This window comes from Sciurus carolinensis, chromosome 5, assembly GCF_902686445.1.
Source record: "Sciurus carolinensis chromosome 5, mSciCar1.2, whole genome shotgun sequence".
Classification (NCBI taxonomy): Eukaryota; Metazoa; Chordata; class Mammalia; order Rodentia; family Sciuridae; genus Sciurus; species Sciurus carolinensis.
This window is the reverse complement of record NC_062217.1, coordinates 120549726-120658785: the sequence shown is the minus strand read 5'-3', so window position 1 is coordinate 120658785 and position 109060 is coordinate 120549726. Positions and strand designations below refer to the sequence as shown.

The window sequence follows — 109060 nt, the reverse complement described above, 5'->3', positions numbered from 1 at the left end:
AAAGCACTCCTAGGTTCAATCCCCAGGAAAAAAAAAAAAAAGTCTAGGAATGGACCTACCATATAACTCATCTGTCACACTCCTTGGTATTTATCTAAAAGATGTAAAATCTGCATACTGTAGTGATGTTCGCATACTAATGTTTATAGCAGCACAGCATAGAATAGCCAAATTATGGAATCAGCCTAGTGCCCAGCAGTACATGGATGAATAAGTTCTACTCAGCCATAAAGGAGAACGAAATTGTCATTTTCTGGTAAATGGATAGAAATGGAGAACCTAATGCTAAGTGAAATAAGCCAGACTCAGAAAGTCAAAGGTCAAATGCTTTCCCTCATATGTGGAAGCTGGAGAGAAATGAGAAATAAAAAAAAGGGGATCTACGCTGGGCGTGGTGGCACTCTACTGTAATCCCAGTAGCTCAGGTGGCTGAGGCAGGAGGATCATGGTTCAAAGTCAACCTCAGCAACTTAGAGAGGCCCTGTTTCTAATAAAATATAAAAAGGGCTGGGGATCTGGCTCAGTAATTGGGTGCTCTTGGGTTCAATCCCTGGTACAAAGAAAAGGGGGCAGGGGGAATCTCAAGAAAATAAAAGGAAAAGCAATAAATAGTGTAGAAGCAGGAGGCCAAGAAGCAACAGAAGCAAAGGGGAATAACTGGGGAATAAAGTTGACAATTATGCTATGTCCATCTATGAATATACCACAATGCATTCCAATTTTATATATAATTACAATGCACCAATTAAAAAATAAATATGTAGAAGCAAGATCAATAGAATTGAGGAAAGGGATGAGGGAGAAGGAAGAGGACAGGGAAGGGGATAGTACTGTGGATTGAAATAGAGAAAACTATGTTATATGCATTTATGAATATATCAGAATGAAACTTTGAAATACAATGCACAAAAATTGTGATAAAAAATCCGTAAGTGGACTATTGATTTTTTTTTAAATGTAGTTTGAGAAAATTAAATAAGAATGAATGAAAAGTACGATAAAAAAGAGCGATTAAAACTCACAGTTGTGCTGTGCACAATGGCACACTCCTGTAGTCCCAGTGGCTCAGGAGGCTGAGGCAGGAGGATCTCAAGTTTAGCCAGCCTCAGCAAAAGTGAGGCGCCAAGCAACTCAGTGAGACTCTGTCTCTATTTTTTTTTTTTTTTTTTTTTTTTTTTTGGGTGCTGGGGATCGAACCCAGGGCCTTGTGCTTACAAGGCAAGGAGACTCTGTCTCTAAATAAAACAAAATAGGACTGGGGATGTGGCTCAGTGGTTGAATGCAACCTGAGTGCAATCCCTTGTACCTTCCCCCGCCAAAAAAAAATCCTCACAATTAGTGCATAGTGGCACACTCCTGTGATTCTACCAACTCGGGAGGACGACGGGCAAGAGGATCCCAAGTTTGAGGCCAACCTCAACAATTTAGCAAGGTTGTCTCAAAATGAAAAATGAAAAGGACGCGGATGTAGCTCAGTGGTAAAATCACCCTGGGATCAATCCCCAGTACCAAAATAAAATAAAACTCACAAATATTTAGAAAGAAAATTCAAAATATTGCATTTTATGATAGGTTAATGCTTTTAGTTTTATTTCATCCATAAGATTAGTTTTTACTGCACATTTTTTTAATCTGAGAGTTTTAAAGAAAAATGTTTATATAAGCTATTATTAGATGTTTCAATCTCAATTTTTTTTTTACACAATTTAGGCTAATGTGCAATGATGCTTGAACTTACTGTGATATCCTTATATATTCATCTTGGTGTCCTTAAAATTGCAAACAATGCCTGCCACATAAAAGTCTTGTTACTAAATGTTTACTGAACATTAAGATTGCAATGGGGTGTGGGCACATAAAGACCTTGGAAATAACTATATGCCCAGGCAGGAAAGCATTTCAGTCATTCTGATATTAGGTATGAGAGAGTAGGGAGAGCCATACAATCAACCAATTAAACAAGAAAGTGCTTCATAGTTGGGATTTCAGTATTGTACCAAAGAATTTGGAGTATGTAAGTGAAGGTTCAGACCCTGACTCAAGGAACTTGCAGTCTGGTTGATAAACCACCAAACTTTGTGATAACTGCTGTATTTGATAGCTGTATACAGTACAGGGACAGGTTTATTACCAACAGATATTCGATAAGAAAGTAAGCCCCAGAACAAATGAAAACAAGTTGTTAAAGCTTACCATATATGCAAGTTCCTTTGTTACATATTTGCATATAGGCACAAGCCCAAAATTCCAACAGGAAATATGCAAAAGGCCTTTCTGGCTCAATGGTAGTCCAATATTACATAATGAGGACTAAACAACTGCATAAAATTCAGTTTTAACAAGTTTGAAGAATTGTGTCATATATATTTGACAGGAAATGTGAAGTTCTCAAATGTCAATCATACTAGGCCAGTTTCCTTTGATCTAAGTGATATATTGTTTTCATAAAATTAGTGGAAGAATTTCTATTTCGAAGGTACACACACGCGCACGCGCGCACACATACACACACACTGAATTCAGAAATCTACGCAATAAAAATATTAGTAGTACTAATCTCTAAGTGATGTGATTATGGGTGGTTTTTATTTTCTTCCATTTTCTTCTTTTTTTTTTTTTTCTCAACAATGGAAATGTATGACTAATAAGAAAAAAAAAGGAGTAAGGATTTTTTAAAAACTACTGTTAAGCAATACTACCAAAAGAGAAAACAAAAATAACATAAGACTCTCGGCCATACCTATTTATGAACTCAGTATTCTAAATTCTAATGCTAAATAGAATAAAACAAATGTTATTTCATTTACAAATTCAGAAATCCGAGAATCAGAATAACTGATTCAAGTTCAAATAGCTGTTAATTGAGCACACTAGAGCACACAGTACCAAACTAGAGGCCAAAAGCAGAAGTCTGTAAAGGTTCTAGGTTCTAAAAGGAACAAAGTGAAGTAGATGGATACAGTTTGAAGCAGAAAATTTGATGATGTTTCCTCTACATCCTCCTTCCTTCAAAAAGAAATGTGAAGTTATTATTTAATCTTGTTTAGGACCCCTGCAAATGGGAAGGTAACTTTTAGCAGATGAACCCTTTAAATCCACCCATCTTGCTGGCATTTACCTACTTGCTATCTTTTTTACTCTTCCCTGAAACACTTTCAAAGGCTATCCAAAACAAGACCTACAAAGCCCTCTAAGATATGATGCTTGCCTTGCTCTCACCACTGCTTTCCTTACATTGAAGACTCCAAGAATAAGAGCTACTTGTAATGCTGGAGATGTAGCTCTAATAGACTAATTGCCTAGCATGTGGCAAGGCCTTGAGTTCAATCCCCAGTACTGCCAGAAATTAAAAAAAAAAAAATTATAGTTCCCCCACACTTTCAAACATGTTGTTTTATTAGCTATTCTGTGCTTTTGCCTAGATACTCAGTTCCTTGTTCATTTTGTCCCCTGACTTGTTCAATCACCATATCTAAAAAGCTTTCTCTGAACCCCTTCTCCCATTCTTGGCCTGGGCATCATTGCTCAGAGCTTATACTTAAGTCACTGCCATGGACCTAGGTTTCTGTATCCATCTATTTCACTATATTCTGAGCTCCTCAGGGCAGAGATTGAGCACTCCTTATTCACCCAAAACACATTGTCTTGGACATTATAAACACAGGACCTAATCTGATTGAATGTACTAGTACTCATGTAACTTAATAGGGTCAGCACTGCAAGTCCTACCCTTCTTGGTTTAAATGAAATCTGGCGCTTCTGAAAAAATACACCTTCTATAGCTTTGTCAAACAGATGTTGCTCATTCCCTGACATTCCAAGTACCCTAGTTGGTATCTGTGCTTTTTTCTTCAAATCTATTTCCAAAGCATTACTCCTCTATTTCATGTAAAAGCTTTGTTTTTGAAGATACATGGTAATTTTACCCCATACCTCTTCTTTGTTCAGGTAATTTACCAACCTCCATAATTTATTGCTAATTTGCAATCTGGTTTAGTCTTCCTCTCTCCTCAGTCCTGGCTTGTCTTCATCTTTGTCTTCATGGAAACCACTATGTAACACTAGGCTTTACATTCCTTGACCAGCTCAAATGAAATAACCTTTCCCACAACAGACATAGTATCATACTCTACACTTATCTTCTCCCCATTTGCTTCATTCTCTGCACCCCCACCCCATGCTGGGGTTGAACCCAGGGCCTCATGGATGTTAGGCAAACACTCTACCACTGACCTACATCCCCAAACCCTTTGTTTTTGAAATTGCAAATTCAAACAATCTGCACAGACCTTCAGTCCCCTGCCCCCTCTACATTATCAACCCCACTTCCACTTCGGTCCCTAGGCAGTCTAGACACCATGGGCCATTATTTCAATCACTTTGCCAAAGTCCTCAACATACGTACCTTCTCATCCTTTCACGGATTAAAACCCCAGTCCTAGTCAACCAACCATCTTCTATTTCTGTTCCTACATCCAGAATGCTGAGTGTTGTTACAGGAAATCATTTAATTGCTCTACTTGTAGCTGCTACAGATTCAATCTCTTTTGACCTTAACATCTGAAAAAACATGCATAATACTTCTCTGCTGACCAAATGTTGAGATGTGCTTCTCCCATCTAAGGCTAAAATCTCTAGTTTTCTCAAAAAACACAACTTTTTCTGCCAGATGGAATTGAACCCAGGGCCTCACATATGCTAGGTAAGTACTCTATCACTGAGCTAGATCCCCAGCCCATAAAATCTCTAATTCTGCCCTTCATTCTATCCCTTCATAGGGACCTTATTACTTCCAAATCTTTTTCTTTGGTGGGGCGGGGTGGGGGTGGGTGCCAGGGATTGAACCCAGGGGTGCTTAACCACTGAGCCACATCCCCAGACCATTTTACTTTTTGAGACAGGGTCTAACTAAATTGCTTAGGTCTAACTAAGTTGTAAAGGCTTTAAACTTGCAGTCCTGCCTCAGTCTCCAGAGTCATAGGGATTACAGTCCTGGGTCACAGAACCCAGTCTTCCAAATATTCACAGTGCCCTCCCTCCTGCCTTTTCATTAGTATTTCAGCATTCTCAGATATTCCCCAGTTCCATCACCACCACCACCCACACAAAATCCTCACCACAACCTCATGTCCTTTCTTCCACCTCCAACATTTAAGTTATTCTTCCCAATTCAGTCAAATTTCTGAAAGAGATGTGCGTGTTTATTGCCCCCATTTCTTTACTTCCCATTTCCTGCTGAACCCACTGCTCACTGGCTTCTACCCTCAAAACTTTATTGACATGGTTGCTCCCAATGTCTCGTTTCCTTTCCCCCCCCAAGTCCAGTAGTCACTTCAGATTCATCTCCTGATTTCCTTTAGAAGCCTCATATTCCTGAGCTTTCTGCTCTCTTATCATCATCCCTTCTCCATGGACTCCCCTTTCTTCCATGTATTAGGTACACTGGTTTACCTCTGGGTTCTTTCCACAGTTCTCAATTCTTATGAGGCTTTCCCTGGATAATCTCACTTACCACCCAAAATTTTTTTTATTTAATCCCCAAATCTCTCCAAAACAAATATTTCCTGAGCTTCAGACTTATAAACTCAATTGCCTACTGCTTTATTTCCTTTAACAGATATCATAGGCTACTCAATGTTAAAATACATCTAATCCTGAATTTATCATATTCCTATTCCTTCCCCACATAACTTTACTTGTTCTTCCTCCGAGTATCCTAGCTCAGTGACAAAAATGTTGATTTCATTCTTATGCCTCTCTCATTTTCCAATCTGATCAATAACTAATAATTCTATCTCATAAAGCCTCCAAAATCTATCCGTTTCTCAATGTTCACGGCTACTATTTAGCATAGCAGTTAAAAGCATTGGTGTTGAGACTTAACTGAGGTAAAAAACCCTCACTATACTACATATTAGCCAGCAGTGATTTTGGACAAGTAACAAGCTCTCAAGTGCCTCAGTCTCATCAAATTATCACCTATCAAATGGGCTTGGTGGCATATGCCTGCAATCTTAGCTGCTTGGGAGGCTGAGGCAAAATTACAAGGCAAGCCTCAGCAATTTATCTCAAAAGAATAAAAGAGCCTGGGGATGTAGCTTAGTGGTAGAGTACCCTTGGGTTCAATCCTAGCAGAGGGGTGAGGGAGAGTAACCTATCAGATGAGCATTTCTACCTTGGATTACCCCTTGACCCTCTTTAAGAGGTTTCCTGGCCTTCAGTCTGACCTCCTCTAATCCAGTTTAATTAGTGCAGCCAGTAATCTTTCTGAAATATACATCTAATCATGTTACTCCTTACTATAAACCCTTTAATGGTTCACTATTGTCTTCAAGAAAAATTTTGAACTCTGTAACAATGCAGATAAAGTCTGTAAAATATGGTCCCTGTTAAATACTAAATCCTTTCTCTTATTTCTGTCCTCTGCCTAGCACTAATTCTAAGTCCTCAGCCCTACCCTCTGTGTTCCTACATATGCTGTGCTATTCTGTCTGCAAGCTCTCTTCCTTCTGAACTCTTCTTCCTATCATACACACATATAGGGCTAGATCAACTGATACTTCTGCTTTTCTACTTTTAGAAGCCTTCATGACTCCTAAAACTGGTTAGGTACATAATGAGGTCCTTAAGCATTCCACATCTACATTTTTCTTACTCTTAATTTGTTAATCTCTATCGTAAGTGCTGATTGTCTATTAAGACAGTAAGTAGTCAGACACAGTGATGCATTCCTGTAATCCCAGAAATTCAGAGTAAGCTAAAGCGGGAAGATTGCAAGTATAAAACCAACTTCAGCAACATAGCCAGACCCTAAGCAACTCAGTAACACTTTGTCTCAAAATTTAAAAAACAAAAATGTTTGGGGGTGTATCTCAGTGGTAAAGCACCCCTAGATTCAATCCCCAGTACCAAAAAAAGCAAGTTTCATGAGCATAGTGACTATGCCTGTTCAAGGTCTATCCCAGTGATTAGCATAGCAATGGATAGTGGACAGTCAATAAACTGTTGAATAAACTAATGAGTGTGCACTGCTCACATCTTTTTAATTAAATATATCCAGAACTCAAAATAATATACCTAACTAACCATGTCATCAGTTTATACAGCCCTTTAATGTAGAAGGGATTTGTTTTCTATCACATAACCTATGGAAGAAATTATTTGAATACAAATATGCTACCTTTTGTAAAATGTAAACCTTAAGGATGGTTAACTTGACTGTTGAGACTTGGAAGAATTTCAAAAGATTACATTGAGAAAATTCTTAACACATAGTGAAAACAGACAATAAAAGGAGGGTTTTTTTTATTCAAAGGTATAACTGGATAAGTAAATTTGTTTACAACCATTTTTGTGAAATACTTTTTAAAAAAATACGACCAACTTCTTTGCAAACAGCAGACACATACCTCAACTATGATGACCTAATTTTTGGTGGATAATGTACATGATTAGGCAGAAATAGGCAAGCTCACACTGGTAGATAAACTATCAAATGCTCAGTCAAAACTCCGTTTGTGGCCCCCGCTTCTTGATCGATTTCTGTTCCCACTTCGTCTTCTACCATCTTGTCGACTTCCTGACCGACTCCCCTGTCGACTCTGTCTACCTGACCGGCCACCAGATCGACCACCTGATCGGCCTGACCGGCCAGACCTGCCACTTGGCCAGCCACTCCTTTGTCTGGAATTAGAAGATGTATTTCCATCATAATATTCTTCAATTTCAGGTAATTTGGCCGGCACTGAGAGTATCCAGTCTGAATCATGCCACTCTGCCTGTTAGGGGAATTTACAGGATTAATAGAAATGCAAAAAAGAAACCATAAGCAAGCAAATAAGCAAAAAAGATTCCTTTTTCATATCCTTATCTGTTAGCTAAAGATCATCTATCACTTAAATTCAAAGTGTCTGGAACAAAAATGAAAACCAAAAAATAAGCAAAAAGAAAACATGTTCAATGCTCACTCACTAAAGTTCCTAAGTTTTAGTTTCAGGAGAAACTCTGATCAACTTTTTTTTTTTTTTTTTTTTGCGGTACTAGGGATCGAACTCAGGGCCTTGTGCTTGTGAGGCAAGCACTCTACCAGCTGAGCTATCTCCCCAGCCCAACTCTGATCAATTTTGAGACTTTAAATTCATACTCAATTTACACAGTCTAAAGGAGAATACTATCTGCTTTCTCAGGACAAAGAAACAAACCATTAATAAGCACTGCATTATTTTCAGGAAGTATACTGACAGAACCAGGATGTATAAGAGCTGATGACAGGGATTAGAAACCTGTCAACAGCAACCAGGGACTAAAAAATATAGCCACTGAAAATAATTTACTAGAGTAATCAACTCAAGAGACATGAATCAGGGGCTTGGGGGTGTTGCTCAGTAGTAGAGTGCTTGCTCTAGATTCAATCCCTAGTGCCCCCTTTAAAAAAAAAAAAAAAAACAAAAACAAAAACAAAAAGCACAGCCTATAAGAACAGCACTATGTGATATCTTGGTACCTTAACCATTGTTCACTATGAGCACAAGTTGCCAAGGAAAGTCAATAAAATACCCTGTTGATAAGGACAAGAAGAGAAAACTTTACCCACACAAACTAATGGTGGGTTTGGCAATATATGATCAAAATCTTAAAATGCACGAACCTCTTGGCCAACATTCATATTAAAAAATTCATCTTGGGCTGGGGATATAGCTCAGTAGGTGGAGTGCTTGCCTTGCATGCACAAGGCCCTGGGTTCAATCCCCAGCACCACAAAAAAAAAAAAGAAAAAAAATTCATCTTAAAGAGATAAATATGGCAATGCTGGAAGAATTACCTATATCAATCAATATTCAGGGCAGTTTTGTTTATAATAGTAAATTATTGGAAATAATCTAAATTTCAGGAAATAGGACATTGGTCAAAGTTGGGCCACCCATATGGACAAATACCAGGGCATCATAAAAAATATGCAACTATAGCCAGGTTTAGTGGCACATGCCTATAATCCCAGTGATTTGGGAGACCTGCAATCGGGAAAATTGCAAGTTTGAGGACAGCCTCAGCAACTTAAAAGATACCCTGTCTCAAAATAAAAATTTAAAAAGGGTTAGGAATATAGCTCAGTGGTAAAGTGCCCCTTGGGTTTAATTTCCAGTATAAAAAAAAAAAAAAAAAGTAACTATCTAGTTGATGTAGAATGCATCCATAATATATTCTAATTTTTAAAAAAGGCTTCAAAATTAATTCTATTCTTATTCCAAAATATGTAAAAATATAAATATGCAAATTCTTCACTGTAGGAATTTAGTGAACTTGTTTTTTCAACATATAAAATATGAGGAAATTTTTTAGAAAAAGGAAGAACATCCTACAAATTGAAAGAGAAATAGGAAACCTCAAATTACAATATATAAACCTTATAATGAGAACTCTTCTGAAGTGCTAGTAATGTAGCTCACTTGAACACTTAACTAGCATGTGTCCTCAATCTCTAGCACAGGAGGAAAAAAAAGGGAGACAATAAAGGAAATTTAAATACAAAATATTTAGGAATTATTTTGGGGAGGATTTAATACTTTTTATAAGTCTATAACATTTAAATATATGGAAATATTTATGGTTGAAATGACAGAATGCCTATAATTTCTCTCAAAAGACAGTGGGAAAGTGGATAGAAACAGAGATGAAATAAAACTAGCCACGAATTGGTAATAGCTGAAGTTGGATGATGCGTACATGGGGATACATACAATTCTATCATTCTTATTTGATTAAAATTATAATAAAAATTTTTTGATTATGAGACAGACTGGACATTTCACATTAAGGAATTCTTAACTGATTTAGCCATGATAATGCTTCATCAATTATGTTTCTCCAAACAATCTTTTAGAGAAGTAGATAAAAAAATTTTAAATACCTGTAACCTTTCTGACTCGGTTGTAGGAACATCAAAGCAAACACCCTAAAAGCAAGCAAAATAAAAACATTTTTATTTAGATACATGAGTTAATTTTTACTAATAAACTAATAATAACTTTATTAGTTGCTGATAATCTTTGCAGAGTATGAAGTGTGTTCCAGAGTGTCTGCTTAATGCATTTTCTAAATCAGAAAAGTAACTAAATACAATATCTAATAAGAATCTAAAATTTTTTTTTAATCTAACAAGAATCTAGAAAATTCTCAAGTATTCTTTTTTCAGATACTGTAATTTTATTCCATGTCCCTTATAAAATGATCCTTGTAATAAATTCTTAAAAAATTTAGGGAGGGGCAAGGCACAGTGGTACATAGCAGGAATGTCAATGACTAGGGAAGCTAAGGCAGGAAGACTGCAAATTCGAGGCCAGCCTCAGCAATTTAGTGAGTCCCTGTCTCAAAAAGATAGTGAGTCCCAAGTGCCAAAAAAAGAAAAGAGAGTGAGGCAGGGGCTGGGGATACAACTCAAGTGGTAGAATGCTTGCCTAGCATGTAGGTAGCCTTGGGTTGGATCCCCCATTTATTTATTGCAAAAATAAATAAAAATAAAGATAATTTTTTAAATTAAAAAAAATAAAATTTAGAGTCAGCAAAGAACTGGAATATTTATCACATAATGATACTGCCTGAGATGTTTCCTCTTCAGTCCTGATTGCCTATAAGTTGAAAGTTAATTTAATACTCAATAATTAGTTTGGTCTATGGATCTTCTTTACCTCCCCCCTGTTTTTTTGTTAATGTTTGTATGTTTTCCCTATTTGCCTCAAATCTTTGATGAAGAGAAATAACTGTATACCTTGAGAAAAATGATTATTCCCAATAAACAATTTAGTTAATAAATTCTATGCTAGAGGGCTGGGGAGATAGCTCAGTTGGTAGAGTGCTTGCCTCTCAAGCACAAGGCCCTGAGTTCGATCCCCAGCACCGCAAAAAAAAAAAAAAAAAAAAAAAAAAAAAAAATTCTAGGCTAGAATAAGCCTATGTAGCTAAGTTAGATGAATAACTATAACATCTTTTCTCAAAACCATTAGAAGAAATCAAAGTCACTAAGATGATAATTTTATGGAGCACAGTTGTGCACACCTATAATCCCAGCAATCTGGGAGGCTAAGGCAGGAGGATTCCAAGTTCAAGACCAGCTTCAGCAACTTAGCAAAAACCCTGTCACAAAATAAAAACTCAAATGGACTAGGGAATGTAGCTCAGTAATAAAGCACTTTGGGTTCGTTCCCAATACACACACACACACACACACACACACACACAAGGTTACAATTTTAATTATGCTATATAAATAAATGTTAAAATACTTATTTAATTCATACCATAATCATTAACAATAAATAGCAGGCTATTGTGTGTTCTCTAAATCGTATATCGTTATTTAACTGTTGCAATCATAATTATTTACTCTTAGAAAATAAGCACACACAACCACACATGATATGTATCCCAGAGCAGAAGCTTAGATAACTTGGGTATTAGATAACCAAACCAGTGCTGAAAATGTGGCTTAGGTAGAGTGCTTGCCTAGCACACACAAGACCCTTGGTTCACTCCCCAGCACTGGGGGGGGGAACAAACCAGAAAGACAAACCAAGCAGGATGACTTACAGCTCTAAAGAAATGGATTATTTATATAATTCCCCAAATTCAATAACTGGAAACAAACCAACACTCAGAAAAAAACAATATTATTCCATCCTGTTAGGCTATTCTTTATAAATATTTGTGGTAGTTGATTAAAAATCTTTTGAATTATCTAGAAAAGCCTACCATATTTCCTTTTAGGAGGCACATTCTTGTAATTTGGGACACAGCATTACTACTCAGCTTTCTGTTAAGTTCTTTCCATGCACAGCTGACATCCTGTATTTCTTCTGGGCTTTCCAGAGTCATAGTCACAAATCCCTTAAGAAACAGAAGTCACATTATGTTTGGAAAAATCAGCAGCAGCACAGGACAGTGAAGTTCTAACTCTAGAGACCTTCAAGACTTAACTGCATTTCTTACCAGCCAACAGTATAACATGGCTGCTAAACAAAGCAAAACAAAACAAAACAAAACAAACAAAACTTCTCTGTAACTAAATTAGAAGACTAATGTTTATAGATCTTTGAAAGTATCATCCTTCTGTGCATTGTTGTAAAGACTACTTAATTCTCACCATCATCCATTTTAAGAGAATTAAACAAATCAGCATCAGTTAACCATAAGGTAGTGAAGACTTAAGGAAATGTTGAAGGAGTTTTTAAAAAGTTACCTTGGAGTGGAAGAACATAAAAAGAGGATAAACCTCTTTAAACTTTTGAAGGACTATTACATATCCACAAATTACTTGTTTTGTAAAGCTTCACTGAACAGTAAAAGAACCATCATGAAGAAGATAAAGAAAAGTAAAGGGAGGGGGCTGGGGAGATAGCTCAGTTGGTAAAGTGCTTGCCTTGCAAGCACAGGGCCCTGGGTTTGATCCCCACCACCGCAAAAAAGTAAAGGGAGAATAAGATATTATAGAATGGATCAGGGTGATTAGGAAAGTCCTCTCTGGAGATGCAACACAATGGTAGAATCCCTGGGTTCAAACCCCAGCACCCCACCACACACACACATACACACACACACACACACAAAGTAAAGACCTCTCTGATTTGGTAATGAATGAAGTCAAGGAGGAAGCCATTATGCAGAGGTAGGTTAATGTTTTGAGTAAAATTAAATAGGTTAGCCAGGTGAGGTGGTGCACATCTACAATCCAGAAGACTCAGGAGGCTGAGAGGAAGATCTCAAGTGTGAGGCCAGATTCAGTAATTTAGCAAGGGCCTAAGCAACTCAGTGAAAGCATGTCTCAGAATAAAAAGGAAGAAGGACTGAAGATGTAGCTCAGTAGTAAAGCACCCCTGGGTTCAGTCCTCAATACCATAACAAAAACAAAAACAAAAAGCCAGGTATGATGGCACATGCAGGAAATACCAACAACTTGGAAGGCATGATGCAAGAAGATGCAAGTTTGAGGCCAGCTTCACAACTTAGTAAGACACTGCCTCAAAATAAAAAAAAAGGGATGGGGATGGGATGCAGCCCAGGAGTAGAGCACCCCTGGGTTCAATCCACAGTACCACAAACAAAACCAGGATGGACTAAATATTGTTTTAAGATATTATACATTTAGATATTTGGTGAGTTATTGGGATGGAATATCTTCTTGATGCTGAAAGAACCACCCCACAGATTAGTTACTAATTAAAAGAGTAAAATGGAAATATATGGCAGTTGTCATCAAACAAGCGATCAAACTAAGTATGACTACTACTGGAGCAATATGACATATGCTTGACATGATTCACCATGAAGTATATAATATTACATATAAAAGCTCTTTGCTTTTTTTTTTTTTTTTTTGGTACCAGGTATTGAACACAAGGGCACTCAACCACTGAGCCACATCCCCACCCTATTTTTTGTATTTTATTTAGAGACAGGGTCTCACTGAGTTGCTTAGCATCTCACTTTTGCTGAGGTTGGCTTTAAACTCTCAATCCTTCTGCCTCAGCCTTCAGAGCTGCTGGGATTACAGGTGTGAGCCATCACACCCAGCTAAATACTCTTGTCAAAAAACATTTAGTCTGAATATAAAAGCAAGCTTTGACACATTCAATTTAACTCTGAAGACAAAAGTAAATGATGCAAGAAATTTGGCCAAATCCAGAAGGTGAGATCTTCTACCAGATAACTGAACTAACTCTTCACAAATTCAATGTCATGAAAAATAAGAAAAGAGAGAAAATTTTTCCAGACTAAAATATACTAAAAAAGACACACAACCAAATATAACATAAGAACCTTAACTAGAATTCTGATTTTTAAAACACACACACACACACACACACACACACACACACACACACACACTATACAAATGGAGAAACAATTGGGCATTGTGAGACACTTCCAACAAAATGACATTTGGCTCAACTATTAATATCCGCCACAGGAAAACCATCAGATGCTCCACCTGCACTCATTTGTGCTACACCAAAACAAGTCACATGCAAATTTACCTGCCCTGCCCCATTGCTCCCTCCTCCCTGCCACTGGGACAGGCTGCCCAGAATTACTCTGCCCTGTCATTCTAATATTCTGCCAACAGTATATTGTCTTATAAAGGTTCCAGGACCAAATTCACGTGCCCCCTGTATTTCTAGACTCAGACATCAGAGAGATTTTACAGATAGTTCCCCTCACTCTGGGATTCTGCTCACTTATACCCGGATAAGTAATAAATCTTTAAACCACTTGCAGTCAATGGCTCTGATGTAGTATGTTTTGATATCTGATACCAACCTGGCAGTAGGCCATGTCGGTCAATGTTACACACATATATCCCTCCAAGCATAGAGTCCTTACTTTGCATGCTACTATGTTACAATGTCAACTGCACAGAATCTATTTCTCACTTTGCATGATTCCATGGCAACAAAATGAATAGGTTCTGGTATGCAATTTTCAGTTTGCACAGTACTGTGAAAAGTGAGGATTTCCTATATTTTACTCCACATACACATTCTTGGGATAATGAAACAAATCTGCATATTGACTAGATATGATTAATGTAAAATTATTACTCATTTGTAGGTGAGACTATGATATTAAGATGAGAATCTTTATCCTTAGAAGATACAAGTTGAAATACTTAAGAATAATGTCGTAATGTTTCAATTTCCAAATGGTTTAGCAAAAAAAAACTAAATAAATATTTAAAACAAAGCAGATGTAACACAATCTTATCAGTTGTTGAATCTAAGTGGTTATTTATTGCAACATTCTTTCATATTTTTTTCTGTAGGCTTGAAAATTTGTAAAAGATGGCTGTCATAAAAAAATTTACAGTGCATACCTGTAATCTCAGTGGCTCGGGAGGCTGAGGCAGGAGGGTCACGAGTTCAAAGCCAGCCTCAGCAAAAGCGAGGCACTAAACAACTCAGTGAGACCCTGTCTCTAAATAAAATACAAACTAGGACTGGGATGTGGCTCAGTAGTGGAATGCCAGAGTTCAATCCCTGGTACCTGCCCCACCACCACACACACAAAATTTAGAGGTGGAAGAAAATAAGATGATGAATTACTAATAGACCAAAAGAGTTTTCTCTGCACAGAAAGTGCAATATATTGAAAGGAGTAAATGCAACATTCATTTATTATACAATTACTGCTATGGATCAATTTTTATGGACCAATGTTATGGATCCCAGCCAAATACAATTTTCTCACAGATTTCTACCTTATCAGAGGTGATCAAAGACCTTGGTTCGAAGCTTGATGCACCAGAAATGTGGGCTAATGCTGCAGCCAATGCATCTACTGCCCCTTTCTCTTCTATCAGTCTCTGAGCTGATGGTCGGAAAAAATCAACAGCAGCAAAAGAAACGGAAGCCAGAGACCTACGGTTTAAAAATAGTAAATTTTCTTGGTCATGACAGGGAAAAAAAGATAAGAGAATGAATGGGAAAAGAAAGAGTAACGTTTTCATATTTTAATATAACTAAATGTCTGCTGGTAAAACTGGTGATTAAAATTTTCTGATATTTGAACTAGAAGAGCTTACAGATGAATAGCCTAATACAAAAGAAAAAATTATTCAGCAAGGTCAGAAAGCATACCTGATGGCATCCATGCTTTTAGATTTAACTAAATCCATTGTAGAAGGAACACCTACACGTTTAAAAGTAATTCCCTGAAAATGAAAGAATTACATTAAAGAAAAATGGAAGTCGTTACAATTAATTCCTAAACTAATATAGCTTGTTGAATTTCCATTTCTTGGACTTAAAAGATTTCCAAGCCTTAGCAGATAAAAAGATCTGCTTTTTCTAGTAAGTCATCTATTATAAATTTTAAAAAGTAAAAACTAATTTTTTGAATTGACCCTTAGTTACAATTATGGAATTTGACTTGCAAAAACAAAATTGACTCAAAAAAAGAGAACATTGTTTAAGTGTATCAACTTTTTTGCTTATTACTCCCATCTCACTTTACAAAGTATATGAGATAGTATATAAAAACATTATAAAATAGGAAGAAATGTGAAATACTGCAAAAAATCTGGAACACAGAATATGTACAATTTTTATAAAAACTGGCTACTACATAAATATATTATGGCTAATATAATTCTAACTATTATACCAAAACAATGTCACAGTCACCCATTTATAATTCTGTACTGATGTATGAAATCACAACATACTTCTTATTGCAATATCAAGGGAGAAATTCAAGAGAAAAATGAGAAAGGCAGCTCTTCTGTCTTCACAATAACAGCTGTATTAAAACAATCTTGCAGCTAATATAAATTTAGCTCTCCACATGCTTCACATCCAAATGCAGCTTAAACTGAGAAAAGTTAGGAAGATCTATTTGTGAGAACAAATATAGAAAGAGCTCTTTTCTAAGGCACCATTTAGATAATAAGCCTGAAATAATTCAACTTTACTTACTGCTTTTTGTTCCACATATCTTAGTTGACCTCTTTCTCTTGGTTGATAAAAACATATGCAAATTCCTGTCCGGCCAGCTCTACCTGTGCGTCCAGAGCGATGGATATAGGACTCAACATCCTGAAAATAAAAAGAGGAAAATACTTTCTAAAATTATGACAAGCTCCATAGTCATTCCAACATTCAAATAATAATGCTAATCATAATAACAATAATAAAATTTTTATTTCAATCCTGTTGCGCTTTTGAACATGTCAAAAAATTTATATACTAGAATTTTAGGGTAAGGAGGATAGTTTTAAAGCTTTCTATCCATCTCTTCCAGGGTTCTTTACATATAACTACATAATTCCCTTATATGATTTTGTTGATTCAAACTTTAAATTCAAATAGTGAGGTTAATCACTAACAAGGTCATCAGATTCTGATCAATTTAACACCATACTAACAAAAAATAACTAAAGGCAAGAGTGACTGACATATTTTTCACATTCCAAGCAATATTTGTAAATAACAGCAATTTATAAAACTGCTCTAGTTTTCCCCAGATCAAATTCCATTTCCTACCTGTGGAGGAGAACTTTGAATCACCAGGTCAACCTCAGGAATGTCCAAACCACGAGCAGCCACATTGGTTGCCACCAAAACTTTAAAACTACCTTCTCTGAAGCCTTTTAGCGTAATTTCTCTTTGAGACTGTGCAATGTCCCCATGCAAACACTGGGCATTCTATTGAAAAAAGAGGGAAAAGCATACAATTCATATTTGCACCTGATAGCACCATAACATCATTCAGTCATTGCTTTTCTTGTTTTTCAATTTCCTTGTTTTCAACAACTATAACAATGCATGCTTTTTTTTTGAAAACTCAAACATTATAAAAATATTTAAAATGTAAAAGTGTCCCTAAAACCACCCTCTTAGAAATAATTCACTGCTGCATGCCTGTAATTCCAGCAGCTCAGGAACCTGAGACAGAGGATCTCAAGCTCAAAACCAGCCTCAGCTTCTCCAGACCCTAAGCAACTTAGCAAGACCCTGTCTCAAAAATTTAAAAAAGGGCTGGGGATGTGGCTCAGTGGTTGAACGCTACTGGGGTCAATTCCTGGTACCAAAAAAGAAAAACAAAAAACAAAAAAACAGGAAATATTTCACTGCTAACAATTTGGTGGATATTCTGTCATTGGTTTTTTTCAGTTATTGTTTTCTTGCCATGCTGGGGACTAACCCCAGGTCCTCGAGGATTCATGCTAGGCAAGCACTATACCACTGAGCTACATCCTCAGCCTGCAGATTTTTTTTTTTTTATAAGGTACATATACATACTATGCCATGCTTTCCACATTACTAATATATAATACAGTTTTATATATATATTTTTTTCAGTACTAGAGATTGAACCCAGGGGCACTCTACCACTGACCTACATCCCTAGACCTTTTAACTAATGAATTTATCATTTTAAAATTTGAAATTGGGTCTTGCTAATTGCCCAGGTTAGCCTCAAACTTGGGATCCTCCTGCTTCAGCCTCCTGAGTTCTTGGGATTTACAGGCATGTACCACTGCACTCAGCTTTGTGTTTCTGTAATAAAAAGGAATCAAATATACTGTTTTGCAACCTACTTTATAAATTTAATACTATAATGTAAATCCTTTTCCACATCCATAGAGGCAACTTTACTTAATTTTTAAAAATTGCATATAGTTTCTTCAAATGGATGCAGTGGTATTTATTTTAACAACATCCCACTGATGAACATTCGAATTTTATCAAATTTTCCCCTTTAGAAACAACACTGCAATGAACAAACTTGTGCTTATATTTCTGGATGCCTCTGTATATGTATCTTTCAGTAGAACATTTATTTAGAAGTTGAATTTCTGGGTAAAAATTAATGAACATTTGGGGCTAGAGATGTAGCTCAGTGGTAAAGCACCTGCCTATCATGCACATCTGGGTTTAACCCAGCATCACAAAAAATGAAAAAGAAAATTGAACATTTTACTAGCTACTACCAAACTTTTATAAAAAGAAGTTGTGCATTCTTAACTTTTCAATATACTATAAGAATTTATTTCATCATACCCTCCCTACACTGTATATTATGAATCATAACACTTGTTAATCTAATAGTCAAAAATGACTTTCTGCCAGGCATGGTGGCACACACCTGTAATCCCAGTTACTGAAGAGACTAAAACAAGAGAATCTTGAGTTCAAGACCAGCCTGGGCAATTAGTAAACCCTTTCTTCAAAATTTAAAAAGGATGGTCTGGGGTGTAGCTAAGTACTTTGTCTAGCTTCAACCCTAGTAAAGTGGGGGCAAAAAGATTCCCTAATACTGTTTTAATTTGTACTTTTATAATTTTTTTTTGTGGGAGTAGGGTACTGGGGATTGAACCCAGGGATACTTCATCACTGAGCCATATCCCCAGCCCTTTTTATTTTGAAACAGGGTCTTATTAAGTTGCTTAGGTCCTCACAAAGTTGCTGATGGCTTTGAACTTGTCTCAGCCTCTGGAGTCACTGGGATTGCAGGTGTTCACCACCACCGCATTTCTGTTATTTTTAGTGAAGTTGAACCTCTTTAAACTGGGTTGAACTTCCATTTGTGCTGCAAATAATTTTCCTAACACTATAAATAAATAAATTCCTTAGTATTCCTTGTCATTATTAAAAAGTTTGTAACAATGATTTAACCCCAACAGTACATAAACTTACTGCATACATGAGTGAATTCACTGAGTACCTATTATATGCCTGAAATTATGTTAATTTCTGGAACATTCATAAAGAAACAGCTTAGACACACAATTTGACAGGCATCTTCAATACAGTATGATATGATATAGTTACATGATGCTACAAGAATATCTAAGGGGGAATCTTATTATTATTATTCTGGAAGTATGGGGGATTGAACCCAGGCCTCATACTTGCTAAGTGGGGAATGAAAATTAAATCTTGTTTGAGGGGCAGGCAGGACTGAAACTGAGACCTGAATGATAATAAAGAACTAGGAGTCATGTAAATGAAGGAATAGAAAGCTAGGGAGTTTCAGGTAAGAAATATCATACATAACTAGTATATCTGGGGAACTACAAATGTTATAGTATACTACTACTGAAACACAGAGTGAGAAAGGGGAAGTGATGAGAGATGAGACAGGGAAAGAAAGATGAACTTTATCCTAAGGACAAGGTGGAACAATTGAAATGATTCTAAGAAAACTATCACAAACATATTTATAACACAGAAGGAATATTCTGGCTATCATATATAGAATAGACAAGAAAAAAACTAGGGAAAGTTGGGCACAGTGGAACATGCCTGTAATCCCAGCAGCTCAGGAGGCTGAGGCAGGAGAATCATGAGTTCAAAGCCAACCTCAGCAAAAGTGAGACACTAAGAAACTCAGTGAGACCTTGTCTCTAAATAAAATACAAACTAGGGCTGGGGATGTGGCTCAGTGGTCAGGTGCCTCTGAATTAAATCCCCAGTATCCACCCACCCCTCCCCAAAAAACTACGGAGAACCAGTTAGCAAAAATTCAGAAGAGATGTTAAGCATAGTGTATGCTAGCATAGTGACAATGACCACATATTCACTCAACAAATATTTAGAGACATACAACATATCAGGCATCAGGGATTAAAAGGTGAACACAATGAGGATAAGGATGTGGTTCAGTGGTAAAGCGCTTGCCTGTCATGTGTGAGACCCTGAGTTCAATCCCCAACACCACAAAAAAAACAAAAAGAGGGGTGAACACGGTTAAGACTGCCTATCCTTATGGCCTTCATACTCCAGTGCAGAAGATAGACATTAATCAAATAATTGTACCCAGAAATAAATTTAGGCAGCAAATGTAAAGAATGAAGCATGAACCAGGCACCGTGGTGCATGCCTATAATCCCAGCAGCTAGGGAGGCTGAGGAGGATGAGTTCAAAGCCAGCCTCAGCAACAGTGAAGCGCTAAGCAATGCAATGAGACCCTGTCTCTAAATAAAGCACAAAAAATAGGGCTGGGAACGTGATTCAGTGGTTGAGTGCCCCTGAGTTCAAAATATCTGGTACAAAAAAAAAAAAAAAAAATACTAAGAGTCAGGTGGCCAATCTGACCTAGTTTGAGGCATGGAAGAATTCCCTGAAAGGTGATGCTTTGGGCTGAGAACTGACACATACGAAGGACTTGCTAAGCAAGGTGAACTGCACAAGTTCAAAGGCCCGGTGGTAACAGGAAGCATGACATGTGCAGAGAGAGGGCAAAAATTGAGGAGCAAGCGTGATAATGAGATGAGGCTGGAAAGGTAAACGGGCTAGTAGGTAGGTCACAGCTAAATTTGAGAACTGTTGCTTGACAAAATTGGGAGATCTTGGTGAAGGGAATGGAAATGAGGTATAAAGGAAAAAGACATTCATGATTCTCAGGTTTGGAGCTTCTGTAATGGGAATGGAAAATAAATGACCACTATAAACCACAGAATATAGTATGCAAAAATACTTTGTAGATATCTGAATGGGAAATGGTGCGGAAGAAAAGTCAAGGGTAATACATAAGTTTCACCTGGAACATTGGAGACAGAGTGGCATAACTACAGGGGTATAAAGAAGAATGAGTTCAATTTTAGGTCACAATGAGTTGGGGAGTGTGTGGCCAGTAGAATAAGTATAGGCCTAGTATTGTAAAGACAGATCTAACTGGAAAAAGATTTGGGATTATCAGCAAAAACACAATGACTAAAGTCAGGGGAGTAAGTATGTGTTTCTATGCATACATACTATATTTCTACATTTATGGACTGCTTGTTACAAAACCACTGTGCTAAATGTCTCAAATTAATGGCTCACTGAAATGTTAAAAGGTAAGACAAACAAAAATAAACAAAATAAAAATAACAGTGAATTTTAGTACCATTTCTTTAAAAAAGGAAGCACAGGCATAGAAATATGAAATAACTTTGTTCAAGTTGCCTAACTAGAAGGCAGCACAACTGGGATTTAAAACTTAATCTGAATCCAAAGTCTATGCTATCAGATTGAATATCCTTAATTCAAAAATCTGAAATCCAGCTGGGGGCAGTGGCTCATGACAGTGATCCCAATAACTTGGGAGGCTGGGGCAGAGGATCACAAGTTCAAAGGCAGCCTTGGCAACTTAGGGAGACCCTGTCTAAAAGTAATTTTCAAAATGGCTAGGGATGTACCTCAGAGGTAAAATACTTGAGTTTAATCTCCAGTACCACAAAAAAGGAAAAGAAATTTGAAACCCAAAATACTCTGAAATCTAAACTGGATTTTTTTGTTTATTTTTGTAGTACCGAGGATTGAACCCAGGGCCTCACACATGCTGGGCCAGCACTTTACTACTAGGCTACATTCCAATCACTTTTCAGTTTTTTAATTTTGAAATAGGTCTCATAGAGCTACCAAGACTGCCCTCGAACTTATCATCCTCTTGCCTTAGCCCCAGGAATAGCTGGGGTTACCAATATGCATCAGCACACCCAGTTGAAACTTCTTATTTTCCCCGCTTCTCTTTTTTGTGGTGCTGGGACCTGTGTATGCTAGCTGTACCACTAAGCTAAACTCCCAGTCCTATGAAATCTAAAAAAATTTAAGCACCAAGATGACCTCCCTAGTATTTGGGATAAGGGTTATTCAACCGGTTCCTTGTCACCCTCCAGAAGACTGATAATCACAACTATGAAGAATGCCAATATTTAAAGACAAGGGCTGGAAGTGCTCCTAGTGGTAAAACACCTGTCTAGCATGTGCGAGACCCTGGGTTCTATCCCCAACACTGAGAAAGGAAAAAAAAAAAAAAAAAAGTATGGTATGGGTAAGAACAAAAAAAGATCTCAGTAAAAACACAGAAAGACAGCCAAAAAAGGAAGAAAACTTTTAAGATTATCATGGAACCCATTAAGAGAAATGTTTCAAAAAAAGAAAACAGTTATATATATAAGCAAGCATACTTTAAATAAGTTGGACAGGTTTTCATAGTCCATTTTTCAAATTTACTTTTTACTTTGGGGTTGTGGCTCAGTGGTAGAGCACCTGCTTCACAAGTGTGAGGCACTGGGTTCGATTCTCAGCACTACATGTAAATAAATACATACATACGTACGTAAAGGTTCATCAACAACTAAAAAATATTTTAAGAAAAATTCAGGCTGGGGTTGTGGCTCACTTGTGGAGCGCTTTCCTAGCATGTGTGAGGCACTGGGTTCAATTCTCAGCACTGCATATGAATAAAAATAATGGAAAAAAAATTCAACACAGGTTTTTTTTAACTTGATAATCAGCCCTACAAACAACATATTACATTCATGGTATCAGTAATAATTTTCACATCTCCAGTTTTTTTGTTTTGTTTTGTTTTGTTTTGTTTTTAATGGCAATGAACCCAGGGGCACTCTTCCACTGAGATACATCCCTAGACTTTTTTATTTTTAAATATGCAACACTTCACGAATTTCATCTTTGCACAGGGATCATGCTAATCTTTGTATCATTCCAATTTTAATATATGTGCTGCCAAAAGGAACATTAATTTTTGTTTTGAGACAGGGTCTAAGTTGCCCAGGGCAGCCTCAAACTTGTGATCCTCCTGCTTCAGTCTTCCAAGCTGCTGCGTTTAAAGGTATGCACTACCACACAGGCAGGTCTCCAAGTTTTGAATAAATTATTTTCAAAAAAAGTATATGCATGTATGTAAAAGAGAGAAAGAAATTGTTGAGAATTTATAAGACATTTTACTGAGAAAACCAAGTAAAACTTGACCTTTAGGAAAAAAATAAATGAAGTAAAAATTCAAAAATAGAGAAACGAGGTATAGGGGTATAGCTCATGCATGCGGAGCATGTCAGACCCCTGGGTTCAAGTTTTAACATCCCAAAATAAGTAAATACCTAATAAACTAACCATTTAGACTCCCTAGTTAGTCCATAAAATCTCATATTCCTCATAATGAGATGCTACTACTACTTTTTGCCTAAACAGCAGTCATCATGTAGAGGAAAAATTCCATATTCCTAACCAAAAAAACTGATTATTGTCACTAAGGGGGTATTGTTGCTGGTCCTTTTGGCAAGACAATTCCTCCTTCAAAAGCACTGACTTCTAGGGGCAGCTACTATGAAGGTCCTAAAGCAATGACAGGAAAGGTAAATCAACTACTTTCAACATTTTCACTATTTAGCATCCATCTGTTTAGACATTTTAAACATGACAACTAATGCTATACAATTAATAAAAATGATATTGTAGAAGATGGTGACAGCACAGTATTTCAATCTCCAGTTCTTACATGAAATCGAATAGCAACTAGGATATGAAAATTAAAAGTCCATAAATAATATCTATGACAAAACTAAGTGACAAGGCATTCCTGTAATTTTTCAGAATGAATAGGGGAAAAACCAGTATGTATGGGAGGGCAGGGGATTTACTAGACCTAAGAACAAGCATATTCTCAAGCAAATTGTTACGAATAGTCCCTGACATTGGGAGGGTGCCAACGCACCAGAGGTAAGGTCTGTAGGAGCTAGAGCAGCCCTGGTGCCCAGCCCTGCATGAACACTAATAAGTCAAAGTTCCCTTTCTAGAACCAAGTCCCACACAGAGGAGAAAATATTGGGCCTAGAATCCAAACTAAGGAAGACAAGAAAAACAGGAGCAAAGAAAAGATCCAGATAAAAGTGAAGAAGGACATGTTGGGGCTCAGAAAAGGGGAGACCTTTTTTATTAAAACAGCTTTATTGAGATATCTATCGTCCATATTTTTAAACACTATCAAAAACAATAGGAGGGCTGGGGCTGGGGCTCAGTGATGGTGCGCTTGCCTCACTCACATGAGGCCCTGGGTTCAATCCTCAGTACCACATAAAAATAAGTAAAATAAGGTACTGGGTCCATCTACAAAAAACAAAAACAAAAAACAGAAGTTCTAAACCTGAAAGACAGAAAACTATTCTGACCCATGCCTTCCCATTTAAAGTTCAGAAAGATAAATTTCATCTAAAAATGAGCAATAGTAAAGGTCCCAGTCAAATCCCATAGAAAGTAATTAGGGGGCTGGGGATGTAGCTCAGTGGTAGAGCGCTTGCTTATTAGCATGTGTGAGGCACTGGGTTTGATTCTGAGCACCGCATATAAATAAATAAAATAAGGTCCATCAACAACGACAAAAATAAAAAAAAAATAAAAATAAATAAAAAGTAATTAGGGCCTGGCGTAGTAGCTCACACCTGTAATCCTGCAGCTTGGGAGGCTGAGACAGAAGGATCACAAGTTCAAAGCCAGCCTCAGCAACTTAGTAAAGCCCTAAGCAACTCAGTGAGAGCCTGTCTTCGAATAAAATACAGAATTAGGCTGGGGATATGGCTCAGAGGTCGAGTGTCCCTGAGTTCGATCCCTGGTACCCACCTCCAAAAAAAAAAGTAATTAGGGATGGAGATAGGGGAAGCAAAATAATATTCCCACAGGAGGATTGCAAGTTCCAGGTCAGCCTGCAAATTAGCTAGACCCTGTCTCAAAAACTTAAAAAGAAAAAAACAAAACTACTAAAGCTATGTTTTGGGTTTGTGTGTGTGTGTGTGTGTGTGTGTGTGTGTGTGTATCAGGGATTGAACCTAGGGGTACTTAACCACTGACCCACATCCCCAGCCCTTTTTATTTTTTGAGACAGGGTCTCACTAACTTGCTTAGGGCTTCTAAGTTGCTGAGCCTGGCTTTACACTTACAATCCTCCTGCCTCAGCCTCCTGAGCCCATAGGATTTCAGGCATGTGTCACAGCACTGACTGATTTTGTTTCTTGAGATAGGAAGGGTCTGGCAATGTTGCCCAGGATGACTTCAAATTCCTGGGCTCAAGCAATTCTCCAACGTCAGCCTTCTGAGTAGCTGGCTGAAACCACAAGCACTGGCTAATTCGGCAAGCAAAACTACTGATTTGTTCTGTGTGTGTGTGTGTGTGTGTGTGTGTATGTGAGGGTGGGTGTGGGGTGGGGATTGGGGAAGTGGGAGTTTACTGGGAATTGAACGCAGGGGTACATTACCACTAAGCTACATCCCTAGACCATTTATATTTTTATTTTTGAAACAGGGTCTCACCAAGTTGCTTAGGGCCTCGCTAAATTGTTGAGGCTAGTTCTGCACTTGGCATCCTCCTGCCTCAGCCTCAAGAGTCCCTGGGATTACATACTGTGCCACTGCACCCAGCAAAAGTATTAATTTTTAAAGGAAAATCACTTTTAAAAAAATCAGATTGGCAAGTGAATTTTTATGGCAATGTATTATTCCAAAATAATGGAATAACATTTTAAAATACTAAAGAAAAGAAAATATGAACCAAGAATTTCATGACCAGTCAAAATAATTTTCAGGTATAAAGTCACAAACAAGTTATTATCAACGAGCAATATTTTTCCTTAAGACCTTTCTCAGGAATTAACTAAGTACCAAGCTATATATAACAAAAAAGACTAGAGAGATATTGACATAAAGAATGATCACACTGAGTACTGATGGATGTTAGCATCACGAAAATAAAAGTAGAAATCATATATCTTCTGCTTGAAGTACACAACCTGTGAAGTACCTACGCTCTAATTTAAAAACCTAAAGCTTGAGAAAGTATAGAAAACAGAGAAACAAGTTAAATGACATCATAGGGAAGCGGTATTCCAGACTTCTGGAAACTGGCTTTCATCAACAACAAAAACTATTAAGAAAGAATAGATACAGGTGAAATTCATATACTAAACATGCTTTAATAAAATAATATAATGTAAGAATCTTATTTGGATCTGGATTCAAGAAAACAATAAAAGAAGCATTCATAGGACAGTTGAAAATTTAAACCCAATTGTTATTTGAAAGTATTAATTACTGTTAATTTTGTTAATAATAACAGTATTGTGGGGTCTGTTTTTGTTGGGTTTTTTTTTTTGTGTGTGTGTGTGTATGTCAACCCAAGGTCTCCCACAGCTAGGCAAATGCTCTAATACTAAGCTACACCCTAAGCCTGGTTTTGGGTTTTTTTTTGGTTTGATTTTTTAATTCTTTTTTTCCTCCCAGTACTGGAGATTGAATCCAGTGTGGGCTTTGCCATTGAAATACATCCCCATCCCTTTTTATATTTTGAGACAGCGTCTTGAACTTTCTATCCTTTTGTGTCAGCCTTCCAACTCACTGTGCTAATCCTTTTTAGATATAGTTACCATATATTTATGGATGTAATAATATCTAGAGCTTACATAAAAACAACCTGGAGAAGGAAATAAGTGAGCATATAGATGAAATGAGATAATAAAGCTGGATGATTAATAGGATTAATTTTTAACTTATTTATTCACTAAATATTTGTCATTTGCTCTTATAATCTAAAACATTATCTTTTTTTTTTTTTTTTTTTTTTTTTGGTGGGGGTATGTACAAGGGATTGAACTCATGGGCACTTGACCACTGAGCCACATCCCCAGCCCTAGTTTGTATTTTATTTGAAGACAGGGTCTCACTGAGTTTCTTAGTGCCTCACAGTTGCTGAGGCTGGCTTTGAACTCACAATCCTCCTGCCTCAGCCTCCTGAGTCACTGGGATTACTGACCATGTGCCACCACGTCCAGCGGAATACATTCTTTATGTTCATAATTATGAAGAAATGTCAAAGTACCTTTCAAGATACTTAACAGGCTGTAAGAGGCTGGATACAACTTCTTTCTAAATTAGAAACAATTCTGAGAATGACTATCAAGTTTGATCCACAGAAGATGATATATAAATAATTTTGTTTGTTTTATTTTTGGTATCTGGGGTTGAACCCAGGGGTACTTTGCCATTGAGTTACATCACCAGCCCTCTTATTTTACTTTGAGACAAGGACTCACTAAGTTGCTGAGGCTGGCCTTGAACTTTAAATCCTCCTGTCTCAGCCTCCTGAGTTGCTGGGATTACAGGAATGCACCACTGCATCCAGCTGACAATACGAATTTTGCTCAGTGATTCATCCCATCATCTCAATTAGAAAAAGCATTTAAAAAGACTTACCTGTTTTATGTGTGGATTCATTGCCATTTCAGTTACATTCTTCTTGGTCTCACAGAAGATAATAGCCCTCCCTTCAGACCCACTATAGACTTGAAGGACATCTCCAATAACTGCTGGTCTCTGAGACCAATGACACTGGATAGCCAAATGCTTTGAGGAAAGACAAGGTGAAATATCTGTTTCATCAAAATTGTTGAAAAAGAATTCTCTTGTACATTTTTTCTACCTGATCAACAAATGGCCTTCCTGGGAGACTGTAAGACAGAGACTCTCCTCAACCCCATTTAAAAACAAACAAATGGCCATCAATAGGTGAAAGGATAAACAAATTTAGTATATTCAAACAGAATACTACATAGCAATTAAAAGGAACCAACTACTAATAACACAAAAATATAGATGAATCTTAAATAATATGCTGAGTGAATGTGAAGTCTATAGGAAAAGCATATATACAGTATGAGTCCATTTATATGAAATTTTACAATAGGCAAAACTAATCAATGGTGGAAAAAATCAGAACAGTGATTGTCTCTGGACTGGGGGAGGACTAGGAAAGGACTTTCTATGATGAAAATACCTTTTGTTTTGTTTAGTTTTGGTACTAGGGATTGAACTCAGAGGCACTATACTACTGAGCCACATCTTCCTGTCCTTTTTATTTTTTGATATAGGGTATTGCTAAGTCATAGAAGTTGGTCTCAAACTTGTAAATCTCCTACTTCAGCCTCCCAAATTGCTGGGATTACCAGCATGCGCCGCTGCAGCTGGCAATATTTGATATCTTGGTTTACATACACACACTCAAAAAAAGATATGGATTATACATGTATAAATTTGTCAAAACTAAGCAACTGTATGCTCATTTCATTACACATAAATCTTGTCTAAAAAAATATAAATATTATATGGAAGAAGCTCAAAAACATGTTAAGGGAAAGAAATGAAATATAAAAATTACATAATGTATAATTACATTTATAGGAAATATTCAGAACAGGCATATCCATAGAGACAGAAAGAAGACTGGTGGTTGCCAGGAACTGGAAAAAGAAAACAATGGGGAATTACTCTTTAATAGTTATGGGGTTACCTTTGGGGTGCGTGATGAAAATGTTTTGGAACTGTACAGAAGTGATGGTTGTACATCATAAATGTACTAGATGACACTGAATTATACATTTTAAAATATTTATAGTTTTAAATTGAGTGCAATGGCACATGTATAAATAATCCCAGCTATTTGGGAGGTTGAAGCAGAAGGATTACAAGTTTGAGACAAACCTGTAACAAAGCCAAGGACTGTGTACTCACCTTCATCCAAAAAGTTTATAGTTTTAGTTATTGAATTTTACCTCAATTTTTTAATACTGCAAATACTATGCTTTAGTTAAAGATATGCATGCTAAAATACTTATGGGGAAGTATACTGATTTCTGCAATTTGAAATTAATCAAAAATAAGATGGAGTTAGGGTTGTAGGTTGTAGTTCAGTGGTAGAGAGCATGCTTGCATGCACAGAGCTCCGGGTTCAATATCCAGCTCAAATAAAAACAACGAAGGAAGAAAGAAAAAAATAAAAGTTTTTTTTTTTCCCCCTTAGTATGAAAATGACTACAGGTTTTTTACTTTTTTTTTTTTTTTTTTAAATACCCTTACTTTTCCTTTACAAATAGAGCTGGGTATGGTGACACATGCTGGTAGGCTACTTAGGAGGTTGAGGACTTTAATTTCAAGGCCAGCCTAGACAACTTAGCAAGACCCTGTATCACGATAAAAAATAAAGGGCTGAGGACTTAGCTCAATGGAAAGGGCCCTTAGGTTCAATCCCCAGTATCAGGGGGGAAAAGGAAAAGAAAAAAGAAAAGTTTTACTACAGCTTAATTTTTAAAAATTTTTCTGAAATTTCTTTTGGTATAGGGTATGAGGTGAAGATTTGACTTTATTCAACTAGTATTTTTTAAAAATTATTTTTCTATATATTTTTAGTTGTTGATGGGCCTTTATTTTTTTCATTTATTTATATGTGGTGCTGAGAATTGAACTCAGTGCCTCATACATGCCAGGTAAGCGCCCACCACTGAGCTATAATCCCAGCCCCTGAACTAATCTAACAAATTATCTCAGCACTATTCTTTTTTTCTTTCTTCTTCTTTTTTTTTTTTTTTTTTTTTTTTGGTTATGCTGAGGATTGAACCCAGGGCCTTTGCATGCAAGGTAAGCACTTTGCCAACTGAGCTATATCCCCAGTCCAGCACTATTCTTTTCTAGTCAATATGAATCACATTCTCTGTCATATTCTAAATACAGTCTCTATGGCTGCTTGTACATCTTCTATTAGAAACTTCATTATTCACAAACTCTTTCCCCCTATTTATTCTATTCTGTTCCTCAGTTTCAGACTATTAAAATACTTATGTATCTTATTAACTAAGGGTAGAAAAGACAGTTTAGGCGTGAATGGGTCCCCAAAACTTGAGTTAAGCTTTAACAAATTTCAAAAGTAAATACCAACTAAAAGCTAACATCTATCATGCTGGAAAATCACTTACTTCCACAGTAGTTGCAGCCTTTTGAGTCATTTTTCCAACAAGGTCAACCTGTTCATATCTGGATTTCATGTATTTTTTTGCAACTTTGTATACCCACTGTGGGCAAGTTGCAGAAAAAAGTAAAGTCTGAGGATTGTCTTCAGAATCTTAAATAAACAAAAAGAATTCAAATGTTTTCTTAATACCCCATGATGTAGCCAACTTTTAAAAATCACCACAGGCTTCAAAGAAGTAATGAAAAATTCAAAACTGGGGGGAGAGTTTTTAACATACAGACTGCATTGCAACTATTGAAACTTTCACCTTTTAAAACTGGGGATAATAGCAAGAAAATTCAACTCAGAAGAAAAGTGAGAAATCAAGAAAAAACAATGAACAAAGAAATCAGTAAAATGAGTTAGTAAATCTAATGACTATAAAAATAATATATGAAAGAAGACATAGAAAGCTAAGATAATAAAGTATGCTATTGTACTTTCTGTTTTTTCAGGAAAAGTATAGATACTGAATAACTTTAGTTTTGTTAGAACACCAGGGGACAATGTAATAAAAAATTATAAAATTCATAAGCTTTTAAGATCAAAGAATTGTTAATGTGGTTACTATGAATTAGGATATACCAGTTTTGTAGGATTCGTGGATAATATCTTCAACTTGTTCAGCAAAACCTAAATCTAACATTTGATCCACTTCATCAAGCACAACATGGCGCAGTTTAGAAAGATCCAAACGGCCGCTCTGCAAATGGTCTTTGATACGACCAGGAGTCCCAACCAAGATGTCAATACCATTTCGAATATGATTAACTGTGAGAGGAGAAAAATGCCAGTAATATGTAAAAATCAAACATATGCCTTCACATTATTCTTTACATTTAAGTAGCAAATGCGTCTTTGCACTATTAACATGCATATGTACTCACTTTGGCTTTGATATGATGTTCCACCATAAAAACATGCCACACTGAGTTTCCTAGTTATATCTTTAAAGTCTTTGGCTACTTGATTTGCCAGTTCCCTTGTGGGAGCCAAAACAAGTACCTGAGTAAGAGATTTCAAAAACAAAAGATACTCTTCTAAAAACATGTAAATGCAAACTAAAAGCCCCCCACACTTTTTAAAGTAGGAATCTCAACATTACTATCGTAAGTATTTAAAGACAGAGTACCCTAGCCTGCATGAGGTCCTGAGTTCAATCCCTAGCACTATTCAAAAATAAAAAAATTTTAAAAGACAACACAAATAGCACAAGACCAATCACTTTATAGTCATAAAAATAAAATATTTACTATTTTGAGTAAATATTGACTTTTGTCAAGTCTCCTCAATTCACTTTCAGTGAGGTTCTTAAACATCTTTTTATATAATCATGACCCTCTTTTTAGCACTTATATCACTTGAGACATTTATGTTTTACATATTTGCTGATTGTCTATCTCATCTACTAAAATGTAAACTCCATGAGACAGATTTTTGTCAGATGGGTTGCTGTATTCCTTGGATTTCAAACGATGTTTAATATACAATAGATACTCAAATAGTATTTGTTAAACAAATGAATGTTTACCACATGCCAGACACTAGTGCTTAACATGAAATATCTCATTTTGATTCTCATGAAAATCCTAGGAGGTGGCACTATTATCCCAATTTTATAACCAAAGAACCTAAGTCTCATTAAGTCTTGCACAAGATCTCCAGTAACCTCTAACACGAGTTTTTTAAGGTAGTGTTGGGATTGCTTCCTATTTCTACTACTTGTAGTGCTTCCTAACTTAAACATGAAACAGAACTCCCTGAAAAAGAGTCATCCTATAAGTCAAATACAGCCAACCTGATTTGGGCTGATCCAAGACCATTATGACTTTTTTTTTTTTAGTTGTCAATGGATCTTTATTTCATTTATTTATATGTAGTGCTGAGAATCAAATCCGGTGCCTCACACATGCTAGGCAAGTACCACTGAGTCACCAATTTGACTTCTTAATTCTATTAATATAAATGTGAATTTGCTTTTATACTGTAATACCACTTAGGAGTCTTTGAAAGAACAAACTACTTTTAGTCATATACATATTCAAATTATAATGCTGATTTTTTTCTTCTCCACTTTTTTAAAGTACACACAGGTTCTTTTTTTAATTAATTTTTTTTATTTTTACAGACTGCATTTTGATTCATTGTACACAAATGGGGTACAGCTTTTCATTTCTATGATTGAACACAATGTACATTCATATCATTCATGTAATCATAAATATACATAGGGTAATACTGTTTCATTCTACTATTTTTCTGTTCCCCACCCCTTCCCAACCCTTTTTCCTCTATACCATCCAAAGCTCCTTTCTTCTTCTCTTCCCCCCATCACCCCACCTTGTTATATATTGTCATCTACTTATCAGAGAAAACATTCGGGGGCTTTGGTTTTTTGGGCTTGGTCTATTTCACTTAACATGATATTTTCCAACTTCATCCATTTACCAGCAAATGCCATAATTTTATTCTTCTTTATGACTGAGTAATATTCCATTGTGCATACATACCACAGTTTATTTATCCATTCATCAGTTGAAGGGCATCTTGGTTAGTTCCACAATCTAGCTATTGTGAATTGAGCTGCTATGAGCATTGATGTGGCTGCATCACCATAGTATGCTGATTTTAAGTCCTTTGGGTATAAACCGAGGAGTGGGATAGCTGGGTCAAATGGTGGGTTCATTCCAAGTTTTCTGAGGAATCTCCACACTGCTTTCCAGAGTGGCTGCACAAATTTGCAACTCCACCAGCAACACATGAGTGTGCCTTTTTCCCCCACATCCATGCCCACACTTATTATTGTTTGTGTTCTTGATAACAGCCATTCTATTGGAGTTAGACGAAATCTTAGGGTGGTTTTAATTTGCATTTCTCTAATTACTAGGGATGATGAGCACTTTTTCATATATTTGTTGTATATATCTTCTTCTGTGAAGTGTCTGCCCAGTTCCTTAGCCCAATTATTGATTGGGTTCTTTGTATTTTGGGTGTAAAGTTTTTTAAGTTCTTTATAAACTTTGGAGATTAGTGCTCTGTCTGAAGTACACACAGGTTCTTAAAGGATCAAACTTCAAGCTAAAATTTTACTAGTTGATTTTACTATTTATAAACTAAGACAGATCTTCAGTACCCAATAATAAAGAAACTAGCAATACCTCTTTTGTTTGTTTGTTTGTTTTGGTCATTCTGGGGATTGAACCCAACGTCCAATATATTCTAACCAAGCACTCTACCACTGAGTTACATCCCTAACCCTTTTATAATTTTGAGATAGGGTCTTGGTAACTTGTCCAGGTTGGCCTCAAACTTGAGATTCTCTTGCCTAAGCCTCCCAATAGCTGGGATTACAGGTATGTGCCACCACACCAACTAGCTGTTCCATTCCTATAATATTCTTCACAAAAAGTCAACCAGTGAAGTAAATAATGTTGAACAGTTATGGGATGACCAAATAAATGAATGCCTCTTTAGAAAATTCATTGTTTGAAAGCAAAAGTCAGGACTGAAAAAAAGCAATGAACAGAGTCACTAAATACACTATGTGTAAGTATTCCTAAAATAAGATATTTTGGCTTTACAATACACAAAATTATCAAAGATGCCTATGGATCCATATACATTACATTCATATGCAATAACTATTACACTTTAGCTTTGCTTGAATTTTCTTTAAGTTAAAATGAACAAGTTTTTACTTTAAAACCCAAATTTCTACTTTATGTCACAGGGCTTACTTTTCTCTCAAAGGTACTTGCATTTAAGACTAATATGCTCTTTCAGGACTGGGGGTGTAGCTCCATAGAAGAGTGTGAGCTTAGCATACATGAGGTCTGGGGTTCGATCTCTAATACCAGGAGAAAAAAAAAACAAGTATAACCTCTGTCCCTTGTCATTGAGTAATGTTTAGTGCTTTTCCTCCCTTACAACCATTACCTTTGGTGAGCGGCTTTTTTTAATTGTTTCTTGATTTCTTTGGAGTCTTTCAATCAAGGGTATGGCAAAAGAGAATGTCTTTCCTGTTCCTGTCCGGGCTTGTGCAATTAAATCTTTTCCTTCATATACAGGACCAAAGGTTTTAACTTGAATAGGAAAGAGATATGTTACCCCTCGACCTGTAAAATGAGATTTCCAAAATATTTCTTTAAGACTAGGAAAAAAATATATTCATTTAAAAATGACAATCCTGCTTTCTCGTGTCTGCCTAAAGCTACACTATCAAGTAATATCTATGGTTATTCCTACACCAAACAGAAGTTATAAAAAATTTAGTCTGAACTAACAATCTTCTGACAGATACATGTAACAATAAAAGTTAAAAACAGATCACAACAACCACAAGACTGCGATCCCAATTAGAATAAGATATACCTCATGTTTGCATAAATAGGTAAAAATATATTGTCATGTATATATAAAAAGAACAAGTAAAAAAAATAGATACTGATCAAAAAAAAAAACTATCACAATACTGGAAAGAATGATGTAGAGATAACTGCAATTTAAAAAAGAGCTATTTCTTTTTTATATTCTCTTGATTAAAAAGGCACAAGAGTTTTATAAAATCCAGTCATAGATTCCAGCTGCATACCCATTAAAATTCATAGTACCTTTTAGAAGCTTTATAGTTTCTTCAGAAATAGAGAAATTAGAGAAGGCTCCTTCTTTCTGTTCACGTGTTAGGGTCTGTCAAAAGGAAATGAAAGTTCTAAATAATATATATATATTTTTAATAATATAGTTTTGTTCAACTTTTACTCATTTACCATTTTACTTAACAAGCTACCTAATTAACTTCAGTTAGTACTTGCAAAAACTGTATATAGACTAACTTAAAAGAAAAATTTGTAGGATATTCTTTTCATTTCAAAAGTATCCCTTTACAGAGAAACAACATGTATCCCATTGTTTACAATAAAAAAAAAAAAAAAAGTATCCCTTTAGGGTTGGAGATATGGCTCAGTGGTACAGTGCTTGCCTAGCACTTGTAAAGCACTGGGTTCAATCCTCAGCACCACATAAAAATAAATAAATAGGAAAAAAAAAAGGTATTGTGTCCATTTATGACTAAAAAATATTTTTTAAAAAAATCCCCTTAGATGGCAAGCTAACTTAATTCATTTTCCCAATAAAACATCTTAAATGTTTAATTCAACCCATAAGGCTCCCTTTAGAAATGTCTACTACATAAATCAAAATGTATTTCCATTTGACTAATACATTTATTGTCACTTAATAATCTAAACCATACTCACAGATACAGATAATATTAACCATGAAAATTAACACAAGTCTATAACTAAGATAAAATTTAAAAATTACATAATGGGGAAATTAAAACTTTTTCCAAAAGTAGTTAATTTGTTCTATGGCTTTAAAAAACATTTTTTTCCCTTTTAGGTCACTAATTCAGGGAAAAGTTGTATAAGCTTAAGAATTTCTTTAACACGAATATAGGTCAGCAAAACATTATCATTTAACATCTATCAAAAACTCTTATCTACCAAAAGGTATACAGAACAAAGATCCAATAAATTTGATTATTTGTATGTTTAAAGAAAGTAGTTATAGAACCATACACAATAGCAGTTATCAAATTAAGAACCAGATAAAAGACAATATCAAATTCAAATTGTAAACCATTTACATAAACCTCAATACTGTCCTCTTTTTAAGATTAAAAGAAAAAAATTACAAGTTATGTATTTTCATTGTAGAAATTTTAGAAAGTGCAAACATAAATTTTTAAATTATCTATAACCCAGTTAAAACTACATTTGAAACACGTTCCAACCTTTAGTCTATGCACATATAAGTTTTTAAAATAAAAGCAATATCATAATTTATATACTGTTTTATAATCTGCTTTTTATCTTTTCAACAAAATGAACTACCCAAAAAAAAAAAAAAAAAAAATGAATTACCTTTCTAACATTCTCATATACCCTTGGGATAGCTGTATTGTATTCCATAAGCATAGCATATTTTATTAAACCAATTGCCTACTAGCAGACATTTATAATATTTAAATCTTTCCCTAATATCTATATATCCCTGTGATAAGAGTACTTTTTCATACAGCTCTGGACACCTCAAATTACCTCCTTAGGATAAATTCCTAAAAGCAGAACTCATGAAATCTATGATCTAAACAGAAACAATAGACAGTTAAAACTTATTATAATGCAGAGCAAATCCAAGCAAAACCCCAACAGAGCTGGAAGCAGGGGTGCATCCCTGTAATCCCAGCAACTCAGGAAGCTGAGGCAGGAGATCTCAAGTTCAAAGCCTCACCAATTTAGCAGAGCTCTAAGCAACACAGCAAAACTCTGCCTCAAAATAAAAAATATAAAAGGGCTGGGGATATGGCTCAGTGGTTAACTGCTCCTGGGTTCAATCCTATGGACCAAAAACAAAACAAAAAAAAAAAAAAAAAAAAACAAACCAAGGGCTAGAGTTGTAGCTCAGTAGTAGAGTGCTTGCCTAGCATGTGTGAGGCACTCAACACCACATAAAAATAAATACAGAAAATAAAGATATTATGTCCATCTACAACAACAACAACAACAACAACAAAAATACAGCAAAAAGCAATCTGTACATTCCACTACTACCAATATAGATTTGTGGAGCCTTACTAAATTAGCAAATTCACAAATTAAAAACACCTTATAGTAAAAACAAGGAGTCAACCAACATCTTTTCCCCAAAGCACCCAAGGTTTATAGGTTAAATTAAGCTCAGTGCATACCCCTGGGTTTGATCTCCAGCACAGGGATAAAAAAAAAAAAAAAAAAAAAAAAAAAAAAAGTTCAAATGTATCTGGATTAAATATTATCAGCTATTGTCAAATTTTAAAAATTATCAAAAAGCAAGACTATCGGGCCTGGGGATATAGCTCAGCAGGTGAAGTGCTTGCCTCGCAAGTACAAGGACCTGGGTTCAATCTCCAGCACTGGAAAAAAAAAAAAAAAAGCAAGAATATCAAAGTTGTTTCATTCTGAGGTTCTAAGTAACTTACAATTTATAACACCTAGATAAGCCTTTGAACTCCGTAGAGGAAAACTGTAAGGCACTTTTTAACAATTTCTGCCCAAGAAAATAACTACTTTAATAGGTATTGACAAAAACAGCAAGTTCAAGAATGTAGATTCTATACTAACCATGTTTATTATACTTCCCCAAAACATAATAGCCAGAGGAACAGATTTTTTCAGATCATTTTTATGTTTCATTCTAGTTTCAAAAATGCAAATGACTGGGGCTGGGGTCATAGCTCATAGGCAGAGCACTTGCCTAGCATGTGTGAGGCACTGAGTTTGATTCTCAGCACTGCATGTTAATAAATAAAAATAAAGGTCCATGGGCTGGGGATAGAGCTCAGTTGGTAGAGTGCTTGCCTCACATGTACAAGGCCCTGGGTTCAAACCCCAGCAACACAAAAAATAAAAATAAATAAAGGTCCATCAACAACTAAAGTAATATATTTAAAAAATGCAAATGACTTTAACACCAAGGGACAGTAAAACATAAAGATCATCTAAAGTTGCTACTGTTTCAGAAGCACAAAAAGCAGAAGTTAAAATACACAAAGTCAAAAAGCCTTCTGTATCTTGTTACAGAAATCAGAAGTCAATTCTCCAGTACTGGTAGGGACTGAAAGAACATAAGAAATAAGTAGGTGACCATCAATAATTTGGAAAAACTGTTTAGGAACCAACATGTACAGAAAAAATTTAAGTTTGAGCATTCCTCCACTTCCATCCTCCAAAAATGACAATACAATGAATGAAACAAAGGCCAAAGGAAAAGGGGTTCAGATTTCAGCTGTACAGACTATCTCATTTGGATGAGAGAGTACTAAGCAAGAAATAAAGAATCAATTCTTCTTAGTCTAAAACATGAAATGGGTCTGTATTTCAGGGATTCTGTCAAATACAGAATAAAAAGTATCCATACCTCCTCTAATTTATTATCACTTGATTTATGAGTAGAACTTTCTAAGGATGATACTCGCTTTGATTTTTTTTCATATTCATCAATATCTCCGTTTGGAAGATCTTTTCTTCTTGACTTATGAGATGTAGAAAATTCATCTGAAAGTCTGTTAAATCCTTCTTCAGTGTCTCCATTTAGCTTCTCTTTCATTTTAGCTTTTTTGGGCTTGGGAGCATCATCCAGGTCATCTGTAACACCATTTTCTTTTGTTTCTGTTTTCTCATCCGAGTCATGATGGTGCCTGGACTTCCTCCTATCACTCTATAGACAAAAAAACAGTGACAAGTAGGTCACAGGTGACCTTTTAGAATTCTAGAGAAGTTACCACATGACTCCCCAACCACTTAAGCTCAATCTATAGTTATGATGAAAACCTACATGATAGAAATCCAGACTGTTTAGTAATTCAAGCTCTAAGCCTTACCTGTTACTGTAATTGTCATTCCATCTCCTGCATTCTCCAGGCTCAGCCTCTATTCCATTTCTAATCCCAACATAAAATTTTAGCAAAATTAAAATAGCTCCTTCTTAGGAAACAAATGAGACACTCAAAATTATAAATTAAAATACAAATAAAAACTTCTAATATCTCCAAGAGAAAATAATTAATATTTATTGAGTACCTACCCAGCATTGTGTAATGTGTTTTCGGCTTATCTTGTTTAAATCTTCATAACAACCCTATGAGGGAAGTACAGGTCCATAATCCCTTATCCGAAATTCCGATATCCATAAAGCTCTGAAAACCGAAAGTTTTTTTGTAACTTATTTGGAGTCAAAACCTTACCTGCTTTGAACTCATTTGATAGCAAGACTTGACCAGAACTAATGTGAGGCTATTTATAGTTTTTATTTATCTCCCCATATATGATTATTCATATTTAATATTAAGGTGTTTGATTATATGCTGCAGGTCCCAAACCCTGCTGGGGTGTTATCCTATAAACCCCCAGAATTCTAAATTATAAAATACCTAGCTCCAGGGATTTAGGATAAGGGATAGTGAACCTGTATTACCTTTGTCATTTTACAGATGGGGAAACAGAAGTTCTTAGAGGTTAAGTACTTGCCAAAGATTCCCATGTGGGATTTCCTGTAGGTGGAAGTGCTAGAAATTGAATCTAGCCCTGTCTGACTTGAAAACCTATGCTCTTTTCACATCATGCTTCCTCCCTAACTTTAATAATTAACAGGTCAAGGAAAAACAAAACTACATAATTTATATAAAATTCCAATTGCTATATTCCATGGAAGGACAATAACCCAGGAAATTTTTAAAAAATCATCTAGATAACAAAACATAAGAAACCAACAACACAAAAAGGCACAATTCTGCACCTTCCGTTTTTTGTATGTTTTTTGTTTTGTTTTTTTGTACCAGGGATTGAATCCACGGGCACTAAACCACTGAGCCACATTCCCAATTCTTTTAATTTTTTTTTTTTTGAGACAGATTCTTGCTAAGTTGCCTAGGTTGGCTTTGAACTTACAATCCTCCTGCCTCAGCTTCCAGAGCCACTAGGATTACAGACACGTGCCAACATGCCCAGCTTGCACCTTCAATTTTAAAATGCCAAAATGGTGGGGCTGGGTTTGCAGCTCAGTGGTAGAGCGCTTGCCTACCATGTGTGAGGCACATAAATAAATGAATAAAATAAAGGTCATAAAGAGCCCAGCACTGTGGCACACACCTGTAATCCCAGCAGCTTGGGAGGTTGAGGCAGGAGAATCTTGAGTTCAAAGCCAGCCTCAGCAACTTAGTGAGGCACTAAGCAACTCAGTGAAACCCTGTCTCTAAATAAAATACAAAAAAGGGTTGGGGATGTGGCTCAGTGGTTAAATATCCCTGGGTTCAATCCCTGGTTAAAAAAAAAAAAAAAAAAAGAATCATCAATAAAATAAAGATCCATCAACAACTAAAAAAAACAATTTTTTTTTAAAGCCAAACTGGTGGTAAGTGTTTTAATACTTGCAGACCATAAGAAATGACTTAGAAATTTAGATCTTCTCCAAAATTACTTGGTCGGATATTCAAAATAAATCAGGCGTAGAGATCAGTGATAACAAAAACAGCAGCACCAAAATTTCACCATGACTTATACAATTTTATAGTGCTCTAGCATACAATTTTCTCATCCATAAAAATGTTGTGAAACCCGAGTAACATAATACGTGTGAAAACGCTTTGCAGTTACATCATTTGCTCTTTGGTTAACTGCACTAACTCACATCTCACCATTCATTCCATTAAGTTCTACTGAAAAACAAAATTATTTATAGAGTCAGCCCTAGGGTTTGAATTGCTCCTGGGGCCTGCAGGGCAGAGAGAAGATGGAACAAGGCAAATTGAGACTTTTAAGTCTAAGCCCAGGAACATCCCAAATGATAAAACACAATAGTCCACTTCAGACCCAAAATGATAATTTCAATTTCCTTGATTTCCATTACATTCTGTATGGCTTTATTTATTTATTTATTTTTTTAGTACCAGGAATTGAACCCACGGGTGCTTAACCATTGAGTCACATCCCCAGTCCTTTAAGCTTTATTTTGAGACAGGGTTTCGCTAAGTTGCTGAGGGCCTCTCTAAGTTGCTAGGCTGGTTTTGAACTTGCTATCCTCCTGCCTCACCCTTCGGAGTCCCTGGGATGTATGCCCTTCTTATTGTCTTACTTTTGTCACATCTTCTGGTTCCTCTCCCTTCTACTTCTGTGCAAACTCCTTAAATCTCTGTTGTCCATGTACACTTCTATGCCATTTTCATGACTTTGACACACACTTCTTATTGACTATTCCTTACCTGCATTCCAGTTTTAAAAACCTACAACTCAGCTCCATACCTCAATGTAAACCAAACCAAGGTTATCTTCATCTCAATGCCAAAACTAGCCTAATGCTCCATTAGTTGGTATTCCAATTCATTTCCAAATCTCTAGTTTATCTTCATAAAGTGCAATCAACAAGTATTTCTAGAGGACACACAATGTGAAATTTACCAACATACAAGAATATAATGAAATGTTAAGAAAGACGAAGATATGGCCATTTTCCTCAAGAATATTTGGGAAACATTTAGAAAAGATACACTGAGGAAAAATGAATTTCACAAGGGAGTGCATAATAAAATGCCACTTGCATGATAAAGATAGTATTGGAACAAGACTTCAAAAGCGAATGAAAGGCTGGGGTTGTGGCTCAGTGGTAAAGCACTTGCCTAGCATGTGTGAGGCACTGGGTTTGGTCCTCAGCATCACAAAAAAATAAATAAGCCAGGTGCGGCAGATGGGGAGGCTGAGACAGGAAGATGGAAAGTTCTGGGGCTGGGGACATAGTTCAGTTGGTAGAGTGCTTGCCTCACAAGCACAAGGCCTTGGGTTCAATCCCCAGCACCACAAAAAAAAAAAAAAAAAAAAAAAAAAAAGATGGAAAGTTCAAAGCCAGCCTCAGCAAAAGCAAGGCACTAAGCAACTCAGTGAGACTCTGTCTCTAAATAAAATACAAAACAGGGCTGGGGATGTGGCTCAGTGCCCCTGAGGTCAATTCCCAGTACCAAAAATTAATCAATTAATTAATTAAAGGTACTGTATCCATCTACAACTAAAAATTTTTTTTAAAAAAAGGAAAGAAATCACTGTATGCTGGAGTGATTAAAAAAGACATAAACTAGACCTCAACAGAGCATCTGAATGAAAAAGGGAAAATAAGTTTCAACAGGAGCCAAATTTAAAGTAACTGTTTGGGGATTCCATGTATAGTCAATTCTAGGTACATACGGCAGTCAAGTCATAGACACAAAAAGTAGAATGGTGGTGGCTGGAGCTGGGAAGAGAAAGGAATGAGGAGTTAAGTGTTTAAAGGGCAGAGCCTCAGTTTGGGAAGATGAAAAAAATTTTGAAGATGTATGGTGGGGACAGCTGCAGAACAATGTAAATGTATTTAAAGCCACAGAACTACATACCTCAAAATGGTTAAAATGTAAATTTTCAGTTTTGTATATTTCACCACAATAAAAGAAAAACTAGTTGGTTGGAATGGCAAGTTTACCTTAACGACAAGTTGGAGGGGTACTTTCTGCTTTCCTGAGCTATACGGAATAAACCTTATTTCATCCAAACCCAGACATCGAATACTGCTACCTTATCCTCCTCAGCTCTGCTTTCTCCAGGTTAAACGTCTCCAGTACCTGTGCATTTTTCAGCACCTTGCAATGCTCAATTGTTTCAAGATTTTTCTTTTTTTCTTTGGATGGGGGGGGGGGTCTCTCATAACTCAAGAGCAGAAACTATTGCTCACAATTAATTTAAACTCCTTGGTACTCAGCAGAGTCTAGTATAAATTAGGCTCAATAGATACCTGTGGATTGAATGAAAATACCCACACGATCTCCACCACAGCCAAATCGTGGCAACGCTGGCTGTGACAATATTTCTTAAATTTTCTATAAACTAGTTATAGAGATCTGAAAACCTCAGATCGTTTTCCTCAAGATTCTTGCATACAGGACAGGGTGACAAAGAAGCAAAACACAAACTCAAGGCAATCATTTTTCTTAATCATCTTCTAAGACAGTCTAGAAGAACCAAGTGACAGGCTTCACTGCTTTAGGAAGAAAAGAGAAAGAACAGATTCCGCGGTGATGGGAGGGAGCTTGAGTCTGCCTATCTCTTGGGAGAGATGCAGACGCAGCGGGAAGAGCTGAAGGACCACGGGCCGTCCTCCTCCAGGCTGAGAGTGTGACACTGGCAACGGCCCCCGAGCGACCTCAGAAGGCCTACACCGCGCGAGGCGAAGCCGTAGGATGCTCGAACTGGGTCCTGACAGGCCATCATTAGGGACAGTTCCCCTCCCCACCCAAGCCGGCGTAACCCATAAGGAGGCGCGGCCCATCCTTAGCGCACCTTTTGCCTCTCCTTCTTCTGGCTCTCGGACTCTTCCAAGGGTGCTTCCAGCTCCATAATGTCCCCCCAGAGGAGTTTCCCAGGCATTACTGGCCGCCGCCAGCTTCCTCAGGGCACAGTGGCCACTACCACCTCCGGGCAGCGACAGCGTGAAAGGAAGCGGGGGCAGGGCGGCCGCCCGGCCAGGGCCGCGCGTCACTTCCGGGACACGCACAGCACGGCGGGGAAGAAAATCATCCCGGATACTCCCAGTTTAAACTCTTCCCATCCGCCCCAAGCTCTCACCCAATGTGAGAGGTCCCACCGGCCCACCCTATTGTGAAGTGATTGGCTTCTAGAGTAAAAACCTGGCCAATCTCCATAAAGGACGAGCTCACTGATTAGCATAAATGATTCGGTTTCTGGCCCCTCCCCCACAGAGGTTCCTCTGGACCATAGTGGCTCTTCAGGGCTTCCCAGCATGCACCGCTAGGGTTAGGACGCCCCTCAACTGCGAAGGAGAAGGGCTGATGCGCGCGGCGGGCTGGCGCACGGTCAGGCCTGCGCCGAGGTGGGTGATGAGCGCCACGCGCCGCCTCACCATTCGCCGCCGGAAGCTGCAGTCTCCCCCCCCCCCCCAGCCTACTGCGGGGGGAGGCGTTAACGTCCAACGGCTTCAGGCGAGGGCTGGGGCCGGGCGTTATTGCAGAGGGGCTTCCTGGGGTCTGGTGTGGGCCAGAGGTGAAGGTGAGGCCCGACGGATATCCGTCCCTGCAGTCTCAGGTTTTAGTCACCGATTTCGTCCTTGCTTCACGTTAGTGCGTCTGACGCTTCGCATTTGCCTGGAGAGGAAACTAAACCCACCCGAGAAAGGAATTTACTTGCCTGAAGTCACACAATCAGTTAGTGGCACAGTCAGAACTAGAGGACGTATTCCTTGAATCCAAGATCAGTGCTTTCTCTGCCACACCAACCTGAAAGCTCTTTATTTCACACATCGTTGAATGAATAGGAAACCCCAAAGAAACCTAACAGTTTCTGCTGGGGTTAACAAGTCTAAATGTCATTGACAGAGTATTTATTTACAATGAAAAACATTTAGTTTTACTGATGGAAATTAACTACCCTTGAATCACAATCTTATACAACTGAAAACTTTTATCAATATAAAAAGTAACTGACTTAGCATGTCACCTTTTCTTATATCAGCTAGCTCCTGGCTTTCTTCTCAGAATCTTTTCTCTTCATGATCTCTTCAACCCCTCTATTGTATTCCTGCGTGGGGAACAAGAAAACAAACTGAGGTAGATACAAGGCAACCTCACAAATCACTTGACAGTGTCTTAACACACGCCTTTTAACAGGAGCGTGAAATTTGAGCCTTAGCAAAATTATATGTGGAATTTAGGGTTGGTCCTGAGTAACAACTGGAACCTCAAATTCGAATTGATTTCTTCAGGCCTTATGTGTAATTATAGATTGGCCTGAAGTCAAGGGCTAACATGTTTAACCTTACGGATTCAATACTATGAACACAAGGAGTATTCAGTTAATGTTGGTGGAAAATGCATCTTGGTTCTCCCTAAGTTATGAGATTAGTTGTATTTCTAGATTTGTACTTTTCTACATTCTTTTCTCCCAATCCCTCACTCCCACTGCCAATCCTAATGTAGTAGTTTTTGTAGCCCTACAACAGGGTATGATGTGCATAGAAATGTGAAGTACATGTGGCTAACCACGTTAGATGGGATAAAAGGAACAAATGTTAATATCTTGTGGTCAAAGGTATTAAATATGAAATAAAGTTTTAGCTCCTCAGGACTCTAGGCACTCATTTGTATTTCAGAGCTCATTACAGCAGTCTGGAAAAAAGTATTTTCTGTTCTCCCTGTTCAAGCAATTAATAGTATGTTCCAGAATGACCTTCTGCCACAATACTCACAAGCCCTTTCTAATCCCTAAATTTTCTCTGACTACCTAATGTGTGCCAGGTAGAAGTGGAAAAGTTCAATGTAAAGCTATGTATGAGTAACTTGACCAAGGAGTGGCATAGCTGTAAAAAATGTGGGTGACATAACGTATGTTCTCAGCGGATATTGTCTTGCGCCAACCAACTAGAAAGCTTGGAAGCGGAGAGCTATTTTTTCCATTTTTAAAAAACCTCAAAAATTTATGTCTAATGATGAGATCTGGAAACAAGGGGAGGCATACTATGGGTGAATAATTAAAACTCATAATAATTCAAAATATAATCATGAACTCCTGGGCTCAAGCAATCCTGGCTCAGCCTCCCTGGTAGCTAGAACTACTTGCATGTACCATAGTGCCTTGCTCCAAAATACAATCTTATTATTAGAACATGTTTATTTTCCATATATCTTACCAGAGTCACTGATACAATTTGTTTTGTAAAAAATTTAAAGAGTTTCAGTGTTTTATCCGTTGCTCTCTGTTCAAAGTTCTATAAAGATTTTCCATGCCTTTGGCCTTAGCTTATTATACTCTGTGGCCTTTAAGATCTAAAACAAGATGACTAATTCTAAACTTGCTTCTCTCTGGTTATTTTCAAAACTACAGGGCTAGGGTTGGGGGGTGTATCTCAGTGGTAGAATGCTTGCCTAGCATGCTCAAAGCCCTTGGTTAGATATCCTGCATCACAAAACAAACCTACAGGGTGAGATTTTAATTTTTATTCTACAGTTAGAAAGTAGAAGGTAAAAAGAGCCATTGAATATAATGTTTTACATCTGCATGTCAAACTTTTGTGACTACAGTAATGTAACCATTTTTAAATACTATGACAGGAAAAGAGTTTAAGGAGTAATTACAAACTGATCAAGAGACTGGGGAAAGAATGCAGATAGTACTGAGGAGAAGCACACAGAAAATAAGGGAAGAGAGGGGGGCTGGGGAGATAGTTCAGTTGGTTGAGTGATTGCCTTGCAAGCACAAGGCCCTGGGTTGGATGCCCAGCACCCCCCCAAAAAAAAAAAAAGAAAAGAAGGGAAGAGGATATCTCTCCCATTACAAGCCATGTAACCTTGGCCAACTCAACTTTAAAAATCTGTCATTAAAGTGAGAACAGTGATTCTGACAGTGCAAGAAATTGGGAGGATCTGCTAATAAAAAATAGTACTATAGAAACGAGGTAAAGAGCTTAAGGTTTTGAAACAATGGAAAGGAGGCATCTTTGAGCACATTTAGAACATGTATATTTATGAATTTAGCTCCTAATTCAAATCATTATAGTTTTAAAATATTTGACCTTTGGAGGGAATTCTGTTTCTTAAATTAGTCACTTAGTAGATGTTCTGAATCAAGCTATAGAAAGAGTTTCAGTTACATCAGTTACCCCAGAAGGGGGCAACATTACCCAAGAAATGTTTGGAAGCTGCTTCAGCTAGAGGGATTCTAATGTTTCAAAATGCAGAAAGATAAGTGGGAGTCTAGCAAAGTAGTCCTGAGTTTGTCTTTGATACCCATTTTTTTTTTTCTAGCATTGGGAAGTAAATCTATAACAGGATCTAGACAACCTGCCAAAACAGGGGACCTGTATAATGGGTCATGTATTTCTCTCTCAGGCAAGTTTTATTACTACAGAAATACATTTAAATGCACACACCCACACACATAGTTTCCTTTCTTATTCCCAGGCTATCTTGGTAGCTGTTCTTGGTTGGGAACTGCCCCATACCTAAAGTAGAAAGATGATGGCCTCAAAGAAGACAAAAAAGCTCTCTGGATTTGATGAATTCTAGGCTCCAGCTTGTTTTGAAAATTGGAGGGGCTGGGGTTGTGGCTCAGTGGTAGAGCACTTGCCTCAAATGTGTGAAGTATTGGGTTCGATTCTCAGCATCACAATAAATAAACGAATAAAATAAAGGTCCATCAACAACTAAAAAGGTTTTAAAAAAAGAAAAAGAAAAAAGAAAAGTGGAAAGTGTGTTCTGGGGTACAAGCAGACTCTGAAGATGACCAGACAGTGAAAAGCAAAATGGATCATCCTCGCTGACTGCCCAGTTTTGAGGAAATCTGAAATAGAGTACTGCTACATTAACCAAAACTGGTGTCCATCACTACAATGGCAATAATATTGAATTGGACACAGCATGCAAAAAATACTAGAGTATGCACACTGGCTGACATTGATCCAGGTGATAGCATGCTAGAACAGACTGGTGAAGAGAAAACCATGCAAAACTTTTTCTTTAATAATAATACTTGCAGCTAGGCGCAATGATACACACCTGTAATCCCAGCAACTCACAAGGTTGAAGCAGGAGAATCACAAGGTCAAAGCCAGCCTCAGCAACTTAGCAAAGTCCTAAGCAACTTAGAGAGACCCTCTCTTAAAATTAAAAAAAGGGTTGGGGGTAGGGATTAGTGATAAAGCACCTCTGGGTTCAATCCTCAGTGCCAAAAACAAAATCTTGCCAACAACAAAAAACAACAACCAAAAACTTGCCAGAGTGTGCTTTAAAAAAAAAAAGTGTATACACACACACACATATACACACAACCACACACAAGTATTGGACACCTCCTACATCAGAAACTTTTGATAGATTATCCCCAAACCTCATAATCACCCTGTCAGGTAGATATCATTACTAATCTCCCTTTTATAGATGAAAAAAACTGAATCAGAGAAAGTTGGTAACTTGCTTCATCATGTATCTACTAAAAACTGGAATTGGGACTCAAATTTGAGTCTTACTCCTAAGCTCAAATAATCAAGCTGCCTCCACAGACCAGTTTTCTCATTAGAGAATAGACTGCAACTGGATTAAAAATGAATAAACGTTTAGACACATACACACACACACATACACACACACTATTAAGAAAAAATTACCTAATTTAAAGATTAATCTCCAAAACAACTTAATAGGACATATTTCCATGTTTAATATTTGAGATTTTGAATGTTGTAGGAGAAGGGAACTTTATTGCTTTCACAATCAGCTTCACTTAATACATCTAATTAGAGAGTGTCATAATACATCCGGTGGCAGAATTGAATGAATATCATTAATTCCTAGGAGAGTCACAAAAGGATTCCTTTTGGATTCCTCATTCTGTAAGATACTTGTCTCAGTCCAAAACTCAAAGATAAAACCTTTTTTTCCCCAAGAATTGGCAGAGGTAGATGCAGAAATGGAGAACTGGAAGCAATCCTCAGGAATTTTATATGAGTTCAATATTTCTTAAGATCCTTACCAGATTTCATAAGCATAAAACCTTAGATATGAAAGACTCTTCACAATCACCTAGGTTAGCCATTATGTTAAGCTAAATAGTGAAAACCCTCTGCAGCATAGCAGCAAAGAGATCACCAAGCCTCTGGCTGAATACCCTAAGTAATAGAAAATTCATTATTTTACAAAGCTACCTACTTCAGAGAGTTTTGTCTAATAGTTAAGTTCTTCATACCAAGTAGAATTCTTTCTAACTTCCATTCACTGGTGCTGATTCCTTGTTGTAAGTCTCCCTAACACAGTGGGGTGAGGTGGTGGATGCCTATAATTCCACTTGAGACAGGAGGATTACAAATTCAAAGCCAGCCTTGGCAATTTAGCAATAACTTGTCTTCAAATAAAAAAGACAGGGGATGGTAAAGCTGGGTTCACTTCCCAGTACCAAAAACAACAACAATAATGGGTGGGGGTGCTGCAGATGTAACTCAGTAGAGTACTCCCCAGGGTTAAATCTGTAGTACAGCAAAAAAAAAAAAAAAGCCTCTGCCTATACCTCCCCCACAAGTTCTCATGCTAGGTTACTCCTATTAGTAATTTGTGCAGGTACTTTGGGCAGGTCCTTGTAACCATGGTTAATCTTAGAATGCCATGATAGGTTTCAGGGCCTACTGAAAACCAACAGTCAGGAGGGAGTGCTCTGATGCTAAACAGAGCAGTAAGTTTGACCTCCCTCTTCTGTACTTCCACAGAACCTGCATGCAGCTCCCAACAGTGCTGAGCTTTACTTGGACCTTCTGGATTGTGAGAATCAGAAAGAATAATTCTCCAATTATTGAATCACCTTTAAGTTTTAAGGAATTGGCAATTTTTAGAAACCTTTTAGAGAAAACACCATCTAGCTAGGCATGGAAGTGTACTCCTATGATGCCAGCTACTCAGAAGGCTGAGGCAGGAGGATCCAAAGTTCAAGGCCAGTCACCTTAGTGAGAACCCTGTCTCAGAATGAAAACTAAAAGGGCTGAGAATGTAACACAGTGGTAGAGCATCCTCTGTGTACAATCCCCAATACTGAAAAGAAAAAAGAAAAAATACTACTGGATAGTAAATTAGCATCCTGTGTATTTGAGAAACCAATGAATGAAAATTAATGACATTTAATGGGAAAAGGATTAATGATTCCATGTTTTTTTATTGCAATCTAAATATTCCCAATAAATTCCTAATCTGTTAAAATCTGCTTTAAAGTATCAAAAAAGGAAAAAAAATAGAAAAATTAGAAGAAAATATGTAATGAGGTTAATAGCATATATACTTGTTTTAGAGGAATTTTACATATTCAATTGATTCTATAGAATACTTCTGTACATTTTTACAAAAAAAAATTTTCTCCAAAAGAAAATTAAACATTTATGACTGGAGTTAGTTGTAATAAGGAACTGGATGTGAGTGCTTGACTTCTCTTTGTGCCTTCAAAGTTCTGCAGACAATTCTGTCTTCTTTTCAGTCCATCCAGAATGACGGAATTATTAGATGCCATGCTCTGTGTCCTAAACATATTAAAAATAAGATAATTTTATTTCATTCAAAGGGGACCTGGAGTCAAGGCATTTTTTTTTTCATTTGTTATGTTGGAAACAGTACTTTTAACATGAAAGTACACTTACCAAATAAGTTAACCTTTAAAAACCTAGTATTCTCTTTACACTTTAAAGGCTTCACAGTAGTGCCTCAATTGTACTGCTTTCAAAGAAGTTCACATTTTATTTTCTTTTCTTTCTTTTTTTTTTTTTTTTTTGCAGTACTGGGGATCGAACTCAGGGCCTTGTGCTTGCAAGGCAAGCACTCTACCAGCTGAGCTATCTCCCCAGCCCAGAAGTTCACATTTTCTGAACATCTATTCTCAGATTCTATATCAATCCAATATCAAGTATATGCTAGTCAGAAACAATAAGTTCCCTGAAAAACTCTTCTGTATATCTAAAGTGGCCAATATCTCTAGCTTCCTGTGCCATTTATTATTTTTGAGACATCGTAAAAGAGAAAAGCCAATCATCACATTTTTCATATCGACAATGTTGTTTTCCCAGGATCTATAAGTTATGTTCCTTATCTAACACATATGCCTTGCTTCAGGCATGTCATACTACCATTTTTGTTTTTGTTTAATTTTGTTTTTTGGTGTTGGGAATCAAATTCAGGGCCTCTTTGCAGACTAAACACTCCCTCTACCACTGAGCCACATTCCCAGGTCCCACTGTTGTTTCTGCTTTTAACATTCCCCCTTTCATGCATTGCTCCTCTCCATCTAGAAATTTTAACATACAGCTGGGGGCTGGGGTTGAGCTCAATGGTAGATCACTTGCCTAGCAAATGTGAGCACTGGGTTTAATTCTCACTACCACATGAAAATAAATAATCATATTGTGTGCATCTACAACTTAAAAAAAAAAAAAAAAGAAAGAAAGATACAACTGGATTCAGTGGTGCATACCTGTAATCCCAGCTACTTGGGAGGCTGAGATAGGAGGATCACAAGTTCAAGGTCAGCCTCAGCAATTTAGCAAGAACCTATCTCAAAATGATAAATAAAAAGGGCTTAGCAGTAGAGCCCCTCTGGGTTCAATACACAATAACATAAAACAAAACAAAAATGTCAGATATATCTAAAAAATGTACCCTTCAGCAGGTGCAGTGGCACACAACTGTAATCCTGGGTACTTGGAAAGCTGAGGATCCCAAGTTTGAGGTCAACCTCAGCAACTTAGAAAGATCTAGCAACTTAGGGAGATCCTGTCTTAAAAATAAGTAAATAAATAAAAAGGACTAGGAACATAGCCCAGTGGTAAAGTGCTGCCAGATTAATCTCCAGTACCAAAAAATAGATACATAAATTAAATATATACATATATATTTTACATATAGAAGGAAATTGACCAAATTGTTGTTACATTGTGTGTACGTACAAATATGTAACAACAAATCTCACTATTATGTAAAATTATAATGTACCAACAAAAAATTACTTATATTTAGAGGTTTAATTAGTAATGGACCAGTACAATTTGGTTCACATTAAAAATGAACTCTAGGGCTGGGGTTGTGGCTCAGTGGAAGAGCTCTTGCCTAGCATGTGTGAGGCACTGGGTTCAATCCTCAACCCCACAAATAAAGGTCCATCGACACTAAAAAAAAAAAAAAAAAAGAAAGAAAATTTAAAATTAAAATTAGAAATGAACTCTAGGGCCTTAGGATATAGCTCAGTTGGTAGAATGCTTGCCTCACATGCACAAGGTCCTGGGTTCTAATCCCCAGCACCAAAAAAAAAAAAAAAAAGACACTATCCTGTCAGGTGCAGTGGTACACGTCTGTAATCCTAGTGACTTGGGAGGCTCACACAGAAAGATCACAAGCTCCAGGACAGCCTTGTCAACCTAGTGAGACCCTGTCTCAAAATAAAACTTAAGTGGCTGGGGGTGTAGCTCAGTGGTAGAGGGCACCGAAAAGGAAAAACAAAACAAAAACAAAACTCTATCCTGTTATATGAGCTCTCACTGTGACATTATACAATTTATTCACTAAGGTTGGTGGACTTGTATCATAAAATAGTTTATTCAGGAGTCTCTCACTAGGCAATTCAATATGCCCTTGATTTTAATAACTCCTGTGATAGTAGCTAATCACTTTTATATGCACTTACCGTGGAGAATCTATTCCACTGTCTCCTGCCATGCTTTGGTTTTCTGTTCCTTCTAAGAGACTCTGTTCATGCTGGATATCCTGAGCCAATACTGGCATGCAAGAAGCATTGAAAAGTTCTAACTTCTGAGTGAAAAGTTTTCCCATTTCCTGATTCTGAGGACACTGACTCACTGATTTCTTTACTGTGTCACCAACAGAGTCTTGCAGGATTTCAGCCTCAGAATTGGGTTTCCTTGCACTATAGTAATCAAATAAACTTCCATCAGCAGGTGCTGAAGCCTGGTCACATTTAGTAACACTGGGTTCTTCATCATTGAAATCAAACTGGGTACAGATTTCAGGAGAGAGATTCTGGTTTTGTCTTTCATCAGGGTTTATAAGCAACCCAGTAGGCTTGTAACATTCATTTCTTGTAAGTGACTGAAGCTCAAACCTATCCATTTTGCTGTTATGCTCAGTCAGTGATCTCTCAGTCACTTGTGGTCTTTCCAAATGATTCCACTTGCTTCTATCTAAAAAGGAATACTGAGTATGGCGAGGCAACATTTGACACAAGCCATCATTTTCAGAAAAGTCATCCTCCTCTAGATATAATGAACTGCAGGCCCCATTATCATCCTCCACTTCATCCTGATATAAGGCCTGGTCATCCTCAGAAAGTCCTTCATTTTCTAGACTTGCAGTCTCTGCCTCCTGGACAAATGCCTTTTTCATTAGATCTTCTGAATCTCTGTCTTGTCTCTCAGATTGTCTCAAATAGCTTGCATCAGCTGGGTAATCCAAGAGACCAAGGTTTTGAAACTGGTGTATTGTTTTATCAACTAATCTACTAGCAGAGGATGTTGGGTCTACTGAGGAGGAACCTCGTGATGGCAGGATATGCCATGTTTCTTTGGTCTCCCATGACTTGTCAAAGTGAGAATGACTTTTCCTCAAGACTTCAGAGATCACCTTATTTTCACCACCATGTGTATCATATCTCAACATGCTTTCCCTAAAGGAACAGCATTGATGGTCATTTTGCAAAACACTACATTGAGGGGAATTTAGGAGGTCAGCTCTGAAGTCATCACTGACAGGTTGGACAGTAGAATTTGTCACATAAATGGATTCTGCTTTCGGTTTATCGTGACATGGTTCAGGATATGGCTGTTGGACTTCATCAAAGATTCTTGAGGAATCTGAAGGCCTTGACTTTTGGAAAGGCTGTTCCTTTGGCCCAATCTGATTGGGTTTCAGATCATTGATCTTTTGGATGTTGTACCCTTTGGTTATTGGGCTTCTTCTGAGAGACAAGCCCTGGAAAGGATTACTGATTCGCTTTTTGTAAATCAAGTGGGAATCTAGCACTGTTGGATTCTCAACAAGTGGTTTCTGAACTTCCACTTCATTGGGGCTTTTAATTCTGGGGCCAGGCTGGGTATCAGGGAGCTTGGGGTACCTCTCCAATCTAACGCTTCCTGGCTGAAGATCACTCCCCCAACTCCGGACTTTGTGTCTATGCCTATGGGAATGGCCCCACCTGCGAGTCTTCTTGATGGACCGACTGTGCCTTTTCTTTACTCCCTCTTTGGAAGGATACTTAAGCCTGGCTGACAGCATGTCAGTGGAAGTGCCCTGGCTATTGTATTTTTTCTGTTCTTCACATTTTTGCATTAGGACTGTATGTTTGATTAAATTGTCAACAGTCAGAATGGGGTTAATTCTCCTGATTATTTCATGTTCTACATCTCGTGGAATATTGTCCAAGTTATCTTCATCTCGAACAGGCCATTCTTCAGGTGGGAACTGGGCAGAGAAACTGCTATGCTCTGTTTTGGGCTTTTCCTTTCTAGATATGCTGCGCCACAGGACACTAAAACCAAATTTCTTGCCTTTTTCTTTGTCTTTTGTGCATGGTAAAGGTTTAGGGCTCTCACAGATATGATTCTCTTCAGATAGTGAAACTGTCTGATTCTGAACCAAAGGCGTGGATTCCTCAAGACCTTTCTGGCCTTTTCTACTCATGTCTGCAGCCGTTGGTGGTTCCTCAACACCCTGAGTGCGTATGTCAGGGAAACACTGGCAAGACCGACAATGGGTAACGGGGACAGCATTCTCTTTGGTGGACTCTGCACAGTTCTCCATGCTCACCAGATAGGTTACAGAGGCAGGCACCAGGTGACTTTCATCTGATAGGAGGACTCTCTTATTTTCCTGAGCTGTTTTTGTGATGAAGTAAGTCTGAGGAGTAACTATGAAGTATCCTTCTCCAGTGTGATAAATCTTCCTTTCTTTAATCAGAGTTCCCAGAGTGCTATAGAGAATATCTTGAGATGGAATTGCAATACCTGAAACAAGCAAGCATTTTTTAGATTTTGAACAAGAAACATTTTAAGGAGTAAAATCAGCGACTTAGAAATGACTACAGAGCCCAGTGCAGTGGCACACGCCTGTAATCCCAATGGTTCAGGAGGCTGAAGCAGGAGGATCACAAGTTCAAAGCTAGCCTCAGCCTTTTAGCAAGGCCCTAAACAACTCAGCGAGACTCTGTCTCTAAATAAAATATAAAAAAGGGCTGGGGACGTGACTCAGTGGCTAAGCACCTCTGGGTTCAATCCCTAGTACCAAAAGAAAAAAAAAAAAAGAAAAAGAAATGACAACACATAGCCAGGCATGGTGGGGCCTACCTGTAATCCCACCGGCTCCAGAGGCTGAGGCAGCAGGATCACAAGTTCAAGGCCAGCCTCTGCAGCTAAGTAAGGTCTTAAGAAACTTAGTGAGACCCAGACTCAAAAATAAAAAGGGCTGGGGATGTGGCTCATTGGTAAAGTACCTTTGGTTTCAGTCCACAGTACCCAAAAAAAAAAAAAAAAAAGATATTTGCTTGATGAACTCAAGGCTAATCATTAGCACAATTAATATATGCAATTAAAATGCCAAAGAAGCAAAAATGACATTCATAGTTTAACTGAACAGCATTTTGGTCCCCGGAAAGACATATGGCTAGGTTAATGATTAAATAGAGAAAAAAAATCTGAGTTTACTCAAAATACAAATCCATTCTAATTTTAAACTTTTTGAGGGCTGGGAATGTGGTTCAGTGGTAGAGTGACTGCCTTCAATGAATGAGGCCCAGGATTCAAGCTAAGCACCTCTTTGAAGAAAGCATTCTTGATGAATAAACATGGGAATTTTAAAAATCACAGTCTTATGACTTTAACTTTTCTCTCTCTCTTTTTTTTTTTTTTTTTTTTTTTCAGTACTGGGGATTGAACCTAAGGGTCACTTTACCACTGAGCTATTTTTTTTTATTTTTTATTTTTAGTGTAGATGGACACAATATCTTTATTTATGTATTTTTATGTGGTGCTGAGGATTGAACCCAGTGCCTCAGGCTTACTAGGCAAGTGCTCTACCACTGACCATAACCGCAGCCCCACCACTGAGCTATTTTTTATTTTGGGACAGGGTCTCACTAAATTGCTGAGGTTGGTCTTGAACTTGTAATCCTCCTGCCCCAGCCTCCCAAATGGCTGGGATTACAGACAGGTGCTACCAGGCCCTAGCTTCATGATTTCAAAGGAAAAAAAATTAAAGATACAAGGAGAATGTATAGAACGATCCCATTTATATTATAAAATGTTGTATATATTTATTTAAATGCAATTTATGAAAGCGTATGTAAAAGCTATAAACAATAGCAGTTGTCATCTCTAGGAAATGAGAATTGAAAAATGGAAGGTGGGGGGAGATGAACTTTTCTGTTGACTCCTTTCTACAGAGTTTAATTTATTGTCATAAACATCTACTTTTGAAAAAAAAAGGCTGGGGAGATAGCTCAGTTGGTAGAGTGCTTGCCTTGCAAGCACAAGGCCCTGGGTTCAATCCCCAGAACCGCAAAAAAAAAAAAAAAGAAAGAAAGAAAAAAATACATCTAGAAAGTAAGAGAAATACCCTTATCAAATTTGTTGATGCAGGACTTTTCTAGCAGAGTTCTAATATAAGATTCTATAGAAGAAGAAAAAAAGGATATCTCCTAATTTACTTATGTGTTTAAGATTAGTTATAAATAGAAACTGAAACATGCCATGAACTGCAAATACAGAAAAGTTCATCACTCTACCTGGGTGATGTTTCATCAAGTGTTCCAAAAGTGATTCCTGTGTTACTACAATCTGCGCTGCATTCATGTCAGATATAGCACAGCAAAGAACTTCAGTCAAGGGTACAAACTGAGATTGAGCTATTGGATTCATTTGCACTGGAAAGACATCACCTAAATTGGAGATCAAAGAGAGGAGGGTAGGTGATAAATATGACACAGTAAAAAGTGTTTGGACTTGGTGAACCAAGAATAGTTATAAAAAGTCACTGAATCATTATTATTTTATCAGTCTTTCCTCAGGATCATATAATGTATCATGTACAATCACAGACCTATGGAAGAAAAAGATTTACATTATGGTCTCTACTTTCAAAAGTTCATCGTGTCTTGTCACTAATTTACAAACAAGAAACAGTAAGTTGCCACAGGAAGGTTAAAGGTGTTATCAGAATTCAGGAAGTAAGACATGCTTATGTAGAAGTTCACATCTTTCAAGGAATATTTCACAGGCTCGGGTATGACTCAGTGGTAGAGCATATGCCTAGCATGTGCAAGGCCCTAGGTTCCATCCCTAGCACCATAAAACAAACCAAAACAAAAAACTCCCTGGGCACAGTGGTGCTCACCTGTAATCCCAGTGAGTCTGGAGGCTGAGGCAGGAGGATCTCAAGTTGAAGGCCAGCCTCAGTAATGTAGAGGGGTCTTAAGCAACTTAGCAAGACTATATCTCAAAAAATAGAAAGGGCAGGGGATGAGGCTCAGTGGTAAAGCACTACTGGGTTCAATCCCCAGTACCAGTACCAAAAAATAAATAAAAATAAATTTTAAAAGTCTAAAAGCAAGTGACATAGGTCTTCTGACTCCTAATTTGGCGTTTTCACCACTCCACACATTCCTAGTGGGGGTGATCAGGAAGATATTTCTGTTTTTGGTTTTGTTTTGGTTTTGTTTTGGTACTGGGGATGGAACCCAGGGGTGCTTTACTACTGAGGTACATTCCAGTCACCCTCCCCTCCCCTTTTTTTTTTCACTTTGAGACAGGGTCTCTCTAAGTTGCTAAATTGCCAAGACTGGCTTCAAACTTGAGGTTCTCCTGCCTCAGCTCTCCAGGTTGCTGGAATTACAGGTGTGCATCACCACTCCTAGCTAATTGAAACAGGAAAGGGCAGAAGTATTTTCCCATTAGCAAGAAGACATGGAGAAAAACTATGGAAAGAAGAAAGCACAAGGCACATAAGACATGATTATCCTGCTGGGCATGGTGGTGCAAGCCTGTAACCCTAGTGACTTGGGAGGCTGAGGCAGGAAGATTGGAAGTTTGAGGCCAGCCTCAGCAACTTAGCAAGACTCTAAGCAATTTAATGAGACCCTGTCTCAAAGTAAAAATATTAGAAAAAAAAAAGTGGAGGGACCAGGGATGTGGCAATTATCCTGGTTGGATAGAGTTTAAGAACTGCATAAGACCGAAGTAGAAACTATGACTGGAAATGTAAGCCAGGCCATACTGTCTTTCCTCTGAACCAACACATTAAATGTTCTTAACCTGCCATTACTTGGGTTACCTTTTAGATTCTACTGGACAGACATGAATGTCAGTAAATTAGAAATGGACTAGGACTCAGCAAAGAGATTTGAAAATCAAGCAGTAGAAATAAAATCTAAAGTTAAGGGGTAGACTTCTTTAATAGAAGAGAGACAAGGAACATATTGCTAAAAACTGTAAGCATTTAAGAGACAGTAGAAATAGGAACACACAAAAGAGAGAAGACACAGTAATGAAGGTAGAATGAGAAAAAAGGGCTTCAAAATGAATAAAGTGGGAAGCCGAGGCCTGCCTGAGCCCAGGGGCTCCAGACCAGCCTGGGATACATAAGATGCTCCATCTCAAAAAAGTGGGGTGGGCTGGGGCATAGCTTGGCGGTACAGTGTTTGTCTAGCATGTTTGAGGGTTTGTCTGTCTCTCTCACACACACACACACACGCACACACAAAGTCAAGTGTCAAATGCTTGGTCAAAGGAGAAGGTAATCTCTGACTTTCAAGAAAACTGCTTCAATAGAGCAGGACATTACATGCCTCTAATTCCAGTGCCTCAGGATGCTGAGGCAGGAAGATTTCAAGTCTGAGGTCAGCTTCAGCAAGACCCTGTCTCAAAAAAAATTTTTTAAAGGCTGAGGATTGGGGGTGAGGATATAGAGTGCTTGCCTTGCATGCACAAGGTCCTGGGTTCAATCCCTAGCACCACATAAATAAATAAACACATAAACAAATTTTTAAAAAGAGGCTGAGGGTCTAGCCTTTGTGGTAGAGCACCCTGGGTTCAATTCCCAGTACTGCCAAAAACTAAATAAATAAATAAATAATAAAAGAAGGAAAGAAGAGCCAGGTGCAGTGGTACATGCCTGTAAACCTAGCGGCTTGGGAGGCTGAGGCAGGAGGATCATGAGTTCAAAGCCAGCCTCAGCAACTTAGCAAGGTGCTTAGCAACTCAGGGAGATCCTGTCTCTAAATAAAATATTTAAAAGGGCTGGGGATGTGGGCTCAGTGGTGAAGCACCCCTAGGTTCAATCCTGAGTACCAAAAAAAAAAAAAAAAAAAAAGGAAAGAAATAAAATAGTTTCAATAGAAAAGATAAAGTTAAAGGTCACATTATAGGAAAGGGATTGGGTAAGAAAAATGCGAAGTTAATAGGTCTTCCTTCTAGAGCAGGGTTTCTCAACTTTGGCATTCTTGACCATATGGAACCATCTGGCAACCAATAGTCCCAGTTATGCCCAGGACTAAGAGTTTTCCTGGGTCACAGGATTTTCAGTGCTATCACTGGGAAAACCACAGGATGGTTGTTTAGCCCAGCCAGTAATTCTTTGTTGGCGGGAGGGCTGTCCCAGGCATTGTAAGATATCTAATAGCGTGCCTCCGCTCTACTCACAGGACGTCAACAGAATATCCTTAAGTTGCAGCAACCAAAAATGCCTCCAGACATTGCCAAATGTCCCTGGAGCGGGGAGCAAAATCCTTCAAGCTGAAAAGAATGTTCCAGAGCACTTGTATGAGAAAGCTGATTGTGAAAGGGGTGAAACAGATTACAAACCAGAGAAGAATAGGAACAAATAATATGACTCTGTGTGTGTGTTGTGATTGTCTTAAAGGAAGATCTCGGCACCTTTGGATGCAAAAAGGAACAACTTAGTTGAGATGACGGAAATGATTCCTGGAGAAAGAAGTCGAGTTAGACCGCCAAGAACTCTGAGAAGGGAAGAGGGAAAGCATTTCAAAGGCTCAGTAGAGGACTAGCTTAGACATGAGGAAGATGGTACTTTACCTGAGACTTCAGAATAGAGGGTGGCAAAGACCAGAAGTATTTTGAGGTATAAGCAGAATGGCAAGGGAGGTGAGGGGATGGGGGGCAATTTGCACAGCCAAGTCCTTTGATCTTTGTAACGTTAGAGGGGACAAGCATGGGAGCAGAAAAAGACAGGAAGGAGGGCATAAAGGGTGAAAGGCAGCTGGGGAATCTATTCAGGACGTATACTAGCAAATACAAAAGGGAAGGAAGACTCTGAAGGAACTCTAGGGTCTCCAGGTGATTAAGCCCTATTTCTGCAAGACATAGGCAATCTGGTAGGGAAAAGGATAAGAAAAGAGCTGCAGAGACCAGCACACACTTCTACAACTTTAATGTGCATATGAGAATCACCAGGGGATCCTGCCTAATGTGCAGATTCTGATTCAGAAGGTCTGGGGCAGAACCTGTAATTCTGCATTTCTAACAACTTCCCAGGGGACTCCCTACTGCAGATCTAAGTGCTACTCTTTGGAGCAAGAAAGGGATGGGGTGCTAAGGATAGCAATGTGAAAGTAACTACTGTTCAACAAAGTTGGTCCTGGGGCTTCATGGGAGGAGGGGGCAGGTCAAGTGGCACAGTTGTGGATAGCCCACTGGGTGAAGCTCCCAAGAAGTCAGATGAATGGTTAACCAATTAATTAACATTTCAATACGTGGCGCCCTGAAACTCACTCTTCTAGTGGGACATTAACTTACCTAAAACTCAAAATCCTGCTTGAAACTCCACCTTTGAGCTAAGGGTGACACCTCTCCCCCCATGCTCACTCGCTCCTTCCCTTTCTGTTTCCCTCTGCAACTGACATTCACTTTCTTCTCTTTTCACCTCCCTTCTTAACCAGACAAATATGAAATTAAAGTACAATTTCAAATATTTTTATGCATCTTTGGTAGAATTTTATGTGCTTAGTTTAAAATATGTGACTTTAAATTTTTGCATCTCTTTCCAACTCCCCCCAAGCAAACATTTTTCCTTTCCTGTGTTATTACCCTTGGGGGTGGGTGGGGACCCTTAATTTCAAAGCAGGGGGTGGGTGGGTAGGTCTGCCTGCCTTCAAAGACAAGGGCTAGCATCCTGGGGAAAAATAGGGGACAAACCGAAAGACTTTGCCCAGCTGCACTATATACCGAGTAGAGCCTTGTCTCACTCTCCCCCTAAACCCAGTGGCTTGAATTTTGAGATGAGAGCAGGGGAGGACCCTGAAAGGAGCAGATGAGTAGCTGGATGGTTGGGGTGCTGTCTGATGCCCCTGCTGCACCCACTTGCTGTGGCTCTCCATTTCCATGTAAGTGAATCAGAAGCCAAGCTGTGCTCTGGTCTCCGGTTTCACCCTGGAGCCAGAACTGAAGCAGCCCAATTTCTACCTGGATCCTTAAGTTTGTTTCCTCTTTTCACAGGAAAACCAACATTCAAAGATTTTTTATGGGACTGGCAGAGGGGTGCAGAGGACATTCCTGTACATTTCTTTGCCACCTCCTATGAATTTCTAGTTATTTCGAAATTAAATATTTTTTTTTCAAAAACTTTAACAAACAGAAATGTATGGAAAATGGAATTTTTTCTTACTTTTTCTTTTAAGAATTCTAAAAGAACCCTAACACTTCTTGGGAAATCAGAATTCTCTTAAGAGAATTTATTCATAACTCCTACCATGGCGTGGGGATGTGTATTTTAAGAATAAACAAATCAATTACCAAATAGGAAGACTAATTGCCTTTCTTTCTCCTTAAAATTAATACAACTACATATAAACTGCACTGTAGAGAACATGTTAAATTGCTTTAACCTCCACTGTGGCACTCCTTCTAGACAAAGCCTAGAGAAAGTTTTTCAGTACATTTCCTTCGCAGCCGTTGCTAAGATACGTCCTTCAGGTGCATAAATCAAGTTTCCTTTGTGTAGGAAAGCAGAGTGAACCCCAACAGGGAACTTTGTGACGATGCGGGGATCATTTCCAAGCTACAGCACCGGTCCGCTTCAGTTACTATTGCCCTCCTTTGGTTTTTGGAATGCAAAATGAACTTTCCGTGCACAAAAATCCCACTTACAGATGTAAACCAGATTTTACAATAAGCGGTGGTCAGCCATAGGCTTTATCCTCAACTACTATGCAGTAATGAAAGAACACCCTTAAGTCCAGGCCTGCTGTGGACCTTTGACCCTGGAGCTAGAGCAGGGATCAGAAGGCTGAAAAGAGACTGTGGGCCAGAGAGTAAAGAGTTGACAACAATGTTCCCTCTGTTAACACAGAGCTCTGTACTCTAGGGTGCTTCAGAAATGGAAAAAGAGGTTAGACTGGAAGGCAAATATCAACAAAGTACTATATAGATGAGGTCATTGTGTCTGATGTATTTTCTGCAACAGATTTTACTGTTGTTAATTTACTGATTCTTTACTCCGAAAGAATTTGATTGGTGTATTAATTTTTTTAATTCCCAAATTATGATGAAAGCAAAGAATGATGACCCCCAGGCACCAAAAAAAAAAAAAAAAAAAAAAGAAAAAGAAAAAAAAATTCTCTGAAAGCATACCTTTTTTGGAGAAAGGCAAATTAGTTTGTAGATGGATGCCCTTCGTGAAAATAATTAAGCTCTTCGTTGTTGAAAACTGATGACATCCAGGAAAGTCCAGGGTGACTAGAATCAGCCTGCTCTGTGATGGACACAGACTCATATAACCCCAGACAATCAGTTCCTGTCCCCCTCACCCCCATGCCTCTAATGACAGTGGCCTAGAAAGTGCTTGTCCAGTGGGAATAAGTCCCTAGGAAAGCGTGACCTGCTCCCGGAGTTGATGACAATTGCTCGACAATAATCCTATGCAATCCAAGCCCTCATCAAAGTCCTGAGGAAAAAGAGGCAGTTTGTTTGTGAGGACACAAAGGCCCCCTCAAAGTCTTCTAGCTGGAAAACCTCTAGAAAAATATCATATGCTGACTGTTTTCCAGCAAAAGAAGCCACAGGCCAAAGAAGTGGCTCAAAGATCCATTTCCTGGCCAATTCATGAGGTGTGAATGTTATCAAGAGGGACACCCATGTATCAAGATACCCATGTATCAATGTATCAAGAGGGACACCCATGACAAGTATGGTCACAGCAAGACTGCCTTTCACCAGACACAGTGGAGCAGCTGCAGTGGACCAAGCAGAGCCTCCCCAAGAACTTACTGGAAGAATCTTCAACCAGGGACAATGGATTCCTAAAATCTGCCAGTTACAGATTATCAGTGGGAAGTTTTAGTAAAACAAGCCTCAACTTAAAACTGTCTCAAGTGGGAAAGTTGGTGCCAGCACACTGGTCTGGCAGTGAGATCACTTTCCCCAGAGTTGGTGGGTATGGGAAGCACGAGCCAACAGAAGGGTACCCAGCACCCTAAGTGAATCTCCAACACAGGGCAGCAATACCAGGGTTCGAACGGCATATTCACTTCATGACTTGAAGATGATTATTGAGTAGTTCAAGGTGAGGTTTGGTATCATGACGATAAAATTTAGAGGAAATGGCCAGACAAAAGAAAGTTTGTGACCTGAGGTCACCAAGTAAGAAAAGACAGAACCAAAATCAAGGTATAGGGGCTGGGGAGATAGCGCAGTCGGTAGAGTGCTTGCCTTGCAAGCACAAGGCCCTGGGTTCGATCCCCAGCACCAAAAAAAAAAAAAAAAAAAAAAAAAAATCAAGGTATAATCTGCCTGACCCAATCATCCTGTGTTTCCTTTGTTCACTGAGGAAACCCTTGAAGTAAATGCATTTTTATGACAACTGAATGTTTATTTTTATATCTGAATGCTCTAGTAAAATTGCAGGGAGAAAATGAAAGATTTACATCAAAACTGTACCTTTAAGGGAAAAAAATAACTACCATGCTTGCATTTAAATTTATCTTATGTCCCTACGGCACCTTAACAAATTCCAAGAGTGTCTGCTCTTAGAATTTAAATTCTGACATTTTAATTTGGGGCGTTTGCTACCAAATATGCAAAATAGAGGAAAGATTTCTTCGGAAATTTGGAAAACATTCAAATCTGAACTTTAATGTGTCATATTAAAACATGAATTTGTCATAGCGTTAAACTTTATATAAAACTAATCCTAACATTATCTCATATTTAAAATACAACCTTTACTATGAAAACATTTAATCCCCATACAAACGTGTTTATGGGCTAGGTGCTAGGCAGTCTGCCAGAAATTCATGCATTATTGACCTTCAAATGGTTTAACTGAGCCTCTCTAACTGGGCTAATTACCCGGACACATGAAATCTGAAACCATCTTTTTGGGCGCCAGTATCAAATCCCACTGTGGGAAAGGTATCTTCTCTGCGCATTAGAGATGTCAATGGAGCACAAATAAAACAGCCTGCAGATACACTCGAGTTTAGTTTTTTAAAAGGTTGTTTTGTTCAAAGTAACCCAAGAAGTTTCCCTGATTTTAAACTGCTCTTTTATCCAATACAGAATTTCCAGCAAAATTTATTTGAACATTAAAATCAATCCTGGACTTGTAAAACCAAAAGCAATTTGTTACAATGCACTCCCCATCAGAGAGAAGAGGCTATGCAAAAACCTCAATGATTTTAAATAATTAGATCTATTATATCACAACTTCAAATAGGTTCAGAAAATCAATCAAAATGGAAATAAAAAGAAGAAAGATTTCAGGCCAGCAAAGCCAACCACCCTCCTCCATGTCTCCCTTTCAATTTAGTAGAAGAATGCAAACACTTTCCTTCACATGTAGAAACAAGAGTGCCAAGACTAAAAGCTGGCTGTAGATCTAAGGGTAGTCGGGTTATCTGACATGTAAGCTGAAATTCGTTCTCAAGCAAGGTGATGTTTACTTTGCACTCAGACAAATGGCTCCCCTCTGGGAAATGCCCTCTGTTGAAAGGTAAGGGCTTCCCTTAGAAGGCTGAGCTGTTTCACAGCAGGAGTCCTCAGTGATCTTTTATAATCATACCTCAGCCTGTCTGGATTCCTAAATTAGAAGCCTCCTTTTCAAATGATCTGTCCACTAATATCAAATATCAGTTGAGTCACAGAAGCCCTGGACAAACTATTGACAGAGACTCCAGCCTTGTTGTCAGACAGCACCTGGACCCCCAGAGAAGACAGGTGTTCCTTGGGGGTGCTCTTTGAGAGGACCACCTTCATTTTGCATAGAGATAAAGGGAGGTCTCAGCTGGGAGGAAAGCAGATAAACGACTCAAACCAGCTGACTCTTAAAAACCCATTATGACCCACTCACACTGGGCCCCAAAGCCAAGTCAGGTTCTGAGGTGCCCTTTCCTAACCTCTTCTCCTTCAAGGTTTCCACTCTGGATATGCTAATGATGTCACCCAGTAGTACTAGTTTTCTATGACTGACAAGCAATTACCTCCAACTTAGTGACTTAAAACCACACAAATCTATTATCTCACAGTCTACAGGTCAGAAGTCTGGTAGCTTGACTGGTGGATTTGGTTAGCCTGTGCTCTTGCCTGGAGGTTCTGGGAGAGAATCTCAGGGTTTTGACAGAATTCAGTTCCTTCTGGTTGTAGGACTGAGGACTAAAGGTCCCTATTTCCTCCACAGCTGTCAGATGTGAGGCTCTCTTAGCAACTCAAAGCCATCTATCTGCATGTCTTGTCATGTTGCCCCCCTCATCTTCAAGGAGCAGTGGCTCCTTCTCACACCTCAGTTCTCTCTGATTGCCCTTACGTTGTCTCTTCTGCTTCTAGACAGAGATACTTCTTTGTTTGTAAGGACTCATGTGATTAGATTGGGTCCATCCCAATAACCCAGAATAATTTTTCTAACTTAAAAGTCTGTAACCTCTGCAAAGTCCCTTTTGCCCACACAAGGTAACATATTCACAGGTTCCAGGGATTAGGATGGGGGCATCTTTGGTGGACCCACCACAGGCATAAGGACTGGGGACAAGGAATAGTAAAGAAAAAGGCAGAAGTTGTAAACTGCCCTGGTCCCCACTTTTCCCAAAAATGCTGGGCAATCCTTTCTTTGCCCTTCAGGCAAATTGGGGACAGCTTTGAAGTGAATCTTCTTCATAAAATTCTGGAGGCCAAATAGGCAATGATGTGACTGGCAGCTATTACTGTCAGTCACGGTGATGAATTAAAATACCACTGTACAAAAAAGAGGAAGAAAATTCAGACCAATGTTGTTTGAATAATAGACTAATAAAAAAGTTTTCTAAAATTAAAAAAAAAAATATTTATTCTCTTCACATAGTCCTCACATTACAAATGAGCCCTGTACCAGGGCAGGGTGAGGGGGGTTAAGCCACCTCTCTTCTTGTTTCCCTCACCTGTATGTGTGGGACTGAGCAAGATCAGCATTTCCCAAAATGTTTTCTGAGGAACATTCAATCCATGAATGTTCTGCAAGGAAAAAAGGCCCCAAGGCCAAATGTTTGAGAAATCCTGCTTGGAGTCACCATGACACAGTTAAAGGCTCCAAGAACTTCTGTAATGAACAAACTAGTTTATTTAACCCCGTGTTTCTGATCATATTTGACAACAAACTCCTTTTTCCTAAGTAATGCCTATTATTGCCCTTCAGCTGCAATCTCTCTCCACTCACACTACCCTTTCACTGAATAGTCCACACTTTCCCACTTCTATGTCCTTGTCCCCATTTCCTTCTTTTACAGCAGTCTTCCCCATGAGTCAGTTTCAAAAGCCTCCCTATCATTTAATACCTGGTTCAAATGCTGAGTGACTACCATGGAATGTTCTCTGACCCCAGCAGCTGGAAATGGTGTCTTCCTTGCGTTCCCTATTTGAGAAACATTTAATGTGAGGGTACCATGGTACTGTCAGTCATGGTGATGAATTAAAACACCACCGTACAAAAAGGAGGAAGAAAATTCAGACCAATGTTGTTTGAATAATAGACTAATAAAAAAGTTTTCTAAAATTAAAAAAAAAGTATTTTTTCTCTTCACATAGTCTTCTGATATAACACCACCGTCCCTCGATCATTCCTTATCCAGCAAATATTTATTGAGTACCTACTATATGCCAGTTACCAGGGAAACAACAGCAAACCAGACTCAGTTCTTGCCCTCAAGGGGCTTCAATTCTAGTGAAGAGCAGAGGTTAGAGGCAATCGTGACCTGAATGCTGTTCTCAGACATTTTGAGAGCCTGGGCAGGACGGTCATGAGGAAGAAGAGCCAGATTTTCCCTGTGGGATCTTGTAGCACCTATGGCAGCATGGTATAATAAGGGAAGCCCTGGAATTGGTTAAGCAGAGCTGGGCTCAAATCCTCCACTTCCACTGACTGTGTGCCCTCTTTGAGTACTAATTATTGACCTCAGCTATTCAATATAAATAACAATATTTGCTTAAATTTTTTGTGGGAAAACACTTGAAAATACCTGGAATAAGATTTGACACAGGTCAGTTCCTGCATCCATATTAGCAACTCTTTAATTTTCTTCCCAAATTGGATATTAACCTGATCATCCCTTGTTCCATGTCATTATTAGTACTCCCAAGTTTTTCTTGTAGGGCACTCGTTAAGTACATGGGTGGATTTCTTGGCCAATCATGGCTTTACTTTTCCCACCTCCCATAGCCTATTTGACCAGACACCAGTTCTGATCATGACCTTCTGCTCACTCAGGAGGTAACAATTTATGCTGGGTAAAGCCTCCTGTTAACTGTACCTTGTTTTTAGAGGTACACCTCCACGGTCCATCCTATTCATTAATATTTCACTGTGACACAACTAATGTAGTTGGCCCACTCAACACACCCCCAGTCACCTTTTCTCTCTTCTTCCAGTGAAGAAAGAGAAAAGCCCAAAACTGGATTTCCAGCCTCACTGAAAACTGGAAGGCATGGGACGCAATTGTAGCCAATGAAATTTAAAAAGACCATTCCTTCACCTTTTACTTTCCTCCTTGATTCTTTCTTTCTCCTTGGATCCTGAAGAGGAAGCAGCCACCTTGAGAAGACAAGCATGATGTCACCCACTACAGAAGTCAGAGCAGAGAAAGTGAGCCTGGGGCTCTGCTAGCCAGCCTTGCTGAACTGTGCTCACACCAGGCCACCTGTCCTGGAGCTTCTCCCGTGGGAGGCAAATTGACCCCTCACTTGTTTGTCATTTTTAAGAGGGCTTTCTATAATCTGCAGCATAACATATCTCTAACCAAAATCCCTACTCAAAGACAATCGACATTTATGGCCTCATTTTGTTCTGCTGTAAGCAACATGTTTGTCTTGCCAAGGGATTGATTCAAGTTTCTGGGTCTGACCGCCAGCAGATGCCCTCTTTGGCACCTTCACTGCTGAAAAGCAAGAATGTCACGTGGATGGATATTTACAGAAAAGGTACTGGGTTCCTGCAGCTTTGCACATACCACATCAGGCTGGGCTGCGGAAGTCTGGAGAGGCAGAAGCTTCAGCTTCAACTAGTGTTACTAGGTTTAAACTGCGTGGGGAAATCTGTACTAAAAAGCTTAAAATAAGCACTCTTCTAGAGGAGAAATGGTTTCCTTACTGTATGTGAATCACTGAACAGGTTGCTCTGGAAATGGGTAGAGTTACAGCCCTGAGAACAGGATGCCTTTCAGTCTCTCCTGAAAGGAAATCTGTGAAACGGAGACCGGAAGCCAATATCACCATTAATGTTTATGCATTAACTCTGGACTTAGAAGCAAATATGGACAACCCCTCTTCTATTTCAGGAGTGGGTAATCCCCTGCCGTTTGTTGATCCTGAAAGAGCCTGCATGCACCCTGGCCCTGGGTCTTTGTGGCTGGGTCTGCCTGGAGGTGGATTAAGCCCAGCAGAGGCCTCCTGCTCCAATGAGAAGCAGGCTCTGTAGTGACAGGAGCTGGCAGAGGGCTCCACACTGCATCATGATATAGACACACAAGCCTACCTCCCGCCCCAGACTGTACTCTACCAAAAGCATCACAGAAATCAGCTGCCCGCTTACCTCCTACAGATGGAGGAGGGTGTCGGGGAAACCAGAGCAATGAGCAGGATCTGCCCCAGGCAGGCCTCTCCATGCCCACAGAAACTTCCCTGGGCCGCCTCAGCCGGGTTGCTCTGCCAGGCTGGCCACCTTCCCTCCTGGCCTCCTAACTCGTGGCCCAATCTGAAAAGCATTACTGAGTTTCTGCATCAGCAGTCCCTTTCAGGTCCCCAGACCATCTGCCCTGCCCCAGCTGCTTTTGAGTTGATTACAGACTCTTCTGGCCTCCAAAATATTAACATTTAAAGGATATAAGCCACTCTGAGGAAACAATTCACACAAATGTTGTTTCACTGAGAAGCATTTCTAGGCCAGTAGAATCTTTTAAGGATATAAAGCGTTCAACTTTTTAAACTGCAGATTTCCTTCTCTTCAGCCCGGAGGTAAAAGTCTTCATACTTCATCTGGGCAGTTGTGACTGTACCTCAGCAGGACTTCAGTCTGTTTTCCGAAGGCCCCAATGCCTTAAAAATCAGATGTAAGGTTCACAACCCCTGAGAAGTCTTGAAGGGCTATAGGTCACTGACTCTGATCTCCACATGAGAGCAGTCACTTGATTGCTGCTTCTAGGAGCCAACCACCTACTTTACAGTAAGCCATCCGTCACTGCACATTTGACCGAGGTCATCCAGAAGATGTCCCCAGAGTGTGACCTAGGAGGAACCCACTAGAACCACCTGCAGAGGTTATCTGACCTCTCCCTTGGTCTTGTACAGACATGGCTCAAAGCCACCACTCCTACTGGGAAAAAAAAAAAAAAAAAAAAAAAAAAAATTCTTTCCCTGCTCTCTTGGGTTTCAGCCCAGGGAAGGAGCTCCAGCATCTTTTAAAATACACTTGCTTCCTAGCTTTTTGTTTCTCTGTCCCCTCCTCCTCCTCCTTAGTTATCTAAGGTCAACAACACTCTCCATTTACTCACGAACTGTCCTTTCTCCCAAAGGCACCACAAATAAATACTCCCACTCTCTATAAGCTGAAGGTTTCTTAACTCCAACTCACTTCATCAACCCAGGGCCTGGCCAGTGCCTCTGCTTCCTTCCCCACCCCAAGCTGCAGCCTGGCAGCCCAGTGGAGGAGCAACCGGGCTGCTGCAGGTGCTGCAGCTCCAGTGGCGAGGAGCAAAACCAGCCCCTGGGAGCCTGCGCAGCACAGACTGCTGGGCCTCAATCTTGCTCCAGCATGGCCTGATGGAGCAACCGTGAGCAAAGGGCAGAGTCTTCGTTCTTAAAGAGCTGGGGCTTTCTGGAAACATGGTGTTGAACACTCAGCATCCTCAGCTGAGTTATTTTGTAACTAGTGAGACTCTGGAGAGATTTACCTAACTCAGAAGATGACTGTACATCTCACGGGGAAATAAGCCCCCAGAGCTGATCTGGCTCCTGGAGAGATGTATCTGTATTCCAAAAGGTTAGCGGGAGTAGCCAGGACCCTTTCCCTGTCTCCAAGCAGCAAAAGTTTTCCCTCCCTCCTTTTAGGAGAGGAACCAGTTGCCTCTTTCTCCTGTGTATATTAAAAAAATCCACTTTCTCCATCCTCCCCTTGGGTCTATGTCATGTTTCTTCACATGGCCCTAGGGTCAACACTGGAGCAAGGGTGCCTACACAGTTCCATTTGCATAATGTTATTTTCACCTTATGGTGTAACTCATAACTAATCTGTCTCTGAACTAGAACACCTCAGGTTATGTGTTCAGAATAAAATTAATACGGGTAAATATTAAAACCCAACAGTTACAGTGAGTGGCAAAGAGGATAGGCTCCTATTTGTCACGTGGTTGACTAGAAGAGACAGCGGAGAGCTCTGGGGCTGGTTAGCAAGACTTGAGCAATATCCATGGGAACCAGGCTCCATGGGAAATTAGTTAGCCAGGTATTAGGAAATAGGATTAGAAAATGCAGCCCGAATGGCACCTCTGGATTTGGCTCCCTACTTTGCGTGGGAGGGGAAGGGCCATAGAAATTTTTATAGGTGGGCTTTAGGTGGGAAAAGAGAAGTTTATGTCACTCTCTCCTACAGGTGAGGAGAGGAAGGGTAGAGTAGTGGCCAGAGCCAGAGCAGGTCTGAGATTGCAGAGCCAAACTGCCTTGGTACTCCAGGGAAGGTGTGCAGCCTCCTGCGCTGGAGATGCTTCTGAACCTTAGTTCCCTTTGGGCTCTGGCTGATTTTCCTGTATCAACAGGAACACTAGTCTCCTTACACAGGTGAAACAGGAGGGTGGAACAGAGATATTGACAGCTCTGTTGAAAACTAGCATTCGTACGCCTGTGCAGAGAGGGGACATGGAACACAGAATCGATGGAGATGCCAAGGAATGTAGAGTAAAAATTCTATGAGCACCCAAAAGCGGGAAGGGGACTCCAAAATGCCACCCGTAGCCCGCATGTGTGTCACTTCTGCATTCCCCAGCAGGGAGGAAGCAGCTTCTCTCTGCAGCTGTGATTTAATCCCTCAAAACACTGAATGTAACTAAGAGGGGTGTGTGCTAACTTTGTAGTGGGGAAAAAAAGAGGAGTTTTAAAAATTGCTTTGTATTGTTTTCTGTGCCACTGTATCTGAATGTGTGGCAGAAATTGATTTGGACGTTATATCCTTATAAGGATCAATCTGATACTGAAAAGAGACTCAGTCTACAAAGACTCTCTTCATCACCCTTGGGTGAGATAAAAGCCTATTAACCCTGAGGTTCTGGCAGTACAGAGAAAACTGCTGACTTAAGAAACCAAATGAAGGCCTGGAATCTCATTAGACTCTAGGAGTGGGAGACAGACCAGGTCTCAGTGTTGGATTTTTTCAATTTTTGTTTAAAGAAAGGCAGTATGCCAAAAAAGCATGAAAAGGGGGCAGTTTCCAGATGGAGATACATTTTTGGGAGTTTGTGACATGGCTACTAGATTTGTGCCTTTTGAAAAGCAGACTTGAGGCTTGCTAATGAGCTCAAATCAGATGCCTCTTTGGTGGGGTGGGTCCACTCAGATTATATGACTGACAGGTGAAAGGAGCTTTAAAAAAAAACATTCTTGCTTCCAAAAAGGCCTCCCTAGCCAGGCAGCCTCTCTGCTTGAATGAGAAGGGGGCGGCTACCCCCTTCTGTTGGCGAAGCAAGGAAAAGCCACTGGCTTTTGAGGGCCAAGGGGAAACTTAGATTTACAAGGTTTCCCCCGGTGACCTGGGCTCTGGCTCCTGGGTACCTGTTGTCACATTTTTAGCTCTACAAAGCTGAAAACAGGTGTGGTCACCCTGTTCAGTGAGCAGGACTCAGACTCTTGAGGCTGTATTTTTTTAAAAAACACCCCTGTGTGGGGCTGGGAGCTGTGGAAACAGATCGTGAACGCTGGAGACTGCAGACAGAAAGGGCTGCTCTCCAGTAAGGCCACTGCTGATTGAGCCTGCAGGGGTTTCTAGTGGAAGCTGAAAGGCGGGGAAGGTCAAATCACAAGAAGCTGAACCCCTCTGCTGGCTCTTGAGTCAGATGGGACTTTGGGCCTCCTCTTGAAATCTCACTGCGGTTGGCTTTTTGCAGTCTGTCACTCAACAATCAGCCGCTAGTGACTCGACCTCTGGAAGGTATTTGATTATTCAAAGCAGCCATGATCAGACAGGGTTGATCCTCTCTCTAGGCCTGTTAGTGGGTCTTGGTCAGGATGAGAAGGACAGGGGTGGGTGAAGAGGTCAACAGAGTCCCTCGGCAAAAACTTTTTTAAACTCAGAATTCTGTCCTGACAATTCTCCTGGACACAATCTCTCTCTCTTTCTCCCCTTGCAGTAATCCTAAACCAGCTTGCCTGGAAAGGATCTTGGGAGATTCAGACTTAAGTAAGTCTGTTTAAGTTGTGTGAAAATGACTCTTCCTGCAAGCGGCTTGAGGTGACCTGTAAAACTGGTTCCCTATTCACTTGGCCCAGAAAACCCCACAAAATCATGCAAGTCAAGTGGTTCAAATCTTTGTGTTCATTTTAAGAACACCTGTGAAACTGCCTAGGACATCAAGGGTATGCATATCTGAAAAGCCACCAGTCGCCAACAATCTGAAAGCTGTCACTTGACAGAGGCAGGGTGTGCTGTTCCAGCATTATGACAGTGGATGTGGCCAAACAGTGGGGCTGGACACAGGGTCAGTGGTCCAAAAAGGGTGCTGCTGAAGTTTTTAACTGCACACGCTTAAAATAGAGAGTAATGCTGAACTTAAGGGTTTAGATATTGATTCTCTGGTCACTGAACGGATCCAGATAAACAAAGCAAGATGCACCCCCACACCTACAGAGCTCATGGGCGGATTTAACCCATAGGTGAGCTCCAGTGCCTCAATCAGATGAAGCTCCCTGAAAAGAAACAAACTGTTCCTAAACCAGAAGAGAAGTTTGCACAGAAGGAAAAAATATCCCAGAAGAAACTGAAGAAGCAAATTCTTATAGCACAAGAATAAATTCAGCATAAAATAAATGCAAATAAAAGTAAAATAATAATAAAAATCAGGTGAAAATATTTTGTGAAGACTCGTTGTCTCCTACCCAATCCTTCTAGAAAAAATGTCTGGCTGAGAAGATGACTGGAAAAATTGTGAAGTTATAGTAATGAGACACACTGATTCTGTAGCAATGGAAGGAAAACATATAGCAGGGCTCCAGGGAGGGAAACTTTAGGCTGTGGAGGATCAGCTGGGAGATTGTGGGCCTGCTTTTCAGAATCTGCTTCTGGAGCTCCCAGAGGAGCTGAGGTTTCCTATTTCTGCCTTTTCCACACAGAACACCTCCAGATGTCATCCATACAGTGGGGACAGATGAGCTGGTGTTGTGAGCAAGCAGGACAGCTTGAAAATGAATGCATCCAGGTGGTCCCCCTGAAAGCAAGCACTGAATTAACCCACATTATTAGGGATGAAGTTGGGGGTCCCAAAAACTTACCAGTTCATGAGGTGTGAGACGCCACATTAAGAATCCTATATACTCGCGCGGCCTGGTATACGACACTAACAACTGTAAACTCTGTTTCCCAGGGCTTGCCACATGCCTGTGCTCTCTGGGGTCATGTGCACAAAAGGCACTAATTTGTCTTTGGTGAAAACACCTGATTCATACCTAGACAGGAACCAGAAACATTTTTAGGGGCCTGGGGTTGTAGCTCAGTTGTACAGTGCTTGCCTAGCACGTGTGAGGCACTGGGTTCGATCCTCAGCACCACATTAAATAAATAAATAAATAAATGTATTGTATCCATCTACAACTAAAAAAATTTTTTTAAAAATAAACAATTTTAGGAAACCCCAGGTAGATCAAGCAGCCTTGGGATGTGCTCTGAGAACAGCGTGCCTGCCTACAATGAGTCATCCATCATTAGAAAGGTGGAACACATTCATTTCTCCCTTTGACTGAAGCCATTCGTGACTCTGCTCAGACTGAAGACATTCAGGTTGTCTTCAACTCACTGACCAGTTACATAACAGTGGCCATTGCTTACAAGTTGTCCTTTGCAAGGTACTTTCCCTTTGTCTAGCATTCCATATTTTAAAAAGAAGTTGTACTTAAATGATTTCAGATGTGAACTGTAAATAACTTTTTTTTTTTTTTTAACCATACTGGGGATAGAATCCAGGGGTGCTCTACCACCGACCTACATCCCCACCCCTTTTTGAGACAGGATATTGCTAAGTTGCTGAGGCTGGTCTCAAACTTGATTCTCCTGCCTCAGCTTCCCAATCACAGATTACAGGCATGTGCCACCAAGTCCAGCTAAATAATCTTTCTTTAGATTTACAGCACCCAGAATGACCTTCAGATAACATCAGAATGTGTAACACCCCTCCTTAGCCTTTAGTCCTGTGCAGCAACTAACACAAAGCATATAAATTGCTTTGTTTACTTTGCAGAAAACTAATGTTTGTAACTAGACCCAGGAGATCCAGGTCCACGGTGATGTTTGGGCCAGAGGGAAGAAAAAAAGGAGGCACACACTAAATGATGAAGACCTTGTTCCGCAGGTAGCCTTCCTGCCCACTGCACCTCCTTTCCCTTCCTATAAATGCCCTTTCATGTATCTGAGTTCCCCAAGATGGAGCTTTGAGGATCACAGACCCTCCATCTTTCCCTTGAAGAAAACTGATTTACTCCTCACCAACTCCTCATCTCCCTAGTACTGGCTTTCAAGAACAAGCAGGGGACCTGGAAGACAAATTTTGCTGTAGGTTTCTTCCTTGCAGGCCATCACAAAGTCTGTGCACATTATTCATATATACAGCTATATGTGGGTATTTGCCTTCCATCAGATTAATCCAGAACCTTAGGAAGCTGCAAGGCTTTGTAAGGTAGGATTTTCATGGTAAGTGAGATTTGTTCAACAGACTAAAAGCAGAAGTCTTGGATGGTACAGTGAAGACAAATGCAGTGGGATTGACCTCATCCTGCCTTTGGAGTTCTGCAGGCAACACCTGGGTAAGTGCTGTTTAAAACAAACCCAGTGGATTCGGTCCCAGCAACTGCTGGCTGGTGGAATAACATATTATGGAAAATTTACCAGTAGCCAACTATGGAGAAACACAAGGGACAAAAGAGTTTTGTGTTTTTGCACCACTAGAGCTTTCTGAATAAATTGTGCTGAAAACTTAGGATCCTGGGCAAGCCTTGGAAAATTAAGCTACAACTATATAGTTGGGGAATGCCAGACAGATTTACCTAGCTCTAGGGGATGTGTATATATTTTAAGAGACTATGAGGCCCAAGACTTGGAGACAGCTCTAGGTCATAAAGCTGGAGTCACCAGGGCTTATCTGACTCCTAGAGAGGGGTATGTACATTCCACAAGGGTAGAGAGGCTCCAGATCCTTTCCATCCTGTCTCCAAGCAGCAAAGGGGAGAGGAGGGAGAGGCACTGCCTTTTTCCTGTGCATAAGAAGCAAAAACTGATGCTTGTCAGTCCCACGCCTATGGAGCACGTGGTAATAGGGACAGGAACCTTTGACAATAGAAATGAAAATGGGCCCAAAAGTACTGAACATACAGAGAAAACTTTTACTGGGAAAAGGAAAAAGGGAAAGGGTTGGGTGAGGTGGCACATGCCTGTAATCCCAGCAGCTCCAGAGGCTGAGGCAGGAGGATCGAGAGTTCAAAGCCAGCCTCAGCAAAAGTAAGGCACTAAGCAACTCAGTGAGACCCTGTCTCCTAAATAAAATACGAAATAGGGCTGGGGATGTGGCTCAGTGGTTAAGTGCCCCCGAGTTTAGTCCCCTAGGGTCTGCTACTTTTCCACTGGTCATGAGTATAGTGATTTTTTCTTTAGGAATTTCTTCTTTGTAGAAGGTCCTTGGAGACATGATGGTATCATCCTGCACTTGGTCTCTATGCTTAAAAACAGAAGAAGGCACATTTCATGTTGTTGAAGAGCAGGCGGAAGGGTAGAGAAAGATTACAGCAGGTAATAAGTTATGCATTAGGGCCCAAGAGCTTATCCACCCTGCCTCTTTTTCCCTGTCTCTCATTTAGCCATTTGTATGAGAGCTTTCTCCATTTGCTGTTCATGGTGTCACCCCAAGTGATGTAGTAAAATAATAATGAATCTGGAAACATCTCAGGATATCAGTGTTGAAAACTCCATGGATTTCGCTCCTCAGCAAAACGAAGCTGGCAAAAATTATATAAAACCATGATTTAGGAATGAGGATGTAGCTCACTGGTAGAGCCCTTGACTAGCATGTGCGAAGCCCTGGGTTCCATCCCCAGTACCACAAAAATAAATAAAGAATTTAAAGTCTCTGGAAGCCTGATGCAGTAGGATGCACCTGCAGTTCCTGCTACTAGGGAGGCAGGAGGAGCACTTGGGCCTAAGAATCTGAGACTAGCCTGGGCAACATACCAAGACCCTATCTCAGGAAAAAAAAAAAAGTCTCTGGAATTGTTCTAAGGGAATATAACAAACATTCAAGAAAATCTACTAAAACTTGGTAAGAATAGTGAATCTGTGATAAGTGAGCTTCAACCTACTTCCTGCCACACAGGGACCTCAGCTCCAACTTGGCATGACTTAAGCCACTTTAGATAGATGTAGAGAGCAGGCTGTGCTCTGCTCTGAGTTGCTCCGTGAGGTAGAGAACAGCAGTTTTCAGGCTGTGCCTAAAGCTGTGTCACACTTCATTTTGTAAAGCAGTACTTTGCCATAAGCTACTCCATTTTGAGTTTAGTGTGGAATGACTCCATACCTCATTTGTACAAGTAACCATCACCTCCCTGGCACAACCATGAGGCATAAACTGGTAAATTAATGATGCTAATAAGAATGACCACCCATGGTTGGGTGCCATGGTACACACCTGTAATCCCAGCAGCTCCAGAGGCTGAGGCAGGAGGATTGCAAGTTTTCAGTTTTGAAACTGAAAGTCTGAATACAAGTCAGATGTCATGAAAATCAATAAATAAAAGACTTCATGGGGTCTCAGCTACTGACAGTGTCATCTTTAAAATGAGTGTGTCCCTCCCATGAGTGTGGCTCAGGAGGCTGAGGCAGGAGGATTGTGAGTTCTAAGCCAGCCTCAGCAACAGCGAGGCACTAAGTGAGGCCCTTAGCAACTCAGCAAGACCCTGTCTCTAAATAAAATAAAACAAAATAAAAAGGGCTGGGAGTATGGCTCTGTGGTTAAGAAAACTTGGATTCAATCCCCAGTACCAAAACACACACACACACACACACATTACCTAAAATGTTCAGTTTTCAAAAGAAACCTCACAAGACATGCAAAGAACCAGGATTGTGTGGTCCATATACAGAAAAAACAAGCAACAGAAACTGCCTGTGAGAGGGATGATATGTCAGATTTGAACTGTCAAGTAGCTATTTGCAAATGAAAGGAAACCATGCTTAAGGAAAGGAAGATATGAAGACATAAGTACAGAATAAATTTTGAGATGGGGGTCTCACTAAGTTGCCCAGGCTGGCCTAAAACTCACCATCCTTCTGCATCTGCCTCCTGAGTAGCTGGGATTACAGGTATGGGCCTCCATGCCTCTTCTCAAGTAGAAAATATTAAGAGAAATTAAGAAAACCAAGCTGACATTCTAGAACTGTAAAGTGCAACAACCAAAATGAAAACATCAGTGGAGCCCAAGGAGATTTGAACTGAGAAAAGACCAATCAACAGAGTACATAAGTAAACCAAAGAATCAGGGAGAAAAACAGAACAATGATCAAAGGTTCAGAGAAATGCAGAATTCCTTTAGGCCTACCAACCTTACATGGAATGAGGCATACTAGGAAGATAGGAAAAAAGGAAAGAATCAGAAAAAGAAATTTTTAAATCGTAAAAATTTGCATTGGCTAAAAATCTATACATCCAAGATGCTCAAAGGGCTTTAAATAAGCTGTGCTACACATGGATGCATCTGAGTAAAAACAAAAGAAAATCTTGAAAGCAAAAAGAGAAAAACCAATCACATACAGGGGAATTCCATCAGTGATGAAAGAATAATCTGCTCATTTCAGAGAAAATAATACTAAAAATAAACTGTTTAAGATAGCTTTTTTCCCCTAGTCCTAGAAAAACCCAGGGGTGCTTTACCACTAATCTATATCCCCAGTCCTTTTTATTTTGACACAGGGTCTCTAAGTTGTAGAGGCTGAACTTGGGATCCTCCTGCCTCAGCCTTCCAAGTGGTTGAGATTATAGGTGTGCACCACCATCCCCAGTTAAAAATGACTTTTGATCACCATAATCAGAGGACAATTATAAAGCAAGGCACACATGATTAAGTTTACTCATGGGGTAAAGCTTTATGGAATGTTAAGCTTTATGGAATGTTTCTAGAATGTCCCACTCATTTTTCAAGGATAGAGTTGGGTTTGACTTTATATGGAGACCTTTTCCCCTGCTTTCCCCTAATTCTCTCTATTGCCACCATGGGTAATCAAGGCTGTGGGCAGAGTCAGTGACACTCTTGTAGCCATGGCCCTCCACACAGTCCCTACAACCCAAAAGGCCCAACAAAGCAACATAAAAAGTCTGAATACAAATCATGTCATGAAAATCAATAAAAGAACTTCATGGGGTCTCAGCTAATGACAGTGTCATCTTCAAAATAAGTGTGTACCTCCCAGTGGCTCAGGAGGCTGCAGGAGGATCGTGAGTTCAAAGCCAGCCTTGGCAACAGCAAGGCACTAAGCAACTCGGTGAGACCCTGTCTCTAAATAAAATTCAAAATAGGACTGGGGATGTGGCTCAGTGGTTTAGTACCCCTGAGTTCAATCCCTGTACCAAAAAAAAGTGTCCCACAGTATGAATTTCACAGAACCTTTTGCAACACAAAGCCCACCAGAGGTTTCCTAAAGTTTAGGAAAATTGAAAATTTAGGGTCTTAGATGCTCTGTTTCCTAAACCTCAATTATTTGGATCAGGCTTGGGTCTTGGGATCTATTCACATATGTAATATTTTCAAATCAGTTTTACTTAAATCATTAGAAAAGAAACCTTATATACTCAAGTATAAAAGCACTATCCTTTGCTATTACAGGAGATATTCCTTAGTACATTTAACTGTCTATCTAAATCAGATTGTGCACCTCCACAGTGATACATATGCCACCCTCCGGTAATACTGCCCTAATCCATCGCATGGGACAAGAGGGTATGGATGGCAATAGAAGCACTGACTTTGTGAAATGCCCTAAGTTTGAGAACCAGCCTGCTTTCTGAGAAGGAGGTCTGACTTTTCTGAATTCTTGACACATCAACTTCTATAGTACTTTGAGTCAAAAGACTAAAAAGAAGGAGAGAAGGAAGTTCTTATTATCAAAGCTTTCAGCCAGCAAATACAACTATGAGCAACTGCAGAGATAGATAATTAAGGTCAGTTTAAAATAAAACAAAACAAAAAACACAGCTCTGGGTTTTCTGAAAAGCCCCATAAGCAAATTCTATTATTACCCATAATCTGGCTATGGAATGTGACCTGAAGTTACCACTCAAAGAACATGCCAGACCTTTATACCTTTCTTAAGGTTACAGAGAGATGATGGAAAGTTTAAAAGGATTCTGGCAAATGCTGAGATAAACCAACAAAAGAAAGACAACAAAACTACTTTTTTCATGTAATTTTTAACCTGTATTCCAACAGGAATCAAAATCTGAGGGATGAAAGAACAATCAGGCAAAGTATTTGAGGAACACACCTCATCCTGGAAGCTCCCACCCTCACTAGCTGCTATTTCTGGGATGAGAGGCCTTACAGACCAGGAGGAGGGCAGGGTGACCTGGGCTCCCTGGGCCTGCAGCATGAACCAACGATGACTCTTCTCTGGTTGAAGGCGCCTTCCACAGATTCCAGAGACTGAAAGTGCCTCTCTTGAATGGGGAGTGAGCAGAAATCACACAATTTTCCATTTTTCGAGATAAAATTTTTATTTTAAGTTGAGAATAATATGGATCAGTCCATGTTTTTAGGAACCAGTGATTTATAAATCACACAATAGGAAGTCAGGAATTAATGACCTAGGAGAATCAGTTGGAACATATCTACTCCACACTGAAGCTGAAGTTCAGCAGTCAGTTGGGGGAGAAGTTAGGACTAGAATCCAAAACTCATGGATGCATAGGGTCAATAATTTCTGGTTGAATCTGAAAAAGCACAGCCAGGGCCACATAACTATAGTCATAAGGAAGAAAGCTGTATCTGTGGCTAAAAATCTGGTGATTTTTTTTTTTTTTTTTTTTTTTTTTTTTTTTTTTTTTTTTGGTGCTGAGGATTGAACCCAGGGCCTTGTGCTTACAAGGCAAGCACTCTACTGACTGAGCTATCTCCCCAGCCCTGGTGATATTTTTTTAGCACATGAAATCAAGATAGTGAAAGGACACACTCCAGAATGACAGAATGAGAACTCTGAGACAGCATGAGAGGCTACACTTGGGTCCCATGCCTTAGACCAGTGAGGTCCACAATAGTAACTGCTAACATCACGCACAGCACCGTTGCATTTAATGCTCAGAACAGCCCTGTGATGGACAGTCTTTGTGCCTCCATTGTACAGAAGGGGAAGCAAAGGTATACAGGGTTTCACAACTTGCTCCCTGTCTCACAGTCAGTAGTTGTGGTGGGACTCAAAGCCAGGCAGGCTAGTTCCAGAGCTGGTGCTCTTGACCACCGATGTATATTGAGTGCTGTTCTGAAATTCCCCCACCCCCTTCTTAATCATCTGACTGACCAGTGGCATCAGAGGTGCAAGCAATGGCATGAATAGCCCCAGAAAGGCTGGTGCAAGGATGCTTTGCAGGCCACTTGGGCTTAGGTGGTAGGCAGCAATGTGACTGGGCTGGGACTGACCTGACTGAGGTCAGCTGGAGCTGTACCTTCTAGCTATGGTCAAGAAGCAGGGACTAAGGGCCAGGCTCTGTGCCTCTGTCCTGAAGGAAAAATGAGAAGAAAAATGACACATGTGTTTTCCAGGGCAGTAAATCCTGCCTGGCCTATATCCACAGGACAATGAGACTCAGTACCCCTCCCTGTGCCCACGTGGCACCCAGGTCACAGCTGGCCCAGCATGTTTTTTTCTTTGTTTTTTTCTTTTTTTAAAGAACTTAAAAAAAAAAAAAATTTTTTTTTGTAATTGTAGATGGACAGAATGCCTTCATTTTATTTTTATGTGGTGCTGATAATCAAACCCAGTACCTCACATGCACTAAGGCAAGCACTCTACTACTGAGTTACAACCCCAGCTCCTCAGCATGGTTCTTGATGAACAATTAAAGGAAAGGCCTGATTGATTGCAGACAGCCTGCTGCAGGAGAAGACTTGAAAATATTTCTACCTTCTAATCCCCAAACCCACTCCTGGCCCAAGAAAACAAACACCCTAGTCAGTAACCCAAGCCACCACAATAGCACATGTCTGCTGATGCTTTTAAAACTTACACTGGAGTCATCTTTTGTTACCTTTCAAAATATTTCCCCCCTCTGTTGAGAGGGATTTTCTAATTCTCCCTGAGGGGTTTTTTCCTTTTGATCCTCCGTGCCCCTGCATTTCCGGAGAACTGAAATGGGTCTTCTGGAGTTTCCATTTTCTCTGCTTCCTCATGCACCTGCACTGCCACTCCTGGGTACTGGGGAGGGATTTAGTTTCACGGAAGGTGTTCAAAGACTCCAAAAGCCAAAGGTCAAAATTTACATTTGTAACACATTAAAAACAAGGAAGGTTTAACAGAGAGCTACCAAATCCGTAGAGTAGAAGACTCAATATTGTTAAGACATGAACTCTCCCCAAATTGACTTATAGATTTAACACAATCCTAATGAACATCCCAACAGCAGTTCTCTTTTAAGAAATGGAGGGGCTGGGGATATAGCTCAGTTGGCAGAGTGATTGCCTCGAACATACAAGGCTGGGTTCAATCCCCAGCACCAAAAACAAAACAAAGAAATGAATAATCTGATTCTGAAGTTTATATGGCAAAATAAAAGAACTCAATATCTGATCTCTAGATTTACTCTAGCTATTTCATAAAGTAAGAGAGTGTTGATGTATAGGAACAGAAGAGTGGAGAAACAGATTGAAACAATGTGGTCAATCAATCAGTAAAAGGACAATGAGCCAGGTGTGGTGGTGGATGCCTGTAATCCCAGTGGTTTAGGAGGCTGAGGCAGGAGGATCACCACCAGTTCAAAGCCAGCCTCAGTAAAAGCAAGGTGCTAAGCAACTCAGTGAGACCCTGTCTCTAAAAAAAATACAAAATAGGGCTGGGGAATGTGGCTCAGGGGTTGAGTGCCCCTGAGTTCAGTCCCTGGCACCAAAATAAGTAAATAAATAAAGGCCCATGAGGAGGGATGGTCATTTCAATAAATGATTCTTTTTTTCCCCCAGTGTTAGGAATGAAACCCAGGGCCTCATGCATGCTAGGCATGAAAACATGTCCAGGTGTTTATTGTAGTGTTTGTTACAGCTTTATTCACAATCACTAAAATCTGTTAGCAACTCAAATATGCCGTTAACTGGGTGAATGGATGAATACACTGTGGAACATCTACACAATTTAATGCTACTCAGAAACCAAAGGGAATACTACCAATAAGCATATTGATTAATCTCAAAAACATCATGCTAAATGAAGCCAGGCACGGTGGTGCATGCCTGTAATTCCAGCAGCTCAGGAGATCTGAAGATGAAATAAAATCCTTCCATGATAAACAAAAGTAAAAGAATTTACAAATAGAAAGGCTGCACTACAGAATGTTCTCAACAAAATATTCCATGAGAAGGAAATGAAAAACAACAATGGAGGTCAGCAAAGGGAGGAACTACCTTAGAGAAAAACCACTCAAAGGAGAAACCAAGCCAACTTAAAAACCAAAAATAAGCCAAGTGATTGGGAATACAAATCATATCTCAATAATAACCCTGAACGTTAATGGCCTAAACTCATCAATCAAAAGACATAGACTGGCAAAATGGATTAAAAAGAAAGACACAACAATATGCTGCCTGCAAGAGACTCATCTCATAGAAAAAGACATCCACAGACTAAAGGTGAAAGGATGGGAAAAAAACCTACCATGCACATGGACTCAGTAAAAAAGCGGGAGTTTCCATCCTTATATCAGATAAAGTGGACTTCAAGCCAAAGTTAGTCAGAAGGGATAAAGAAGGACATTTCATACTGCTTAAGGGAACCATAAATCAGGAAGACATAATGATAGTAAATATTTATGCCCCAATGGTGCATCCCTGTACATCAAACAAATCCTTCTCAATTTCAGGAATCACATAGACCATGACACAATAATTCTGGGTGACTTTAATGCACCTCTGTCACCACTAGATAGATCTTCTAAACAAAATCCAACCAAAGAAACCATAGAACTCAATAACACAATCAATAACCTAGACTTAATAGACATATATAGAATATTCCATCCATCAACAAGCGGATTCACTTTCTTCTCAGCAGCACATGGAACCTTCTCGAAAACAGACCATATGTTATGCCACAAAGCAGGCCTTAGGAAATGCAAAAAAATAGAGATACTGCCTTGTGTTCTATCAGATCATAATGGACTGAGAATAGAAATCAATGACAAAATAAAAAAGAGAAATTACTCCAACACCTGGAGACTAAATCATATGCTATTGAATGAAATATGGATAACAAAAAACATCAGGGAGGAGATTAAAAAATTCTTAGAGGTCAATGAGAATGATGATACAACATATCAAAATCTCTGGAACACTATGAAAGTGGTACTAAGAGGAAAATTCATTGCATGGAGCGCATTCCAGAAAAAAATGAAAAGTCAACAACTAAATGACCTAACATTACAGCTCAAAGCCCTAGAAAAAGAAGAACAGAATAACAGCAAAATGGTAGAAGACAGGAAATAATTAAAATCAGAGCTGAAATCAATGAAATTGAAACAAAAGAAACTATTCAAAAAATTGACAAAACAAAAAGTTGGTTCTTCGAGAAAGTAAACAAAATAGACAAACCCTTAGCCACACTAACAAAGAGAAGGAGAGAGAAGACTCAAATTACTAAAATACATGATGCAAAAGGAAATATCACGACAGACACCACTGAGATACAGAACATAATGAGAAGCTACTTTGAAAATCTGTATTCCAACAATATAGAAACTACCAAAGACATTGACAAATTTCTAGAGATATATGCTCCTCCCAAACTGAACCAGGAGGACATACACAATTTAAACAGATCAATATCAAGCAATGAAATAGAAGAAGCCATTAAAAATCTACCATCCAAGAAAAGCCCAGGACCAGACGGATTCTCAGCTGAGTTCTACAAGACCTTCAAAGAAGAACTCATTCCAATACTTCTCAAAGTATTCCAGGAAATAGAAAAGGAGGGTACCCTACCGAACTCATTCTATGAAACTAATATCACCCTCATACCCAAACCAGGAAAAGACACATCAAGGAAAGAAAGTTTTAGACCAATATCCTTGATGAATATAGATGCAAGATCCTTAACAAAATATTGGCAAACCGTATCCAAAAACATGTTAAGAAAATAGTGCACCACAATCAAGTGAGGTTCATCCCTGGAATGCAAGGATGGTTCAACATTCGTAAATCAATAAACGTAATCCATCATGTCAATAGACTTAAGGATAAGAATCATATGGTTATTTCAATTGATGCAGAAAAAGCATTCGACAAAATACAACACCCCTTCATGCTCAAAACACTAGAAAAAATAGGGATAGTAGGAACATACCTGAACATTGTAAAGGCTATTTATGCTAAGCCCATGGCCAACATCATTCTTAAAGGAGAAAAACTGAAACCATTCCGTTTAAAAATGGGAACAAGACAGGGATGTCCTCTTTCACCACTTTTATTCAATATTGTCCTCGAAACTCTAGCCAGAGCAATTAGGCAGACCAAAGAAATTAAAGGGATATGAATAGGAAAAGAGGAACTTAAACTGTCACTATTTACAGATGACATGATTCTATATTTAGAGGATCCAAAAACCTCCTCCAGAAAATTTCTAGACCTCATCAATGAATTCCGCAAAATAGCAGGCTATAAAATCAACACGCATAAATCTAAAGCATTTTTATATGCAAGCGACGAAACAACTGAAAGGGAAATGAGGAAAACAACCCCATTTGCAATAGCCTCAAAAAAAAAATAAAATACTTGGGAATCAATCTAACCAAAGAGGTGAAAGATCTCTACAATGAAAACTACAAAACATTGAAGAAAGAAATTAAGGAAGACCTTAGAAGATGGAAAGATCTCCCATGTTCTTGGATAGGCAGAATTAATATTATCAAAATGACCATACTACCAAAAGTGCTATACAGATTCAATGCAATTCCAATTAAAATCCCAATGACGTAAATGACGTACCTTACAGAAATAGAGCAAGCAGTCATGAAATTCATCTGGAAGAATAAGAAACCCAGAATAGTTAAAGCAATCCTTAGCAGGAAGAATGAAACAGGGGATATCGCAATACCAGAACTTAAACTATACTACAAAGCAATAGTAACAAAAACAGCATGGTGTTGGCACCAAAATAGACAGGTAGATCAATGGTACAGAATAGAGGACACGGACACAAACCCAAATAAATACAATTTTCTCATACTAGACAAAGGTGCCAAAAATATGCAATGGAGAAAAGATAGCCTCTTCAACAAATGGTGCTGGGAAAACTGGAAATCCATATGCAACAGAATGAAACTAAACCCCTATTTCTCACCCTGCACAAAAATCAACTCACAATGGATCAAGGACCTTGAAATCAGACCAGAGACCCTGCATCTTATAGAAGAAAAAGTAGGTCCAAATCTTCACCTTGTTGGCTTAGGATCAGACTTAACAGGACTCCCATAGCACAAGAAATAAAAGCAAGAATCAATAACTGGGATAGATTCAAACTAAATAGCTTTCTCTCAGCAAAGGATACTATCAGCAATGTGAAGAGAGAGCCTACAGAGTGGGAGAATATCTTTGCCACTCATACTTCAGATAGAGCACTAATTTCCAGAATCTATAAAGAACTCAAAAAACTCTACACAAAGAATACAAATAACCCAATCAACAAATGGGCTAAGTATATGAACAGACACTTCACAGATCTACAAGCAATCAACAAACATATGAAAAAATGTTCACCATCTTTAGTAATAAGAGAAATGCAAATCAAAACTACACTTAAATTCCATCTCACCCCAATTAGAATGGCGATTATCAAGAATACAAGCAACAACAGGTGTTGGAGAGAATGAGGGGTAAAAGGTACACTCATACATTGCTGGTGGGGCTGCAAATTAGTGCAGCCACTCTGGAAAGCAGTGTGGAGATTCCTTAGAAAACTTGGAATGGACCTACCATTTGACCCAGCTATCCCACTCCTTGGCCTACACCGAAAGCACTTAAAATCAGCATACTACAGAGATACAGCCACATCAATGTTCATAGCTTCTCAATTCATAAATTAAAAAAAAAAAGAGAGAGAAATAGGGCTGGGGAGATAGCTCAGTTGGTAGAGTGCTCGCCTCACAAGCACTAAGGCCCTCAGTTCAATCCCCAGCACCGTAAAAAAAAAAAAAACAAAAACAAAAAGAGAAATATGCTGTATCTTAATTGTGGTGGTTATACAACTGTTTGTTTTTGTTAAGAACGCAGAACAATATATTGAAAAAGGTATATCTTTCTGAATGTAAATTATACACCACTAAACTTCCTTTTTTTTTTATACACCACTAAACTTCTAAAAGAGGAACACAAATATTTAATTTTAAAAGTATAATTTATAGCCAGGCACAGTGGCACTCAACTGTAATCCCAGCTACTTGGGAGGCTAAAAGCAAGAGGATCACAAATTTGAGGCCAGCCTCAGAAATTTAGCAAGACCTATCTTAAAATAAAAAATAAAAAGGTCTGAGGATGTAACTCAGTTGTAAAGCACCCCTGGGTTCAATCCCCAGTGCTGCGTGTTGTTGGTGGGGTGGGGAATACATGTGCGCGCGCACGCACACACACACACACACACACACACACACACACACAGATATATAATTTATAAGTAATTACCGATATATAAGACCAGGTAGCCATGGAAAAATCTGTGTTGCCAGACCCTGCCTCCTCCCTTCCATGGAATGAATACAGTCACTACTGATGGTTATAGATGTGGTGAGTCAAAGGTTGTTTTGTTTCAAAAAGAATTTCATAAGGGGCCTCCTGATTTTTAAATAACTGCTATAGAAATTGTACAGAGCCATAGAGAGGTGCCTTGCATCAACAAGAAAAGATTCAGCAATTTTTCTAACAGATGAGTAAATTTAAAAAAAAAAAGTCAATTATCACAGAATGAGCTCAATATTGCAAATGATTTTGGCAAGCAGTTTGTTTCCTGTCTGTACAAGGCTGACTGAGCTACAGGCTCCTCTGCATTTTGTAAAGGTTTAAAAGTCTGACACTTTCTCTATCAGCACAGAATTTCACTGAACCACCAGGGTGCCTTTGAAAGTCCTGGGATCAGCCCAGTGTACACCTATAATCCCAGCAGTTTGGGAGGCTGAGGCAGGAGAATTGCAAGTTCAAAGCCAACCCCAGCAACTCAGTGAGGCCCTAACCAACTCAGCAAGACCCTGTCTCTGAATAAAATACAAAAAGGGCTGGGGATGTGGCTCAGTGGTTAAGTGCCCCTGCATTCAATCCCCAGTACCAAAAAAAAAAAAAAAAGAAGAAGAAGAAGAAGAAAGAAAAAAAAAAAAAAAAGAAGAGAAAAGAAAGTAATACATACTTTTTTTTTTTTTTTTTTTTTTTTTGTGGTGTTGGGGATTGAACACCCAGGGCCTTGTGCTTGCAAGGCAAGCACTCTACCAACTGAGCTATCTCCCCAGCCCTGCTGGGGGCACTCTTACCCAGTTCTTCCTATTTTATTTCCAGATAGTCTCACTAAATTGCCCAGGATGACCTCAAACATGCAATCCTCCTTCCTCAGTCTCCCAAATTGCTGGAATTACAGGTATGTGCCATTGCACAAAGCTAAGAGTAACATATTCTTAAATATTAAAACACTAGAGGGCTGGGGCTGTAGCTCACTGGTACAGTGCCTGCCTCACACATGTGAGGCACTGGGTTTGATCCTCAGCACCACATAAAAATAAAGATACTGTATCCATCTACGACTAAAAAATATTTTAAGAAAATAATAAAACACACACAGAGTCTGGCACAGTGGTGTGCACCTGTAATTCCAGGGATTTGGGAAGCTGAGGCAGGAGGATCACCAAGTTCAAGTCCAGCCTGGGCAACTTAGACCCTATCTCAAAATTTAAAACAGTTTAATAATGGCTGGAGGCTTGGTGGTAGAGTGCCTCTGGCTTCAATTCCCAGTACTACAAAGCAACCAAATAAACCAAAGATTAAAAATATACATAAAGATTTTAAAAGGGCACGCCGAGCACGTGCGCCACACACACACACATTCCCTGAGGGCATAATCCACACCAGAGATAAAATAGCCACAGTTAATTAATAATTGTGTTTTCACTTTCATCGTGTGTGTGTGTGTGTGTGTGTGTGTGTGTGTGTGTGTGTTTGTACAAGGGATAGAACCCAGGGGAGCTTAACCAGTGAGCCACATTCCCAGCCCTTTTTATGTTTTATTTAGAGACAGGGTCTCCCTGAGTTGCTAAGTGCCTTGCTAAGTGGCTGAGGTCAGCTTTGAACTTGCAATCCTCCTGCCTCAGCCTCCCAAGCCACTGGGATTACAGGTATGTGCCTTGTATATTTCTGTTTGTGTTGTCTGTCATACCCAAGAAATCATAGCCAGACCTATGTCATGAAGCTTTTCCTCCATGTTCTATTCTAGGAGTTTGTTTCAAATCTGTCTTTTAAAAAAGTCTTTAAAATTCATTTTGAGTTGATTTTTGTGCATGGTTTAAGGGGACGATTTCACTCTTTTGCACGTGGGTATCCTTTCCCCATTTTATGTTCTTGGCACCCTCGCTGACAATCACTGGCAAGTTCACTGTGTGGGGGGTGGTTTATTTGTGGACTTTGTTGTTTCACTGCTGTATACAGCTGTTCTGTGCCAGTACCATAACCCTCCCCCATACTACAGATTAAACCCAGGGCACTGAGCCACATCCCTAGCCTGTTTTAGATTTTATTTTTAAATAGGGTCTCACTAAGTTGCTCACTCAGGGCCTTGCTAACCATACCATACTCTTTTTTTTTTTGGTGCTGGGGATCGAACCCAGGGCCTTGTGCTTACAAGGCAAGCACTCTACCGACTGAGCTATCTCCCCAGCCCCCATACCATACTCTTTTAATTACTGTAGTTTTGTAGGACATTTTGAAGTCAGGAAGTGTAATGTCTTCAGCTTTGCTCTGGCTATTCAGGATTCCGTAGGAATTTTGGAACTTTTTTTTCTAGTTCTATGAAGAATGCCATTGGGACTTTGATAGGAATTGTACTGAATCTATAGATCACTTTGGTGGTATGGACTTTAAACAATATTGTCTTCCAATTCATGAGCACAGGATGAAATTACTAAACGTAGCCAGATGTGGTGGCACATGCCTGTAATCCCAGTGACCCATGAGGCAGAGGCAAGCTCAAGGCCAGCCTGGACAATTTAGTGTCTCAAAATAGAAAAATTTTAAAAAGGCCTGGAGATGTAGCTCAGTGCTAGAGCACCCCTGGGTTCATTCCCCACTACCAAAAAAACAAATTACTTAACATAATAAAGGTCATATATGGAAAGCCCACAGCTAATAATCATACTCAACAGTGAAAAACTGAAAGCTTTTCCTCTAAGATCAGGAATAAGCCAAGGACACCCACTCTTGCCACTTCTTTTCAACAAAGTACTGTAAGTTCTAGGCAGAACAATTAGGCAAGGAAAAAATAAAAAATAAAAGGCATACAAATCTGAAAAGAGGCAAAATCATCTGTGCTTGCAGATGACATGATCTTATGTAAAGAAAATCTTCACATGGAAAGAGAGCCTAGCATTTGCAGTGTATATTTTTTCTTTTTTCTTTTTAGATGTTAGAATAAATGAATTCAGTAAAGTTGCAGGATACACAATGCAAAAAATCAGTTGTGTTATTACTCATTAAATAATGAACTATCCAAAAAGGAAATGTAAAAAACAACCCCACTGGTAATACCATTAGAAAGAATACCAGCCAGGCACAGTGGCACACGTCATCCCACGACTCAGAAGGCAGAGGCAGGAGGATCTAAGTCTGAGGTCAGATTTAGCAACTTAGCCAGACCTATCTCAAAGTCAAAAAACCAAAAGGACTGGGAACATAGCTCAGTAAAGTTCCCCTAGGTTCCATTCACAGTACCAAAAAGGAAAAACAAAACAAAAACAACAACAACAAAAACTTACAAACACATTTAACTAATAGGTGAAAAGAAAACTATAAAACAGATCAAAGATGAAAAGATGACATAAATAAATGGAAAGATATCCTAGCATTTGCACTGTATACTTTTTTTCCTTTTTTACTATTGGGGATTGAACCTAGGGGTACTTTACCGCCAAACCTCCACCCCTTTTTCAGTTGTAGATGGACACAATACCTTTATTTTATTTATTTTTATCTGGTGCTAAGGATCGAACCCAGTGCCTCACACAGGTTAGGCAAGTGCTCTGCCACTGAGCCACGACCCCAACCCATCACCAGACATTTTTTCTTTTTATTTTGAGATAGGTTCTCACTAAATTGCTTAGGGTCTTGCTAAATTGCTGAGGCTGGCCTTAAAATTGTGATTTCACTGGAATTACAGGTGTGCGCCATTGCACCCAGCTACATTGTATACTTTTCAAAGTGTTTTCACAGATTATATCTCACTTGAACTTGATGCCAACTCTAGGAAGTAGAAAGGCCAGGTGCAATGCTTACCAACAGATGAGGTCCCAAGAAGCCCCAAGAGGCCTAGATGAGATTAGTAACAGAAGATTAGATCTTGTCCTGCATGGCCCATGAGCTGTTTTTATGGCCTGACTCAGATAACAGATCTGCCACTTAACAAGCACTGTAGCATACGCTCTAAGAGGTGCATGGGAACTTACCTAACCTCTCAAAGGCGCCACTGGCTCAGATGACGCTCTCAGTGGAAGATAATGCACACACGAGGCACGGAAGCGACTATCATGTATAACAGGTAAACATGTGCGCTATGTAATCAGGATGATAAACGTAATCACATACACACACTGTACTGGTTAATACTTTTCAGGAGCCTCAAGCTCCAATCCACACCCTTCAGTCCGGCAGCCAAGGTCTATCACAAGCCAGCCCTTCTCCAGGCCCTTTTTGCCACTGTCCAACCTCCCTACTTCACCAGTCACAGTGGTGGGCGCCTCTAATTCCAGCGGCTTGGGAGACTGAAGCAGGAGGATCGCGACTTCAAAGCCAGCCTTAGCAACTCAGTGATGCCCTAAGCAACTCAGTGAGACCCTGTCTTTAAATAAAACATAGAGGGCTGGGCTGGGGATGTGGCTCAGGAGTTAACCCCGAGTTCAATTCCTGGTACCAAAACCAAAACAAAACAAAACAAAACCTCTCACTTCATGCTCTGACTGTACTCAACTGGGATACATGCCCTCCCTCTCTGCTTAAAACGTGCTTTTCATTAAAATTAACATCAACTCATTCTTCACATCTTAGTATAGGCATTGCTTCCCAAGACTTCCTTCAAAACACGCACATGTACACTCACACACACGCACACGATGGACCCTTGGTCAGTAGTTCTTCTGTTGCTCGCAGTGACTACACATCACTTATTCCTCCATCTGGCCCCTGGTCTGTGAGCTGCTTAGGGTCAGAGTTTGAGTCTTTTGATTCTTTGTGTCAACTGACCATCCCAGGGCTGGGCACACAGCAAATGCTCCATACATACCTAACAAGTGATTGTGTGAGCTAGGGAGGCCCAGCAGGTGCAGGGGCTTTAACAGAATCCAGATGCCTGTGAGGGACTAGGGGAAAGGCCCAGACACTCTGTCTCTGGAAACTAACCCAAGTAACTTCAATGCAAGCTTTCGTCTGCTCTTCCCAGGGCCTCCTGACACAGGTGAGGCGGAAGGCAGTGACAAGCCAAGAAAGCTCGGCAGTCAACAGAGCCAAAGTGAGGGAGAAGCTGTTCACTGCCACAGAACCAGAGACCCAGAGAAGTGAGAGGACTGGCCAGGGGCTCCCAGAGACTGAGCAGCAGGGCTGGTTCCAAACTCAGGACTGGAATCCCAGGGCAGAGCTCCTTCTACAGCACCACACAAGGAGCTGTGGACCTGGCCAGCACCAAGGGTCTAAAATATATGAGGAAGGATGCAAGATAGCAGGAAGGGGCTTTGTTTGTGGTTCAGTGGTAGAGCACTTCTCTAGCACGTGTAAGGCACTAGGTTCAGTCCCCAGCACACATAAAAATAAACAAATAAAATAAAGATATTGTGCCCATCTACAACTAAAAAAATATTAAAAAAAAAAAAAAAGATAGCAGGAAGGACAGTATAAAGGGATAATCAGGTCTTAACATGAGCATGTGCCAGGCGAGCAATAATCAGCATGGTCCCAAGGAAGACAGGCTGTCTGGAGAAGAAGAATCCAGAGACCTGTTCTCTTTGCCCTTCATACTAGAAACTGCCATGTGCCAAAGTTGATTGTACCAGGCACTGGCTGAGTGCTCTTAGATAACTGATCCTCAAAACAACCTGAAAAGTAGCTATTCTATCCTCAGTTGTGCCTATGCAGGCAATGAACCTAAGAGAAATTAAGTCACTAGCTCAAGGTCACACATCTATAACTGGCAGGGAAGGAATTTGAACCTGAGTTTTCACTACCCATAGTGGTTCTGGAAACTTTAAACTTTTCAGTATCTCCTAAGTCTTGGTTTTGCTGCCTGTAATTGTTTGTGTTGTTGTTGTTTAGTTGTAGATGGACACAATACCTTCATTTTATTTATTTATTTCTATGTGGTGCTGAGGATGGAACCCAGTACCTCACACATGCTGGCAAGTGCTCTACCACAGAGCCACAACCCCAGGCTGGTTGCCTGTAATTGTAAATAATTTTGCACTAGTATGCACATAAGTTCACAAGGATAGTAAAAATGCTCAATGCAAGGTATCACAAGAGAAGAAGATGACCGATGTATTTAAAAAAAAAAAAAGACTGGATATGGTGATGCCCATTTATTATCCCACGAACTTGGGAGGCTGAGGCAGGAAGATCAAAAATTTGAGGCCAGCCTGGACAACACAGCAAGACCCCATTTCAAAAAATTAAAAAAAAAATTTTTTTAAATAACCCATTTTTAAAAAACCTTTTTAAAAGTCACAGACGGACACAATATCTATATTTTAATTTATTTTTATGTGGTGCTGAGGATTGAACCCAGGGTTTCACACATGCTAGGCAATCACTGTACCACTGAGCTACAATCCCAGCATTCAAAAAATATTTTTTTTTAATCAAATTAATCTAAACCATTATTAAACACTATTTACTTTCTGTCATGTGACCTCTTTAGGGAGGCAGAAAACTGAACTTGCTTTTCAAATGAGGAAAATGCAGTAAGGAGAAGCTGACATGCTCAATTACACCACAGAGCAGGAACAGCGGGACTGGGATACAGGTGTCCTGGCTGCACAGCGGGAAAGGCTGAGAGGATCTGCAAGGCAGTGGAGTGCACGACACAGGCCCGGGGGGCATGTGCAGAGATAACCCCTCAATGCACCTGGAGGATAAAGCTGCCCCCAGCTCCTAGAGAGGCTGCCAGTCCATCACGCTGTCATAGGGTCTTTGACTGTGTCCTCTCAAAGGCCTTTGGGTCCTCTGCAAGTAGGGAAAGAACAAAGAAGGCACTGTAGTGCTCCAGCACCTGATCCAGAAGTGAGACAACACTTGCGTTCACATTTCATTGCCTAGTCCCCGCCCCTCCTAGCTGTGAAGAAGTCAGGGAAATGCAGACTATTTTTGCTGGGCTGGGGGGTTCTAACCCAGGGCTTCACCCATGCTAGGATGACAGGCCCAGCCCAGGGAAATACAGACTCTAAGTGTGACCATTTACTAGTGAAACTGTACACCATGGAAAGAGGGCACAACTTCTGGTGGACAAGGATCTGCCACAAGAGCCATAAAGGCCTAGAACCTGGAAGCTTCCAATCAAGCTTGGATGACAAGACAAAACTTCAAAACTACTAAATGCCAGTATAATGAGAGAGTCCCTAATGGCCAATGCAGATCAGTTCTCTGGAGCTTTGAACAGATGAAATCCTGGTGCACTGGAGTGGGTTAGGAAAGCTGTGCAGGTTCCTCCGATCCAGGACACAGAAGCAACAACTCCAGGTCAGGTGAGGGACAGCAGAGGCATATGGGCCTTGGCACAGCAACCTGCCCAGGGTAGGCAGATCGGGAGCCCCAGGGAATATGAAAAACACATATGATAGGCAAGGAGAAACCAATTCACACCCAGCACTGTGTAGAAGACCTCTGCCCTCAAGGGCCAACAGTGTGCTAAGCACAGCCCAGAGACAGAAGACTCTACTAGCAGTAGACGTGGGGGCCCAGCAAAGCAGACTGCCCTCCCCTCAAGCACCTAGCAGAGGGGGCAACTACAAATGGCCTGCAGGAGAGCCCAGCTTGTTGAGAGGACTGCAGTTAGGTCTGGCTGAAGGAAAATGCATTGGTCAGTTTATGCACCCGCTGGCCTTGGTTCAGTCCTCAGTTACTCAAACACTAGCCGAGGTGTGGCTGTCAAAGTATCTTGTAATTGTGACTAAAGTCTATAATCAGTCTACTTTAAGAAGAGGAGATTATCCTAATAATCTAAGTGGGTCTGATTCAATCAGCCAAAAAAGCTTAAAAACAGAGAAGAGGCTTTCTAGGTAAAGAAGATTCACCTATGAATGGCGGCTTTAGGTTGAATGGCAATTCCAGGCTGCCCTTCAGGATGCCTCACAGATTTCAGACTTGTCTGCAATCGCACAAAGCCAATTTCCTCCTATATCTCTCATACTGGTCCTATTTCTCTATTGCACCCTGACTGATCCAGGAAGGAAGCTGACTTTCGGGATGTGGAGAAAAGGGGGAGACTCAGGCTGGGACTGAATTCCAAAGAGCCTTGAGGTGCATGTCAAAGACTCTGGACTTGAGTTGGGCTTGGTGGTGCACATCCATAGGCCCATCTACTCCAGAGGAGGTTTGCTTGAGCCCAGGAGTTTTGAGGTCAGCCTGGCAAACCAAATCTCAAAAATAAGTTTCAGACCAAGTCTCAAAAAAAAAAAAAAAAAAAAAAGAAAAAAATAGAGGGCCATGAACTTTTCCCAAAAAACTAAGGGGATGGCCTCTGGGGGTGTACAGAAACTTACCTCCCTGGAACCATTTGTTTACATTATAGGGAGGCAATTAGAGAATTTTCCATCCTCATCCTAGAGAGGATTTCTCTGAAATGTAGAAAAGCCCTGATTCCCTCTTTTTCTCCATCACTTCCAAGCACCCAGAGTGCCAGCAACTCCAAGTTTCATAATGCAGGGGTTCCTTTCCTGTGGTGCACACTGTCCATGGGCAGGTACACCTGGCACTTACCACACTGCCCCATGGGGAATTAGGGCTTGAGAAACAGATGCCAGCTGCTCTGTGAGTAAAAAGTCTGTTTCCTGATCTTGAGACTTTATGTTTATAGATACAGACCGAGAGTAATACAGATAAAGCTATAGGTTGAATATCCCCTATCTAAAATGCTTGGGACCAGAAATGTGTCAAATTTTGGGGAGGAATCTGGAATATTTGCATATACATAATAAGGCTTCTTGAGGATGGGACTCAATCCTAAATGTGAATGGATTTATTTACTTATATTTTTCCTTCCCCCCCTCTTCCCCTTCCCCCTCCCTCTCCTCCCTCTCCCCTCCCCCCTTCTTCTTCTTCTTTTCAGTGTGTGTGTTGCTAAGCACATGCTCTACCTCTGAGCTACATTCCCAGCCCTTCGTTGTTTCTTATGTATCTCTTGGACTTAACCTGAAAGTAATTTTATTTTTAGTTCACCTGTGTTTGGACTGTGACCCATTCCATGAGATCAAGTTGTGGAATTTTCCACAAGTGACATCATGTTGTCACTCAATAATGTTTGGACTTTGGGGTCTTTGGGGTTTTGGATTGGGGTGCTCAACCTATATATAAATTAGATAAAATTATTTTTATGAATATAAAAATTATTTATATGAATAAAAATATAGATAATGACACTTGTTAGCTTGAAAATAGTATATCTCAGGCAACCTTTCATAGCTTCAAACTTAACAGCTACAGTTCGAGTAAAGCCAATTTGAAGATCATCAAAAGTGATCTTGAGTGGGCTAAGTAAAGGCCTCAGGCAGCATGAAGACCAGAGATCTGGAACTAGATGGTGCTGGTCTACGAGAAGCATCCAGGACAGATCTGTTTTGTTTCCAGATGCTCTGTGTGGAAGGAAAATAACCAAACTTTCTGTAATCAAGGGGACTGGAAGATAAGAGTGGAGAGGAAGGCTGGAATATGACCAAAAGAAACAATGTCAATTAAAAGAAATTGAACTTCATTCTATAGGCAATAAACTTCCAGGCAATGATTAAAAAAAAAAAAAAAAAAAAAAAAAAAAAAAAAAAAAAACTAAGGGGAATAGAAGAAAGGATGTGAGCAAGTGAAGGGTGGAATAAGATCTGCATTTTTGGGCTGGGGAGATAGCTCAGTTGGTAGAGTGCTTACCTTGCAAGCACAAGACCCTGGGTTCGATCCCCAGCACCACAAAAAAAATTTAAAAAAGATCTGCATTTTAGACATCAGGAGTCTGCAGGCTGGAGAGTGAACTGGAGCACTGAGCCATGCACTCAGGCTTAGGACGGGCCTGAGAGACAGAGAGGAGTTGAGCATTATGGTACTTGGTGGCCTACTGACCTGGGGCACAGTGGGAGGGTGGAGGAACCCAAATTGATTTTCAAATGATTGCCTCTTTTCATGCCACTGGACCTCAATGCTACAGGGCAGCAATTAGAGGTGTATTCTCTGAACCACCAGCTGCTAAATCAAAATGTGGGCAATCGCTAACCACCCAGATGCTACACACAGATCAGCCAGTTCGGGAACAGCAACATGCCCACAAGACAGCCTGCAAGGCATCATGCTGTCGCCCTCCAGCTGCCCTCAGGAGAAGAGGGTAAAAGGCAGCATGTGGCAGAACAAAACTAGAAAAACATGGCTGAAGATCCTGGGTGGGAAGGAGGGAGGGAGATGAGGGCAGGGGTGTGCTCAGAGCAGCTGTTTCTGCCATTTCCCAGGCCTTGGAGGGGCTCAAAGGCCTGGTGGGAATCTGACAACCTCCTGAGGAGTGTGAGGGCCAGCACTGACTGGTGAGAAATACCACAGCCTTCGTGGGAACCTGGGAGGACCAAAGTGGAGAGGGAGTCAAGAAACTCAAGCAGCACCAGCCCATCATACCCTTGATCCTGTTTCCTGTCTGCAGAATGGGCAGGATCATTCCAGCTTACCACCAGGGAGAAGGGATAATCCAGCTCCTAATGGCTCAAGAGATGCCAAGATGTGTCTAGAAGAAAGTAAGGTAAAACAGAGGCATTTGTTTCTAGTGATTGTCCAAACAATCTTGTCATGGCCATTAATTTCTCATGGTTAGACATTTCTCACCAACAGACATTTTAAAAGGGGAGAAGCCAGGAACTAAAAACATTTACTCATGGGCCAGACATAGTGGTGCATGCTTTTAATTCCAGTAACTGGGGAGGCTGAGGCAGGAGAACCAAGAGTTTAAGGTTCAACCTGGGCAAACTTAATGAGACTCTGTCTCAAAATAAAAAATAAAAAGGGTGATGTAACTCAGTAATAGAATGCTTGCCCCAGTAACTCAATCAATCAAATCATTCAAGGAGTTTTGTTTCCAATAGTGGGCTAAATTCTATTAGACCGACCCTATTGTAAATATCACTATAAACATTGGACCAAATAGTAAGCACAATACCTATTGAAGGGATTGAAGTCAACCCAAACCACTGGAAATCAGAGGTGATGGGAAAGGAGAGGTCCCTTTTGGAAGGGAATACTATGGGTAAGTTTCACATTTTTTCATAATTCTTCACCTGGGGGAAGTCCCCAGTAGCAGTCAGGGAAAGAAGCTAAAGTTTTCTGGTAGAAATCCAGAGTCTTACTAACTTTAAGAATCTAAGGACAGTAGGGGCAGCATAGTGGCACACACCTGTAATCCTAGCTATTTGGGAGGCTGAGGCAGGAGAATCACAAATTCAAGTCCAAGGTGGGAAACTTAGCAAGATCCTGTTTCAAAATTTTAAAAGGGGCTGGGGATGTAGCATAGGGGCAGAGCCCTTGCCTAGCATGTGTGAGTTCTGGGTTCAATCCCCAGTACTGCAAACAACTGAAAAAAAAAATAATAAAGAAATAAAATAAATAAAAATTAAGGGCAGAATTTGGAGCAGTTATAACTGAAAAGTTACAGAGGGATAAGGATAAAGCCATAGAGGTGGAATGTCAAATTCTGCATATAAACTCTGCCCTACTCTGTGACTGAACCATGAACAGGGCTCAAGCAGCCCACCTTAAGCTAAAAGAATTGGACAGAGATTTTAGTTGTCATTTCCCTACAAGGGAGATGGAGTTCAGTTTTGAATCCAGCCAAGTTAACTGCCTGATAAAATAAACAAACAAAAATCAACATCTCCACAGAGGAATCTAATAGCCCAGAGTCTCTACAACATACAATATCAGAGATACAATCCACAGTTACTAGACAATTTAGACACAAGAAAATGGGACTCATGTTCAAGATCAACTGCAACCAATGAGATGACCTGAGATGATCCAGATGCTGGATTTTGAGGAGGGTATTATAACTGTATTTAAGGGGAAATATGCTTGTAGTAAACAAATTGGAAATCTCATTATAGAAACAGAAATTATTTTAAAACAACCAAATAAGATCCAGTCGAGAATAAAACCATAGGTCTTCCCATGGACTTACACATAAAATGTTCATAGCAACATTGTTCCAGTGTCTGAAAAGTAGAAACGACCCTAAACTCAAGTGAGCTTCCATTGAAGAATGTATAAGCAAAATGTGATATATCCATATACAGTGGAGATGCAACATAAAAATAAAGGTTTTTTTTTTTTTTGTTTTTTTTTTCCAGCACTGGGAATTGAACCCAGTGGGGATTTACCACTTAGCTACATTCTCAGCCCTTATTTTTTTACCTTGAGACAGGTGTCACTAAATTGCCCAGGCTGACCTTGAACTTGTGATTCTCCTGCCTCAGTTTCCCAAGTCATTGAGATCACAGGCATGTGCCACAGTGCTTGGTTCAGGGCAAATGTTTAGCATACATAAGGACTGGGTTCAATTTCCATCACCCCAGCACCAAAAAAAAAAAAAAAAAAAAAAAAAAGTCCATGAAATGGCTAATTTTATGTTATATGAATTATATCTTAATGTTATGGATCATGAATCTTTGACCTCATGAATGGATTCATCCATTATTAGATTCCTAGCTTAATGGGCTTGTGGGAGGGACTTATTTTAAAAGTAAGCTCCCTTTCTTTGCTTCCTGGCTGCCATGAGTTCACAGCTTTTGTTACACCATGCATTCCCACCATGATGTTCTGCCTCACCATAGACCCAGAGACAGGGCCAAGCAACCGTGGACTAAAACATCTGAAACCATCAGCCAACATGAATCTTTACTCTTTTAGCCAGTACTAGGCTCACCTATAATCCCAGCAACTCCAGAGTTTGTGGCAGGAGAATGACAAATCACCAACCTAGGCAACTTAGTGAGAAGCTCAGCAACTTAAACTCAAAATAAAAAAATAAAAGGAACTCATGATGTAGCTCAATGGCAAAACATTCCTGGATTCAATCCCCAGTACCAAAAGAATGATAATAATGATAATTAAATCATTTCCTTTTAAGTTGCTACTATTAGGTATTTTGTCAAAGTGACAGAAAGCTGGGTAACACTCTGATTTTCTAAAAATGTAAGAAAAATTAGGGGAAACTGATTGATGGGCAGAGAATAATTCTGTACTATCTTTACAAGTTTTCTGTAAACATAAACTCATTCCAAAATTAAAAGTTTATTTTAAAAATTATATGTATGCTGGGGACAGTGGCCCAGGCCTGATCCCAAGCACTTAAGAGGCTGAAGCAGGAGGACTGCAAGTTCAAGGCCAGTTTGGACAACTTAGCAAGACTCTGTCTCAAAATAAAATTTTAAGGGTTGGGAATGTAGTTCAGTAGTAGAGCACTTGCTTAGCATACCCAGGGTCCTAGGTTCAATCCCCAATACATTAAAAAAAAAAAAAAAATCATACTAGCATTTGAAAAACAAAGTTCCCAGGAATCTAAATTTAACAAAAGAATTACAAAACACTGCTAAGAGAAATTCAGAACACTCAAATAAATGAAGAGATAGACAATGTTCATGGATTATGAAAAACATGATATTAAGATGATATTTCTCCCCAAATTAGATTGATACTATGAGGTTAGGTTTGAACTTAAATGGAAACACTATGATACTATGTTTGAATATCATTTGTCCCCTTCAAAAAAGTTTAATCCCCATTCTGAGATATTAAGAGGGTAGAGATTTAATCTAACTGTGATGTTTAGAGATAGGGCCTTTAAAGGGTAATTAGGATTAGAAAAGGTCATCAGAGTGGAACCCCATTATTGGATACTGATGGCCTTGTGAGGAAAGAGACCAGAATACACACTCTCACTCTTAAGCTCTATGCCATCTTGGAACTTGCCAGCAAGAAGGCTATTACCACATGTGGTCACTGTGTTATTAGCAATAGATGATGAACAAAGACTAGAGACCAACCATTCCAGTTTTTCCAACGCAAATCTATCCTTTCCCTCATTTTATTTTTATTTCTGTATTTATATATTACAGATCAGTTTGAAATTACATGGCTAATCTATTCTGGTTTTCCTAAGACTGCCCTCTTTTTAGAAATGATAGTCTTGCCAAACATGGTGACTCACCTTTATGATCCCAGCTACTTGGGAGGCAGAGGTGGGAGGATCAAAAGTTTAAGGACACCCTGGGCAACTTAGTGAGTCCATGTATCAAAATAAAAAGAAGGGCTAGAGATGAGGCTCAGTGGTAGAGTGCTTACCTGGTATGTGTAAGGCCCTGGGTTCAGACCCCAATACCCAAAAAATAAACACACCACTAAATGTCAGCAGAAGTGCTAAAAGACAATATTAAATGTTGACAAAGTGTGGAGAAACTAGAACTGTCACACAGTTGTTAGGAGTATAAAATGGTACAATCATAATACTAAATGTATACTACAACTTAGAAATTCCTCTGCTAGGTATTTTACCTAAGAAAAATAAAAGGATTAAAAAAAATTGCATGCAAATAGTCACAGATGCTTTATTCATAATAGTCATAAACTAGAAACATCTCAGGCGTCCACATAAGGGAAAATGAATAAACTGTGATATATTCAAAACAATAGAATACTATTCAGTGACAAAAGGAACAAATAAAAACAGGGATGGATTTCAGGATTCAGGATGAATTCAGGAATAAGCTGAGAGAAAGCATCCTCATACAAATGAGTTCATACTACCTGAGGCCATTTATGTGACATCCTTGAACAGGTGAAACTGATTTGTGGTTTAAAAAAAATCAGAATGCATTGCCTTGCAAGCACAAGGCCCTGAGTTCAATCCCCAGCATCAAAAAAAAAAAAAAAATCAGAATGCAGATGCAGTGGCACATGCTTACAATCTCAGTTACTCCCAGAGGCTGAGGCAAGATAATGGCAAGTTCAAGGCTAGCCTCAGAAACTTAGCAAGACCCTGCCTTAAAATAAAAATAAAAAGGGATTCGGGATATAGTTCAGTGGTAGACTGCCTGCCCCTGGGTTCAATCCCCAGTACCACCACCACCAAAAAAATAAAAAAGTATATTTAACATCTGCGCATTTCATGCTGGGTGCTGTGGTACATGGAGTCCCAACAACTCAGGAGACTGAGGTAGGAAGATGGCAAATTCAAGGACATCCTGGGTAACATATTGAGACATGTCTTAAAAAAAAAAAAAATTGAAAAAAAATTTGTGTATTTTACTAAATAAAAATTTCACCTACAAACTCCATTAGCTACCAAGCTCTACAAGAAGCCCTACTGCTATTCAAGGGAGGACTTCAAGAAGAAAAGCCAGAATAGGTGTCATTTCACTCCCTTTCTCCCCCCACACACCATTTCTTAAGTCACAGGAGAGTTAAAATGAGTCAGAGATTTGCCATCAGGCACCAAGTATCATTGAACGGTTCCTCCTCTCCCAAACCAGATCCCAAGATAGATCCTTTGACATGTAGCATGAATTAGTGATGGCCTCTACACTCCTATAGTACTTAAAATTTAAAAAAAAATATTTTTGGTAGTGTTGGGGATTAAACCCATGTCAGGCAAGAGTAATACCACTGAGCTACACCACCAACCCAAAGCTCTCGCAGCTCTGCCTTGGTATCTCTATGACTGGAAAGCTGTGCTCAGAGGTGTCTAGAGGAGCAGGTAGGAGGTATAGGAGAAGTGGAAAGATCCTTCCATCACTCCCCCCTGGCCAGGCTGCCTGCCTGACCAACAGTACCCACTAAAGTGCACACCAGGGAACTCTTGCCCAAAGAGAGGCAGAATCTTCAGGGCCCACATGCATCACTATGGGATGGAGAAGACTGTGTGAGCCAGTCAGCTTCTGGAACGTGGCCTCCCACTCGGCTATACCCTCTTTTTTTTTTTTGGTTTTTGTCGTTGTTGTAGATGTACACAATACCTTTATTTACTTATTTATTTTTATGTGGTGCTGAGGATCAAACCCAGTGCCTCCCACATGCTAGGCAAGTGCTCTACCACTGAGCCCCAGCTCCAGACTAGCCTATACCCTCTTGAATTGAATGGGAGAAATAGACTCAACTTTATCTTTGAGGACAGGTAAGTATGAATGAAAGATACATTAAAATACAGAAGCAAGCCAGGTGTGATGATGCAAGCCTGTAATCTGTTAGGTCCTTAGGCCAAAGTAACTCCATTTTGACAATCAGCACTTGCCCACCCAGGCATGATCTTCCCCGTAGACCCACCCCCAAAGAGTCCCTAGCTACCGAAACACAGCAAAGATGCCAAATAGCAATCATAGGGGTATTTTTTAACTATTCCACTGTACATGACTATGTAGTTAAGAAGTTTTTTCCAGCAGGCTGCTGCCCCTTACAGAGGGCACCCTGGCAGACTTTCTCTGTCAATAAACCTTTGCTTGAACTCAGAGCTGTGTCTCTCGTGGATATTTGCACCAGCTACCCTAACGATAATCCCAAGAAGTTGAGGCAAGAGGAGTGAAAGTTCAAGGCCAACCTGGGCAATTTAGGGAGACCTGTCTCAAAACAAATAGGGCTGGGGATGTAGCTCAGTAGTAGATGATCACAGCTTGCCTAACGTGCGCACTAAAGCCCTGGGTTTAATCCCCAGTACCGCAAAAAACAAACAAACAAAACAAACAGCACAGGAACATCTAGAATAGTACTTGGCATATGAATGAATTCATGAAGCCAGTATTATGAAAGAGTCACGGACATTTGGGGCATTTTTACTCCATGAAAAAAGATGCTAGGCCCTACTGGGGGTAAAAGGGTGGGGACACCTCTGCTCTAAATTTCAGGAGAATGTAACAAACTTATTTGGCCAAGTGGCCTCCCATCATTAACTTTCTGTGTCCTCAGAGTAGCAACAGTCTCCCAAACAAAGGCAGGTGTCCCTCCCCACCGCTCCACTCCCTGCACACACAGCTGCTGGGTAAACGGCTGTCTCTTGGCAGTTTCCAGAATGGGCGCACCCTTTTATTTGTTAATGCCATTTGCTAATGAAAAACAAAACACTTGAGGACTAGTGCACAAAAGAAGAATGAGCTCCCTGTCATCAAACTAAAGATCCAACTGTCCCTCCTTTTAGAAAAATATTCTGCCTGATTATTTTCTCACTAGAGGAAAGCTGAGGTAGAGAAAGTGAAGAGGAAATGAAAAGGCACAAAATTTGGAGAACACACACATGCAGGCCTTATGTTTAGGTCTGCACCTGGGGGCTTGGGTCTCTCCTGTCAGCATAGCCAGGGTACTCCCTCCAGCTGCAGGTTCAGTCCTCGAGGACCCAGGAGAGAAGTTCTGGGTTTGTAAAACTGGCCTTCCTCCTCCTCTTCCTGCATTGTCTGTCTGCAGTGATCAGTAGCAATACTCCACGTGCCCAAATGGTTTTAGGCAGGACTACATGAGCCTTAAGAAAACAAGAAAATAAAAATCTGACAGCGAAGAGACCACATTGGTCCTTTGTGTCCTTTTCTAGCATTTTGCTCTTTCCCACAAAGTAACAAGAGAGAGAACCTGCAATGGTCCACAGCAGCTCTTCCCTCACCTTCCTGGAAGACCACTTTGACTTTGAAAGCCCATGCTGCCTGAGTTGGGAGAGCAAGCAGACTAGAACTTCTTCCTTTGGGGAAATGCAGCTTGTTCTGCCTTCACCACCCTGTGGGACTCCATGGTGGCCTGAAAGCTGCCCTGACAACTGTTCTCTATTGATCTGACCCCAGGATCTCAAGTTGGATAGTAATTAGCAATACTATTCAAAACAAGAGCACCCCAACAAATACTCCTGGTGCATCCATCATTCTTTTCCAGCTTTGCTCCTCAAAATGTCCTCATGGGTGGGGTATTTTTTGTTGCTTTTTGTTTTTTTGTTTTTTTTGGCACTAGGTACTTTTAACCCAAGGGCACCACATTCATGAATCGTTTTGTCCAAATTCCAGCTGAATGTCCAAATTCCTGTAAGGACATAATTAAAAACCTCAAAATCGTTCCTGCCCAGAGATGCAAGTTAGGTATTACGACCCAGAAGAAAGACACAGAATATAGAGTTCATTGCATCCTGAGTTGGACTACAGGTGGCACTAACTACTGGGTGCAGGATGGGGACACCTGGTGATGTGTACCCCATCTTTCATATGGCAACACAGAGCACTAACCCAGACAGCAGTATCAGGGCTCAGAACAACGGTGCTTTGGCATGATGAAGACTCTGAATACAGGATGGCCTCAGAAGCATCTCTTTCTGACTTTCTCTAGCCTTCCTTTCTCTAGTTCCACTTTTTCCAAGCAGACCACAGAATCTAAGGATTCCTCTTCCTCAAGATGGGTCACAGAGACTACATCCTTTTTCTCCAAAGATAACCATAAAACCTAGAAATATTACTCTAACCTCCCCCCACCTTTCTGTGTTAAGATCTGGCCATAAAGAAGTGTTCTGACCTATTTTGTCTGATAGTAGATCATAAGACCCTCATTCCAGAGGGGTCCTGCCCTACATACCGGAGGAAGGAATGCCCCACAGAGAAGCCAAGAAGCATCTAAACAAACAGGTCTTGTTGAGATACCCCCATCAGTCCATTACCATCAGGTCAGAAGCTTTTTGCCCGGTCTCATTTCTACATGGCTGTCCCTTCTTCATTGGATCTAAGCATTATAATGAGCAGTTCTCCCTGGATCTTTGGAATCATTTCTAAAGGCTTCCAAGTCACGTAAAACTTTGATTAAATAAATCTGTTATGCTTTTCTCGTTACTTTGATTATTTTTGTACTGGAGATTGAATCCAGGGGTGCTTTACCATGGAGCTATATCCTCAGCCCCACCCCACTTTTTAAGACATGGTCTTGCTAAATTGCTGAAGCTGGCCTTGAACTTGCCATCCTCCTCCCTCAGTCTCAAGAGTATAGCTGGGATTATAAGCATGTACCACCATCTGTCTTTTGTTACAGGAATCTCAGTCACATTCATTAAATGGGAAGCAAATTTTCTATATCAGTATTCACCAATGCTTGGTGGGCCCAGATAGTAGCATCAAGGCTGCCTCTGACTTAGCATAAGCCCTCTCTTATTTCATTCCCAGGTCTAGACCCCCACGGCATCCCACTCCCTCTCTGCAATATACTCTATGCTTACCCTTTGAAAGGGGGGTGGGAGAACCAGAGAATGTAACCACTAATTCAAACCAGAAAAACCCAGGACACAGAACTGAAAAGAGTTTTTCATCCAGCCTGTCTGAAAGACCCCTTCCCTGTGAGGGTTTTGGCTTGGCTACTTGGCTCACTGTTCTCAGAGCCAGAAAACTATTTTCCTCACTCACTCCTGCATGTAAAAGAAGACGAAATATGCTTATGTGCTTTTGCAATGAGCACTTTTTGTTGTAGTTGCTGCTTTTAAGGAAAGAAAAGTGGGAGTGGGGAGGAAGCAGGCAGTATGGAGATGAGAAGCTGCACTGATCAGGCCTGGTGGTGTACGCCTGTAATCTCAGCTACTTGGAAGGCTGAGGCAGGAGGATCACAAGTTCCAGACCAGCCTGGGCAACTTAGCAAGACCATGTCTCAAATTAAAAAATTAAAAGGGGTGGGGATGTAGCTCAGTGGTAAAAGGGCCCCTGGGTTCAATCCTCAAACCACAAACATAAACAAATAAGTTAAAACAAACAAACAAACAAGATTTAGCTGCACTGGCCTGCAGCTGCCTGGGCTGTGTGGAGACACCATCCCTGGAGAGATGACGCCCAGCCTCAGGTGCCTCCTGCTGCCCCTGTTCCCTTGTCCCTGGGAACTAAAGCAAATGTTTACTTACTGCTCCTCCTCCTCAGATGGAAGGAGGAGGAGGATTTATGCACCAAGATAGAGGGGTTCCTTGGAATCAAAACTCAGGGCTGGAGCAACTGGTGATTTGTCAACAACATATCATCAAATGGCCATGTAAATGCAGCCCACATAAATACTAGGCTATTATTGGTTGCTGCATTGTTACCTGAGTTTAGTGGCCAGTATCAGTGACCACTCACCGGTGCAGTCTTTAGTTTCTCAAATAAGAAGCTATTTTATGCAGGCAAAAAGCTGCCGTTTGTTTTCTAACAAAGAGTGGGAAGGTGGAAGCTTCTCTATTCAGTTAATGGGAGGGGCTGTGTGCGGGAGCACCACCTCTTTCTTTGCCCAGCAGTTAAGAAGCCTGCTAGAACCTGAACCAAGACCACCACACCATGCAGTACAGCAGGACACGAAAACAACAGAGTGTCATTCACTCCAAGTCAGTAATTAAAAAAAAAAAAAAAAAAAAAAAAAAAAAAGCAGTAACCAGATTCGGCTGATTCTTCCTCCCTAAGGTGTCCCATGAAGCCTACAGGGGAGCCCCTTCCTTTTGACTGCAGCTCTGGTAATCCGGGCCCAGAACTGCTCTAACCACAGTATCACTTTTCTAAATAGAAAGTTCCTTCCTTCAGGAACCTGTGCAGAAACTTTTAAGAGTTGCGGAATGGAGGCATCCTGGAGCTAGGCACACCCTGGGGGCTGGTACTTCAGTCCTAACAGGAGGAACGGTCTCTAGAGTGTTTCGGCAAGCCAGCCCTCCTCCAGTCACCCGCCTGGCCCCACACCCTCTGCTCCTGCTCTCTCAGGGTTATGTCTCGTCCCTGTGGCCCGGGCCGAGGTTCGCACACGGTCCCTGCAGCTCTCGCGGAACGCCGCTCCTTTTGGGGCCCCGCACTCACCCACCGCCCTGATGTGGAAGCCGCGAGGTGGGCGCAGCGCCCGGCGACGCCAGGCATCGCGCAGCACCTGCAGGCTGGAGGCGGGTGCGTGCACCAGCAGCACCCCGCGCCGTAGCCAGCCCTGGAAGGCCAGCCGCGAGGCGGCGCGCGCCAGCTTTGCGTTCCAGAAGCAGCGCGCGTTCGCTCGGCGAAAGGCACGGAACACCGCGCGCCCACCCGGCTCCTCCACGGTCCCCGCCGCCTCCTGCGCCTCCAGCCGGCACAGAACCAGCGCCAGCGAGCCCGGCGCCAGCTGCACCGGCCTGGCCATGCTGCCGCGCGCGGCCAAGAACCACAGCCTAGAGCAGCGGCCGGCGGTGCGGGCGACTCAGGCGCCGCACTCCCGGCAGGCGGGATCTACTGACTGCGCGCCGCTGGGGCTGCCGCGGAACGGACTGCAGGGGGCGTGGCCGACGGGCCGGGGGTGGGACGGCTGCTGCTCACGCGCCGCGAAGGGGTTTCTAAGGGCTCAGCTTCTGTCTTTACATCTCCGCCTTGGTTCTGTCGCCGCCCCGGGCGACACCTTCACTTCCCAGCCTCCGGCGCCTCGGAGAAATTCCCCTATCCCGGAAGGGACCGCGCTGGAGCTTTTCCAAATCTCTGGGGAGCTCCACAGTCCCCTGGATAGCTGAGCTGTCGCCAACGGCAGCGCGAGGTGTAGCGCTAAAGTACCGAGAGCTGAGCGGATCAGGGTTGTCCCTATCACTTTGGCTTTGGGGCTGCTTCTGTGAGGACCGGGACTTGGGGATCGTGGACTTCTCTGTGGTCGGGAGGCAAGAGACCCAGGTTTGAATCTCAAATTTGCTCCTAACCTGTTTACGCAAGTCATTTTGCTTCTCTAACTTAAGAATGTAACTGGCAGCCTAACCCAGGGACCCTACCTGGATCCGGCTTGCCAGATTCGGCCTCCCACCCGCATAAGAAATACTCAAAACAATGAATTTTACGCAGTTTGATCAAAGTGGGAAGAAGCAACTTGATTACTTTTCCCTACCAGTCCCAAAAAAGCAGTTCAATTTATAGAGGGAAAAAAAAATGCAGGTGCTATACATATGGAGATATAGTTATCCGGTGTTAGAACTGGGCCAGCTGGCAGATCCCGGCTCCCGGCCTTTTTGGCTGTCAAAGCGAGGGATTGCAGTCCTTCAACTTCCTTTCTCAGAAGGAATTTTGTTCCCAGTTTGCAGGGGTTGGGGATGGGGGTTCAGTCTGGTTCAAGCACTGGCGAAACTCATTTTACAGGAAAGTAAACTGAGGATCCCCACCCCCGTTTTTTTGTTGTTGTTGTTGTTTTTTTTGTTTTTTAGTACCGGGGATTGAACTCGGGTGCTTAACCACTGAGCCACATCCCCAGCCCTTTTTATTTTTTATTTAGAGGCGGGGTCTCACTAGGTTGCTTACAGCCTCGCTTAATTACTGAGGCTGGCTTCAAACCTGCGATCCTCCTGCTTCGGCCTCCTGAGCGGCTGGGATTACCGGCGTGCGCCACCACGCCCACCTAAACCAAGGATCCCTTTATTTATGACTTTCTTAAATTCTAGAACCTACTCCCGCCCCTGAGATTTTTCCATACTCTTGAGAGATGAGAAAAGTAAAGTGTTGGAGAGGTGCCA

The 109060-nt window shown here is 40.0% G+C and overlaps 2 protein-coding genes and 2 pseudogenes across 4 annotated transcripts; 1 reads left to right on the top strand and 3 right to left on the bottom strand.

The window, feature by feature from the left end:
- Nucleotides 1–7076: 7076 nt before the first annotated feature.
- Nucleotides 7077–43251, bottom strand: Ddx50 (DExD-box helicase 50). Of its 3 annotated transcripts, XM_047554096.1 has the most exons (17): nucleotides 43002–43248; nucleotides 38731–38842; nucleotides 38528–38587; nucleotides 38065–38364; nucleotides 34716–34791; nucleotides 34042–34220; nucleotides 30993–31110; nucleotides 30691–30876; nucleotides 30071–30216; nucleotides 27519–27668; nucleotides 17031–17192; nucleotides 16464–16583; nucleotides 15627–15700; nucleotides 15248–15407; nucleotides 11746–11880; nucleotides 9908–9952; nucleotides 7154–7778 (listed from the first exon to the last, which is right to left on the bottom strand). In XM_047554096.1, exons 4-17 carry the CDS (start codon nucleotides 38251–38253, stop codon nucleotides 7500–7502), a joined length of 2019 nt encoding a protein of 672 aa, XP_047410052.1. In that variant the 5' UTR covers nucleotides 38254–38364; nucleotides 38528–38587; nucleotides 38731–38842; nucleotides 43002–43248; the 3' UTR covers nucleotides 7154–7499. The 3 variants fall into 3 exon arrangements, with proteins under 3 accessions (XP_047410050.1, XP_047410052.1, XP_047410051.1); XM_047554095.1 differs by lacking the exon at nucleotides 38528–38587 and having other exon boundaries at nucleotides 7155–7778; XM_047554094.1 differs by lacking the exons at nucleotides 38528–38587; nucleotides 38731–38842 and having other exon boundaries at nucleotides 7077–7778; nucleotides 43002–43251.
- LOC124985999 (uncharacterized) lies at nucleotides 22922–23017 on the bottom strand (annotated as a pseudogene).
- A 3436-nt stretch (nucleotides 43252–46687) lies between the features above and the next one.
- LOC124985721 (60S ribosomal protein L30-like) lies at nucleotides 46688–47211 on the top strand (annotated as a pseudogene).
- Nucleotides 47212–47906: 695 nt separating this feature from the next.
- Stox1 (storkhead box 1) lies at nucleotides 47907–107787 on the bottom strand. The gene is made up of 4 exons (XM_047553288.1): nucleotides 107409–107787; nucleotides 55983–56135; nucleotides 51876–54207; nucleotides 47907–49725 (listed from the first exon to the last, which is right to left on the bottom strand). The coding sequence occupies exons 1-4, from the start codon at nucleotides 107716–107718 to the stop codon at nucleotides 49578–49580; spliced, it is 2943 nt and encodes a 980-aa protein (XP_047409244.1). The 5' UTR covers nucleotides 107719–107787; the 3' UTR covers nucleotides 47907–49577.
- Nucleotides 107788–109060: the final 1273 nt, after the last annotated feature.

Excerpts from the sequence above, each read along its gene's own strand:
- Ddx50 (XM_047554094.1), bottom strand. The coding sequence starts at position 43,088 with ATGCCTGGGAAACTCCTCTGGGGGGACATTATGGAGCTGGAAGCACCC. Across the intron at positions 15,701-16,463 it reads GATATGTGGAACAAAAAGCA|GGAATTACTTTTAAACGTGT; the intron begins GTAAGTAAAGTT and ends TTTCATTTTCAG. Across the intron at positions 15,408-15,626 it reads AAAAGCATGGATGCCATCAG|GTCTCTGGCTTCCGTTTCTT; the intron begins GTATGCTTTCTG and ends TTTAAACCGTAG.
- Stox1 (XM_047553288.1), bottom strand. The coding sequence starts at position 107,718 with ATGGCCAGGCCGGTGCAGCTGGCGCCGGGCTCGCTGGCGCTGGTTCTG. Across the intron at positions 56,136-107,408 it reads CTTCCACATCAGGGCGGTGG|GTGATGTCTTTCCAGTGCAA; the intron begins GTGAGTGCGGGG and ends TCTCCAATTTAG. Across the intron at positions 54,208-55,982 it reads CTTGATGAAACATCACCCAG|GTATTGCAATTCCATCTCAA; the intron begins GTAGAGTGATGA and ends TGCTTGTTTCAG.